Source organism: Dendrobium catenatum, unplaced genomic scaffold (genome assembly GCF_001605985.2).
Source record: "Dendrobium catenatum unplaced genomic scaffold, ASM160598v2 fragScaff_scaffold_1391, whole genome shotgun sequence".
Taxonomy (NCBI): Eukaryota; Viridiplantae; Streptophyta; class Magnoliopsida; order Asparagales; family Orchidaceae; genus Dendrobium; species Dendrobium catenatum.
In genome coordinates, this window is record NW_021319853.1 from 989,221 (window position 1) to 1,112,960 (window position 123,740).

Genomic DNA, 123,740 nt, shown 5'->3' on the forward strand with positions numbered 1-123,740 from the left:
TAGGGGTGCAAACGAGTCGAGTCGAGCTCGAGTCATAGGTGGTTCGAGCCTGTCTCGTTAATGATACACTTGACTCGAGCTCGAGCTCGACTCGAGAGTCCGATTCTTGGCTCGAATTCGACTCGTTAGCTCGAGCTCGAATAATTGGCTCGAGCTCAACTCGATTGTTGGCTCGATAAACGGCTCGAATTGAATGTTTTTTTTTTTAGAAATTTTACCACCAAAATGATATTTTTGATATATTATTGATTGTTTTGGAATTAAATGCTTTGTATAATATTTCTTAGCAAAATACTTGGCATATTGTACTCCTAAATTATAAACATCCTCCAATCTGCTTCTCAAGAAATTCCAATCCCTCTATTATCTCCTCTTAATGCCCAGGCGGAAGCTCAGGACCGTTCTCCTGATATTCTTTTGCAGGCTTCGGTAGTTCAGTTGATACAGAGCTTTAAAATATCTTATATAAACAAGCCATATATCTTATTTATTATTTAACTACATTTTTACACATATATATCTTATTTAATATTTAGCTACAATGCAAACAAAAATTTTCATCAAACAACCATTTATCATATAACAAAAGTACTTCAGCATAAACAATATTTAAAGATTATAGCTGACAAAATTTTCACCACCAAACAATTTCAACAACAGTTTCCTTCCAAAACAGCCAATATCACATAACAAAAGTGCTTCAGCAAGAACTCAAGCTGTTGAAATACAACTAAAGCAGAAATAAACTCAAGCAGAACCTAATCTAAAACAAAGTCCATACAAAACTTTAAAATGCAAGGAAAATACAACTATATATGTCCATACCTTCTCTATATTACTCCATTCTTCTTCTGTGGGATAGTTGTGATAAGTTAAATCTCTCTCACTATATGAAATGAATTCATCCCTTAACTTAAGAGCCACATTTAGCATGTTGTAGGTTGAGTTCCATCTTGTTGGAGAATCCATAATTAATTTTCTAGTAGACAAATGTAATTGATGTACAACATCAGCAAATCTAAGTAACCTCCCTTCAGATGCATTTAAATAACTGATTGTATCTCTAATTTTTTTCACAACAAAATCAATACTCTTTATACCATCTTTGACCATCAAATTCAATATGTGAGCACAACAACGAATATAAAATATCCGTCCTCCAAAAAATAACTTCTTCCTTACACGAAAATTATCCTTAAGAAGTTTAATGGCACGATCATTATTAGATGCATTATCAACTGAAAGTGTGAATACTTTATTTTCCAAACCCCATTCATTGAGTGACTTGTAGAAAGTGTCAACAATTTCTGTAGCTGTGTGAGGAGGTGACAAGTGAAGGAAACTTAATACACGTTTCTGCAATTTCCAATTTGAGTCCACATAATGGCCTGTAACTAGCATATAAGATATTCGTTGATTCTTTGACTTCCAAATGTTTGTTATAAAACTGGTTCTATTTATGCTTTTCAATGCATTATGAAGTTTTTTCTTCTCCTTATCATAAACTAACATTACATCACTACGAGCTGTTGTTCTTGAATATTTCAAAAAATAGGAAGACATTGACTTCAAAACAAGATTAAAACCAAACTCTTCCACAACAGAAAATGACTTTTCATTGATCAAAATATAATGTGCTATGCTCTCTCTTACTTTAGAATTTTCATAAGAAAATGTGATCAAACTAGCACTCTCTTGGGAGTTGTCAGCAATAGAATCAATTTCCTTGAGCTGAAAATGAAGTACTTTCTGGTTTCTTATGAAACGAATCCTAGCTGCACAACGATCAAGGTGACGTCTAAATTGTGTTATCGACCCTATAGTTCCTATGGATAAGTTTTTTTTACAATGAATGCATTCCCCTTTTTTCTGCCCATTAGGAAGTATTACTTCCTTAAACTCATCCCACACAGATGATCTCTTCAACCTTTTTTTTTTGTTGTGATTGGATTTTCATCTTCATTATGATTACATGTGCCTACAATATACCCTTCTACACCTTTATTTTCCTCCACCACAGCATTATTTTTAGTCAACCCAATATTTACTTTTAGACTATCAGATGACACTTCATCAACTGTCTCCAAAATTATTTACTCACTTATATTATCTTCAACAATTGGTTCGAACGACATTCTAGCATAGGTAATGAAAACACATATAAGTTAACTCAAATATTGACTTAACAATAATTCACTATAAGGAATATAAACACGTATAAACATATACAAAAAAAAAAAAATCATTTAAAAGCAACAATGATAATGGCTAAAACATTCTTTACCGGTAATTATATCAAAGTATTCTAAAAAATAATAATTATACCAATATAGTTTTTTTCTAGCAAATAAAGCTTTATCAGGTATTTAAAAGCAACAATGGTAATGGCTAAAATGTTCAAACATTGACTTAACAATAATTATACCACTAAATTTTTTTTCCTGGCAACTAAAGCTTTATCCTAGAACCTCATTTCCTCACAAAGTTCTTTACCAGAAATTATATCAAAGTATACTAAAAAATGGATAACTGCTTAAACGAAGGTGATCTGATCTGTTTACTGAACTTTTCATGTAGATCTTCAACAATCATCAAATGGCTTCAACGAAACAATGATAACAAAACAACGAAGAATTATTTCAGAAAAAAAATCTGTTTACTTATAGTATACCTATCAAACGGCTTCAACGAAAATTTACTTAGATCAGCTTGTGAAGTCCTCAATTGTGCGAACACAATAAAAACTTCCGGCAAATTAAAAAAAAAAAAATTGAAGCAAAGTTAATAGAATCTGAACTTACCTAAACCGCAGCAGATAAAAACTTCGAGAGCACCAGATGAACGAAGGCAAGAAGCGATGATGAAGGCAAAAAGCGACCTAACCATAGCAGTTAGCAGCTAAAGTACCAAAAAAATGAAGTCAAGAGAAGATTATGAAGGAAATAAGTGAACTAACCGGAGAAGATAGCAGGTCTAGCTTGCGAAGTCCTCAACTGCGCGGACACAATAAAAACTTCAGGCATATTAAAAAAAAAAAAAACTGAAGCAAAGTTAATAGAATATGAACTTACCTAAACCACATCAGATAAAAACTTCGAGCACCAGATGAACGAAGGCAAGAAGCAATGATGAAGGCAAAAAGCGACCTAACCATAGAAGTTAGCAGCTAAAGTACCAGAAAAACGAAGTCAAGAAAAGATTATGAAGGAAATAAGTGAACTAATCGGAGACGATAGCAGGTTGAGGCGTTGAGCACCGGAAGAACGAATTCACCCTAGCTGAGGAAGGAGCGCCGCACTCTACCTCACGAACGAAAGAAGTATGTGGACCGGCTCTTGGCTTCGTCGAATTAATGTTTAGGGATTTTTACATTATTGGCTTTCGTTCGGTTCATATTTTGTCCAGTTCAGCATGTCGCAGTGTATTCATTTCGAATTTCAGAAATTCAGTTCCCGCCCAAATTAATCGAGCCGGCTCGACGAGCCCTCGAGCCGGACAGGGTAAATCTCGAACTCGAGCTCGTTAATACACCGATCTCGAAATTAAGCTCGAACTCGAGCTCGATGCTCGATAGGCTCGACTAGCGAGCTCGTTAACGAGTCGAGCTCGAGTCAGCTCACGAGCCATCTTGACTCATTTGCACCCCTAGACTCATGCTAAATTAATTTTCAAATTCTAGAGAGCTCAGCATTACAGTGGCGACAACTCAAGTCATAGGGCCCAAGAGGGAAAATTTTACATTTTGGGAAAATGCACACAGACACATAGGACCTACTTCAGAATACATGTAGACTCTCACATGAACATAAAACATGCTCAAACACATAGAAGAGATTCAAATACAAAAATTTAGTCATGACACATCATCAAAAAATTATCTTGATCGGGCACGAGTCTCAAAGCAAACTAAAGATGGAAACTTCAAAAATTAAATCCTGGATCATTTGAACTCCGATTTCAGTAAACTTACAGTTGAACTAAATGTCTCAGAAATTCAAACCCAAATGGGTCCAAATAAAAGACTCGAAGCATATTTGGAAGGTTCAAACCATAATTTGGATTACCAAAAAGTTTCCAAACGAGACATGCTTATAATCGAATCGAGCGGCTCGACGAGACGAATCCAACGAGCCCAAGGTTGTCAAATATAGATATCATTAAGACATTCAAATGCCCAGCAAACAATTAAGGGGATCAACATCGATCGTCCATTCAAACCATTCACAACATATCCTTGATCTTCCTCCTATTTACTAGCCATGCCACTCTCAGAAAACTATAAATAGAACCCTCATTTCTCATAGAAAAGGGGCCGAAGGAACGAGGGAAAGAAGAGAGGAGAGGAAAAAAAATAAGAAATTTCTCTTGCCACCAAACTCCTTCTCGACCCCCTACTAGCCACCGACCGTAGTTGAACTTTTGCCAAACTTCTGCCCAACCACCAACTGACACTGGACTTCTGCCTGACCGGCAACTAATGTTAGACTTATGCCCAGCCTCCAACTAACACCGGACTTCTGCACGACCACCAACTAACGATGGACTTTTGCCTAACCGCCAACTGACGCTGAACTTCTCCCCGGCTACCAACTAACTTCGAACTTCTACCCACTACCAACTGACGCCGGACTTCTGCTAGGCCTTCAACTAACGCTGAATTTCTGTCCATTCTTTGATTGACATCGGACTTCCACCCGACTTTCTACTGACGTCGGACTTCCACCCAGTTGTTGACTGACGCTAGACTTCTGTCGGGCCACCAACTAACGTTGGACTTTCACCCTGCTTCCAATTCTTGTTGGACTAGAACCCAAAAACGGTCTTTCCGATCTTCGTCGCCCATCGACTATAATCCTTATGATCTCCATCACTTGATAATAGTCTTTCGACATTTGTCGGGCATCGATTATGGTCTTTTCGAGCTCCGTCGTCAGATAACAATCTTTTCTGACCACTATGGTCTGTCGACTACGATCATTCTGACCTCCGTTGCCAGATAATTATATTTTTAAACTCCGTCGCCATATTATGGTCATTCTAAACTCAGTCACCAGACAACGGTCTTTTTGACCACCATCGCCTGCCGACTATGGTCCTTTCGACCTTCGTCGCCAGATTACAGTCCTTTAGCCCTCTGTCACCAGACAACTGTATTTCTGATTACTATCATCTATCGACTATGGTCCTTCCGACCTCTGTTGTTAGACAATGATCTTACTGACCTCCATCTCTCACCGACTACGATCCTTTCAACCAACATCATCCGACTACGATCTTTCTGACCTATGTCGCCAGCCTACTATGAACCTTTCGACCAAACAAACACGTCAATAGTGATTCTTCTAATTCCCACCATGTACTGCACTTTATATGATGTATATTTATTACATCAACCCAAGGACTTCCCCACAAGTAAGGGCCTCATTTGTAATCAACTTCAAATAATAGTTGATTCATTCAAATTGGGCAAAGCCCTATGATTTTTCCCTTTTCATGGTTTTCCACGTAAAAATCTTGGTGTTTTTTATAAATGTTACACCCTCTCTTTTATCTGATTGTGTGCTGGATTTTCATATAAAGCTAAGACATTAAACTTTATATTTCTCCACCGCCACAAATATTTCAGGATGCAACAAGTGGATTACCTCAAATTAGGTCGAATCAGAACAAATAGAACTGTATATTTATTATGGAGGTGTCACATATAGTGTCATTTATATGATTAATTGAAATCAATACAAGTTGTATATCTTATGATTAATTATCAATTACCATATAAATGAATCAACGAGTTCTATCATTTATATACTCATGCAAATTACAATTAAACAGATATAGGGAAAGCCAGGTTGAGGCTAGTATTTTCCATCACTCTAGTTGTGAAAATATTTTGATTGTGATAAGTAATCTTAGTTCTACTTCTATTTTTTATGATATTAAGTTTTATTTATTTTCTCTCTATCCTAAAATTGATTAAAATATAATATCTCATATTCTAGCTAACATCCACCATATATCTTTTGATATATGGTATATATCATCACTTGAACATTTTGATTGATTAATATATTTTTTTATTATTATTAATTTACATATATATCATTTTTTTTAGAAATGGCCACATATGAAACAGTCAAGATTTAATATACTACATTTGTACATGAAATATATAATATGCATAAATTCATTATTCATCTTTTCTAACATGCATTTTGACATAATACAAGCATACTAATGAGTGTACTTGATACATTTATATACTATAATCATTGTATATGACATGTATATTATCACAACCCAACTCAATAAGACCCACAGATTGGACATGCCCTATCATATTGGTTTGTAACAGGCGAACCGTAAGATCTAAGTTTTGAAAACTTTTCAAGTTCTTCATCCAATTTTAACTTTAAAATTATCGACAAACCACGTAGCCATTAACAACTACTAGTGTACTGAAAATAAACTCATTCATAAAATTTTCTTTTCATTTTATCGTCAAAATGTGTATACAATTACTACATTACAGTACATGACTACATACTATAATATAGAACAGAACAACTTATATAATTAGTCATTATTGTACACAAATTAAAAGAATAGAAATACCTATATCGACTAAGATCAAATCTTGAAAATTATTACTCAACTGATTCTTTTCCCTTTCTAAACCCGGAAAATAGAAGACAAAAAAACTATAAGCTAACTACTACATGATGCCCAAAGTTCTAGCGGACCACCACCTTACGCCTGAAGTTCCACCGGATAAACACCTGACGCCCGGAGTCCCACCACCTAATTCCCGGAGTTCTGTCGGACCACTACCCGACGTCGGAGTTTTGTCAGACAACTACCCGATGATGGAGTTCTATCAGACCACTACCTGACAACGGATATCTATTAGACCACCGCTTGACGTCGAAGTGCTGCCATCTGCCTGAAGCCGAAGTCCACTAAGAGACGCTGGACTTTCATCCCTATTTTTCACTAGATTTCAATTATATCTTTGACATTTGTAATATGATCATCCTTAGAGACGAGTCAACCCACTGTAATCTATCCAAACACTATTGGAACCATTTCAACTCGACAAGGCCCATGGGTTTTCCCCTTTTCAGTGATTTCCAAGTAAAAAATCTTGTATTATCTGTATGTGAGCTGGATATCCGTACAACGCTAAGACGCAATAACTCTATCGCCACATATATTTTAGCCCGCAACCAAAATGAATTCCTAGTTATTATACAAGAATTGTGAAAAAAATAAATTTAGATTTGTAAGTTGATGAAAATGATTAATAGTTGCTTCCATTGGACTTATTTATAATTGTGAATTATTAAAAATTCTGATAGATTAATTAAGAGATAAAATAGATAATTCTCACACATTAGATCTTAGGGCGTCACATATATGATATATCATAGTCTTTTGGAGCAAAAAATAAATCCATAAATTGAACAATTTTGAGTGCTAGCAATTGGGTAAAACATAAGAAAATATATATATTTTAATTATTTTAATGAATAAATTAAAACCCAAGGCCTTAACATATATATCCTATTTTATTTTTGACCTAAGGCTAATGCTTTCATGAAATCCTAAAGCCTCTATCACAAAATCTGTCATTAAGCCTTATTCTTTGAGAAAATTCATTGTGATTATAGTATTCGATGGAGAAAAAAAAAAAAAAAAATTGCTTGCCTTTTCTTAATATTTTGGCATGAATAAGCTCAATTTCTCTAATTTATGAGTAAGAATGTACTTACACGTTCGATTTTATTTTTAGTGATTTTACTTTTTATTTTTGATGAGTGTTACAATTCCTACAATTGCCGACCACGACCGCCGTAGCCTCTTCCGGCGTTCTTTGCCCGTCACTACCTAGCATTGCCTTCGGCCACCACCGTTGACCGACCAATGACGACCTCCGCCCACTGCCGTTGACCACCATTGTCGACAGTCACGATTGACCACCGACCACCGCCCACTACCCTCTTTGTATTTTACATTGTATTCATTTTACTTCAAAACAAAAATTTCTTACAATCTTTTTACACTCATCCAAATAACTCCAAAATATTCATTTTTAAGCCAAATAAATAACCCCTAAGTGAAGCATGCATGCATGCATGAACTTAAGTTGGGATTGGACTAAGTAAAAATTGTATGTGTTTGAATGATTGATTATCTCTTATTATTTTCTTAATATTTTTATTTGCTTGTAAATCCTCAATTTTTTCCTCATGTTAGCTTACCTTGCGAGAAACCCATTAAAATTAAAAAAAAAGTTCAATTCATGCCCACACCGAAAAGTTGCCTCCTCTATGTCGAAGGCTGCAAGGAAGATGGACTTATTTGCCACCAAAGTTGATCGAAATTACAAGTTTGTTATGAGTTATTCAACCACTCCATTAGGCTAAAGTCATTAAAAAAACTCACCAAAATAACCAACAACTTTTTATCCAAAGTGGATTAAAATTCTCACACCAACTCAATGTGCGGGGAAATTATTACGTGAGTTCACCAGATCATCCGAATGCCAATTAGGATGAGCCATATCACTCGATACATAACGGTACATAATAAATTGGTAACGTGATGCATCTTGATTGCCCTCCTAACGACGTCCGATAACCATACGTAATAATTTCTCTAATGTGCGACTCTTTAGAAGTTACAAATTGCGTGAATAACTAACTATTAACCAACTCTTTAGATGTTTACTTCCCATTAACAAACATCATTAATCATTGTTATCTAATATTATTAGATTTTTAATTTTTAGTCATTCACTTAGCATTGAATTTTGTCTTAAATCTATAAATAAGATATTAAAATATGAGGTCAATACATTCTAATGAACTCAAGCAACATTTATTTTATAAATAAATTATAAATATTTAAATATTTATAGTTATACAAAAAAAGAAGATAATTTGAACCCACATATAAAGGTAATTTATATTCTTCATTTATTATATTTCCTTTTGTAAGAAGAAAATATTACTTGTGGTCAACGGACACCATTCATAGGCCAATCATGACGTGCCACATCACTTGATACTTAACGGTAATGATACACAGTAAATTAATAACGTGACACGTTTTAATTGATCTATTCTGATTGAATGACTGCACGTAATAGGAGAGTAGAAATATGAAGGAGAATTAGGGAGATGGAATTAGTATTCTATATTAATTACAAACCAGACACGTTTAATTCTAATATAATAACAAAACAAAGGGATTTTTTTTTTCTTTGTTAAATCTTTGTTTTCAAATGCGATTAGGGTAATGCTTCGGATCTAGGTTACGGTCTTCCTTTCCTTCGTAACGACGTTTCTTCTCTTTCTTTCTCGATTAATGCTTGCCGATCTCCTTCTTCAGCTAGCCACTCGATCAGCTCCATCCCGAGGCGGAATTCGGAAGGGAGTCTCTTATGATCTAAATTTATTGCGCATATTGCCTCTCTGCTGCTGAGTCCGAGGTAGGAGGTCTGATTCTTTCTTTTCTCTGTCTATCCTAAGGCAAATTGTTCTTCGATTCTCTATTTTCCCCAGATTAACTGATCCAAATACCTAAATTCATTAAACCTTCAAGTTTGTCAACGCACATGGATTAATAAATTTTGTGGTGTTTACTGCAATAAATTGGCAGTTTTTTCAGAATTTGCGATTTAAATAGAACTTCCAAGTAAATTCCTATCTAGATAATTGATCAAAACGTCTTGGGACCCCTAAAGCAGCTCTGTAGATCTGGCCCGCTCTAGATTCTTATATTGTGTATAATTTCAAAATTTAACTCTTAAAGTTTCTTCAAGTTCAACTCTCTTTATCCGTTTGGGTTAAATTATTTTGCCCTCTATTACTTGAAATCTTAGCTCAGCTAAGACCTCATCTCCTTCATGCTATGAAGATCTCCAAGGAAAGATTCTAATTTTCTTACTACGCTCGCTTTTTGCCCTCTACCTTATAGTATAAGGAGTTATTTGGTTGGCTAAAAAATGAATGTAGTTTAAAAAAAATACATTGTAAAATAAATATTTTGAAGTTGTTTAGATGAATGTAAAGTTAATACAAGTGAATGTTTTTTTGGAAGTAATGAATATAGTGTGAAGTCTAAAGATAGTGGCTGGCGGCGGGTGGCGATGACAGCGGCGGTGGTGGTGGCCGTCGGCGACCTATGATGGGTGCTGGTGGCTGTGGTGGCAGTGACTGGCAACAGCGATGGGCGAAGACGGTGTTGGGCGTAAACAGTGTTGAGGGGCGGGCGGCGATCAAGTGAGGTTGCTTATGTTGTGAACGATTCTCAATCAAAATTGAGCAAGTTTATTTCAAAAATAAACTAAAATAATTTACACTATATTTATTTTACTTAACATTTCTTTTTCATCCAATCAAAAACTTAGATTTACATAATCCATGCAGTTGTATTACTTTACAACACTTTGTATTTCAACCAATCAATACCTAAAACAAAAATAATTTACACTATATTTATTTTACTTAGCATTTCTTTTTCATCCAATCAAAAACATAGATTTACATAAGCCATGCAGTTGTAATACTTTAAACCACTTTGTATTTCAACCAATCAACACCTAAATCAAATCTTACTTCCAAATTTATGCCCAAAGCTGTGATAATTCCTCCATGTTAGTGTCCGATATTTAGAGCTTTCTAACACTAGCAACCTAAACATATTTGAGATTATTGGCTCATCAATAAAAAAAAAAAAAAAAGGTTTTTACATACATAATACTTATAATTATTGTAATTTCATTACTAACACCAAAATTATACTATTTACTTTTCTATCATCTAAATATCATTCCACTCATCTAAAATACCACTTCGTTAACTCCCGTTAAAACTCCACCCTAACCTTTTGAGTGGATGTGCGATTCATCTTTAGCAAATGGGAGAAAGAGGCGGATGGTACCAAGTTTTTATGAGTTATGTCCATGCTTTCTAATAAAACAAGAGAGAGGACGGGAGACCTGCGATATATTTATGTTTTTGCGATCCAAAGAGCAGGCGAAACAGGGATTGCGTGCAATTCATTTTGTCGAGCAAGCAAAACCATAGAGCCGGAGAAAGGAACGAATGGACGAAGCTTTAGAGCCTGAGTGCAATCCATTCAAGCGTGTGATCCTCTTTCTTCCATTTGCTGATTTGCATGTCCATGGGAAAGGTCAAGGTGGGGTTTTGATGAGAGTTAAAATCACTGGAATGGTATTTGGGTGGTAGAAAAGTAAATGGTATAGTTTAGGTGTTAGATATGTAATTACAATAGTTTTAACTTTTAAGTGTTATGTATATAAATTTTTTTAAAAAAATTATGGACACTAAAGAACTTGGAGGTTGACTCCAAGCCCTCTTCCTAATTGATGGCATTGATAACTTAGAGGTGATTGGGTGCTTTAGCTTTAACAATAAAGTTTTGGATTCGTGGCCTAATGTGTTCGAATTTGTGTATAAGTTTGTGAATTAGATATTACTAAACATTATCCTAATCAAGTGTGGCTTGGCTCTGATTCTGTGGAGTACATTCAATCTGTGGAGATGTAAGTGTTTTTCCCGTATTACTCCCATTGTAAATATTTGGCTCATTTGATAGATGTTTGCCCGATTTTATTTCCTATTTTAGTTGGTTTCCCTCCTGTGGGGGAGGGCGTTTCGATTGGTGCTCATTCTTCTCATGAGGTTGGTGTTAATCCACCATTGATTGGGGTGGATCAATGTGCTGATGGCGTTCCTCTTATTTCCATTGATGCTGATGGGTGTGATCCCGTTGGTATTAATGTTGAGGAGCAAGAGAATATGGCTACATTGGTTGAGGGTGATGATGTTTGCCTTAATACATATAATTTGGTTTCTCCTAATGTGGTTCTCCTTGAGAATGCTGATGCTAATTTGATTAGTGATGGTGTGGTGGAGGATTGTATTATTGCTTTGGCTCATAGCGAGGAGGGTATCGTTGGTGGAGTAGAGAAGATTTTTTGTCAAGATCTTGAGTTGGTGGCTAAGGATACGTTTGGTGATTTAGAAAGCTCTGCTGGCCATTTGAATCAAAATGCACCATTTTTTCTTCCTCTTATTGTGGGGAGTGTTTGTGGTGAAGCTTTGGTTGATGTTCATGTTGATCTTGTTTCGTCTAATGTTCTTCTGTCTCAAGTTATGTTGAGGTCGGGGAAGGCCTATTTGGATGGTGGCGCAATTGTTAAGGCGCAAATGGATTGACTTGAATGTTCTTCATCTTATCCTTCTGGCTTGAATGTTCTTCATCTTCTCATTCTGAAGGTGATGAATAGGAAGTGTTTGAAAAGGTTGGTGGTTTGCGTGATACTTTCGTTCGGGTGGGTAGTCGAAGGAAGAGGAAAGCCAAGAAACTGTGTTTTGTGTTTGGCTTGGTGGCTGTTGCTTTGGGCCTTGGGGTGTTGGGTTGTGTGGTATTTTATATGGCTAGTGGGGGTTTCTTCTTTTCTTGTGGTGTAGTTCCTCTTCTTTTGTTTTGTGCATATTGCTATTGTGGTGCCATTTTTTGGATATTTGGTTTTCGGATTTGGGTGGCTTTTTATTCTGGTTGTGACGATTGACTGCTGGGCTTATGGTGGGTTTCCTGCTTGCTGTGGATTTGCTGGATGCAGGTTGCTGCCTCTTTGGCTGGTTCGGTCCTTGGGATGGCTTTATTTATTTTTATTCTCTTGTTTAATTGTAATTAGTAGATCCAATAGCTCTTAGGTTTTACTTTAATGGCTGTATTTTTTGTTGAGCTTATGGATCTTTAAGGACTTGTAATTTCCCTTTTATTCAACGCGTAGGCCCCTCCACAGGTTTTATTAAAAAAAAAAGTATGAGTTTGTGGTTAAATTTAATCATAAGTTCCCCTACAACCCTACAGCCCTATCGACGACGGTATGATCACCACCATTTATTGTGAATGGGATGTCAAACAACAAATTAGTTGAGCTTGTGATAGGCTTACATAAAAATTAATGCGACATCAAAATAGTAAAATGGTGTTTCACTTGACAATAAGATTTACTTACCTTAAAAATTATTTTGTCAAAATTTACATTAAATTTTATTTAATCCTACTCAAAATTTGCTACCAAACAATCTTTAAGAGTTTTCTAGTTGCTAATATGGAATGAAATAAAAATAGATATATAATTTTAAATTTAAATATGTAAGTAAAAGAAATAGTTTTTTTTTTGAGGATTTATCTACATATACAGCAAATATATATATATATATATATATATTTGCTGTATATGTAGATAAATCCTCAAAAAAAATTATTATTATAAATAATATAATTAAAAGTTAATTTAATTATTAAATAAATTAACTAATAATATAATTATTATTTTGAATATTAATTATCTAATTTGAGTAATATTATAACTTAGGGATATTAATTAGCTTAATTTTAAATATTTATATTAATTAAATTACGTAGAATTACAGTCTTTTTCTCTTTCGATAATTCGATCAGTCATTTCTAGTTTGCTTTTCTCTTCTCCATTTCTTTTCTTCGCGCGGGAGGGTTTTGAACGAGTCTGCTAAAAGCCTTCGTCGCCTCCTTCGACGACCTTCAGTCCAGTTCGTCGTTCTTCCTGTTGGATCGGAAGTAGCGACGGGAGCCCGCTGGCTGTGAAGGTAACGATCTTTCTCCTTTTCGCGCGCTTCTTCAGTCAAATACCGTAAATCCACCGAACTCCGGGATTTAGTAAATCTCGGATTTACAGAGAAAAAGAGAAGTGGAGGATTTATTACGCCGTGAGTTCTACGGGCTGCTTAAATCCTGTTTGGAAGGATTTCGCATGAATCCTGCTTAAAACCTGTTGCTAAACAGCCCCCTTAATGTGACCATCGCGCCTGACTCCCTCCTTGTAGCGAACCTCCGCTCGCTATTTCATTGCCTTCGCCGCACTCTTCGATGATCCTGGTTCCCTGCCACTGCCATCCTGCCGCAGGTTGCGCATGCCTTATAGCTGAAAGCTGGAGCACTAGAGCGAAAGCGTCAAGGGAAAAGGCTGAGGGCTGGAGGTTGATATTTTTGTGGTACTTTTTTTATCTCTATTTCAGAGGTAGCGCCACGTTCTGGTTATCGAACATAGGATATCAGTTCTTCTTTGTTTCCTCTACTGTTTCCAGGTTGGAGTGGCTTGTGTTTTTGAAATTTAATTGAAAATTTCAGGTTTAGAATGAATCTTTGGACTTGGATTGTCTTTCTGGGTTTCTTTCATTGCTTGTGGGTGTTGGTTTATCCATTGTAAATCTATATAATTCTTAAGGTCTAGGATTGATTCATGCTCTGTTCTGTTGGAGAGTTTGGGTTCATAAGGAGAATTTAACGTTGGAAGTAGGCCTCATCTAGTAACCTTAGATTTTTATCCTGGATTGTAATATAATTGCTTTTAGTGAAGGTTGGGGTGAGTGGTAATTAGTGTAAGCTTATTCTGAATGGAGATGAAGCCGGTTTTAAAGACTAGGGCTAATGGCTTTCATGTTCTTGACAAGGGAACCTTTGCCATTCTCTTCTTTTGCAGATGTATTCTTCAATGGGCATGAAGGCATATTGATTGCTTTTTTGTGCATTTGTTGGTTTAAGTAGTTTCAGCAATCCTCTTGACTTCTAAATTTATTTCATAGAATTTGATATGCACTCAATCAAATTAAAAAGAAAGAGAATTTTGACTTGCCTCCAACCAAATAACTCCTGAATAAAAACAATTTACATTTCTTTTGTTTTGCATTTCTACAACTCTTGAATTTTAATACATTTAACCAAACAACCCTTAAAAGCATCTTAGATTTGCACGCCTCTTTTTGACCACTTAGATTAAATTCTGCCCATGAATTTAAATAAGGTTAACTTCCCGTAAACGTTCTTTTATAAATTATGCACTACTTTTTGAAATTACTTGATATTTGGTTTGTATTCACAGACCTTGTTGGATGGGAAGTAAATTTACAAGTTAAGGATTCTGTTGAATGTTATGTCTGGAGCTTCGTTGCCAGCCTCCATAAACAGTCCTGTACTCCGCCGCGCAGGTGGTAAACCTGCTCTTTCGGAACAAGGTAATTGGATGGTGTAATTGAGAATCATTGTTTTCTATGTGAATTATGCAGTTATTTTCCATTGGAATGTCTGATCCAAATGTATGCTAAGGTTTGGCTGAAACAAGTGAAGGAGAAGGTTTACCTTTATCAGTTGAGATGATGGACTTGAAAAGTGGGAATGTACTGATCCATGGTGCTGCCATAACACCATCTCCTGTCCTCTTATGGAGATTAAAGGTTATTAGTTTTCCATCTATATGAATGTTTGCTTCTGCCCACTTTCAGTTGGCACTTTTGTCTGAGGGATGTTGCAGATTTTAACTTATCTGTTTGCTTTCATATGGTGTTGTTACTAGCCGAGTTGTAACCAACTGTTGTGCATTCTTAGCTAACAAAGTGATAACTGTAGAGCCATTTTGTGATAATTTCTATATGACTTTACTTATTCGATCAATTGCTTTTTATATCCTGGTTGAAGAATACTCGAGATTGGACAACTATTTTATTCCTTGATGTTAAGGAATGCATCTTAGTTTTTCATTTCTGAGAGTGGAAACCATTAAATTTGATAATCTGATTAATTTGGAGAAGAAAAATCCATAACCTCATACTTCTTTATCTGTACATTAGTTGAGTTCCTATTATTTTTTTCTGGTTGATTAAGTGTACATTAGCACAGTATACATTAGCTTAAGTGCTTTCTATTTATTTGCACTTTTTTTGCTTTTCTTAAAAATTTCATATATGAACTGCTGGAGTTCCATCATTTTTAGGCTTATTGAATGATTTATAAATTTGTTATTGCCAGGTTCTTCTTTTCCTTGTATGGGGAATTAGCTGTTGCAAGGTTTGTTCAATACATTTTATCCTATAATTTATAAGAAATATTTTGTTAAACAAAATTAAATTTGTAGAAAAAGGATCAACTGCTATCTGAGATAATTAAGATGTTCATATTTCCTATGATGCAGATTAGTTGGGATTCTGTTATGAGAATGAGTGCTGATCTTCAAGATTTATTCCTGTATGAGGCATTTCTTTATTATAATCCTCTTCTTCTTGTGGTGAGTGCCATTTGTTCTGGCACTTTGCTTAACTTGTTCCCCTTCCCATCCATGCTGTTTAATGATTTTTATGTTGCAGACATTTACGGTATTCCTTTGGGGAGTGAACTTATGGGTTTTCGGTCAATCATCAGTGAGCTACTCAAAAGTATTTGACCTAAACAACAATTATCTTACACACCGGGAAATTTTGAAGGTATTTGCACTTGGTGATTTCATTGATCTCATAAAGTGCTATTGTCATATCAAAAATATTATTATGATCACTCTAAAAAGATCTTCTATCAGTAAAGATGTAACATGTGTTCTCTAATCGGGTGATTTTGTTGCTAAATGATGCTACTGAATAACATTTATGATCCACGCCCTTTAACCGAGTGATTTTGCTTCACAATGATCGCATTAAATTATACAATGACGATCAAAGCCTGCAAGTTTTCCAATGACCACAAATTCCCTGAGTGGTGAATTATGGAGTGCACTTGATTGGGTGCAAAGTTATTTATTTGCTGAAATTGCCTTAAACTTCTCCCTTTAAACAAACATCTACCAAGTCTATAAGGTTTCATTAGACGACACAACCCATGACGGCTAACAAGAATCCTTCAGTTTGGTTGAGTCAACTATCTCCATTGACTAAATAAACTAGCATTCACAACAACCAAGGACGACAAAATTATAAGACCTTGATTAGGTTCGTTTTCATTTCCCTTGCCATTCATTTAAGTACAAGGTGGTAAATTTTCTCCTTTTCAAAATTGTGATGTTGTTATTATATGCCATGCGTGTAGCGCCTAACGACTAGACTTTATTTGAAGTTTTCTTTCATCATCAGGAAGCGTAATTAGCCCTAGGGGCTTGTGCCTATGAGAAATCTAGAATCATATCATAAAATCCTTGTAATGAGAGCAAAATATTTAGGTAATGTCTTATCTACAATTTAAACTGCTTTCTAAAATTTAACTTGGACATCAAACTCTCTTAGAAGTGCTTGGTAAAATTTTTGGAGCCTTCATTGAGTTGAGTTATGACTTAGGAGGATTAGGATAAAGCAATGGCTTTGGTTTATTTTCATTGAAGTTACTTTGCTCCACACCTCTCAAACTACCTCTAGAACTTGTGAAACATTCATAAAGATACACCGAATTAAACAAGAGAAATCTTAAAAGTGGGTATGAAGAATATATAACTCTTGGAGGTATCAGGTTTTGTCCAGATAATCAAAGAAAAATATAAACAAAAAACCTACCAAAGTTCTGAAATCAAGCAAAGCATCTAACATCAGGCTAACAGTGCAAATTTTGAGTGGAGAATCAGGATAACTCTAAAGTGAATGCAAACTACAAAAAAACGGTTAATAAAAAAAGATTTCAAAATTTCATGCCTTCATTATTTTCTCCCTATGAAGTGATGCAAGAAAATAAAGTGCTGAAATTGGTGTTTCATAGTTCCTCAAAGATTGTGCAAATTAGCATTCCCCTACTCCTTATCAATTCGTGTTGTCCAGCAAGTTGAATGGTCAATTAGTGGCTAGTCGCATAAAGGAACCCTATCGGTCTCAAAGGACCAATCCCTCCAAATACATTGTAGAAAGCAGAAACACTTCAAATACCTTACGAGTTCCTGACAAATGCCGACACACTTTAGGAAGTATTTCATGTGAAAATTAAACTATGACATGAGTTAGACCCAGCTCAACATGCACATGAGGGTTTGCCAGCTCGTGTGATATTAATACACATGCAAATATGATTGTAATTAACAAATGACAATTATCACATGTGATAAAGCATTTCTTATTATTGATATTATTTATTTTTCTTTTGTTATTATTAAGTTTCTTTTGAGTATATGAATATAATATTATACTTAACGGTTTGAAGACTTTAGGAGGAAATTGATAGGAAACGCTTTTAGATCTCAAGTATTTCCTATCAATTTTCGTAAAAACAACGAGAAACTCTTCCAAAATCCTATGAAATAAGGGAAAATAATATATTTTGTTGCAATAAATCAACTAACAGAAGAAAAACAAACAAGATACAATTGATCTTTAATTCGTGAGGAGGATCGTTATCTCCCAAATTTCTAGACGTCGCTAGAGCCCAAAGGAAACCTAAATCTAAGAGATCTCAAATTTCAGCCAAATTCAAGATGCCCTAACCCTATGAAAACAAAGTCTTTAATGCATACAAATTAAAAGGAAATCCCTAAACAGTCCCTACATTCAAATTTCCCTCCCAAATCCCTCAAAAATCCTTCATAAAAAGCTCAGTTAGCTTCTGCGTCGCGTGCGGCAACAGCAGGAGGCGGAGGCGTTCCGCCCAGTTCACGTCTGGGCCGGTCCCCCGTGGACCGGTCTAACAATACTCCCCTCTCAAAGATCCACTTTGTCCGCAAAGGTAGAAAGATGACACCCTCCATTCCTTTTTTATCACAAACGGTAAGAACCTGAAGAGTTCGGTCCTTACACCTGTGCCCCGGTGTATACCTCTTGTCTCATCTAAAACAGAGCCCCTTCGCCCTCTTCTCATGTAATTCTGTCTTTGTGAGATTCTTGAAGTTGTCCTCAGGTCTTCCTCCTACAGTCTTTTCCTTCGAAGTCCGCCGAAGAGTATCCGGTGTTGGCTCCTTAGATTTCAATAAAGTGGTGGTCATCCTATACGAGCCTCCTAAGCTGCCGCCTCCCATCTCTCTCTCTAGGTGCCTCTGATCTACCAATTGAGCTAGCTCCATAGCCTTTCCTAAGTCACGAGACCTCATTACTCTAATCGCTGCTCGGATCTCTGGTGTCAACCCCTTCATGAAGTTTCCCTCTAGCACTGTCTCAGAAAGACGGTCCAATCGGCTAGCAAGGTACTCGAATCTCTCTCGGTACCCCTTCACTGAACCCTTCTGTGTCAAGGCGAAGAACTGCTCGTAGAAGTCTCCTCTTGTGCCCGTTCGGAAACGTTCTACCAAACAATCCTTGAACTCTCTCCAACTCCGCATGGGTCGTCACATGTCCCTCCACTGATACCAAGACAAAGCATTCCCTTCTAAAAATAGGTCCGTCGTCATCAATTTCTCCTCCTCTGTCAGCCCATTGACGGTGAAATATCTTTTCTACCTTGTAGATCCACCCATGCACATCATCCTCTCAAAGATTGACATCTTCAATTTCCTCACCCTCGGGTCACATCCGTTTCCCCTAAATCCTCCATAACCTCTCATTCCTCGAAGTGGAGGTGCTCCCCAACTGTCACGATATTCCCTCTGGCAATCATACCCAAATCATTCATCAAAATCCTCTCTTCTTCTTTCAAAATCAGCACCCCGACGATCGAAATCATCCCCTCTCCTTACAAATTCAGCACCCCTTCTTGTATAGTCAATGTTCATCTCCTTCCTAGAAAGTAGTTCTAGAGGAGGGATTCCATCTTCTCCCTCCAGGATCTCCACTTATGGCTGCTTTTCCCTTTCCCTTGGCGTGTTAGGATTCCCATCTCTTCCATGGCTGTCGGTTGTTTCCTTTGCTTCTGATGTCACATGTTTGATTTTGGCTTCAAGCAATTTCTTTAACATGTCTTTCATCACGGTGAACTTGTCCTCCATCTTTTCATTAACGGATGCAATCTGACTTTGAAAATCAGCCATCTTTTCTTCAAAATCTGCTTTGAGTTGCTCAAGTTCTCCCTCCAAAACTTCATCTTTCCTTATGGCCATTGGTTCCCCTTCGATCTACGTGCTCTAATACCAATTTGATAGGAAACACTTGTAGATCTCAACTATTTCCTATCCATCTTCGTAGAAACAGCGAGAAACTCTTCTAAAATCCAATGAAAATAAGGAAAAACGGTAGATTTTATTGCAAGAAATTAACTAACAGAAGAAAAACAAACAAGATACAATTGATTTTCAATTCGAGAGGAGGATCGATCTCTCCCAAATCTCTAGACGCCGCTAGAGCCCAAAGGAAACCTAAATCTAAGAGATCGCCAAATTCAAGATGCCCTAACCCTAGGAAAACAAAGTTTTTAATGCATACAAAAGGAAATCCCTTAACAGTCCCTGCATTCAAATTCCCCTCCCAAATCCCTCAAAAATCCTTCCTAAAAAGCTCCGTCAGCTCCTGCGGCGCGTGCGACAACAGCAGGAGGCGGAGACATTCTGCCCCGTTTGCATTTGGGTCGGTCCCGCGTGGACCGGCTGGACTGGTTCATTGAACCGGTTTAACAGAAATACTGTAAATTACGTAACTCTATATTCATAATTTATAAAATTCAACATTATGTCTATAACTTTTACATTCTATTTTTTAATCTTATGCCGTGTTATTGAGAACGTGCTTGCACGTCATAGATTACATGTGTGAGAATAGCTGACTGGGAGAGAGATGCCAGGCAAACTGGAAAGCCTTTCATCTCTTCCCAACTCTAGCAGGCCAACATTCTGCATAGTCTTAAACATCATTGAGGGCAACATGGATTCCCATATTTTCTCAAGGGGCAATACCTACAAAGAGCATGTTCAAGAGATAGTAGGCTATCTGTGCGATGTTTGGAAGAGCAACAGAAAATTGTGAGACGGGGTTGTAAACAGAGATAGCAAAGATCAAAGTAGCTGAAGATACTAGGTTAAATAACACGTGAGAGGAGATATCATCTGCGAGAGTTGCATAGTTATAATTTAGTTAACCAATATGCGTGAAACCTTTTTTTTTTTTCTGACCAAGTCTGTGACAGACTAGAGTTTAACTGACGTGGATTAAGGGTGCGTTTGGGACGGCTGCAGCTGTTGGTAAAGTAGGTTGTAAAATTGTTGTACATAAAGTTGCTTCTTAAAGTTGCTTTATAGAAATCATTATATTTTATTTGGATAGTATAACTGTAGAGCTGCTGTGCTGCAGCTGTATGAGAACTAATTACCTTCGTACCCTTATATATATTTAGATGAAAATATAATTTTTTCAATTTTTTTTTTTTAAAACCTGCCTCTTGACTAGCACAAGCACAAAGCTTTCATATGAATCAATCAGTAATGGACTAATATACTCAGAAGTTGATAGAAAGATATCCATTTATATCTTCTCTTGCCCAGAGAAGAAAAATCCTCCACATTAAAAGAAATTTTCACTCCCTTCCGCGTCCGTTCGTGATTCACGGGGAGATGGATCTGATAATCCTAAAGAACTAATTTTCTCATACATAAACAGGAAGAAATCACTCGATGACCATAATTTATGCAGCAATAACAGCCCAACGCGAGAGAGGAATCATAGAACATTTTCCAGATCGATTAACATAGACCAAAAAAGAATCTAACAGTAGACGGACGCACAGTGGGAGAGAGAAACTACCTATAGATTGGATCGGCATCGCCGGCGCTGGCGTCGAGGCCTCCAACAAGAAATCCGAGAACAAGAAGAAGAAGAAAAAGATGAAACAACTGACTCGTCATCTCAATCGAGACCAAAAAGATCAGAAAGAAAAGGTAAGATTTTGAAAAGCAGGCGGATCGAAGAAGAAGATGGGCCGGTTTGCATGCATCATAAAAGTAGTGAGGATAGATTGAAATATAATTATAAGAGGGGAAGCTATCAAAGTAAACACTGGTAGAAAATAAATAAGAGAAAAAATAAACTTAGGTGATTTGAGTAACTACATTGAATGAAAAAAAAAATTGCATTAGTAAGGTAAATTGTAATAAGAAGAAAAAAATGCTAGAACAAAAGTAACATGTATAAAACTTGAACAAAATAGATTTTAACATCACAAAGAACACAAAACAATAATTGATGGAGAATGACGAATCAAAAAGCCGAGTCCAAATAATTGGAATAAGGTCGATCATGACAATGACATATATAGCATATTTTACAGCTGCTTGCACATCAAAAATCCCTCTTATGCTGATAGCCTGATACCAACTGACGATAAAATTAACATTCAGGTCAATATGCAAAAAAGACGGGAATATTTTCTCCAGAAAATTATCCAATTCTCAGACACAAAATTACTACAGCTTAAGGGTGCATTTGGGACGGCTGCAGCTGTTGGTAAAGTAGGTTGTAAAATTGTTGTACATAAAGTTGCTTCTTAAAGTTGCTTTATAGAAATCATTATATTTTATTTGGATAGTATAACTGTAGAGCTGCTGTGCTGCAGCTGTATGAGAACTAATTACCTTCGTACCCTTATATATATTTAGATGAAATATATAATTTTTTCAAATTTTAATTTTTTTTAAATGTATATGATAATCAACTAACAATTCTAAATAAAAAAAATTCATTGGTATGTTTCATGTTGTCTTATTATTAGGATATTTTAATTTGTACCAAAATAAAATAAAATCTGTCTTGAAGGTTTACAGGCGTACCGTTAATTAGCAAGTTCTCTGCCTATGCTAAGATCTGAAACAATACAAGCTCACTAGAAGGACTCCGCATATCTAAACCCATTTCTTCTCCGCAGTCATCATTTTCTCTTCCTGCAAGTTTCTCCTTCGAAACTTTTTCTGATCTATGATAGAAGAAGCAATCTTCCTTGGTCTTACCGAAGCATTTGCTTCATCTTTCCTACTCATTGATTGCTGTCGCGTTGAGACAAATTAAACAGTACGCCAATGGCGCCCATTTCTCCCAAAGAGAGCAGCAAACAAATGATGAATGCCCTTATGTCCTCCTACAACGACCAAATCCACCACCTGCTTGACACCGTCGACCGCCTCCGCCAAGCTTAGTTATACTCTTCTTGTCTACTTCCTCAGCCTCTTCAATCCTCCACTCCTTGTAGCTGCAATGGTGGTATTGTAGAGAGAGAGAGAGAGAGAGAGAGAGAGAGAGAGAGAGAGAGGAAAAGAATAAGGGAGAACAATGGTCAAGGTTGCTTGGGCGCTACTTCTTTTCTCTGTCACCTCTCAGGTCCCGTGCCATCCGAAATCACTCGAAATCCTCTCGCTACCGCATAACCGCTTCTTTGGCCAGATCCCGTCGGCAATCGGCGAGATTAGAAGCTTGGTATCGCTTGACCTTTCCAACAATGATTTCTCCGGTCCCGTGCCATCCGAGATTGCGGGTTTAGATCCCGTCGGCAATCGGCGGTTCAGAAGCTGGTGTTAATCAAATCTTCAGCAAGAAGCAGAAAGGTTCGCCGACGTGGAATGATCGGCGTGCGGTGCATTTGTTTGATGGATAGTGGAAAAGCAGAGAGCAGCGTGGCAACGACGGTAGCGAATATTTGCCGCGGGATTTTCGTCATTTTTCTGCCGAAAGCAGCCGACCGCGGGATACAGGGAATGGTCGCGGGAAGCAACAGCGGACCGCAGAATTTTTTCTGCCGTGGTTCTGCCGCAATGTCCCAAACAATGATTTAATGACTTTTTATAAAGTAAAGCAGCAGTACCGCCGTCCCAAACGCACCCTAACTGTAGCGCTTACTGCTTTTTGCACTTGGCATGGGGCTTTAATGCGGACAGCAATTTTCTACAGTGTGATTATCTAATCCACTTCTTTGTATTGTATCTCATTAAAGGCCTGCAATTCTATTTGTATCTCTTGGCATTTAATGATACTCATGAGTTTCTTCTAACTTAGTTGTGGAAAATTAACTCTGGGAGTGTTACTAATGCACAAAGTGCTTCATGCACATTAGGGTGGGATGCAACTTCAAATTTAGTTATGCATGAAGCATGCTGCATTGGTTTTTGATACTCCACACTGACTAAGTAATTTGATTTGCTACTATCATGGAAACCCCGTAAGGCATGTAATGTTTATTTCAAAATCAATGGAAAGTTTGCATGAAAAGCTCCAGAGTTTGATATTATCAACCATGACGGTTTAATTTATCAGCATTCGTATCTTTCTATCTTTGGTATGTGTTTTGTTTTTTTCTATATGCATCATATTCCGATCTGAATTAGGTTGGCTCACTTCTGTTTTTCTCTTCCAACCTTTCTGATTTGAAACTTACATGTGACAGTAATATAAACATACTGCTTATTTTCTATTTCGTGCTCTTTATCCAAATTGAAAAATATGGTCTTGCTGGCAATTTTGTGCCATCTAGATGGATGTATTTCCTTTTAAATTTGTGATATTTAAATAGTTGTGCTAACATGTTGCCATCATTGATGAGAAGCTTTTGTCTCAGATCCTCCCGTTAAACTTTAATGGCTATTTCTGTAATGATCCACAAATTTACAAAATCTTTTTTTAAATTTGTTATTTTGCATTCATGCTCACTCTTACCTTTATCTCTTAGTTCCTGCTTCATATTATTGGCTTTGACCCAATTTTAAATACATTAATGATAGCATCAGATCAAGGTAATGACCTGCTCTATTTTCTGGACAGAAAATATAAATGTTAATAAGGTACAATGTTGCCTGATTTGCTTGTGCAGTGTGCAACATGGATGGCCATAGTGGTTCCAACAAGTATGACAGCTTATTTGTATCTTTACTCTCATGGCGAAGTCTCATTAGCTGCATCTCAGCCAGTGTAATATCTATTTCTTTCTCATAGCCTTTGAACTTTTTTTGTTTACGAGTCATAGCAGATTTCTCCTGTATCACCTAGTGCATCTTTGATTTTCCTATTGATAATATTGGTGATAAACTTACCATCTGCTGTATATAATAGTTCTTTGCGCAAAGATGTTGTATCCCATGGGAATTGCTTACATAAAGGGAATTTCGTTTCCTTTTTTGCTTCGTATAATGTAGGAGTTTATTGTGAGTGAGAACTGGATTTAGACTTGTGGTGAATATAGCTATTGTGACCTAGAAAAAAAAAATCAATTCAAAGCCAACATATACATTGTGGTGTGGATGTAAATTCTGATTTTTTTTATTTTGTTTTAGATATTTGAGTAATTTTTGTACCTATTTTATTATTTTATTATAATTATTCTAATCATTATCATTTAACTTATTAGCAATTTATTAGCAGTTTGTTAATATGTTGTTTGCAAGTTATTAGTAGTTTGTTAGCATTTTGTTAATTTATTACTAGCTTGTTTGTTTGGTGGTATTTTATTTATTTGTTAGCATTTTGCTAACTATTTGTTAATAGTTTGTTAGTATTTTATCATCTCTTCCATCTATAAATGTGGGAATTCTAATTCATGTATGATGTTTTTTGGCATGAGATTTTTTCTGCTTGATCTAATTTTGAAATTTTAACACTGTCGTTGCTAGGTCCCAAGTCCTAGATGAGAAAAGTGGAGGGTTGCGTTAGGTAGTCGACAGCCAGCGTAAAACTTGTCGAATATCATGACATGAATCCTTTAAAAAATTGTGTTAATGCTAGGGCGTCCCCTGAAAGAGATGCGTTGTATGGCCTGAATATAGTGACAAGTGTGCAAGGGCCGCTGCACCGGAAATGGTGCAGTGATAAATAGGCAAGGGTTCCTACATCAAGGACGGATGTGGACAAAGAAGCTAGTTCATGAAACTAAAATTAGAATAGGAACTTAGAATATAGGCTCCCTTACTGAAAAATTAATAGAATTAATATATAGTATGATTCACAGGAAGATAAATATTCTGTGCATTCAGGAAACTGAATGAGTTGTAGAGAAAGCTAAAGAGATTAATAGTTTAGGATATAAACTATGGTATTCAGGTAGGAGTCATACTAGAAATGATGTAGGTGTGATTATAGATAAGAGTTTGAAGGATAATATTATAAAAATTAACAGAATTGGTGATATAATTATAGTTTTAAAGATTGTTGTTGTTGCTAAGATTGTTAATATTATAAGTGCTTATGCTCCTCAATTAGGTTTGAATATGAGTTCAAAATTAAAATTTTGGAATGACTTAGAAGAATTAATACAAAATATACCTCTTGAAGAAAGAGTTTTTATTGGCGGAGATTTAAATGGACATGTTGGTAGATAGGTAGATGATTTTAATTTTTAAGAGCATCCATGGTGACCATGAGTTTGGAACAACAAATGAAGGTGGTAAGACTATATTAGATTTTTTTTTAGCTTATGATTTCTTAATAGCTAATACTTTTTTTAAGAAAATAGATGAGTATCTTATAACTTATAAAAATGGATATAGTAAAACGCAGATTGATTATTTTCGTATAAGAAAATTAGATCGTTTAGATTGCAAAGATTGTAAAGTTATTCCGAGTGAAAATTTATATACTCAACATCGATTATTAGTTTTGGACTTTAAGATAAAAGGGCAAAAAATAAAAAAATAAAGTAAAATGATTTTTTAGGATTAGATTGGTACATTTAAAGAATATTAAAAAAATATTTTTGAGAGTAAGATTTTAGATCTTAAGATTCTGTCTGTGTATGAGGATGCCAATATTATATGGGAAAAAGTGGTTTGTGATATTAAGAATATTTCAAAAGATGTGTTTGGATTTTTGAAGGGAAAAGCTCATAATAGTAAAAATAGTTAGTGTTGGAATCCAAATGTGCAATAAAAAATAAGAAGATTTGTTATAAAAATTGGTTTAGATGTAAAAATTCTGATAATTGGGAAAGCTATAAAGAGGCTTGTAAGGAATCTAAGAAAGTTATTTGCGATGCAAAGAGCTTAGCTTTTAATGATTTATATAACAGATTAGATACTAATGAGGGAGAAAGATATATGTGTAAGTTAGCCAAATAAAGAGATATGAGTAGTAAGGATTTAGTTTAAGTGAAGAGTATTAATGATGAAGATCAAAAACGAACTTTTCTTGGAAGATGACATTCAACAAAGGTGGATGAGGTATTTTGCTAAACTTTTTAATGAAGAATGTGAAAATACGATTGACTTTGTGACTTTATCACCCTAAATGAAAATTAAGATTTTTGTTTTTATCGGCGTATAAGTAAAATCGAAGTTAAAGAGGCTTTAAAGAAAATGAAGTGTGGAAAAGCTTTTTGACCTGATGATATTCCGATAGAGATGTGGAAATGCTTAGGAGATGAAGGAATTTCTTACAATTTTGAATGTCAGTGGAGAATGAGTGTGTTAATTCAGTGGAGAATGAGTGTGTTAATTCATATTTTTAAAAATAAAGGTGATGCACAGGAGTTCGTGAATTATAGAGGAATTAAGTTAATGTGTCATACTTTAAAAATATGGGAGCGATTTATGGAGCGCAGGTTGCGGCGTGATACAAATGTTTACCAAAATCAATTTGGATTCATGCTGGGTAGGTCTACTATGGAAGCCATACATTTATTGAGAGGTTTGATGGAGAAATATAGAGAAAATAAGAAGGATCTACATATGATATTTATTGATTTATAGAAAGCATATGATAAAGTTCCAAGAGAAGTGCTATGGAGAGTTCTTGAAAAGAAAGGAGTTAATAATGCTTATATTCAAATCATTAAAGATATGTATGCATGAGCTATTACTTGTGTTCAAACACAAGGTGGTTTGACCAAGTATTTTCCTAATTCGGTTGGATTACATTAAGGATCAACCTTAAGTCCATATCTTTTTGCTTTAGTCATGGATGTTCTCACTTGAAATTTCCAAGAGGATGTACCTTGGTGTATGCTTTTTGCTGATGATATTCTTCTTGTTGATAAGACTTGAGAGGGAGTTGAAGGTAAACTTGAATTATGAAGGTCAACTTTAGAGTCTAAAGGTTTTCACTTGAGTTGATCTAAAACTGAATATATGGAGTGTAATTTTAGTAGCAATAGACTTAGTGAGGGGATTGTGACTTTGGACTATCAAGTCATTAATAAGAGTACACGTTTTAGATATATTGGATCTATTGTTAAGAGTGATGGTGAAATCGATGGGGATATTATCAGCAGAATTCAAGTTGGATGGTTGAAGTAGAGGAAGACATCAGGCTTATTGTGTGATAGAAAAGTCCCCCTCAAACTTAACGGAAAATTCTATAAGATGGTGGTGAGACCTTCAATGCTTTATGGTGCCGAATGTTGGCCATTAAAAGAGAAGCATAATACTAAGTTAAGTGTTGCAGGAATGAGTATGCTTAGGTGGATGAGTGGCTTGATCCTTAAAGATAGGATATGAAATGAGCATATACGTGAAAAAGGCTGGAGTAGCTCCAGTGGAAGATAATTAGAGAGAGTTGCCTTAGATGGTTTGGTCACATTAAACGGAGGCCTTCCGATGACCCAGTTAGGAAAGTTTAGGTATTAGATTCGACTTATGTTAAGAAAGGTAGAGATAGACCTAAAAAGACTTGGTTAGAAAATATTAGAAATGATCTTTCTTTGTTAGATTTAAATGAGAATTTGACTTTTAACCGGACACAATGGCGAAAAAGGATTCATGTAGCCGACCCCACATAGTGGGACAAAGGCTTGATGTTGTTGTTGTTGTTGATCTATTTTGAAATTTTGATAGTTAAGCATGAGACCTTAAAAATTCGGAATATTATTTTCTCGTATGTGCATGATAATTTTTTTTTTGTTAATTTTTGTAATCTTTTATTCTTTTTTATTTTCTCTATTGTGATTTCTAGTTTATTTTTAAGGTTGGTATCGAAGTTATGGTTTACATCATTTTATGTTATAGCTTTGAAATCAAGTTCAATAAAAATTTTCTTTACTTTCCGAAAACTACAACACTTCCTCCCCCCTCTTCATTGATTCTTCCCTTCCATACTTGTGCACATGGAACAACAAAATGCTCTTCAAAAATAATAAAATTGCTGCTCATTGCCTTGTAAATTGTTGTTTACCATGAACAATGCTCTCACTTTTCACCATGAATGGTAAACCCATAGATCATTTTCTCCTTTATTTGACTACTTCTGTCTCATATGCATGCATGCCCAAGTATTAATGTGAATTAACAAAGTAATTATCACTTGTGAACAGTAAATTGAAGAAAGAAAAAAAAAGAAAAAAAGAATAGAAAAGAGAAGGAAAGAAAAGAAGTTAATTTTAAATAAAGGAAAAGAAGAAAAATTTGGAAAATAAGGAAAATAAATAGTAGAAAATCCGTCTAAATTTCACAAATCAATTGTGAATGTCCGTGATTGCAATCTTCTTCTACATGGAAGGGCATCCAACCATCCTTTACTCGAGGGATTTAAATCATTTTCTTTTAAAGCATCATCAAATTCAAAGCATTGATAATAAAAATTGTTCAAATCTAAATCACCCCCATAATCCAATTGCCAGCCCTCATTCCTTTCCTCATAAAAGATGCTAATTCTCTCTTCCCCTTGGAAAACATAAAGAAATTAAGAGTGCATTAAATTATTCTTAGAGTCTACAATCAATCCTTTGAATCCCCACTATAAATACTCTATTTCACTCTAAAAACCCTTGAATGGTCTACCACGCCCCTTGGTCCTTCCTCTTTTGATTATACCCATTTATTGATTTACATAGTGGTGGTTGAATGAATAAAAGTTTGGTTAAGTGCTAAAATTCTCTGTATCATCTAGTGAATAATACTTGAGAGTATGAGTGCTTTTCCTTGGAGGACTTCCAATGAAGGAAGACAACAATCATGACGAAGGACTACTTGTAGAGGTTCTCTCACGATGAAGGAATGCTTATAGATGTCATCTCAATAGTATAGTTTTGCAACTGCGTTTTTTTTTTTTTAAACTTTCTTAGTTTGTCACTTTGTAACACTATTTTGTAAAATACAAGAAAATTATAGCTTTTGTAAAATTTGCATCTATTTTTGAATCTTCAACTCTTAATTATTCATAATATAGCTAGTATTAAATAGAAGGAACTATGAAAGTTTTCAATTTAAAAATTTAATAATATAGCTTTTCATTTTATCCTGCATCATATTTGATATCGGAGAAAGTTGATCCTTATTTTTGCTGTCACGAAAACATTTTTTATGTTGTAGTTTGTTTTCTATATTTATGCTTCGTGCATTAAGAATTTATGCTTCGTGCATTAAGAATTTATGCATAGACTTCTTGTTGTTTGCTTGGTGCTTGCTTATCAAAATAAAGTGATTTTCTGCTTTACTACTTTGTTATGTTCTTTACTCGTCGAACTTGTTTTGGTAATAATTTAATTTTTCATATCATTTTAAATGTACAAACATGTAAATCTGTAAAAATTACAATTCATGCATAATAGTTTTGAGTAACCAGGACCTTTTGCTTGTGTTGACTTACCACGAAGACTTGAGCTTATCAAGCTTACACTTGTAGGTCTATTGTTGAGTTTTAACTATTGTGAGTCCAACCTTAGGTCTACTTCTCCTTAGCCGCAACCCTTAGCTAGGGATAGAAACTGTAATGATCATTTATATCAAGATTACTTAATATGTTGGAAGGATGATAACATCTTTATTCACTTACAAGATCAACTAGAGGCATGACCTATTGTGAGTTAGGTATTTGCATTATTGCCCTTAAAAATATACTTCCTAGGCCTTGACTTTACCAAATATGGCTTGGGTTGTACCTAATGAGGATGGTCAAGAAATTCACCCTCCAAATCCAGAATTTTTATTGCGTCCTCCCACCTGACGTAGAGATACGTCCTCCCAGAGCTAAATTCGCGCTAAAAAACGAGAAATACCTAGCAAATACCGAGCAATACCAAACAATAACGAGGAATATCATCATGTGAAGACCAATACCGAGTTATACCGAGCTATACCGAACAATATCGAGCAATACAAAAAATACCTAGTTTTTCCTAGAAAGAACTCGGTATTTTTTTTGTATTGCTCGGTATTGCTCGGTATAACTCGGTATTGGTCTTCACATGATGATATTCCTCGTTATTATCAAATAATACCTAGCAATACCGAGCAAAAACCGAGTTTTTGGCGGTGGGAGGACGTATCTCTACGTCAGGTTGGAGGACGCAATAAAAATTCCCAAATCCAGGCTCTCATCACCTCTCGCTTCTCCCCTCTTAGGACATGGGAATATTAAGCTAAAATTTGCATAGTGATTATGATTGTTTTGATCTAGATGTATTCCATATCATCCACCTCGACTGGTTGAAAACCTAAAGTTCAATATGATTTTTTTGTGGTCACCCTTTTGATGATGATATTATTTGAGAAGTCATGGTGGAACCCCTTATTTTTGTTGGTCATATTGACCTATAAGTGTTTATGAATTACTCACTTATAACTTCGATTGGATGGCTATGTCTTAAGGATATTTGCCTACATGAAGTTAACTGGTATGTCAAGGCCTATTGGCTTAATGTGGAGTGACAACTCCATCGCCAGAGCTGTCCACCCCTCAGATTATGAATTGAGATGAAAGAAACTTCAAAATCAAAATACATTCCATTGATGTTTCATGATCATCTCCTTGATGAGTTGACTACTCTACGAAAATGATTACTATCTATTGCTGACTATGTGGTTGATGCCGTTGGGGATGGTTGAACCATTGTCTATATCATGCGAGATATCTATAATTTTGAAGATGATTTTTTTTTCACACTAGATATTACATTGTACACGTAGGTTCAGTCTCATAAGAGACTCTCTAACTCTTATGGAAGTAGCCTGTAGCATAAGTTGGTTGAACAATTGTTGTTTGCTCCTATGAAATCAGCCGATCCTATTGGAAAGTGCACCAATCAGCCGATCCTATTGGAAAGTGCGCCGGTTAAACCACTAGTTTTAAAGCTTCCAGTATTATATGCTGTACATTTGGCAATATAGCCCATTATGTTGGCATATAACCCTTGGTAGGGTCCGCATTAAATATCTAGATCTTGATCAATTCAATGATCTAGGGAAAGAACATGTGAATTGTGACCCTTGCGAGGGTGCTAGTGACATCGAGGCATTGGACGTGATTCTGTTATCATACGTTGTGTATTAATTGCCTCAAGGATGGACAAATATTGGAGATGCACTACAATTTTTATACATACTTAAAAGTGGCGACATGCAAAGTGATTATTGAAAATTTTTATACAAATCTTGAATCTTTAAAGATGGTTGTAATTAAAAGGAGTAATGAAGATTTATATATTTATATTTCATGACATAAATCTCTCGTTTCATTTTGCATTTCACTTATTTCAGTATTTTATTAATATTATTTTAATCAATATCATTAAATTTGTTAGCAATTTATTAATATTTTACAAATTTTAAGTTAATAATTTATTCTTTTAAAATAGTTTTTTAGAACTTTGTAATAATTTTTTTTGTAGCTTGATTTTTTTAATCTATAGATATGAGAATTTTAACTAATGTAAGAAAGTTTGTGACATGAATAATATTCTTATTGTGGGTGTGAAGACTCTTCTTCTATTCTAGGATTTTGATCCTTGATCAATGGTGAGACTTGAAGAATTTCTAGGGAGGTTATCTCCTCAAACATTTGTGAGATTTTCTTATCTTGTTAGTTGTTTTAATCTTTTCCTCTTTTTCATCTTCTCTATCTTCTCTATTAGATTTTCTATTTTATTTTATGTCCGTCCCGCATCACTAGGTCATTTGCATGGAATCCTCATTAGCTATGATGCACCGACACATCTCATCAAAGAGCCGTGCAGTGTCTGACACATATCCGATGCTACATGCGTTTGATATGTCTACGACACGTATCGGACACGCCAAAAACGTGTCCGATTAAAAAAATATTAAGTATAAGTCAAACACGTGTATCCGACATGCGTGTCTTAAATATTTTATGATTTTTTTAAAAATATAATTTATTGTAATTAAAATTTTTATTTATTTAAAATATAAAACTAAATTACTTATTCCCTATCCACAACTCGAAATCAATTGCCCGCACTCAATACCACATTCATCAAATATTTTCATTTTCATTTATCTTTGGTGGTTGCGACTTTGGCTTCACAACAAGTCCGATGTCATTTCAACATTGACGATTGTCGTCGTTGCAATATCGACATTTCAAAACCATCTCAACATCAAAGTCTGGCACTGTCTTGACATTGATGCTCATCGTTAGTAATTTGTACGCCCACAACTTGACAGCTCATCTTTGTCCGACATCGTGTTAACATCGATGACCAACGTCGTCTCAACATCGATGACAAACGTCCTCTTGACATCGATGCCCGATACTTACCGCATAACATCAATGCTCGACTCTCGGCAATTGTCTCCTCTCTCGATGCTGGATACACGGCATCGACGCCCGGCTCTCAACATCCTAATATTTATCATTTAAAGCATAAATTCTAGTTAAATGAATTATTATTTCTAAATTATTTTTAAGATTATACTTATTCAATTTTTTATATATTATTTTAATATATAAAAAATTATAATGCCGTGTCCAACCCGTGTCCGTATCCAATTTTCAATAATTGACGTGTCTCGTGTCCGTGTTATGTCGTATCCGTGTTTGTGCATCATAGCTCATTAGCATATTGATATTTGCACATTGAGCGAGTGTTTTGGTCAATCTTTATCACTCATGTGAAATTCTAAACTAAACTTGTAAAACATAATGCGATGTGCAGAAGTTTCTTTTTTAGCTTTCATATGTGAAGCACAAGATAAACTCTTAAGTTAATTAAAGTACAAATATCATAATAAATATTATACAATGTTATAGTATTTACGAAAATCATAGAAATTAAAGTTATGAAATGATATATGGTATTTTTAAGTCAAACACTAGCGGGGAGTATCATTAGTAACTAGTAAGCAATTGGGCATACATGCTGGGTGATTAGCATAACATTATGTTAACCCATCGCTAAACCTTTCATTTTTGTTTCTATCGGGAAAGAGGAGCAGAATAAGTAAAAATTGCTTTTTGGAAGTGATGAAGAAACCACCCACTTCTCCACTTTGATTGCGCTCACAGTTTACGCCTGCTTCTTTGCAGATCAGCACTCTGCAAAGCGACAAAAAAACACACTTTTCTTTGATTGCTCTTGCAGTGTAAGTTTGTTTTTTTGCAGAGCAATGTACAACCTAACTGATTTGCTCTGCCTGCGCTTAGAGCGTGCACTTCCTTACACTTTTAACATTGTGGGTTACTTTGTATGTAGTTTTGAAATTTATAGATAAATTTTAATTCACTTTGAATCAGAATTTCCAAGTTTCAGTTGGATACTGGGTTGAGGTTGTGAATCATTGTCATTTGTATTCTGATGACTTGACATTATATCAATGTAATAATTAATTAGCCATAAGAATGTACAAAATGGGTCTAGTAAGAGTACCATGCTAAGATTTTTCTCATAGATTGGTGAATCATTTTGGTTTCTTTGTTTGTAGCTTTATAGTTTATAGACGAGTTCTAGTAGGGTTGTCAATTCGGGTCAGCAGGTCGGGTTCGGGTCGAACCCGGAACTGACCCGGCACTGTTCTGGTCAACCCGAACCCGACCCGTTTTTAAAAACGGGTCAGGTTTCCAGACCCGAACCCGTCCCGATTCGGGTCCGGGTCAACCCGACCCGACACGAATGACCCGAATTTGAGCTAAAATTGCTAATTTTCGGGTCAAAATCGGGTCAATATTCGATTTTCGGGTCAAAATCGGGTAAAAAACAGGTCAATCTCGGGTTTTCGGGTCAAATATGAGTTTTCGTGTCACTTTCTGGTCAATTTCGGGTTGCTGGGTCAACCTGAACCCTACCCGATTTTTAAAACGGGTTGATTTGTTCAACCCGAATCCGACCCGTTTCGGGTTCGGGTTTACCCGAACCCGGATTTTTCCGGGTCGGGTTCGGGTCGTGTTTTGGGTCGTGTCAAAAATTGACACCCCTAAGTTCTAGTTTATGCTGAATATTGTATTTCTAAGTTTCAATTGGACATTTATGAATCATTGTCATCTATTGGCTGTTGATTTAATATTGGTATTAAGTGTATGATTATTTAATCAGAAGAAAATTAAAAAATGCTTTTGTGAGATTATCATGTTAAGATTTCAATCATTGTCAATTTGAATTTGGATCTTATTTTATTCCCTGGAACCCTCAATTTTTTTATGGTTTTTGGAGACGCCTTCTAAAATTTAGTTGGAAAATTGCAGGTTATCCTATATGCTATTTTTGTGATGGTTCTCATCTTTCCTTTTGACATTTTCTACCTATCTTCTCGTTTCTACTTCTTAAGGACATTATGGCGTATCATTCTTCCGTTACAAGTAAGTTTTTCATCTTGCTTATTGAGTTTGCTATCAGCTAAGATTTTATTCTTTAGTTTCTGCAATTTTATGCACTAGCTCTTCTTGTTCTCTACAGTCAAATGATTAGCTTTATTTATAGTTCTATGATTCATAATTTAAAATTAATATGAGAACTTGTTATCGATTGCTTTTCTTGGTGTTTGATGTTCTCCATGGTTATACTCATCGTCTAGATATCTTTGTAGACTCTTGTAAGTCATCATTCGTGAGCAGCCAGAAGCATGATCAGTGTCTTTAGTATTAATAAATTTCTGTATATCTGCTAATCCTAAAGTCATCTAGTTACCCGATCCTGTACTTCATAAATCATAATAGAATATATACAAATGACTGTTTTGGCTCTGATTCTTTTTATTCTTATCCTACAGAGTATCTCTGAATTCTGAAGTTTAAGTTTAGAAAGTGTAAAACAAATGATTTTGATATCTTCCAAGTTGTTGGTCGCTACAGGATTGAATTTCATGATTACTTTCTATTTTATGTACCATATTTTGGAAATCTACCTGTTAATCAATACCATGTATGAGATAATTTTGTATGTTTGGATGGTAGATTATTGTTGTTTAAATTACTTTTGAAGTACTTAAAAAATAGATTTTGATTCAGATCTAAAATATTGTCAGCTTTTGCGGCCACATTATTTTCTATAATCCTATAGTGAATTCTTTCAATGAATTTTTTTTCTTCTGATCTTTTCTGTACTCATACCGAACATCCAAACTTATGGAGATGAGCCTGTTTATTGTTATCATCTTAGGAAGGTTTCCCATATTCTAAGATAGAATATTTCTAGAACTTGCTTAATGGTTGTATGAATTATATTCTAAGCAAGACTTAAGGTTAGGTTTGATTTAGATCATAAAACTATTATTTGTTTTTGGTCACGTTCTTTTTATGATTGTAATCCTATTGTTTCTACCTTTGTCATGCAGGCAATATCTTTTGCTGACTTCTTCTTGGCTGATATTTTGACGTCAATGTCAAAGGCAGGTACTCTAGAACTTCACAGGACTGATCTATTTTGCTTGTATGCAAAGTCATAAATGTAATGAGAGAAATTAGTTAATGCTTCTAGCACTTTCAGGTGATGATCATTCCATTCAACTCTCAAAGTTAGTTATACTGTACTCCCTTAGAAATCAGTTTTGTGCTTCTCTTCATTTTTTATTGGCTTTTGCGGGATGAAAAAAAACCACTAGTTTGACCTACCCCTTTTTCACAAATTTCATTTATGTCCATTTCATAGGTGTTGATGTCTAAAGACACCTCACGATGAGAAAGAGAAATAAAAATTGAAGTACTACCTTGAAGGATGGTAGCTCTGATGCACCGACACTTCGTTTTAAGAGGGTATGTAGTGTTGGACACGTGTCCGACACGGACACGCGTCCGACACGGCGAGGACACGTATCAGACACGTCATTAGTGTGTCCCATTAAAAAAAAAAATAAACCGGACACAAGTGTCGAACATGCGTGTCCGGCTATTGTATAATTAAATAAATAAAACAAAACCCTAATCCCGCTATTTCATATTAGCCGGTTCACGCCCGAGTCTTCATCTTCGCCTTAATCCCGTATTCCTATTCGTATTCGTGGTCTTCCCGAGCGATTGAGGCGAGCATCGACCGGCTGGAGATCTTTCTTGTGAGCAGCGGTCGGCTGGAGATCGCACCTTTGGTCTTCCCTTCCAGCCGTAAGCAACAAGCCATCCTCCTTAGTTTCTGCGCGTAGCCGAGGGAAGCCGACGCCAAACCGCAGAAAATTTTGCAAACCTGTAAGTTGATTTCACCATTTTTTTCTCCATTCGCCATTTCTCTTCATTGATCAATGATTCCGTAGATTTGTGATCAGAAGAGCATATTTTTTTAAAATTATTTTATTTGTTTTGGATTAAAATTACTCTTACAATAAAAATTTGTTTATTTAATGCGCTTTCACTACGCTTTTGCTGCGCTTTCACTGTGCTTTTGTTGCGATTTCACTGCGCTTTCACTCTTACAATAAAAATTTGTTCCCCGCTAGGGGGCAGCGCCCCCTTGGATCCCCGGCATAGCTGCAAATTTTTAATTATTTTTTAGTCTGATAGTCATAACACATGATGCAATAGTTAATTATTTTTTAACTTTGTTTGGCAATTTTTAATTGTAAATATGTCACTCAATTTATTAAGCATTTATTTCTTCTACTTCACCAGTGAATTTAAAAGCAAAATGAGCTCTAGTGTTGGTGGGAGTGGTTCAAAAGAGCCATCTGTAGAAATTGATAAGCAATTATGGATTCATGTTACAAAGTTAGGAAAAGCTTTTGAAGGATGAGTGAATGTGAATTATTGTGGTGGCACCTACAAAGGATCTTATTCTAGGGTGAAAGCATATCTACTTATCTACTTAAGGTTTCTGACCATGCAATTAAAATGTGTCATAAGATTACTATGTCACAGTTGATTGAATTGAACAGACAAGTTGATGAAGCTGAATCTAGGATCAAAAGGGCACTTCCTAAAGAGATACCTTTGCTATTTACTCATGGTTCATCCCATACTTCTTCCTCATCTATTAGAGTTGATCATTCATTATCATATAGAAGTGAAGGATATGATTTAAAGAAAAGAAAATGAATTGCCAATAGTGCTTTAGAGAAGGTTTTTAACATGCATGTCCCGAAAAATATTTGTACTAAACATTTTTATGTTATATGCTAAACAATTTATCATGACATTGATTTATTATTGCTTGCCATTTATAATATGATGTCACCTTAATTTTTATATATTATATTAAAAAATATATAATGACGTGTTCACGCCGCACCCGTGTCCTATATTTTTAAAAAATGCCATGTCCCGTGTCCGTGTCGTGTTGTGTGTCCGTGTAGCCGTGTCCGTGTTGGTCCTTTGGATGGTAGACACATGAGAATCTTTGGAAGGCATATTGAAGATATGATCCAAGATAAATAATGTTTATTTTAATTATGAGAGTTGAGGTTTCCTATAGGAGGAATCTCTTAGTGTTAATTATATCCTATTTACGATACATGAGAAAACACTCGATTAATTAGCTTTGCTTGCGTTCAACATTATAGGATAGGTAGGATATATAATATGAGTTTCAAGTAATATTTGGTTTAATGATAGATCAAAATGACAAATAGGTGACTATGAAAATGTGGTCAAAATGAGATGAAGATTGATAGATTATACTCAAAAATCAAGGAATATTAGACGCAAATGACAGAAAATGAGTTATTGGGGTCTTACAACTATACAATCTTTGAAGGGTGATATTAGGATTGGATTCCTGAGATCATTAAGTATACCTGCCCAACGATGTAGATCTTAAGCTAAATTATTGGGGTCTTACAATTCAATTATCATTGGAGGGAGATGATTGGATTGGACTCTTGACACCATAAGGGATCTGCCCTGACATATGATAAGTTTGGGGACTTATACTCCATAACCTATGGACGGAGATGTTTAAAATGGACTTATGATACTCACAAAAAGCATCTACCTTGATGGGCATCAAAGGACTTGCACTCCATAACCATTTGAGGGAGCCACAGATTAGACTCATAATACTTACTGACATACATGTTTGAACTGGGAACGAATTGTAGACTTTGGGGCCAAATGGGTTTATATGGGATTGTACCTATATATGCTTGGGAAGGTACATATCATGGGCTGGGCTTACCATTGTGACCATGCAAGATCAAGAAGCTGTAGATAGTCTTATATCCTACATAGGTCATGAAAGGGTCTAAACCCATCTCGGCGTACTAATACAAAGATCGATTCTTATGGCTTCCATGGCATCACTTGGTGACTAGGATCATGATATAATGATTTTAATTAGCTATTTTCATTAATATGAAGCTTAATTATTTGCATTTTTATTAGGCTGAGATATGAAATGGATCAACTTAGGCTCTGCACATAGGTCGCACATCTATGTCTAGGATTATAAGTAGCTATAATTACTCCACTAAGACGAAGATAAGGTATCATTTGATTTAAAAAAAAAAAGACCAAGAGTATGGTTATGCAATTTTCTTTAAAAATTGGGTTAATTTTAGTAGAGTAAATTCAAAGTAAAAAATTTAACATTATGTTCCCACTCATAACTCATTATTACACAATACTCATGTCATTCTAGAGTAGTTATATATATATATATAGTAAGAAAAGATAATAAATATTTTATAATTACTCATCCTCAGAGACTTGATATCCTTATTTGCTGCAAAACAAAGGTTAGTATAATCACATTCAGATCACGACATATATCATATCATAAATTTAAGCTATTACAACATTGCATAATCAAAGATACATCATAGACCTAGATATTAATTATTTCATCACTTTGTAATTGGTTATATTAAGGCTTAGGCATCTATACATGTACAATACACATGCTAGAGGTGTTGTGTAGGGGGTGCTTATATATATTTATATATCCAGGGATGAAACCAGCCTTTCGTTTTAAGGAGGAAAAATTTCATATAAATGGACAAATTTAAAAAAATAAAAGAAAATGAAGACATAATTCAAAGCAAAATCTTATATTTCATTATAATAGATATATTGAAAATTATTACAAGCTCGTTAATCTATTTTGTATTTTTTGATAATATTGCATTATAACCTCGTTAGGAATCAAATCGAACACATCTTTTTCAATGTAAGGTACTAGACAATCATTGAGTCAATCATCACTCATCCTACTACACAATCGATGTTTGATAACCATCATTGCAGAAAATGCTCTTTCGACTGTAGCAGTAGAAAATGTTAAAGTTAATGCTAAAGTAATAAGTCTGTAAACCAGAGGATACACACGATCCTTTTTTACTTTAACAATTTGCTTTACATGATCACAATAATGTTTAGAGAGGAGAGCTCATCATCGGTATGCATATCAATGATATAAGTTCATAATTAATTTTTAAGAGTCATAAGGTCAATGATAGAAAAATCACTTGGATATAATTCTGCTAGATGTGTCAATTTCCTCTCATCGTAAGCATTGAAGGAATCAATTGAGTTTAAGCATGTCATAAAAGAAGTAACTCAATACTAGATTCAGAAAAATGATTATTTAGCTCTTGAAGTTACATGTAAACCACAATATATAATAACTCAACATGATAATGATGTAAGTTTGATATTTTTCTCCTTTTCGCATTGATCGACGAAGAGTTTTGTATGTATCATTTATATTTATAACTTTAACTTTGAATACACTACAAAAATGTGACACTTCCTCTTGCAATCACTCCATCCATTTTTCCTTACAATATGTAGTTGCTGTTTATATATTTTCACTAATTTCATTGCATTTTCTATCTCTTGATCTTTTTTTTATAATGATTATGATAACTCATATGTAATGATGCATTTAGATTTTTGCATTATTTTTGTTTTGAACAATATTAGTTATATTTTCTATTTTTGTTTTATTTTTATGCTATCCAATGATGGTGGTAAATCCAATGATCATGGTAGGAAAAGGTTTGGTTTATGCTTGCCTTGGGTTTGCCGGTTTTGGGGTCCAACTTGTCCTTTGGGGCTATTTTCTGATTCCGGGTGGGCCTTGACTGTTTTCGGTTTGATCTTTAATTGTTGAAATTCTAGTGGTGCCAGCTCATTATTATCAAGTAGTGGTGTAGCTCATTATGAGCTGATGTTTAGCTCTGAAATTAAAGTTGAAGTGTGCAAGCTTTTGGGTGAGTGGAACTTGCCTTTTCCTCTTCCTGTTGCCTCTTGAGCTGCTGCGGTTTTTTGCTGGTTTTCCTCCCATGAATTGCTTCGGTTTCTCTGTCCCGTGGTCCCCTTTCTCTCATTAAAAGTGGTGGCTATTTGGTTGCTGAAAACCGTGACTTACCTGTTGGATTCCTGTGCTTGGCTGTTGAAACCGTGGCCTCCTCCTTGAGAATTGTTGTGCCGTTTGGGATTTCTATAACAAAAAACTCCTGGTTTCCTGTGCTGAAACCGTGGCATTGGCTCTGTATTTGGCTGGTTCCGTGGCCTTGTTCTACTTGGAAATGGCAGTGACTCGTGGGGTATCATGCAAGGTGACTTTTGGCCTTTCATTTCTATTATTTTTATATGGGATTTGAGGTGTTTTTGGGCTGTTAAGTTTCTCCCCTATTGCCTATATATATGAGATGCTTGGAGATGATTTGGGTAGTGAATTATTGTGAGCAAAATTGCTATTGACCTGCGGGTTATTTGAAAAGCTTGCGAGCTTTGTCCGTCTTCTTTCTCATCCCCTCCGGAAATCCTGCGGGCTCTTTCCAACCATTTTTCTCGGGCTTCTAATCTCTTCGTCTCTCCGCAAGTTCCACTCCACCTGTATCTTTCTTCTAGTTCCGTTGGTAAAGTTTGTTGGCTTTTTTAGTGGATTTGTTGGCTATTTTGGTGGCATTTGCTGGAGGAGTTTGATAGGACGTTGGACCCCTTTGCAGTGGTGGACCCTTTGGTTTGCATATCTAAACATTATCTGAAATATATATATTCCTACAATCGGTGCATGTGAGGAGTCCTCTAGTAGGATGTTCTGAGGATAGCTTTTGTTTGTTTTAGTTTGTTTCTTTTGTTAACTTTCTTTTGCTTTGGCTTTGTTGGATGATCGCTTCTTTTCTATTCTGAAATTTAGTTGTTTATTTAGCCTATTTTGTTCTCCAAGTGGTGTCTTAAATTTCTAAAGAGCTAGTGTTGAATTTCTTTGTTCTCTCTTTGTGTTTTTGTTTCAAGTTGCTTACATCATGTAATCCCCAATATATCAACAAATCGAAGGATTCCATTTTATCAATCAGAATACCTGCTTCAATCGACTGTTGATCATGTACACGTTCTTCTTTAACAATCTCAAGTATCTCAATTACAGAATCATACATTCTCATGATATTAATTAAAGAATGAAAATGTGAACTCTATCGAGTATCACCAAATCTCTGTAAATTAGTTTCTTAATTTAAACCTTGACCACTTAGGAGATTGTCATCTTCAAGATTTGAAAGTATTTTATCATATGGAATAGCTTTAAGAGCATCTGATCTCTTATAGGAAGCCCCAATGGTATTTATAATTTTAGAAGTAAACTCAAATAAATGTTTCACTTGCCAATGATTCTTCGCTACTGCTACCAAGCATAGTTGGAGTTGATGGGTGAAATAATAAACATAAAATGTTTGAGGAATATCATGAAGAATAAGTGTCTTCAAACCATTAAACTTTCCTCGCTTATTGCATGCCCCATCATAACCCTGATTATGGATTCTATGAATGCTCAACGAGTGTTTTGCAAGTATATTTTCAATGGTTTTCTTTAGGGTTATTGCATGAGTTGAAGCAAAATGGGAAATGCCTATAAACATTTCTATAACTTGCCCCAACTTATCTACATATCTTATTGCAATAACAAGTTATTCTTTTGTAGAAACATCTATAGATTCATCGACTATGATTGAGAAGTAGGAGTCATCAATATCTTTCATAATATAATACCCAAAATATCCAAAACGAATGTAAGTATAAAAGTTCATTTTTTTTATTCGAATATGTTGACATATAGAAGTAAAATTCTTACTCTAACTATTTGGTTAATTGTATAGTTGTTAAGTTTAATTTAATTAGAAGTTAACTTAAATATTGAGTATTAGTTAAAGTATCTAATTAGCATAACTTTAATGTATAGATCCTTATTACTTACTGTAAACTTAAATCAGCATGCATAAAGCTGATGGGATCCTATGGCTGGGAATGAATAAAAGAGTTAGTGGAGTTACGAGCAATTTCACTTAAATTAACATGCATAAAGCTGATGGGATCGTATGACTGAGAATGAATGGAAAGGTTCTTGGAGTTAGGAATGTAAATATAATAATAATAATAATATGATAAGTCTATTCTATTGAGGCATTAACATTTCCTTTTCCCCACCCGTCCCTCTCTGGACATGGAACATTAGAAGTTTTCAAGCTGCAAGTTAAGGAGCGGGAGTTGCTGCTTTGGGGGTGGTTGTTGTAAGCTGCTGTTAAGGTAAATTTCAGATAGTACAATTAAGAAAAAAGAAATTATAAATGGTTACCATTACGGTTGAAATTCTGAAAGTCCGTTTAAATGCTGAATTACTTGCTAAAATTAGTGTTATGATGTTTGAAGTGCAGTTTTGATGAAGTCATCAAGATAAGGATTTAATGGGATTAGAAAGAGTACAATTGAGCTTGTATACAAGAGAAAAGGAAGACAAAGTTTAGGAGAACAAATTCCTAGCGAGGTGAGATACCCAAACAAGGTTATAAGAGTTAGTAAATGTTTTATTATTGCACTTAATCTTGATTTTATTTTGCTTATGACCACATGTATTTCAGTTTATTTTAGTTATTTTATATGAACATGGTCGAATATGTATATAATTGTTATGTTGAGAGCAATCTTTATTAATGTTAATGATTTCGTAAGCATAAAAGGGTAAATATTCATAAACTAGTGAATGAGCAAAAAGCGCAACTGAAGTGCAACTAAAACGCACCTAAAGTGAAACTAAATGACAGTTAAAGGGCACCTAAAGGGGTAGCTGAAGAGCAGCTAAACCACAACTATATCATCAAAAGCATATGTCATTATGGCTAAAAAGGATTACTATATGAAAAGTGAAATAAGTTATATATGGGGAATAGACCCGCACAAAATAAAGGCGAAAGACCCAATGAGGTAAGCCTACACTCAATTCTAGAAGTTGGAAAATTTGACTCAACCCTGAATGAGAGAACAGCTTCCATTCTAAAAAGTTTGGAAGTTAGACCCAACCTCGAATTGGAACGTTGAAAAGGTGCAAAAGCTTATAGCCATTATATGACTTGTTTAAGAATGTTAAACAATTTTGGTAAGATGCATAATACTACTAAGCTAAGCACTTATAGGCTTAATATGACCTTTCAATATGTGTTTTAACTATGTTAACATTGTTAAGCATTTCTTATTTGTTTATTATTATTTCTTATGAATTGTTTGTGTATGTCATTGAGCCTAGCTCATTAGCAGTGATTATATTACAGGAAAGGGGAAGGAGCCTTTGGGACAATAAAAAGAGTGATCGTTCTTTTGGTGTATATATGTTTTGGGTGTGCAAAAAGATCTAAAATAAGATCTAAATGCTAAATGTACAACCTTTTTGGGTATGTGAATGAATATTAAAAATTTTAATAGAGCTTTGTATTTACTTTCATTATATTTGATGTTCATTAAGAGACATTATATCCTTCGCATTATTAATTATGGAATTAGATAGGTTGGTAATTTAGGAGAATTTAAATAGATTTCTTTTACTCACTACATTCTGAAAGTAGTGACTCAGAATTGGTGTTAGTATGAAGGAACCGATTTAGATTTTCCTTCTCTGTTATACTCTAGATTGACCGTTAAGGGGTAGGCCAAACTGGGGTGTGACAGAAATTGGTATCAGAGCCAAATCAAGATAAAAGGGAAGCATAATTGGATTTAGAAGAAAAAGTAGGATGATATATAATGAATATGATATATACCGAGCTATAGGTTGAATCAAGTTTTATTGGAATTGTGCATTCATTTTAGTACAATAACATGCTTATTTAATGCTTTAAATGATCATGTTTATTACCATGAGTATATGTATTATATGAATTATCTATATGTATATAGATAGATATGTCTGAGGAATTGCCAGAAGGAATGACTTGTCAGTCTTCCAGGCCATATACGGAAACATGAATGTATAAGGGAAACAAGTCTAAGGAGTTTCAAGATATTGTACAATTGATATCACAAGTGGTAGATAAAATGGCATCTATAGAGAAATCTTTTACTAGCGATGGATCCAAATCTAAAAATGATAGTGAAGTAGTTCGACATTTAAAATTATTTCAGACTTTTAAACCACCAGCATTTAAGGGTGCAAGTGATCCAACCGTAGCGGAAGACTGGTTGTTAAAGATGGGGAAGATTTTAGATGGCATCATCTGTCCTTAAAATAGAAAAGTACCATTGGCTACATTTGTCTTAGAAGGAGAAGCAAAAAGATGGTGGCAAGCACAACATAAAGAAAAATTTGGACAGATGCCTATTACTAATATACAGTGGGATGATTTTGTGAAAGTCTTCAGAGATTGGTTTATTCCTCATTCATTAGCTCTGCAAGATAAATTCTTCAATCTGACTCAAGGCTCCAAAACAATTATGCAATACGAAGTTGAGTTCACTTCTTTGTCTCTCTATGCACCTCATTATGTCAGCACCCAGGAGGAGAAGTGCCATAGATTTTTGAGAGGACTCAGAGATCAACTACGACTAGCATTTGCACCTTTTGATATCAGTGAATTTTCGATCTTAGTGGAGAGAGCTAGAAGGATTGAAAATGAACTAAATTTCCCCAAATATAATTGGGAACAACTACACCCATGAAAAAGGAAGATATTTGAAAAGGATGATCGATTCAGAAATAAGAAGTTAAAGTTTAATGATAAACAAAAGCAAAGTCAGCTTGAGAAACCATTGTGTGAACAATGTGGGAAGAGGCACTTTGGTTAGTGTTTGGTGGGATCTGGAAGATGTTTTAAATGTGGTGAGATGGGTCATCGCAAGATGGATTGCCCTCAAGAGAAAAGAACGAACATCAGGCCACAAGGATATCAGGAACAGGTACGACATAAGAGATATCTGGAAGGAGGCAATCAAACATGAAAAACTCAGTTCCAAGGAAGGCTAAAAGTACAAGGAAAACCACCTGTTTAATTAGAAGGAGAAGCATCATATCTTAAAGATAATCAACCTGTGAAAGCTAGAGTGTTTGCCATTACACCCCAGGAGGCTAAGAATTTAGAGGAAGTAGTTACATGTATGCTTTTGATTTCTAACAAGTTTGGTAAAGTTCTTTTTGATTTTGGTGCATGTCATTCATTTATTTCTAAAGAATTTTGCTCTGATTTATCTGTGGAGACTGCATGTTTTACACCTACTTTATGTGTTATGATGCCAACGGGGGATAGTAGGCCTGCCAATAGGATGTCCCTTATAAATTTGAATATTTAATATTACAAATTTCCAACAGAATTGATTATAGTGCCTATTGAAATGTTTGACATCATCTTGGGGATGGATTGGTTAGTTAAATATTTTGCTACAATCCAATACTGGAAGAAGAGAATAAAATTTAATTTTCAAATGAGAAGCCTTTCTATTTCTCCTGTGAGAAAAATGCAACATCCTCTCTTATTAGTGCAGTGAAGATGGGTAAATACATAAGGGGTGAGTTAGTGTTTTTGGCTAAAATGGAGGTCTTAAATAAAGATGTTCAAACATTGCTGAATGTTCCAGTTGTCTCTGAATTTTCAGATGTATTTCCTGGAGAATTACCTGGATTACCACCTAAAAGAGAAGTTGAATTTGGTATAGAATTGCAGTCAGCAACATCAGCAATTTACAAATCTCTTTATAGGATGGCTCCTAAAGAATTGCAGGAGTTAAAAACTCAATTACAGGAATTAATGGATAAGGGATTTATCAGGGCTAGTCATTCTCCTTGGAGTGCACCTGTACTTTTTGTTAAGAAGAAGGATGGATCCATGAGAATGTGTATTGACTATAGAGAACTGAACAAACTATCAAGAACAAATATCCATTACCACGAATAGATGATTTATTTGATCAGTTAGCAGGTGCCACAATATTTTTCAGAATTGATTTAATATCAGGATACCATCAAGTGAGAGTTAAAGAAGCAGATGTCAGTAAGACAGCTTTTGGGACTAGATATGGTCATTTTGAGTTTAGAGTCACGCCATTTGGGTTAACAAATGCTCCTGCTATTTGTATGGATATGATGAATCGAATTTTCAAAGACTTCTTAGATAAGTTTGTGATTATTTTTATTGATGTCATCCTGGTGTACTCAAAGACTTAGGAGGAGCATGCTGAACATTTAAAAATAGTTTTGGAGACATTGAGGAGAAATCAGTTGTATGCAAAATATTCAAAATGTGAATTTTGGCTAAGAAGTGTTTCCTTCTTGGGACATATTATTAATGGGGAAGGAATTTCAGTAGATCCACAGAAAGTGAAAGCAATTGTGGAATGGCTTATACCAAAGAATGTTACAGAGGTTCGTAGTTTTCTTGGACTAGCAGGATATTACAGAAGATTTATTAAAGGATTTTCACAAATTGCTATGCCTTTGTCCAAACTATTGAAGAAAGAGTTAAAATTTGAATGGACAACTGGATGTGAAAATAGCTTTCAGGCATTAAAAGAACATCTAACTACATCACCAATATTGACACTTCCCTAGGAATATAAGGATTTCAAATTTACAGTGATGCATCTTTAAGAGGTTTGGGATGTGTTTTAATGCAAAATAGAAGAGTGATTGCTTATGCATCCCGACAGTTGAAGCCCCATGAAAGAAATTATCCCACTCATGATTTGGAGTTGGTTGCAGTCGTATTTGCTTTGAAGATTTGGAGACATTATCTATATGGGGTAAAATGTGAAATTTTCACTGATCACCAGAGTCTAAAATACATATTTTAACAGAAAGAATTAAACTTGTGACAAAGAAGATGGTTGGAACTCATTAAAGATTATGATTTGGATATACAATATTGTCCAGGAAAAGCCAATATCATAGCTGATGCTTTGAGTCGCAAGTCTATAGGAATGATGAACTGGTTGATTACTCAAGAGGTTCAACTGATTAAGGAAATGAAAAATCTGCAATTGGATATTAGAGATTTTAAAAATGTTGAATGTTTGCATCAAATGACCGTAAAGCCCACTTTAACAGATCATATCAAAGAAGTTCAAGCGCTTAGTAGTGAATCTTCAAAATTAATAGAGCAGATCCAGTCAGGGAAAAGACCTGATCTTTCTGTTGATGTTGATGGAATCATTAGGCATAAATCCTAGTTGTGGGTAACCCAGTGACTAGAGTTGAGAAGAGATATTTTGCAAGAAGCTCATCATTCTGGCTATACAGTTCATCCAGGCAGTACCAAGATGTATAAAGAGTTGAAATTAGTGTTATGGTGGCCAGGTATAAAGAAAGAAATTGCAGAATATGTAGCTAATTGTGAAGCATGTCAAATGGTGAAAGCAGAACACTAGCGACCCAGTGGCTTACTACAATCATTACCTATCCCTGTGTGGAAGTGGGAAGACATTGCAATGGATTTTATTATGGGATTTCCGAGATCCAAACAGGGACATGACAGCATTTGGGTGATTATTGATATACTAATGAAATCAGCTCACTTTTTTCCTATCAAGCAAACTGATTCAATAGACAAATTGGCACGATTGCATGTAAAAGAGATTGTCATATTACATGGCATTCCAAAAGTTATTGTCTCAGATAGAGATGGTCGATTTACTTCTAGGTTGTGGAAAAACATTCAAGAAAGCTTGGGCACAAATCTGCATTTCAGTACAGCTTTTCATCCTCAGACTGATAGTCAATCTGAAAGAACCATCCAAGTACTTGAAGACTTATTGAGATTATGTATTTTGGATTTCAAAGGTAGTTGGGAAGATCACATACCATTAATAGAATTTGCCTACAACAATAGCTATCAATCTAGTATACAAATGGCGCCATATGAATCACTTTATGGTAGAAAATGTAGAACTTCCTTAACTTGGGTTGAAGTAGGAGAAAGACAACTAATGGGTCCATAATTAGTTGATGAAGCAACAGAGAAAATCAGATTAATTAGAGACAGATTAAAAGCTGCCCAGGATCGTCAGCAAAAGTATTATGACCTCAAGCATAGAGCAGTAGAGTTTGAAGTGGGTGACTTTGTATTCTTGAAGGTTAAACTTATGAAGGGTATAGCTAGATTTGGTAAGGGAGGCAAATTGTATCCTAGATATATAGGACCTTTTAAAATTACTGAAAGAATTGGAAAGAATGCTAATAGACTTGCTCTTCCAGCAGATATGTTAGATATTCATAATGTTTTTTATGTGTCATTGCTAAGAAAATAGGTTACAGATGTTCATCAGAGAATCTCACATGACGAAATTAATCTACAAAAAAATATGACTTATATTGAAGAACCAGAAGAAATACTTGATTTTGATACTAAACAGCTCAAGAATCGTCAAATTCCTTATGTTAAAGTGAAATGGAAATACATACCAGAAAAGGAGGCAACTTGGGAAAGAGAAGAAGAAATTCGCCTCAAGTTTCCTCAACTGTTTGATGATCATTAAGCTAAGGAATTTCGAGGATGAAATTTTTATAAGGTGGAATGAATTATAATACCCAAAATATCCAAAATGAATGTAAGTAAAAAAGTTCTTTTTTTTTTATTCGAACATGTTGACATACAGAAGTAAAATTCTTTAACTATTTGATTAATTGTATAGTTGTTAAGTATAATTTAATTAGAAGTTAACTTAAATATTGAGTATTAGTTAAAGTATCTAATTAGCATAACTTTAATGTATAGATCCTTATTACGTACTGTAGTGTAGCAATTCCACTTAAATTAACATGCATAAAGCTGATGGGATCCTATGGCTAGGAATGAATAGAAGAGTTGGTGGAGTTACGAGCAGTTCCACTTAAATCAACATGCATAAAGCTGATGGGATCGTATGGATGAGAATGAATGGAAGGGTTATTGGAGTTAGTCTGTTCTATTGAGGCATTAACATTTCTTTTTCCCCACCCGTCCCTCTCTGGACATAGAACATTAGAAGTTTTCAAGCCGCAAGTTAAGGAGAGGGAGTTGCTGCTTGGGGGGTGGTTGTTGTAAGCTGCTGTTAAGATAAGTTTCAGACAACACAATTAAGGAAAAAGAAATTAGAAATGGTTACCATTACGGTTGAAATTCTGGAAGTCCGTTTAAATACTGAATTACTTGCTAAAATTAGTGTTATGCTGTTTGAAGTGCAGTTTTGATGAAGTCATCAAGATAAGGATTTAATGGAATGAGAAAGAGTACAATTGAGCTTGTATACAAGAGAAAAAGAAGACAAAGTTTAGGATAACAAATTCCTAGCGAGGTGAGATACCCAAACAAGGTTATAAGAGTTAGTAAATGTTTTATTATTGTTCATCTTGATTTTATTTTGCTTATAACCACAGGTATTTCAGTTTATTTTAGTTATTTTGTATGAACATGGCCGAATATGTATAGAATTGTTATGTTGAGAGCAATCTTTATTAATGTTAATGATTTCATAAACATAAAAGGGTAAATATTCATAAACAGTGAATGAGCAAAAAGCGCAACTGAAGCGCAACTAAAGGGCACCTAAAGTGCAATTAAAGGGTTGTTAAAGGGCAGCTGAAGAGCAGCTAAAGCACAACTATGTCATTAAAAGCATATGTCATTAGGGCTAAAAATGATGATTATATGAAAAGTAAAATAAGTTATATGTGGGGAATAAGCCCGCTCAAAATAAATGCGAAATACCCAATGAGGTAAGCCTACACTATCAATTCTAGAAGTTGGGAAATTTGATTCATCCCTGAATGAGATAACAGCTTCCATTCTAAAAAGTTTGGAAGTTAGACAACCTCGAATTGGAACGTTGAAAAGGTGCAAAAGCTTATAGCCATTATATGACTTGTTTAAGAATGTTAAATAATTTTGGTAAGATGAATAATACTACTAAGCTAAGCACTTATAAGGTCAATATGACATTTCAATATGTGTTTTAACTATGTTAACATTGTTAAGCATTTCTTATTTGTTTATTATTATTTCTTATAAATTACTTGTGTATTTCATTGAGCCTAGCTCGTTAGCAGTGGTTGTACTGCAGGAAAGGGGAAGGAATCCTTGGGACAATAAAAAGAGGTGACCGTTCTTTTGGTGTATATATGTTTTGGGTGTGCAAAGAGATCTAAAATAAGATTTGAATGCTAAATGTACAGCCTTTTTGGGTTATGTGAATGAATATTAAAAGTTTTAATAGAACTCTGTATTTACTTTCATTATATTTGATGTTCATTAAGAGACATTATATTCTTCCCATTATTAATTATGGAATTGAACAGGTTGGTAAGTTATGAGAATCTAAATAGATTTTTTTTACTCACTCTATTCTGAAAGTAGTGACTCAGAATTGGTGTTAGTATGAAGGAACCGATTTAGATTTTCCTTTTCTGTTATACTCTAGATTGACCGTTAAGGGGTAGGCCAAACTGGGGTGTGACACATAATATGTGCCAAAGTTTCAACAATAATATCATAACAAATTTATTTCTAAATTTTTGGTGAAGTTAACTTTACATTATAGCTTGCATATGTAGACAACCTTTTTAATTTCATCATTATTGTTAGCAAGGAAATCAAGAAGCTCCAAATAATTTCCTCGATTAATTGACCCCAATGACTCGTCATGCCTACGAAATGATAATCCTTGATATAAGAGAAATTGAACATAATTTATTGCAGTAGTTAACATGACCCTGTAATCATTTTTGTTCTTATACTCTTTGCTCAATCATAATGCAACAAGTTTGTGTTTTTAATTCTTCAATAAATTTTCGCATTTTTATCTTGCTTTGCTATGTTCACTATTATGCTCCTCACCGTGACCAAGTAGTTTTTCTTTCTTCTTCCAATTTCTAAATTCTTCCTCAATAAATGAGTCTCCATCAACTTGGCCTTTCATAATTTATTTTTAGGGCTTGAATAGATAGCAATAAAGACAAAAAATAGCATCTTTCTATACGTTGTACTCTAACCAATCAACATATTCTTCAAACAATTTATGGTTAAACCTACGTGCAATATTTTATATTAATGTTTGAGGGAATTCATGAGTTCTCGGTTGATGGAGTCCCTTCAAAAGATAAGTTATTCGAATTTTGCCCCTATCATTCACATCAGAACTCGATATTGAAGGTCGGAGTCCAGGATCAGCTGGGAGATCGGTCAAGTCGATCTCTACACGTTCTTTCCTCTTTAAATAATGTTTTATCTAAATAGAAATTTCATTCTCTTTAATCAAGCAGTTTTGAATAGTGTTTCTAAAAACTAAAAGTATTTTAATAAATAAAGTTCCATCTAAATAGGAATTGCCCCCCCTGAGCCAAACGTGGTTCCGCTACTGTATATATCTGTATGTGTGTCAGTAATATTTTTATAAAAATTTTAATTTAAAATATGGACATGTATAAGGTAATTATTTAAAAAATTTAAGAATATAATTTAGAAGTATATCGATATGGTGAAATGAATTTTTTTTAACTCTAAGATATGATTAAATCAACATTAAAATTATTTAAATAATATTACTTAATATTTTGTTTTAAAATAATTTTAAAAGGACTAATGGATGTAATATCTAAATTTTTTAAAAATGATAGAGATAACTTTCAATGCTCATAGATAGTGTCTTGAAACTATGAAAATTTTTCTTGATTTCAGAAAGCGATATGCTTTGTTAATAATTTTTAAAAATATGAAATATGCTTGAAAATAGGAAAATGCATTCTTAGAAACATCCAAAATGTCATAAATGATTTTTCAGAGGCTAAGAGCAATGTCCTAGCATCATAAGATTAATTCACAGAATTTTAGAAATTATATATGTATTTTTATAATTTTAAAATGCTTGAAAAATTCATTGAAATGCACTCAAAGATTTTTATTATTTTTGAAAATGCATGGCATTAAAACTATATGTTGAAAATGATCGTATTATATTAGATAATTAATTTGGTTATTTTCTTAAAAAAATTATTGATCATATGTAATGACTTATATATATTATAAAATATTAAAATCATAATATTGCTTAAATAAATAATCCATAAACTTGTAGATTTAGTGAAGTTATTCTCAGAATTTTATGAGTAAGAAATAGTTTGTTATTATGGCTCAATCTGAGTTTTTAGTTGAAATTACTCGCTTTAAAATCACGTATCAAATGATTGGCAAGATTTGATGTTGGTTTAGTGTTTGGAAATTGGGAGATGGTTTTCTAAGATTTTTTGATATTTAGGTGGTTCCAGAGCTTTAGGAATTGGGTTCTAGGGCTTGGGCTTGATGCTTAGATGTTGCAAGAGACATGTGATATACACATGTACTAGGGGTTTGCTAACATAGAAGACCCAAGTATTTTTTTAAGTCATGTTAGCTAGGCTTGGCTAGGTGAGTTCTAGGTCTACTTGGGTTGGTTAATCCTTGATTTAATCTAGGATTGACCTATTTAGGATTGGGGTGTTGACCTTGGGTACTTAGGTTGAATTGGTAGGTCCCTCTCCCTAGGCTCCATGGAGTCAATATAGGATCTTAGATTTCTAGTTGACTAGGTTAGTTTCCCTAGGTTGAGGCTAGGTCTCTGAATGGGTTAAGTAGCTTGGATTTTACTTAAGGATTAATTACGGTAGGTTATTGAGCAAGGTTGACCATTTAGGCGAATCTAGAGTCCATTAGGTCAAGGTAGGGTTATTTGTGGCGCAAGCAAGATAGTTGGTTCATAGGTTAGAATTGATTTATGTGCTTGCTTGATTGCATCAAAATTAGGCTGATTAGGGGCCAAAGGAATAATATGAGTTCAAACAAATTTGGTGTATAAGATACACTCAATATGTAAACTGGAGTGTTCTAGGATTGAGTTTGACTCGGTGTCAAGTCTTGACTAATTATACCTACTTAAGGAAAGTGGTTAGCTAGGTCAATTAATACAAAAGTTGTCAAGATAATTTTAGACAGGCCAACCCATAAAGCAAAGCTAGACAAAGTAGAGTGCTAAGATAGACTAAGGTATGTTAGGTTTAGCTCAGGAGGGATCTTCATGGGTCAAATCAAGCCATGCTTAGATTATGAGCTACCAAGATCTAGTGCAGGCATGCTTCCTAGGTGATTAGGTATAGATTCCCCAAAGGAGGCATGAATATAGGCTAGATCGTGCCTTACTGTGTCCCTTGAGGACTGACTAGGCTGTGGTAGTATGGTATATAGGAAATTGAAGGTCCATGGCTAAGTGGAATCGCAAGCTTTAGTGCAAAGTGATTGCATTAAAACTGAGGTCAAATATGAGCTCTCTTTTTAGTTTGCTCAAATATTATTTCAAGCTGATGTTCCCTGCTTTGTGTCATCTTTTGTGCAAATATTGAAATTCTTTCAGTTGGTATAATACTGTATTTGTATCAGTTACACTTTTATCTTTATCAATTTTTTCTATTTAGAGAAGATAACCATTTATGACATAATTGCTTAGCAGGTGCTCTCAGATCTGGAGCGATCCATTTGTCGGATGGTAAATCATCAGGTGTGGAAATTTTTTTCTAAGCAATTACTGTCCATCATCTTTGTTGTCATCTTAACCTTCTGAGATTTGAATCCTCATGATTCTCTTTACAAGATCACTTTTCCTCTGTAAAACTGTGAATTTGACTTGTGTAAATTCTTTTTTTCTAATATTTATTTTTCATAATCGAACATCGGTTTTGTAGTTAATAATTATTTGTTTCATGATTATCTTGTGATAGTTTGTGTTGCGGCTATTGCTGATTGAGCCAATTGGTTTTGGTTTTTATTTAAGCAGCTGTTCCGGGCGGCGCGTACATGTTGTTTATGATAAATGATCTGGTTTTGAGGATTGGTTTAGTATTTTGTTTGAATCATTTTGGAAGTGTGCAGTTATGGCCATTTTTGTGGGTGGGTCGTGGAAGGCCGTTAATGGGATGCATGATTTGTTTTTGTGGTGGTTGCTGTATCTGGTTTGGGTTTGCTGAGAGTGGTATGCATAATGAACAATTTCGAGCTATCTTTTAAGCAACTCGATTGACATTCCAACATCAGAGAACTAACTGGTATCTCGTTTTCCTTCGTAAATAACTGCTCATAATAGATTGTGGCTTGGAAGTCTTGTCAAAGAGTTTCCAGAGAATGTCATGGGATTGGGAACTAGCAAGTAGGCAAGATTCCTTTGATGACTCGCATCTCTTGGTCTTGTTTATGTTAGTCTTATACTTGTTATGTTGTAAAGATTCCTATTCACATATGTTTATTATTTTTTAAGATTGCTACTTCATTCATTTGCTTAATTCTAACTATTTGGCAGTCAACTTTAAATCTTTATCCTTCCATTTCTTGTCAAAAACCCAATTCATGTCTTATACCTGATTCATTCGTTGTTATCCACCTGATTCCAACTACTTTAGTGTCAGTTTTATGAATGTTTCAGTGACTCCACCACAGATTATGAACCAGGTTTCCTGCTAGATTGTTTGCTTCTTGAACACCTTGGTTGCTAAATAATACATGATTTTGGCACATCATTTGAAGTCTGATATTTATAGCTAAGGTTACTACAATTAGAATGTCAATTATTCAAACTGCTATTATTTCTTAATGATGGTTTGTTCCTTGAATCACTTTAACAGAAGCAATTCTTAGTTTTAAAATTTCAGCTTCTTGCTTTCATTTTTCATATATTGGAGTAAGTCTAGAGCACCGTGAAACATCATTGTTAGCATTATATCCTTTTGATTTTTCAATATTGACTTAATTTTAAGCGATTAGCATTTTCTTTTGTTTAATGACCATATTATCTGCAAGCATTCAATTTACAAGATGTCACAGCTCATTGGAAGATGGAGTCCTTATGATTCTTGCCTTGGGTTGGAGATGGATGAAATGATGGCAAGGTTGAAAAGAAGATTCAGCTGTGAGGTGTTATAGTCAATAAGGAGGGAAAAAGAAAATGGTTTGTCGATGTATCCTTGGCATGAAATCTGAAGGGGTTGGACTATAGTAATTATTATGTGTTTGGTTAGTGGGTAGAGTAGGGGATATTAGAAATGAGAATGGAAGAGTTTTTGTGATGAGAGCTGAAAGAAAGAACGGATGGGATCTTGAATCAGCTGAATAGCCATCTGATAGGCCGGTTCAACCTGAATTGGCCCAGCCGGTCCAAAGGCCGGCTCAAGTTTATAGGAGGAGGACAAGTTCCGCCTCCCTTGGTTCTTTCCGCCCAAACTAGTGGGCCCCACTAGGAGGAAATTAAGGAGAGAGGGTTGGGCAGCTTGGTAGAGAGGAAAATTTTGAATTTTTGATGTTTGAATTAGGGAATTAATGTATTAATAGTATGGTTTGTTTAGGGTTAGGGTTATGCATGATTTGAGTTGTTCTCTTAGAGTCTCCTTGGTGTCTTGGGCTCTAGATCCACAATCTAGAGATTTGGGAGAGACGATACTCCTCTCGAATTGAGGATCAATTGTATCTTGTTTGGAGGTTGTTTGTTTTGATTCTTCTATCACAATCTATCTCTTTTAGTTTGATTTCATCCAGGTTTTTCTTGTTTTTTTCCTGTTTTGGGCCAATTATTGCTGGGGTTGCTTGCGAACTCAAATATTTCCTCTTGGATTACTTGCGAAAGTATTTTCTATCACCATCCTGAATCAGCTGAACAGTGAATAATAAAAAAATGTAATAGCAAGCTGGCAGTTTGCCTACATTTAAAGTCAATAAAATTTCTAAAATCATCCGAACACTAATGCGGTTCTAAGGAAACTGTTTATAGGAGTTGATCTTTAGTATGAGGACTAAATAATCCTCAGCATGAATTAAAATGACACATTAACCAAATAATTTAGTTAATTAAAATAACAAGAGAAAGTGTGAAAATGACATGGAAGTCCTTCAATACTTTTAAGGTGATAAATACTTAGCTAAATAGTGACATTATAAGATCAGTCTGAACTCCAGTGGTGGCTTCCTGTGAGACGTTAGGTTGATAAATAAATTAAAGTTTATTTGATTGGAAACAAATTTGCTTCATAATTTGTGCCGTAATTCATACATTTATGCACCCTGAATTGATTTTTTGTTAATACTGGGGGCTAGAAAACATTAGAGCTAAAGGGTCTACATTTGCTTTAGATTGGGTTTGGAGTCAACTTGACATTTAAATACATCTTATTAAAGTGGTTCAAACGTGGATGGCAGTCAACCTGTGTGAGCTGTCATATGATTCTATGGTTATAAACTAGTCTGTTTTGTCCATTTTCACCAAACCCAGGACCAATAATTGATGGTCCTAGTTTGAACTGACACTTGCAGTCTTGCACTCCTCTATGTGTTTAAGGGAATGAGTTGCTTCTGACTAGGCAATAACTATTATGGTAGAATTGAAATTGCTGGTAAAGCGAAAAAAGCTTCCATTGAAGCAAGTATCTTTAACTCACTAATTCAATAATGCAAAAAAATTAATTCACAAACTCTTAATTGACATCTTATTAGACAAATACAGAAAATTACTCTGATTTATCTCACATGCAAATTCAATAGAAGAAATTTAGGTCTTTAATTTGCGTCTTTTTTCTTGTTGATTCTTGTTATCTTCCTTTTTTGAGTTTCAATTAGATCATTTAAACCTATTGGCATTCAATTTTTTAGTATTTATATTGTAAGCTTTTTAAGTTCAGTTATCTTTCTCGTACACACAGCTTTCTGAGATGCTCTTCTATGTTTACTGTGCTTTGCAATTGCATTTAATTAATTTGATGATTTCCAGGTTGCTACCATTGCATGGTTTGAAGCTGATTCCATATGTGGTAGTCACTCTATTGCGATACCTTTAGTCCTGGTCTTCCCTTATTTGTGCCGCTTCTTCCAATGTCTGCGTCAGTTTAGGGATACCAAAGAAAGATCTTCACTTTTGAATGGTATGCTGTTTTTGTTTATAAATTCTTTTTTCTTTATGTAAAATTTTATAGCATAAAAAAGCTACCGTCTTGATCAAATGTAAAATTTCTTAAGGTTTCATAGAAATGTTAATTTTTTGTGGCCTTTTTAAATCTAAGTTACAAGCAACAATGATGTGTCAAAGGTTGATCGTTTCATGTGAAAGTCTTAGGTAGTGGAGATCGGAATTTAGCAGTCTTGTCTACTTATTCTATTTTTAGCATATTGATCTGTGCTTACTGTGATATTGATCTACGAAGTATTTATTTATTTTTTTCGCTCATTTCTTTGATTCACTCTCTGCAGAAGTGGACTTAAAACCTTTGTGTATGAAATGGCATGACAACTTATAACTACTTTGTGGAAACAATAATATGCAGATAGGACTGAAGTTGACTGTTATTCTTTTATTTTTCTTGTCTTAGACTTGGTGGAAAAGATGTTAAACTCACCCATAGAAAATTATAGATGGGGGAAAAGAATTAAGAGGTAGATGCTCTGAAGTCAGTCCTAACTCTTAACAGATGAGTTAAATTAAAAACTGAGTTGTAGGGTTGTTGGCCTTAAAGATAGAAGAAATAAAAGAACCAAGCAACAAGGAACTGCCCGTTAACTATTTGAGAGCACCGAGAGAATGACTAACACTAACTTCTTGATGACTACATAATGGCCCGACTACGTTGAAGTACAGCTTGCGGAATTTTTATCACTACCATCATCTTGAGCATTCCCTTTACTGAGCCTAATCTTCTTTCCAACAGCTAGAGTTTTCCCCATCTAGCCAACTCTAAAGAAGCAAACATTATCATAAAGTCAACTGCGCTTGCACTTTATTGTACCTTTTTTGGTTTCTACTTGGTCCATAATTGATTGACTTATCTTGATAATCTGCTCAAGCTTACCAAGGATAGGATATTCTTCTCAACTACCTTAGCTTAGCATCACCGAAAATACAAATGTTGGCAGTTTTTTTGCCCTGATTGCAATGGATGATTGTGAGCAACTAATCGACCTCTTTTCTACTAACTATTTGTTCCTCAACTGTAGCCTGAATGTCAGCCAATTAAAAGTCTAAATAGGGCTACAAATAAATCGAGCCGAGCTGAGCAGATGCTTGTTCATATTTTAGCTCATTTATTATTAGTTTGTTCAAGTTCAATTCGAGCTCAATTTGAGCTTTTTATTTTTGTTCAAACTTGGTTCATTTAAAGTGATAGATGTTCATGTTTCTTTTGTGTTCTCTTCATTCTATACTTATCCAGTTTTAAACAAATGAGCTTTATTGTGCTATTAACAAGCTTACTTTCTATATATTCTTTAGCTTTAACAAAAGAGTCTTATTGAGCCCGCTGACAAATAATTGTTGTAGAGCCTATTTACCAACTTATCTAGTGAGCTACTAAATGAGCCCATTCACGAACATATCTAGTGAGTGTTCTCGAGCTATTAAACGAGTCCGTTCATCAATAAACGATATTAAAAAATGATTCTTCTTATAAACAAGATTGTTTATAAATATTTTAAACAAACAATCCATCAAATATGAACAAATACCTTTTATTTATGAAGAAATTCATTCTAATGAAAAGGTATAACAAAAAAATATGTATATATATATTTTTTAAAATAAGAATCATTTATTATAATAAACTAAAATTATATGAAAATATATCAAATAAAGATTTAGGCTAATCATCATAAATATATTTAGTTCCAAATGTTATTTATAAACAAGCTTGTTCACGATCTTTGTATCAAACATGAATTGAGTTTCTTAATGAGCTTAGTATCGAGCTTGTTCACGAGCATTAAATGATGTCATTAATGAATATAAACGAGTTAAACACATATTTGTTCAAACTTGTTTATTTAACGATCAAGTATTTTTTTTTTTAATTCTTTCTTGTTTGATTACTTAAATCAAACGATTACGAACGAGCTATAATTTAGCTGAGCCATGAGTACTTTGTCAAACGCTCAGTTTGTATACAACCCTAAGCCTACTCTTTCAAGAGGGATCAGGATTGGTCAAATTGTCTTAACAAAAGTAGGAATAACCTTTCCGCCAAATTTTTTTTTTAAAGATTTAACAATTAGGCATTGCATTGTTTTGACCGTACCATGACTTGGTGTCCTATCTATTTTGCAGTCAGCATCATTAGGGTATGTTTGGCTTAAGGTTATTTAAATGGCATTGTCATTTAGATGAAGGTGATAATTATTTGGTTTGTTGTTAATTATAAAATATGCTAATCAAGATATTGTTATTTGTGTTAATTATGATAATTTAATAGCAACCAAATTGACAAATATCTAGATTATTATTATCTAAATTTCTCAAATTTCAATATTGAGTTACTATTCCGTTATTGATCATCACTTTAAATCCTTTTCCTATTAAATCATAAAGCCACGCTTTCTTATGAAACCTTCTCCTCTATGATTTCTATCACACTAATCTTCTCTATCCTCATCCGTACTCTGATGGACTCTTGTGACACATATGCATTCCAACACCTCAGCCTGCTTTCATCTCTTGGAATTATGTTCACTTCTCTCTTGTTTTGCCTTCCTATACACTTCCCATTCTTCTGCCCATCATTTGCAGATTCAATCCCCCATCTCCTCGATTGCTGGTTGGTTTTATTTTTATATGCAATCCCCCATCTAGTCCTTTTTCATCATCATCTACTCTTTAAGGAGTAGTAGATAGAAAAAAGATTAAGATAATAATTTTGCAGAATATGTGAGCTCAGTTTGAATAAGCAATGTATTTATGAGAAGAAAAAAAATACTTTAATAATGACCATAAGCGTGCAGAAGGTTAATGATGTGAAACAAAAAGGAATTGCAGGAATTTAATAAAAAATTTAAGCTTGCCAATTTTAAAATTAATATTCACAAGATTAGATTCTAGGATTTTTTAGTTGTCGTTTTGCTTTGGAATATGATTACAACATAGGTTAGAAGGACAATTAAAATAACATCAAAATTATCGTAAAGCTAGATGCACAAGTAACAAAAATCCACCTGTTAACAATTAGAGCAAGCACCTTGAGTTTCTTTCACTCACACTCTTGAGGGCTTTAGCAGAAGATTAATTTGTGCAACAATAATGATGCTACTAAAATACAGAAGGCGCTTACAGCTTTGTCCAAAGAAAAGTTAATTGGGAAGGAGGTGGTCGGTGGAGGATGGAGGATTTGCCACTGGACGAGACGCTGATGTTTGTCGAGAACGGTAGTCAAGGAGAAGAAGATCCGGTTGATGTAGTCTTCGGCGGATTGATCAATCTCCCATTTGATGTCGAAGAAGGAGGAACAAAGAATATCCACTAGTCCTTGATTATCATAGACGAATCCATGATCTTGCTCAGGATCGGCCATTCATGGGGAAGTAGGCCGAGGGGTACGTTGTGTATCTTCTTCCTTGGATGATGTATGAAGCAAGGGAGAAGAGATGGAAGGGAGGAGGGAGAGGCTTGGGTGGTCAGCCAAGGCTAAGAGAGAGGCTAGCCTTAATTTCAGATTTTAGGGTTTAGTTTGGGGAGGGAAAACCAATTTGAAAATCTGAAATTTAATTTTAGATTCAAGGTGGGGAAGGAGGGAATAATTTGAAATTCGAATTTCCTCTAATTGAGAATATTTGGGGCGGCATACCTTGATGGGAGGGGCTTGGATTTAGAGCAATGATGAGAGGGAATTAATTAAGAGAGAGGGAGAGAGTGGGGCCAGCCAAGAAAAATGGGAGGGGGATGGGGGTGTCCACATTCAATGAAAGTGTCTACATGCAATGAATGTGGGATTTGGAATTAAATCTATTTTAATTTCAGATTGTAGTGATTAGGGGAGCTTCCAAAATAGGTTTATTTTAATTTGGAATGTTTTTTAAATTCAAATTCATTTGAATTTGAATTAAGGGACCTTCCAATTTAGAATGCTCTAAATTATGAAAGTATTAAAGGGGCGATTGGAAGTTGGAATCGAAGGGATTGGTGGTTTGGCTTGGCTTGGCTGACGACTATGGTTGGGCCGACAGCTATGGAGGGGGTCAGTTTGAGGTTTTGGGTAGAGTAGGGCTGGCGGGTAGGGGATTTGGTGAAAGTTGGCTGGCAGTTTGGAATGGGGAAGGGGCTTAGTCGGTGGGTTTGGGGGGAGGGAGAAGGTTTGGCCGGAATTTGGGTGGGGAAGGTGGGTAGCCTGCGGTATAGGGAAGAGGAAGGGGGAATAAAGAGTACAAACATATACAAACTGCTAGCCTGGACTCTACTGGCGGCTGACGGGTATTGCTTGACCCTATCTTAGGGTTTTCTCCTCTCAAGAGCTCACAATAAAGATAAGGAACAAATGCTAAAATTTTCATTCAAAATCATCATCAATCCAATACAAAAGTTAGGTCCTTCATATATAGGCCTCATGGGGCAAATGACACAGACTAAATTGCCCTCTAGGCTACAACATGAACTAATCCCTCTCAGGGGTACTATGATAAAAACTAGAACATAAATAAAAGAAATACATAAAATCCATCACAACTAAAGACTCCTAATCGTAGCCGTCTATCTTCGATACCTTCTCTGATAGACACACACCAGTATCTCCTGCGATGCCCTCATCAGTTAAAATTTTGAATGTAATGTTCGTTTTACAAATGTTCAAAAATATTATATTTATGCGAGGATTATTTTTTTATCTTTTATAAAACTTACTCCCACAAAATAAGCCAAATATAGAATAATATATATTTTTTATCAATGTTTAAAAATGCGCAATTAGGTATTGAGACATTTTTGTGTTCATGAGGCGAGGCATAAGCCACAAGCTGTTTTGAGGCATGAGTCTCAAAATAAAAATTATTGCGTTAAGTGCAAATAAATGCTAAAAGTTTTTATATAATACTCAAATAATATGTTAAAAGATGACATATTATCTTTATATTGAACTATGAAGTAACATAATGACATATAAAACAAAAGATCGCACTAGACATAAAGTGTTTAGTGATAAATTGCATGAAATATAATTGAAAAACAAATATTACATCAGCAAAAAATTATTAAATATAAAAACTGCATAAAAGTATCATATAGCATTAAGTTCAACTTCAAATTCTATTTTTCTTAGTTCCCTACTTATATACATTTAGTTTCTAAAAAGGGCTGAAATGTTGGCAACAACTAGAAAGAATATGTATTGTCATCACTGAGAGGATATTTATTTGATTCGTCATTATAACAAATTGATTTATGCCATGCCTCTTCCTGTGGAGTCCAATGCCTCCCAATATGCTTCTTTTTCATTTATTTCAGGCATCTTACTCTTTCATAAATGTATTTCATCAACATAAAGATGAGATTAATACTCCAAAATTTCTAGAGGTGGTGGCGGTGTGCGGCTTTCAAGTGATCGTTGATGACGGCTATGACTGTGGTGGCTATGGCGAAGGCAACAGGCTGAAGGTTGAGTGGAAATTGCTGCGACTTGGGGGTGCACGAAGTGTGATTTGTTTGGGGTTTTATTTTAGGATTTATGTAAGTTTTAATATATATATATATATAAGCCTCACGCCGGTTAGGCGAGGTGAGCTTCAACAAAGTTGACGCACAAGCCTCATAAAAGAAACTTTAAAGGAAGCCTCGAGACGTTTTTCATTGGTGTTGCGCAAAGGCGGGCCTCAAGGTGAGCTTCATATTGCGTAATTTTAATTTTTAAACAATGTTTTTTATAATAATCATAGTGGCTAATATTATATTTAACATATATAATTCAGAGGCAAAATTGAATCAAACAGTTACATCTTGACACCAATGCCATCTTTGAATAGAATAACATGAAACAAAATACTTACTATTTAGCATTTTATATTAATATATCATCAACACTAATATCTAGATTATTTTGAAAAAAATATCCCCTTATTAAGATTAGCTTCACCCATTCATTTGAATCTATAGAAGCCATAAAGTTATTAAAAAAAAAACATGCGCTATAGATTTTTCCTTATGTTGCTCTTCACCTTCAATTGGTATGATAGAGAATGTGGTCTTTATGGGAAAATTGAGGACAACGCCCAAAATTAAATTATAAGTAAAAGAAAGAATGTGAAAGGGGCCCAATGCAACTTGGCTTGTTCAAATTATAATACTGTATGCCTAGGCTAGAGAGAGAAAATGACTTAATCTTTTTTTATATCATCAGAATATAGAGCAAACTTATTCCCAAAGGCCAATGTTGTCATCTAACTATCCCTCACATAATTTTCTCAAGTCAGCTAATCTAAACAACACGTTAGCCACATCCTAGGCACATTCTAAAGGCAATTGTTCGTATAAAATCACGAAGAAACAAAATGAATGGACTTATGCTTGTTTGTGCGGTTTTGGATTCCCGTCTGCTCGTCTCTTGTCGATCTAGGCCACTTCGTCCCTTCTACGCACGACACAAGGTCGCTTTGACCTCGATTACACCCTGACTCTTGCTCCAACTCGCGAACGACACCCTTATCGTCCGTCGATCTTCTATTCTTGGCCTATATTACCGTGAATAAGTCTCGATCCTGAGCCCTTCGACTGAAATTCCTTGCGTAAATCGAACCCGACGGGATCCCACCTCTGTTCTCCTCCCACACTCAGGCAAGGCCGACCCTCCATTCGCCTCCTCATGCGAGTCAGAACCATCTTCCGCTTCTGCCTTCGCCTCCCTCCCATATATGACACCTCCCGACCGCAAGAGACCGCCTCCATCCAAACCTGCTTCACGCAACCCTCGCCCCCGACTCCAATCTCGTGCACCCTCTCCCTCTTTCGCATGTGATAGCCACAATCGTCTCAACTCCATATAATACCTCTCCCATGATTGGCTTAACCGAGAGCCAGTGTAGTGCTTGTCCCACCCTACATCCTTCAGGCCGATCTGATCTCCTGCATCCTAGCCTGTACATACGAGCAAACCCACATCTTGCTTTTTTGAAATGTGTTATATAATTCATGTGTCAGTCTTATCAATCATTTTAGTCTTATTGTATTATTATGAGTATACATGTCTATTATATGCAATGCATATCATGTTATGTCATATAATTCATGTGAATCATGTGCCTTTGTATCGATCTTATTCATCTTATTCATTATATCACGTGCTTATAACAGTCGTATCTTATATTATATATATGTTGTATAATATCATGTCACTTATGCAATTTATCATGTATGCTAGTGTCATATGCATAAGCAAGCAATGTAAACAACATATGACGTCTGACTACTTGTCGTATTTTTTCTTGTATATAGTCATGTGAGCCAACTCTATAGGAAGAAGTCTCAATCCTTAGTCATGCTGCGAGGAATCAATCTATATCACATATTATAAGTCATTAATCAGGCAGTTTTCATGTAAGAAGTCGTGTCTTCTTGCCCATCGGCGTATCATATTATATCAATCAATCTTCTTATACCTCTCTTTTTATATCACTTAGAATTACACCACTAATCTTATTTAAAAGAAAGTCTGTCGACTCACCCTCATGCACATGATAACATGTTTCTAACCAACTTGAATAAGTCAACAAGATGTTCTTGCTTTTACACACATTTTATATCATAGAAAGCATAATAGTAAATATTATATACAATCCATGAAATTATCATTACATTCATTTGTATGCTTGTATATTCCAAAAATGCATGTTACATTAAATGAATATTGGACATGTTCATATTATATATTCCATTTCTAAATCTAGTACATTGACTCCTGATCATTTTATGTTGAACATTATACTATCCATTTTAATTAAAATGACATACCAGCAAAATCATCTAGTGAAATTTCAATATTAACTAGTCAAAATGAATAGGGTGATAATATCTATTATATATCAAAAGTTATATGGTAGACAATTACTAGAACAAGAGATATTACGTTTTAATCAAGTTTAGGAGATATAGAATCCTATAAATCAAAATCACTAAAAATAAAAATAGGATTCGAGTTACCTACCACAATCAGAGCACTTTTTCATTGGAGTGATAGACTAAAACAACCCAAGACAACTTTCTCTCTCTCCTCTCTCTCTCGCTCTTCTTTTCCCCCTTTCTTTCATCTTTCTCTCCCATCCAAGCATGCAAATGAGGGAGGGATGGCTGGGGTAATGATTTTGATAAAATAGATTGAGACATTTTAATATAAAAAAACAACCATTCTCACCAAGCGTCACGACGCTCAACTGCCTAGCATCTTTGTGCTATCAGAGAATCTTTCAAATTCTCCCAGATTCTCTCCAACTAAGACCTGAAGCTACAACGGTGCCTTTCTAGCGCCACAGCGCGCACCCAATATAAATTACAAAACATTTTTTTTTCTTTCATTTTCCCGAGAGCTCCAATCCAGGGCACTGTTAACCCCGGCGTCGTGGCGCCCACAACAATTTCTAGAAATTTGGAAGTTAGGTTATTACACATTACAGGGTCATTTTATAGATTAACATCGGTATGCAATTAAAAAAAAATTCAAATTCACGTAACTAAGGTTATATCTCATTAATGAGGGATATGTATGGATAAAGTGAGGAAAAATTAAAAGTTTATAAACTTGTCATTGTCAGCCTAATGAAGAAGAAGCTGATTATAATTCCATAGATGAACATGCCAATCAAAATGTTAATTTGAAAAAGTCGTAGAACAGTAAACTTTCGTATGGTAAAACCAAATGCAAATCTTCTAGGAAACAGGTAAGGACCCGATATAAATTACAAATAAAAATCTATAATAGGATAACATCCTAGGCATGCACGTACAAGCTTTTGAAATTCAAAATAAACTGAAATTCAAAATAAACTAAAATTTTAATAAAATTTCAACTTTGGAGCTGATTGTCCTAGTTTACATGGTTTGCTTTTTCAACTATTGTAGCTTAGTACTTGTGTGTCGGTATATTCTCATCGGTAGACAGATATAGGATTTAACATCCTAGCTTTGTAAGAAGATCCATCACACACACATATAAGAGTAGGGCGTAAGAGTCATGAGAGTGGTAGGAAACACTTGAAGATCTCAAGAATTTTTTAGAAATCTTTGAAAAACAACGAGAATTCTCCGCAAAAATCCGCACAAAACTAGGAAAACAGTAGGTAATTTGTATTATTTGATGAAATAGAAACAGAAATACCAAGATACAATTGATCCTCTATTCGAGAGGATGATTAATCTCTCCCAAATCTCTAGACGCCGCCCAAAAACCTTAGAGATCTCAAATTTCAGCCAAATTTTAGATGCCCTAATCCAAAGAAAACAAACTATTTAATGCATGCTATTCAAAAGTATATCTCTAAACAATCCCTATATTCAAATTTCTGTCCTAAATCCCTCAAAAATCCTTCCTAATTCGCTCAGTTGGCTTCTGCGGTCTGATCGCCCCTTTTAGGAGGCGGAAAACTTCCGCTTGTTCCGCTTGTGTCAGTCCATACTGGATCGGCTGGACCGGTCTAATAGAGAGAACAAGATTTTTACATTAAAACTCTGAAAAAGGAAAAAAATCATGAGATCTGGCCCAGTTAAAATGATTCTACTAGTACTTGTAGTCGGTTACAATTGATGTGTAATAGCCCAAACTATTAATTATTGAAATATTGTCTGCTTTGACCTAAGAACCTCATAGTTTTTCCCTATTGGTGTAACTTCCTAGGAGGTTAACCATCCCAGGATTTTTTCAGGATGAGAGCGTGCTTAACAGTGAAGTTTTTTAAATAAAATTTCAACCATTACACCAAACGGAGCCTAAATATTTAATAGTTTAGCTGCTTTAACTCGAGGGGTTTCACATGATGCCCTTCCTCGGGCGACAACTGTCGGAGGGATCGTTGTCGATAGGAGACTGTGGCCGGAAGGATCTTAGTCGGGCAACTGAGATCGAGAGGACTATTGTCGTCAAAGGGACCATAGTCGGTTGTCAATACAGGTCGAAGGGACCTTAGTCCGTCGACAACGGTGGTTGGTGGGATCGTAGTTAGCGGGCGACGGTGGTCGAAGGGCCATAGTCGACAGGCAACGGTATTGGGAGAGACAATAATCGACATACAACAGTGGTTGGAGGGACCGTAGTCAGCGATCGACGATGGTTAAAGGATCCATAGTCGGCAGAAAATGGTGGTCGGAGGGGTCGTAGCTAGCATGCGATGAATGTCGGAGGGATCATGGTCGGTGGGTCGGCGGGTGATAGAGGTCGAAGGGAGCATAATCGATGGGGGATGGAGGTTGGAGGGGTGACGATAGTCGGAGGGACCGTAGTTGGTGGGCAACGATGCTGGAAGGGACCATAGTCGAATGATGAAGGTGGGCATAGGGATCATAGTCGGTGGGCAGAGGTGGTTGAATGGACCATAGTCAACAGATTGGTGGTCGGAGGGATTGTAGTCAGCGAGTGATAGAGGTTGAAGGGACCATAGTTGAATGGCGACGGAGGTTGGAGGGACCATAATCTGCCGGCAATGGTGGTCATAGGGACCATAGTCACCAGGCGGCTGGGGTTGAACAATAGAACGGTGATGGCTGCCAGACGAAGGTCTGATGGCGATGGTCAGGCAGAGGTTTAGCAATGGCAGCTTGGTGGCAAGGGTTCGCTGGCGGTGGTGTCGGGGCAGAGATTTGGAATGCTTCAAGCCTCAGAGCTCTCTTTTGAGGCTCTAGTCTAGGGTCTAAGCCTTCAAAGGTCTAAGGTCCAATCTTCCTCTCATGTGAGAAGAGGGGGTCTATTTATAAATTTTGAGAGTGACATGTTTTGTAAATATGGAGAAGATCCGGGGCAAATTCCGAGTGCTTCATCAAACTTCCCATATTTATTACCTTGATCATGGAGCATTTGTCAAGCATTTAATTAGCTTAATGATGTCAGAATTAAATAATCTTGGGTTTGTTGCATGCTTCTAGTCGAATTACGAAGCATGCTATATTTAGATATCATTTGGTCATCCAATTGATGAACTAAAGCTTTCGAATATGCTTCAGTCCCTTGATTTGGGCTCATTTGGGCTCGGATTGGACCGATTTGGGTGTTTTTTGTTCGTCTCATTTAGACATTCAATTTGAGTATAACTTTGCTGAAATCGGAGTTTGGATGGTCCCAATTTAATTTTAGAAGTTTTAATTCAAATATGCAGCAAGATTCATGCATGATCAAGTGATTTTCTGTTGTGTATCTGTACTAATAGGTTAATGATTAATAACAGTTATCTGTTAGTATCGACAGCTCGCTATTTTACGCGGTGATATTAACAGTTATCTGTTAATATTATTTAAAGATATGTCTCTAAGGTATATTCCCTAAAGTTATGTTATATGAATCAAAGTATTGAGGGTAAAGTAGCCATTGATAGACTTGTTGAAAGTTGCAAAAACAGGATTGTTAATACAAATGTTTGATGTAACTGAGAAAATAGATCAAGAAATGATTATATTAGAGCAACAAGTACAATATTCAAATGCCATAATCGGCTTAATTAATATGCATTTTGTTCTCTTATTGATCATTGAAATAGGAAAGAGCTTCCCTCTTCTCCCTTCTATAGTTCTTATGCTGAAAGTTGCACTTTTCCTATTTTCTCATCTGCCCTTCACAATTTTCTCTGTTATTTTTCAGCTCTGAAATACTCGACGGCAATCCCAGTGGTATTTCTTTCTGCCCTCAAGTATCATGTTTTGCCTGCGAACTGGACAAACTTTTATCGTCCCCTTTGGCTTCTTTCTTGTACATTGAACTCATTGTATTCATTTTACTGGGATATTACCCGAGACTGGGATCTGAGGTAAGCCATTTTTTTCCTTCCTGATAATTATTAGCTGCTTGGTATTAATTCTTCTAACCATCCATTCCTTCTTCTACTACAGCATTTTCTCATCCGTATTCAAGTTCAAGAATCCAAATCTCTTCACCAGCCTTTTATATGGGCGAATGTGGGTATGTTACAAGCTCTTATCTTTTCACTAGAGGCCATTTATGTTCCATTTTTATTTTTATATTTTGATATGGAATAAAACTGATTTAGGCTTCGTTTGGGACGACTTTCTTACTGCTTCGTAAAGCGGCTTTTTAGTAGAAAAATTTTATTTTGTGCTAGAAAACTGCTATAAGAAGAAGTAAGAAAGTTGTCCCAAATGAAGCTTAGTATCTCAAAAATATATTTTTATTTATATTGAATATCCAATAAATTGATTTATGCGGTCTTGGCACCGGTTGCCTGCGCCGACAGCCAGCGAGAAAATGATGGCGACTTGTTTACCGATGGTGGAAGAGAGCGGTGGCGGCGACAATTGATAAAAAACACTTAAAATATCTCAAAATTATTTTGAATTTTATTTAAAATAAAAAAAAATTATAATGTCTTCTGCTTCGCAGGTGTATTACTGGGTACTTAGCAGCAACCTAGTTTTCAGATGCACTTGGACTTACAAGCTCTCAGCTCATCTGCGCCACAACTACCTGACTGTTTTCACTGTGACTGCATTGGAGATATTTCGTCGGTTCCAATGGATATTCTTCCGCGTGGAGAATGAGTGGAACAAAATGACTTCGAAGACAGTTTCAGAGCTTAAAATGGAAGAAATGTTAAATGAAGAGTCCCGACTATTAGGATCTTCCAACCATAATGTCTGAGCAGAACAGCATTTTTTCTTCTTTCAAATGGTTCTCCAGAATTTTGTTAGTTTCCATCAAGCCATTATCCAAAATCCCCCCCATTTTTTTTCATTTTTCATTTTTCATTTTTGTTTTTTGAACAAGCCTTACTTGCATTCATCACAAAATTAGTGGGAATGGTCTATATTTACTTTATATGAAGTTTTTATTTTTGTGTAATATCATTGAAAGTTAAGAGTTAGGCTATCATGATAAACTATGTATTAATATAAAAATACTTTTATGACACTTGTCTTTAATTTCGTACGTTATATATCGTTTTTAAATATAATTAAATTATTAAATAAATAAAATGAAAGTTGAAAGAATAGAGAGCCTAGCACTAGCTCTTGTTCATTACTGAATACAGCAATATATTGGCGCTTTTATAAACTAAGGAGATAGCTACTTCACTTGTGACAAGTGACACAGATTGCCGTTAGTTGCGCTGTGACCTTCCCTCAAGGTAGCAATTGGAGGGCGAATGGCTATCTTGTCGCCAAGTTTGCGGAAGCGCGTTGTTGGGGGTAAATTATTGCGTCCGTTGTTTGGATTTGTCCGGACATCAATTCGGTGTCGCCATGTCACCCAAATATATCGGGACCCAGTGTATTTGGGTGATGTGGCGTCACCGGATTGGATGTCCGGACATCCGGTGACCGGATGCAATAATTCGCCCTTGTTGGGAGGGACTTAAGGAAGTTCGTTGGTTGATCAAGAAAGCTTACAAGGAATACCCAGAGTTTATTGGATTTTATTTGAGAAAATAATTTTTTAGTATAAAAATTTTTAAAAATTAAAACTTGTTGTTTAAAAATTAGTAAAAAAAAGTCATCCTAAATGAAGCAAAAGCCGAAGTTTGTGTGAATACCAAACAATAGTTGCAACTGCAAAATTATTTTATGCTGATACGAACTGTGAGGCAACTTAGAACGGGTTATATTATTTTTTTGTTGTGTATTGCGATTGTGTATTTCTGTATATTGAGTGATATGATATGTTCTTTTTCGGCTCCTGATAGAATAATTTTGCAGAGAATATTCCTTCAAAAAATTTAAAACGAATAGGAGAGTTCAATTTCAAAATGTGTTCATACTTTATTCTAAAAATTCATATTTTTCAGTTTAGTCCAACTCTTTTCCATTCCTAACAAATTTAAACTTTCAAAAAATTCCGCAAAATCTCATCACTTTTCCTTGTAATTAATGAAATTATAAAAACAAACCTCCAACTCCCACTCAATAACTCCTCATTTATTATTCCACCCCCATTTCTTCTCCTCCGCTTTCCAAGCCAAGAGGGCAACGAAAGTGAAAACCGATCTCCCCGTCGCCGGCGAATCCGTCGGGCGATTCGTTCACTTTTCCGGCGAGTAAGCAATGCCGATGATCGCCTTCTTCCTCCTCCTTTTCCTTCCCTCCGTCTCCCCAAATACACCCGGCTCGTCCGGCACCTACTTGGAAGCCCCCAAATTCCCCACCGCTGGCGACTGCCCCTCCACCGACGGCTACTGTAACCCATCTCTAGTCCACATCGCCATTACCCTCGACCTACATTACCTCCGCGGCTCCATCGCTGCCGTCCATTCCATTATCCGCCACACCACCTGTCCTGAAACCCTCTTCTTCCATTTCGTCGCCGATGCATCAGCCGGCGACCTATCCGCTATAATCCGCGACGTTTTTCCCTCCCTCCGCTTCCGCGCCTACCGATTCCGCATCGGCCGCGTACGCCGCCTCATCTCCTCCTCCGTCCGTTCTGCCCTAGAGAATCCCCTTAACTACGCCCGCAACTACCTCGCCGATCTACTAGAACCTTGCGTCCGTCGCGTTGTTTATCTCGATTCCGACCTCATTCTCATTGACGATATCCGGCATCTTTGGGACTCCGCCAACGCGGCCTTCTCCGACGCCCCGAAAGCCACGATAGCCGCGCCGGAGTACTGCCACGCCAACTTCACCCTCTACTTCACCGACGCGTTCTGGAATAGCCGATTTAAACACACTTTCGAGGATCGCCGGCGCCCGCCGTGCTACTTCAACACCGGAGTGATGGCGATCGACTTGGAGCGGTGGCGGAAGATGAACTACGGCCTGCAAATCGAGCGGTGGATGGAGATTCAGAAACGGGTGAGGATCTACGATTTGGGATCCCTCCCGCCTTTTCTTCTCGTGTTCGCCGGTGAGATCGAGGGGCTTAATCACAGATGGAACCAGCACGGGCTTGGCGGCGACAACGTCAAGGGGAGTTGCAGGGGTTTGCATCCGGGGCCAGTATCTATTCTCCATTGGAGCGGGAAGGGGAAGCCTTGGGATCGGTTTGACGCTGGTGAGCCTTGCTTTATTGATTACTTATGGAAGATATACGATCTCCATGCTTCTTCGTCTTCTTCTTCTTTCAGTTCGATCTTTTCTTGGTAGGTTTGTGGGTTTTTAGCATTGGGACATAGGTTTCAATTAAATTTTTTTTTTTAATTAGTCGATTGATTGATTCGTTTGCGCAGAAAAAAAAATCTCATTTCTTGATCAGTCCACCCGTTCTTTTTATCATTTGCTTCTGTATTCTAGAATTCTTTTTTTTTTTGGGGGGGGTTGAAGAAGATAGGTCCTTTGCTTGTATCCAGTAATTTAATGATTTGTTTGAGAGCATTTTGTTTTGTTGACCTGCTTCTTTGTTTGTTTTACAATTCCTAATCTCTACTTTTGATTTTTATTTTATTTTTTGGTAATGATGTGGACCTTAGCCCAATTTAAATTAAAATTAAAAGGAACAATATGCAGACGTATTGAGCCCATCATAGCTTTTTGAGGTATTGTGGATGTTTTTTGTGTGAATTTGTTCAAAGCAATATCTAAACAGAAGAAAGCCAAAAAGGACCATTTTTTTTTGGGACATTTAGGTCATTTAAGTCAAACTCATACACAACGCATATATAAAGACTCGAACCCAAGATCTCTTAGTTGGAAGTCTAAGCTCTCAACCAACAGGCTAAGGTGAGCTGACAAAAAGGACAACTTAAAGTGCGAAGATAAGCTCAGAATAGTAAGTAAACTTTTGCTGGTCGACACTGACATCCTTGTAGGTTGAGCATGAATTCTCATTGTCAAGAGCCCACATAATTATAATTGAAAAGGGTAACAAGAACTTACAATAGCCACCAAAGTGCATTCTTCAAGTAGGAATATACTAATAATTCCTCTCCCAATGCCAAAAACAGAAGCTATCAACCCCAGAGGTACCCTCCAAAGGACATTAGAAAAAACCAGCCAGAATAATTTAGAAATGAACCAATCAACAAGAAGAAGAGCAAAAGCCACAAAACCAAAAGGCAAACAAATACAGGATTGATTAGGTTTGTTGTTATCCCTTGCACCTATATTCTTCCTAGCAATGAAAGTGCTCTTAATTTCAATGTGCTAAGTATCTTTCAGTTTCTACTTTCTATTCCTCAATTTGTAAGCCACCAGTTATTTAATCTTCAAAGGGATTCTAGTTGCAAACATTTGAAAATCTTTAGTCATTCATAGCCCTCCAAATAACATAAAAACCCTCATTGAAGCAATGAGAAGATGAAGCCTTCTCACCGCTGAATGATCACCATAATGGCTCACAGGCAGCACTTGATGTGAAAGTAGGATTAGCCATAAAGAAAGGTGATTTTGGGATTAAGGGCTCGTTTGTTTGTCCATTTTTAATGCTTTTTTTCCTTCTGACAACGGTAAAGTAGAAAAAAAAATATTTGTTTGATAAAATTACTTTTCTTAAGAATTACGTTGTTTTTGGACTGTTTTCAAAAGCTTTCTGATATTAACTTCTTTAAAGAACTTCATTCTCTCAAACAACAGTTTTAAAACAACTTTTTAGGACATGCACAAAATAATCAAACAAAGCTTAAAGGTATTAGGCACATAATTTGCATTTGTCATCAACAACAATACCTTCAATAGACAATTTGCATGGATTGGATAAGCAACACATGACAGTCATGCGAGAAAGGAAAATGGAAACTGTAGGCCAGCATCTGACATGTTTGGTGAGCATTTAATATTGCAGCTTCAAATGAATGCATTGTCAAATTATCACATCGTTTGAATAACTTGTGAAGAAGACAAAATTTGAATGAAAACCATACAAAATATGTGAAGTGGGGTCCAAATACTAATGTTATTGATAGGAAGATTACTTTTGGGCGACAAATGGTTGACATGCATATGTTTTTGAAGGTTTATAGTTGTAGATGATGAAGTAGTTCACATTGACAGTTGACATTGGCCTGCCTGGATAGGTTGATCGTCTTCCCTGTTACTGCAACTTATGATAGGAGGGTTGCACGCTCGATGCCATTTCATCACATCGACATGCACCCATTATTGGCGATCGCCAGGCGGTGGCGGTGGCGATGTATTAGCAATATATTTAGATAAAAAAATAAATAGAATTTGTCCAAACATGAGGAATTTTAAAAATATATTCAAAATGCAGTAGCTGGTGTACTTGGAATACACTGTTTTTTTATATTCTGACAAATATCAATGTTTTTAAAACAAATGAATTTGAAATACTTTACATCTTAAATGTAGCAAACCAAACAGCTCCTAAGTAAGCTCAACCCATATAAAACCTTACAAAATTATAATTCTGATACTAACTAAATCTTTCCAAAGACTTAGAAAAAATGCTACAAAACTTAAATCAAGGAAAAGAGAGATCACAAAACATAGCTTGAAAAATATAAAGGGAAATTTACATACATATCACTTTATAACATCCTATTTACATATCTAACACCTAAAACTTTAATATTACATTCATACCACCCTATATTATTTTAATATCAAATATACCACTTATATTTCTTTCCTACCACTCATATATTTCATTTCTACCACTCATATTTGATATGAAAATGAACTATGGGTGGTATTTATGTAATATTAAAGTTTTAAGTGTTAAATATGTAAATAGAATAGTATTAAGTGGTATGTATGTAAATCTCCCAAATATAAAAGTAAAACTTCAACATGACTATTTTACAACTTTTGATTGTCTCACAAATGCTTGGAATACTTTACAAATGATTTTGGCTTGATATCTTTGTTCATGAAAATGAAATTTCAAGATTTTTATCTCTTCAAAGTGTGGATGTTGTTGGGATTTAAATCTAATTTAAGAAATTTTAGAACTATTAAAAGTTAGTGCAGATATATCAGTTTATTAAAATTAGTATGTGCTATTGCATCAAATGAATATTAAAATTGTAGTAATTGTAATGATTTTCTTACAAATGTGTGAATAAGATCAGGGATAACAAATTTCAACTGGAAAGAGCTTATAGATTAAAAACAAAAAAAAATAAAGCATAAGTTAGTTCTCTAATGAGGCATGTTGTTGTAAGGGAGATGATTAATTGGTTATAATAAATTTTATCTTTTGGGGGATTTAGATGCTTTCCATATAATTCTTATATATTTATAATATTTATTTATATAACATCTAATTTCTTATTAAATTTTTTATAGTGAAATATGTATTTTCATCTCAAGGCAATAAATCATTATATTAGTAAAGATCAAAGTTTACATTTAGCATATGTGAATACATAAGAATTATATAGTATTATGTGTAAATCCCTTTTATCTTTTTATGCACATGAAGAATGAATTAATAGTTAGAACAACAGAGTGAAAGATAGAAAGAGAACTAAATCATAATTGGACAATCTCTTGCTATCTAGTTTAGGCTTTATTTGAAATAATTTTTTTACTGCCTTCTTGAATAATTTTTTAGTGCAATAATTTATTGGAAGCAATAAAAAATGGTGATCAAAAGCTGTCCCAAACAAAATATTAAACCCAATTTGAATGGATTGGTTGAGTTTGACCTTGTGAAGTATTATCTGGCCACATGATTCATATGAGGGTATGCTATACAATATTTTATATTTATAAATATGTGGAATAATTCAAATAAGGATGTCTCTCATGGAAATATAAATGTAAGCTTTTATTCCAACTTAATGAATATATTCTTCTATATGATCAAGTAAATTTAGATAATTCCTCATTCAAGTGACGATCCTCTCCTATGATTGTCTTAGGTTTCGTTTTGGACAACTTTCTTATTGTTTTATGAAACAATTTTCTAGTATAAAATTTTCAAATTAAAAAAAAAAATTGTACTAAGAAACTGTTTCATAAAACAATAAGAAAGTTATCCCAAATAAAATCTTAGCGTTTGGACAACTTCATGAAATTACAATAGTTGTGTCAAACCAACAATATATGATAATGACAGGTGAACTTCCTATTAATACTTGAAAATTGGATGATGCCCCTATTTCATTTTTTGCTATCCCACCATTGCAATACCCATATTTGAGTTTATGTTAATAGTAATAGCACACTCACTATCATTTATAGATAGATAAGATGATGCAAAGATGCTCCTATTGCATTTATGGTGGTCCTACCACCACCACCACAATAGACATGTATGAGCTTTTTATTATTTATGATGGCAACCAAAGTTTCTCTCACTAACATTCATAAACAAGGTAAATATTTTCTTTCTTCTTTTTTTTTTTTCATCAATGACAATGAAAAAAGTATATCAACTGATATTCTTCCATCGACAACTTTCCTATTATGTTGATGATGATAAGAACATTGGCCGCCTAATCTACATTTAAGATCAAAGGACATTTCTCGCATGTGTATTATGTGACATAATAAGCGTGATAGATAAGGTTGTGTTTGCTTTGATGGCTTGCACAAGTAGATTTCGCTACTTTTGTCGGCGGCAGTCGTAAAAAATCTCATTTAGGATGTCATGGCGAGGAGATTTTCTCTTCCTGTCCAATCTTATAGGTAGTGTTAGGATGCGGCATAGACGAAGACGAGCGATATTCTCGAGCTCGGGTGACGCATATACAAGCTTTATAAATCAACTAATTTGAAGTGCGTGAAAATTGTAGGATTTTATGCATTTCAAAATGCTTTAGAATTTACTTTAAATTCATTCCTTTCATTTAAATCAAATGCCAAAATAAATCAGATATATGCAAACAAAGAAAAAATCTCTAATGCTTATAATCAAAGAGGCCCTAAAACTAAGAACAAGGAATCGTTTCACTTCAACCTAGGCTTCCTCTCGAGCTCGTGCGCTTCTCCTCTGGCGGTTAGGGTTCCGGCTTTGGCCCCCGCCGGCGGGGGTTTCCGGTCCTTTTTTTAGGAAAGTTTTTCGTCTCTCTTCTCTGTGTTACTGGGGCTTTTTGTTTTTATTTTCTTCCGGTTTTACCGGTATGGCTCCGATCAAATTGAAAGATCCCGATTTTTTCGGGGGATCTTTCACTCTAAATCTTTTCTTCAAGCACTAGCTGGATCATCTTCCTCTTTTCCAGATTTGAGGCCTTCTACCTTTCGTGATCTACCATCTCTTTGGGTTTCTGATGAGGAAATTAGGGATTTGGCTGTTCCTTTTAGGTTCTCGTTAGTTGGTTTCTTCCCGTCGAAACGTCCTCCTCTTAACGCGATTCGCAAATTTTTCTTCAATTTGAAGCTAAACGGTGAAGTTTCTGTTACCGTTTTGGATTCTTCACACATTTTGATTAAGTTATCCAACGATTTAGACTATTGTATAGTTTTTTGCCACCGATCATACATGGTTTTCAATTGATTTATGAAATTAACGAAATGGTCTCCTACGTTAAATATCGGAGTTGAGTCGCCGATCATCCCGATTTGGATTTCATTTCCTCATCTTCGTCCTCATTTCTTTGCGCCAAGGATTCTGTTTGGGCTTGGTGAGTTATTTGGCAAACCCTTAAAAATAGATGAAGCGACATCGGCTGGTTTACGTCCGTCCAATGCTCGTGTTTTAGTTGAAATTGATATTACCAAAACTTATACTAAGCAAGTTTGGTTAGGATCTGAGGCTCAAGGATTTGTTCAGGATGTGGTTTTTGATGAATGTCCTCATTTTTGTAGTGTTTGTAAATGTTTAGGGCATGTGCCTGGTAAGTGCAAATCCGATTCTAGCTTTGGGAAACCTGATATTGTGATTGATCCTGTTGAGGTTTTACCGGCTGCTGGTGTGTTAAATGACGGTTTGGATATTTCCTCTGTTCCGGAAAATGCGGCTAATGTTTTGGTTAATTCTGAGATGGATGGGGTGGATTTGCTCACTATGGAGCCTGAGGGCGATTCGCAGGCTGATGGGCTTGCCCGGTTAATTTGGGTATATCGGTGGGTGTTAGTAATTGCCAATTGTTGGCTAGTGATGTGGTAATTTGCTGGCTGATGCTGGTGATTTTGTTCTGTCGCATAAGGCTACCCCTTTTTTTCCTTCGAGCAATGGTTTGTTGAATGTTTCTGATCTTGTGGGTTTTAATTTGGAACCTCTGGCGGCTGTTAGTGAATCGGTACCGCCAGCGGGTTCTGAGATTTCAACTGTTATGGGTGTTGTGGTTGAAAATGGCGGTTTGCAGGTATCAAAGAATTTGGAATGTGGTACTGATGGTGGGGTACCTGTTGTTTATGTCGGGCTTGTGGATGAGTCTACGCATATGGTTTGTGTGGAAAGGCTTTCTTCTACCAACAACTTGGTTGTGGTGCCAGTTAATGAGGTGGATGTTAATGAGATGGCTACCTGTATGGGTAATTCATCTGGTTTGATGATTAGAAAACAGGGTGATTGGCTGGTTGATTCGTCGGATTCTGAATCGGAGTCTGAGTTAAATATTTCTGACAATGTTTTTGTGCTTGGATGTAATAAAAATGTTGTCGCTCTGGGGAAATTTTGGGGGAGGGGACATCGTAGGCGATGAGCTTCCGATAGCTGTGTTTTTTCCTATTGCTGGTGCTCGGTTTTTGTTGGTTTTATCGTTGGATTGGCATGTTTTTGTGGCTATGGGCAATGATGTGGTCGAGGCTCGCGTCCCGGTCAGCTTTGCTGGTGGCAACCGTTGGTGAGGGACTTGGGTTTCGAGATTCACTGACTGGACGGTCTGTGCGGGTTGTCGGGATGCTGGGAGCCTTGGTTGTTTGCTGAGCCGTCTTCTTAGCTTGTATTTTTTGTCATTATGTTTTCTGTGGTTTTTTTCTTTTTTCTTTATTTTGTCATGGTTGTATCCTTGGATTGGAGAGTATGAATAGAATTATTGTGTTGTTTAAAAATAAAAAATAAGAGGCCCTAAAACTATTGCATCACAAAAGATTTATTAAAGTGAAAAGAAAATTTGTTATTGAATATTTGGCTATTTGCTTATGATTCTGCATGCCATGATTGCCAGGCCCGCCTAGAGGTGTAAGTAAGCCGAGCCGGCTCGTGAGCCGGAATTTAAAAATTCCCGCCCATGGCTGGCGAGCCGGCTCGAGCTCGTTAACAGTGACACGAGCTCGAGTTTGAGCTCGACTGTCGAGCTCGAGCTCGAGTTCAAGCTCGCTTTCCATCTAACGAGCCGAGCTCGATAAGGGCTAAAACTCGACTCGACTCGACTCGTTTACACCCCTAAGCCCGCCTATCTCAAAATTATATGTGATCCAAAAAATAATAATAAATAACGGATAGTTGAATTTGTTGTAGATGAAGCCAAAATTATTTTAAAAACAAGGTATTTTACATCAATATTTTTTATTTGTTTATCTTCCATTATTAAATTAACTTAATATTAACATAATATATAATTAATTAATTAAAATTTATATTTCATAAATATAATCATTTCCTTTTCATGAATTGGAAGCGATTTGTGGCATATCTTAGCTAGGAGTGTGAGTGAGCCAAGTTGATTCATGATCCAGATTGAGATTGACTTGAGTCGATCTTATTGAGCCACCAATTTGAGTTCAAATTTCTAAGCTCATATATATTATACAAGCTCAAGCTTGGCTTGACTTAGCTCATCGAGTCCGATCGATTAATATTAATTATCACATCAGCATTTATATTAAGCTTAATTAATTATTTTAATCTTTATTCAAAATAAAAAAATTGAGCTTTAAAACTAGTCAATCTCAGGCTTTTTCATCAAGCTTGAGTAGTCAAATAACTCAAACAGAGCTGCATTACTTGATATTAAAAAAATTTAAGATATGAATCTCCACTATTTCTTTGATAATCTCTACAACAGCTACATAAGACCAAGAGCTCCAAATTTTGTGGTCTCATTTTCTCCATTTGTGGGGAAAATACATATTTCTATAACTTCAAAAACTCAAGTGGATTGTTTTAAGTTGGCTAGACCTCATGGTTTTCTCTTCTTAGATTTTTTTATATGAAAGCTCTAGTGCCTCATGCATTTTTCGCCTTTAGGGTTTAGAGGAAAGGCGAATATCTATAACTTCAAAAACTAAGATGGAAAAAGTGAACTGTAACTTTAAAATATAAGAAGATTACTTCAGTTGGGTCAAACCCCATTGTTTTTTTTTACTTAAATTTCTTATGTACTTCTTTTTTATCTATATATGTGTTGGATTTTTAAGTGAAGTGAGGATGTAAAACTCTTTAACCATCACTACAAATTTTCTAATTATGCAGGAAACCACACTTTTGCAACTTGTAAAATCAAGTGAATTACTTCAACTTGGAAAGTTCTCATGAGTTTTTTCCTATTTTGGGTTGTTCGCATAAAATTTTTGATATCTTATATGTTCTTATCTTTTAACTATGCACAGTATAACACAAAACTCTCTTTATCACCACAAGTTTTTTAGTTGCAACAATTATTAATTAGGTTCAACTAGCCATAATTATCACTTGAATCAAATTTGTTAAAGAGGTTATTTAACAAGTTGCTTCTTTATTCGACAAATAAATTTAATATTTATTGTTTTATTTATAGAGGAAAGGTTTATTTCCTAATGATCTAATCAATGGAAGTCATCATGAGTAGACAACCATGTAAAGTAAACTCGTTGAGAGAAGTAGTTGAAGGATACAAAAATTACTTGTCAAGTTCAAAGTTATGTTGCTAAAGACTTCATAATAGAAGCTAAATCTTAAAGTTCTCACCCTTCACCTCAAGCACTGCACTAAGGATGATTCTAACACACTAAGTCATAAACTACTATCACACTATAATTTTGATAATAATATAGTTGAATCCTAGATATCCTCTTTCACTATTTATCTCTCTCTTCTTTTTCTCTTTTTGACTTACTCCATTATTGTTATTAGGATTTTGATGTCACATAGGAAAATATTTGAATGTATAATCCATTTACATACAGTGAGGAAAATGAGAGGTCTCTTCACATGGACTAAAACTATATTACTATCTATCTAACATTCTATTAAATTAAATGTAAAGCCATATAATAAGAATGATCAAGATAATTCTTAAGTGCGGATTCCAAAAAGAAACTCATCGTGTTAAAGGCATATCTAATTTCTCTCATAAACGACTACCAAATTCTGTAGCACTAATCTTAACTCGAACAATTAATAAGACAGCCCTTCCCAAGGAGAGTACTACTAAAATGTCTTTGTCTCGTTATGACAAATAATAACATAGTCAATCATTTAATTTATTTTCAATTTTAATAGCAGAAGCTTAACCTGCACTAAAATTAAAAATGCCAACTCTCAAACCTTACTTGGGAAAGATAAGCCCAACTAACCATATCACCCATCTCAATCCAATAACTTTTCTTCTTAGTATTAGTGATGCTCTAAAATATCAACTACTATTTGTAACATTTAGGAAAGCACTATTGAGTGGCTTTTAAGACTTTTTCCTACAAGCATTATCAAATTTATGGAAGTTAAATGAGTTTTTATTACATAATTTGCTAGCATATATAAATTATTAAAAAGTTCATAAGCTCTCTTATATATAAGATGTGAATGTGACAATTTTCTAAGTTTTGTTATTCATCTTTAATAGAAGAAGTTGAATATATAATATCTTGATATTGTAGTTACTCAAACTACACTTGAGGTCTTTAAGAAGAATCTTAGATATGCACTTATTTTATAAAAGCCAAAAAATTTATCTGAGTTATTAGAAATCACCTATAGTTACATCAACATGGAAGAATAAGAGAATGTAAACACTTACACTTTAAATGCAAAGCATCTAAAAGTCACATAAAAAATTATGATAAAATCATTAGTAAAGTCAAATATATAATTGGTGAATTCAACCCATTAGAGATAAGCACTCACTATAATAATCAACACTAGAAACAACATCATTCATATAAAAATGAATGTAAAAGTATGTTGACATAAATTGAGTTTAAACTAAACAAGTAAATTTCAATTTGATTTATTCTGGCTAAAGCAAATCAACAAACAATCTTTATATCAGAGATTTTAATTCAAAAATTTTTTAAAGGTAATGGTGCAACCAATTCAATTCAATTCTATATGTTAAATATTATTGCAACATGCTAATACAATCATGAGTAAAGTGATTTAATCATTCCAAGTATTTCACGACATAAGCGGTAAAGCATAGTATCAATTTTCATCATATCAAATAAAAAAGTATGTAAAAGTAATTAGCAGTGCAGTTAGTAAAGAAAAGTGAGACACATCAATTTATTATGGTTTATCACTAATACATATGTTTATGTTCCTACAATAAAGTCAACCATAGTAGTAAACTATCTTTTTATTTCTCCCTAAGTGATCGTAAAGCAATCACTCTCTTTGTCTCCGTATGCTTCTTAGAAAAGCCAAAGAGAACCAAAATTTGTGCTAGACAAGAAGTACCGAAGTTCGTCTTCTCATAAAAACTCTTGAAAATAATGTTCACTATTCACTAAGCTCCCTATGCCTATTAGGATGTCGCTAATTTGATAGTTTGTAATGAGTGTTGTGATAAACAAATCACATGATTGTAGGGGTCACCATTCAATGGTTATACAACTTCAATAAAATTAATAGGTCATACCTCAATAGTAGGCGCCCTTAAGGTAATGATCACAAACTTCAACTCTTTCAATTGAATTCATTTAAGGTTAGCTTGATGAGAAGACTCTTCACTAGCTTCTCTATGAATTGTTGGAACTAACCTAGTAATATGAATAACCTACACTATGATTGCTTTATTGTGAACTTCTTCATCGCGCCTTCCTTGTCCTTTTTCCTACATTAGTAAGAATGGATTTTTAAAATTTATTTGCCTTGATGAGCTCCTCCACCAACCATTGAAGGCACTGACACACCTCATTATTATAATTATGGTCATGATCATGATAATATGTTCAATAATTTTGACTGGTCATGTAGGTGGCCTTTTACCCTCATAGGTGTCAACCATATTTAACAAATCTTTATTATATATAGTTGTAATAAGATCAACCATTGAGACTCAAAGCTGCTTCATACTTTACATTGGGCAAAGTAAAGGTGGTAGTAGCCTCTCGCCATAGAAATCATCTCATCATTCTTCATTTCATACTCACCTCTTGAAGAGACAAGTTCGTTGATGTTAAATAGCTCTTCTTTGATTATGAAAAAATTCCTTGTCACCCCCAAACTCTTATAGTGACTTCTCTGGTTTGAGGGAAACTATCAAAATTTTCTTGCCAAAATAGCTCCTCTTCTTCTTCCTTCTTTTCATCGTAGAGGTTCTAGTCTCTATGTTGTATTCCTTAATGATGATTGAATTATTTGTGAATTCCATCAACTCAACGAAAGTGCCAAGTTGTTGCAGTCCAAGTGTATACTTATAAGGTCCTTTGTGCATACCTTAAGTTAGAGTAGATCAAGCCATAGTGCTCTAAGTCCTTTAAATCCAACATTTCTTTTGGAATCATATAATGAAGCTTTTGAATTACTCATTCAGTTCTTACCTAGTTTGTAGTAAGAGTTGTGAATTCTTTTGCAACATTTGCATGCTGGCGAATTTAATAAAGAACATCCTTTTTGTAACAACCAAAAAATGAAAAGTATTTAAAACAATAATTTTTTTTTTAATTTTTGTTTGAACTAGAGCGCTTTAGTATTGTGCTTGTGTGTTGTGACACTAGGTTTGAGAGAACAATAACGCTAAAAACTGTCGCCGCAGCATTTGAATCTTTGTTTCTACAAAAATTCTAAATTCTACATGTAGCCCCATTGCCTCCCTCACTCTTTACTTACTCAAGAAGAAACCGAAGAAGAAGAAGGAAAGGGGGAAGAGGAGGAAGAGAGAGGGACGAGAGATAAAGTCCATCGGGGCCTTTTCGTCCATCTTTTTTCTCTTTATTGTAAGTAATTATCATCTTACCTCTGTCTTTGATAGTTTTGATTTCTATGAATTTTATCTTTCCTAAATATGCCAAAAATACATTATCTCTTAATTTTTGAAGTTTTCACCTCGTAACTTTTGATATGTTATAGATTTGATTATTCTGAGTAATATGATATGATTTTATTACACTGTCATTAATTAAAAATGTGTATATGAATATTTTGTGAAATGAGTAGGAAAAAAAGTATAATAAGTTTAATATGATAATACTGAAATATAATATGTATTGAAATGGTTGATATGATTGATATATACTAGAATGTGATACTGATCTAATTGAAAGGACGTATTAATTAATATCAGATATATACGACATGATAACCCTACGTGATACCCTTAAAATTCACTGATGGAAGTCATAAAGAGCTGGAGACTGACTGTGAGTTATAAAAAGTCGGAGCGACTATTTCATGTGATTCAATGAAAGTTATAAGGAGGCGATTGTTAGGAGTCCTAAGTGCATGAACAAGATATCCTCATCTCAATATTTGATAGAATATTAATTATTGATATTAATTACTTATTATTGATGCTGATTACAAAAATTGATATTGACTATTGTTACTGATATTGTACGAACATTGATCTTATGGATATTAATTTTTGTTAATACTTATTATAATTGAATACATATACTAATATTAATGTATAAATGTATATTATATAAATATATAATTGATTGACTAACGAGAATAATTGAATGATATGACTAAATGAAACTAATTGAATGATAAAGATAAGAGTGATTGATTGATTGATTGATTGATTGATTGATTGATACATGTAACCAGTACATATAGCATGTATTGATTTGTATATTTCTTTACATGATTTATAATATATTATTTCCCTTTTATTGTGCATTAATTTTAATTGTATTTTTTTTTTATTTGTTGGACTTTTATGCTATTATGTAGCTTTTATATGTTTACATGAAAGGGGACCCAGTGGCATGAGGCACTGGATGACATACATAATTTTCTTTCTATACTGCTAGTTTAGTTTTTCTTTTCATTCATCTGGCTAATGTGTATTCTTTTCCAGGGCTACCGCTAATGGTTAGTGGAGGATGGCTAGTGAAGGCTGGTGTTGACTAATAGGTACCAACAGACAACAGTAGCTAATGGTGGAGAGCGATGGTGATAGTCGGCATCAATTGATTATGATAAATGAGAAAGGTAACGTTTCTAAATTAGACAATTTGTTTAAATCAACACTAAATGAACTAAATATTAAATTTCAAATACATCAACAAACTACTTAGAATTTCAAAATGTTTCAAATACATCAACTAATCATAAAATAAAAAATTTAAATATTTTTATATCTTAATGTTACACTTAAAATAATTCAAATCAAATGAGTCTTCCTCTTTCCTATTTTCTTCTCAATATACTACATACATAAATGTAATATAAACTATAAAGAGTATAATGCCTATCAAACGTTGTCTTTTTATTTCTTTCGTGTGAATGCATCACCAAATAAAAAAAAAAATTATATTATGCTATTTATATATCTAACTCTTAAAGCTTTAATATTATATGTCTACTACCAACAGCTTAAATATGAGTATAAGAAATAAAATATTAAAATTTATAGAATATTATGAGTGATAAAAATGAAATATATTAGTGATATATTTGATATTAAAATTGTCTATGGATGATAGATATGATATATTAAAAATTTAAATATTACATATATAAATAATATGATATAACAAACAAAAACCAAGTGAAATAGAGAAGCTTCGAAAATCTAACCCCATCCAAATCGAAACCCAAAATCCTCTCAATTTCGCATCTTACCTAACCCACCCAACCTATCTTTCTTCTTAAATCTTACAACAAATCTGTGGATTCCTCATTCCAAATCAAAAATTCGGTTTTTTTGTTACAAAATTCCATGGATTCAATCGCGAGATTAGGGTTTACTTTATCCCTCCTCATTCTCCTGATTCAATCTCTCTTCCCCTATTCCATCTCTTCTTTATCTCAACGCCATCTTCTCCAATTAAGCTCCCGATCCCCACAGAACCTTCAGACCTTCCCTTCCACCGCCATCCCCGCCTTCACCCATCCTCCTCCTACTCCGCCACCTCCTCCTCTTTCATCACCTCCGCCGCCGCTGCCGCCGCCGGCCTCTTCTGCTTCTGATTTGGATAACGGGAGCATAGCCGCGGCCGTGATCGGCACCGCCGCGAGCAGCTTTGCCATCTACGGATTCCTTTTCTTCGCCTTCTATCGGTTCACCAAAAAGAAGCGCCGCGGCCCGGAGACGCGCGTCTACAACTCTGATGCGGCTGCTGGCGGCAGTGATGTTAAACCTTTCAGATCAAAGCCGGAACCCACTCTCAAGGGCTTAATCGTCGACGAAAACGGCCTGGACGTGCTCTACTGGCAGAATCTTGAGGATAGAAGGCGCTGCCATCACTGCAACAGCATCGTCGAAAGAGGCCGCCACATGGAAGACGATGAGCCACCGGAGCCTCGGAGGCGCCGGCGAGGGAAGGGTGAGCTGATGACCCAAGAAAGTCCCCTGCTTCCAACCGATTCGGTTAATTCCTCATCAATGATGTTCGCTCAATCTAGGGTATCGAATCGGATCTCGTCCGCATCCATGTCCTCTCCTGAAGCAGCGTCTCATTCTCCTCCTGCCGTCCCGCCACCGGCTAAATCCCAACCGCCGCCCCCTCCTCCTCCTCCACCCGCTCCTCCTAAACCTCCAACTCCGCTGGCTCCGCCCATAAAGAACGCCCCCGCCCCTCCTCCCCCGCCGTCCCGGCGGGCAGCGGCCGCGCCTACGTTGCAGCTGGGACCGGATGGCGGAACTGAGCGGCCCAGACTGAAGCCGTTGCACTGGGAGAAGGTGACTCCGACGAGAGCCGGGCATTCCATGGTGTGGGACAGAATTAACGATGGTTCAATTAAGTAAGTTTCTAGATTCTTGTTGAGATAAAAAGTCCTGTCTTTTTGCACGGCCTGATTTTGTCAACTTCGTTTTTTGAAGGGAATCAATTTGAGCTTTGAAAACGAATAAAAAAAATTCAACTGAAATTTGATTAAAACGTTTTTTCTTCAAGGTTCGATGATGATCAAATCGAAGCTCTATTCGGCTACGTGTCCGCAAACCCAAATCCCGCCAAATCCAACTCCAGCGAATCTTCCTCCTCCACTTCCACCTCTGCCGCCGCCGCCGTTCCGACCCCAATCAATCTCCTCGACGCCCGCAAATCCCAGAACATCGCCATCATCCTCCGCACCATTGCCGTATCCCGCAATGAAATTCTCGACAGTCTTCAACACGGCCACGGCCTCGCCGCCGACACACTTGAGAAGCTCACCCGCATCACCCTCACCAAAGACGAAGAATCCCTCATCCTCTCCTTCTCCGGAAACCCTGTCCACCTCACCGACGCCGAGTCCTTTCTCTTCCACCTCCTCCAAAGCTTCCCTTCCGCTTTCCCCCGCCTCAACGCAATGCACTTCCGCAGCTGTGTCTATAACACTGAGATCCTCCATCTCAAACAATCCCTTCAAACTCTGGAGCTCGCCTGCAAGGAACTTCGCACCAGAGGCCTATTTCTGAAGCTTCTCGAAGCCATTCTAAAAGCCGGAAACCGAATGAACGCCGGCACGGCGAGGGGAAACGCCCAGGCATTCGACCTCACCGCCCTCCGCAAGCTGTCCGACGTCAAGAGCACTGATGGGAAGACCACTCTCCTTCATTTCGTGGTGGAAGAGGTCGTCCGCTCGGAAGGCAAGCGCTGTGCCGCCATTAACGCGGAAGCGGGAGAAGATAGGGAAAGGGAGTTTATGATGCTGGGCTTGCCGGTAGTTGGTGGCCTAAGCTCTGAATTCATGAATGTGAAGAAGGCAGCGGCGCTTGACTTGGACTCCATGGCAGTCACCTGCTCTGCAATGGCTGAACGAGTAATGGATATCCGGAAGTTCTTGAGGAGCTGTGAGGAGAATGAAGAGGGGTTCGTGAGGGAGATGAAGGGGTTTGTGGAAACGGCGAGTAAGGAGATAGAGGAGGTGAGAGAGGAGCAATGGAAGGTCATGGAGATTGTCAAGAGGACAACAGATTATTACCTGCTCGGAGCTGCCATGAAGGAGAAGGAAGGGAAGCCGTCGCTTCAGATTTTGGTTATAGTGAGGGATTTTTTGGCTATGGTAGATCAAGCTTGTATTGATATATGTAGAAATATACAGAAGAGGAAGAAGGAGACGCCATTAGAGAAGGAGAAGAGGATGACAACTAGGTTTCCGAATTTGCCAGCTCGTTTCATGGCAGATAATTCAGTATCTTGTTCGGATTCAGAAGAGGAGTTCTGATTGCAAGGCATTCGAGAATGCTTGCAAGGAGAGATTATTCTCTGCGGACATTGGACAAGAAGAATAGTCTGATTTTGTCTAAAAGCTAAGGCGTTTTTATTGTTTACGGAGACAAATCGGACGGTTCACCTCATATGTTGTCCGCACAGAATAATTCATCGCTTGTAAGGGCATCTCCAACCGAACGTCAATGTGGTGTTTGCAGTTTGCAGGACCGTTCAACCGAGTTGTTTTCAGGAAGTCATTTTTATGTTTTGAAAAGTTACACTGTTCACCAACACATTTACAAAAAAAATAGAGAAAGAATATACACCGGTTAAATTTTTTGTTGTTAGAAATAAAGTTTAATTGGAGATGAATTACTGTTTAATATGTTCTTTACTGTATTTTAGAGCGGAAAATAAGTTTTTCGGGTGGAGATACCCTAATATGATCATTTTACACATCATTCTTTGCATTTTTGTAGAATGGTTTTGGGAAAAAAAATATTTAGGTCAACTTGTTAAATTTTGAGCAAAATATATCTTAAAACTATTCAATTTAATTTATGATTGAATGTAATACATAAAAAATATTATTAAAAATTATTATTTATCCATCTTATAATTAATTTAATAATTCTAAAATAGGAGATCAACATACATAACATTTAAACCTAGCCCATTTATATATCTAATTTGTAAAATATCTTTTTTAGCTTTGTTTTTCTCATAAATTATCTTTTTAATTGCATAATGCTAAATTGATTAAAAAACAAGATTTCTATCTTACTCCACCTCTTTGTCACCTTGCCATCTATGTATAAGTTGTTGATCACATTGATGCTCTTTCAAGTGAGATCCTATGACTGTGTAGGTTCTATCAATTTCATTCTCTAATAAGATATCATCGTGACTTACTTCTCTTTCAACTTTGACTTTCACATCCTATCGGTCCTATATATCCCTTTCCTCGACAACATTCTCATTGAGACTTCCTATTTTCATCATTGATATATCATCAAGAAATTATCTTGATCGGGCACGAATCTTAAGGCAAAGTCAAGTCAAAAACTTCAAAAATTAAATCAGGGATCACCTGAACTTTGATTTCAGTAAACTTATAGTCGAACTGAACATCTCGGAAATACGAACCCAACGACACCAAATTCGACTCAATCCGAGCCCAAATGAGTCCAAATCAAGGACCCAAAGCGCTATTGGAAGGTTTAATCCATAATTTGGATTACCAAACAATTTCCAAATATGGCATGCTTATAGTTGAATCGAGCGGCTCGATAAGACGAATCCAATGAGCCCAAGATCGTCTAATTATGATATCGTTGAGACCTTCAAATGTCTAACAAACGATCCACGATCAAGGGATTAAATATCGGCCGTCCATCCGAACCACTCCTCATTTGTCCTTGATCCTCCTCCTATTTATGAGTCATGTCATCCTTAAAAAAACTATAAATAGCTCATCATTTCTCTTGAGAGGGGACCCAAGTAAGAAGGGGAGAAGAGAAGAATAGGAGGGAAGAAACTCCTCAACCACCGTCGGAGTTCCGCCCGACTTTCAAGTGACGTCGGAATTCTACCCGACCTCCAAGTGACGTCGGCCTCCAAATGACGCCAGAGTTCTGCCTGAATACCATCTAACGCCGGAGTTCTATTTGACGCTGGACCTCCGCTTGTCACCAAGTTTCTACCCGACGCCGACTTATGCCTGTTGTCGGACTTTCGCCGAACATCTATTCGATACTGGATTTCTGTCCATTGTTGGATTTCTACCTGACGTCACCCTTCTGACCTTTGTCGTCAGACAACAGTCCTTCCGACCTCCGTCACCCGCCGACTACGGTCCTTATGATTTACGTCGCCTACCGACTACAGTCCTTCCGACTTCCATCGCCCGCCCAACTACGGTCCTTTTGACTTACATCGCCCACCAACTTTTGACTTACATTGCCCACCAACTACAATCCTTCTGACTTACTTCGCCAACCGACTACAGTCCTTGTTACCTCTGTCGCTCGTCGACTATGGTTCTTCTGACTTATGTCGCCCACCGACTACAGTCCTTCCGGCCTCTGTCGCCCGCCGACTATGGTCCTTCTTACTTACATCGTCCAATGACTACAGTCCTTCCGACCAAGCGAATATGTCAACAGTGATTCTTTGTATTCTTATGATGTAATGTACTCTATAAGATGTACATCAAGTTAAGGCCTTCCCCCAAGGAAGGGCCTCATTTGTAATCAACTGCAATACTAGTGGATTCATTCAAACTGGGCTAGGCTCTATGATTTTTTCCCTTTTTCAGGGGATTTCAACGTAAAAATCTTGGTGTCTCTAGTGAATGACGGACCCTCTCTTTTAATCTGTGTGTGCTCGATCTTCGTACAAAGTTAAGACGTTTGACTTTATATTTCTCTACCGCTGCGAATACTCCATGACGCAACAATCATCAAGAGGTTTCGAGAAATTGGTTCCTCGTAAAAAAGTAGTATGAGTAGTTTTGATTTTAGATGGTAAATATATAATTATGTATGTTTAAATGTACTAAAACGTCTTTCAAAATATGGTTTGAAAAGTAAATTAATAAAAAAGTTATCACAAATAGACCCTAAATAAATTCATATATTTGATATATTTTAACTTTTATATATTTATAAGTTATATATAATAATTAGATGTGCAAAGCAATAAAAATTTTCCAAGTTATATATTAAGGAGTGTAATTAGCGGTTAAATTTTGAATAGAGCAAAAATATATAATTGATTTAGATTTTTATAGAAAACTTAAAATCATTTTGCATTTTCTAAAAAACTCAAAAAAAAAAAACATTATGTATAACAGATTCCTCTTCTGATATACTTCCATCTCTCTTCTTAATATGGTGAATCCAATTGCTATTCCTTCTTGCACTAGCAAAGGCATGAAAAATAAAAAATTAAATATATTTTTAAATTTGATTAAATAGTATTTAATTAATATCAAGAAAAAAATTGTTAAATTAATCTTCATTAAATATATAATAAGTTTATTTTGATTAAATTAACTATTTATTTGAATCATAATTTTAAATTAAATATATTTGAAACTATATCTTTCAATAAATAATTTAAAAAAAAAACAAATTTAACTTTAAGAAATAATTGAAAAGCTTATATCAATGTATAATTGTATACATATATTTAGAACCCGCCAGGCCGCCAACCTGAAAATGGCCTAATTTTTCCTGCGAATTGTGAGTTGGAAAATTTGATGAATGTTAAATGAAAATTAATTTTAGATTAATTAAATTTTGTTTGTAAGATAGTGAAAAAGTTTAAATGAATAGGTTTGTAAGCTATAAATGTAATTTCATTTTGCTTGAATTCTTTAAATTCTTTTAATCATTGGTTGTCTTAGCTTACTATATAATTTATTTTTTTAACCTCAATGGGTTAACCATCCACATTAGGTTAAACACATAGAAGGCGGGTCGGATTAAGGTTCTTAGTTTTAACTCATTTATTACACATGTTGATTTCAGGTTAGACAAGTTCAAAATGGGTCAATCTCAAGTCAGACTTGAAGCCGAACCGATAGCCCATTTTGATCCTCCTAGTTTAAAGAGTCAAACAAAGTTCGAGTCATCTTTAACTTAATCTTAATTAATTAATTAAGTTTAAACTTGAACTTGAGCTTAATTCTATGAGTTTGAGTCAACTCACAAGATGACTCATTATTAAGAAATAGAAAATGATTTTGATCCAATGATTGTTACAAAAAAAAACCAAGAAAAATCCAATGATTGTTATCATTACCACTACAAATGAGTTAAGAATTCTAATTACCCCACCCCTTAGCTATTTCATTAGGTTATCCCTTCGGTCACCCTTCAATACATTCATTAGGCTACCTCCATTAGGGAAAATTATTACATCCAATGTTCAGATTTGTCCGGACACCAATTCAGACACACCACATCACCCAGATACATGCGAGACCCACTATATCCGAGTGACGTGGCGTGTCTGAATTGGTGTCCGGACAGTCCAGTGACCGGACGTAATAATTCGCCCTCCATTAAAGGGCTATTCTTGTGCATTTTGACACCATGAAATGCAAGCGATCCAATACTTATATTCCACACTATTCAAGATATTCGCCTTCATGATCAATATAATTTGGCAGAAAAAATTATGTCCGAATATTCTGAATCTAGTCCTCTAATGAAGGTTTATTTTTTAAAAATAATTAAATTATTAGACAAATATAATTTCATTTGTGCTTCTCATGCATAGATGAAAATATTTTGAATAAATGGAGGTTTGATCTATAATAATAAAGTATAAAAACTCCAAATATATATATATCCAATGATGGGGTTGTTAAAAGCATGGCTTAATGATTCAATATGGAGATGTGCTAATCTTCCTAGCTTCTCTAACACTTAAAATTATGAATTAAAAGAAACCTTGCACATGAGGAGAACCTTTTCTAATCTTTGGAAGGGTTATGATAATGGCTAAAGTTAGTAGGTAGGCTATTATGGATCTAAACCTCCACCAAGATTTGTATTAGAATGCTCAGATCAAATAATTGAGTCATTTGAATCTACAAAGTTCCCTTCATCAAAAGGAAACCTAACTCCTTCCATGTACACTAGTGGCTCTTTTATTTGCTTCAAGTTACAAATTGCGTTTTGGTGGCATCAACCAACGGTAGTCGATGGTGCTTGATGGAGGCGGTGGCAACCAGTAGTAGCAATTGATGGTGTTCAATGATGATTACAATAATTAGAGATAGATGTGGCTAGCGGTGCTGGCAGCGGTTTATTTAAAGTAAATACAATGTAAAATTTTAAAGCATTTGGAATGTACTCTCCAATTTAATTTTAGTGTATCTGAAAATCATTATATTTAACCGATTTTCAAATATAGCCTTATTCTCTTTCATTGTTATTGCCACAGCCTTCAGTTGCCCCTATCACTCTCTACCGGCCACTATCATCATTGTGCTTTATGCTACATTCATTTGACTTCAATCCAAACAAAAATAATAATAATAATCACTTGCAATTATTTTATAATCATCCAAACAACTCGCATTCTTTTTACACTACATTTTATGTTACTCTATATTTCTTTTTTCAGCAAACTAAACAACCCATTACTGAAAATAAGGATCTATTTGTAAGTAAAAAATACATGGGATCAATTTTTCTAATATACAAGAATTAAGTTGTTTGGCTCTACCAAAATCTTTTGGAGTATTCAAAATGGCATTTGTATTGGTGATGAACAACCACCACTTTAGGCTTCGTTTGCGACGGCTTCTTTATTGTTTGTTAAAGCAGCTTTTTAGTACAAAAATTAAATTTTTTATACAAAAAAATCGCTTTAAGAAGCATTAAAAAAGTCATCCCAAACAAAACCTTAATAAGATTTTTGTCAATATATTTATTAAAAATGCATATCTATGTACCATTATCCATAATTAGTTGCTCAATTTTAAACACATAATAAGATAACATTTAAATTACAAAGTATCATTATATAATTCAAATAACTATGCTAAATAAGTATTTATTCGGATTATCTCCTTAAACTAATATGCTAATTAACTATAAATTTAGGGCCATATGTAAACACTTAAGCCTACTTTCAGCGCAACCCAGCCTAGGTCCAGTGCTACTACACAAAGATAGATTTCTCTCTCAATGTTACTTATAAGTGGCAGTAAAATGGTCACATCACTGGTTAATATTCTCATAATAATTTTATTTTAAGCACATTGAAATTGAGGATTATCTTAGTGATGATCATCATAAATATATTGAGAATTATAATCTTATTAAGTGCTAGAAAATTTGAGTCAGCAGAATATGTATTTTACATTTCAATGTTGTCTAAAAACTCAACATATACAAATAAAAGTAATAAGATCGAAAGCAATTTATTTGAAAACCACTGGGTCTTGTCTAATTGAAAATTTTGATATGTAGTAAGTGATACAAGAATCCTCCTTTCTTCATCGTTGAAGAAGAAGGGAATTAAACAAACATCTGATTTTCCATTGAGAATATTACATAAATCAAATGCCCACAAAAGGGCAGTTAATGCCTAATAACAGGGTTTGATTTCCCCAATAAAGATTATATAAAGCATGTGTCCTCAGGCGGACAACTATACCCAATAGCCTGATTAAATCTTGTCGGTATTCTACAGATGGTGGTGATTTCTGATGCTAATTGTCGGTGGTGATGGTGGTTGTCTAGAGCAATAGCTGGTGGTGGTCGCCGACGACGACGACTGAAAAATGCAAGAGACCTCTCTCTAGTTCTTTCTCTTATTTCTTCTCCCCTTATGTGAAGGATGTGGCTCTATTTATAAGCTTTTGGGATGTGCATAATGATAATTTGAACCATAATTCAAAAACACTACATCATACGGCCCTTATTGATTCCCTTGATCACAAAACATTTATTTAGTATCTAAGTGCCTAAATAATGTCAAAATTGAGTGATCTTGGGCTGGTTGAATTCGTCTCATCGAGCCGCTTGATTTGATTATAAGAATGTCTAATTTGGATATCATTTACTAATCCAATTAATATTTGAATTTTCCAATTATGCTTCAAGTGATTGATTGGGGCTCTTTAGACTTAGATTTTTTATTTATTTTTATTTTTTTAAAACCATTAGACTTAGATTGAACCACTTTTAATATCATTTGGTTCATCTCATTGAGACATTCAGATTGACTATAAGTTGACTAAAATTGGATTTCATATAGTATTGAATTTAATTCTATCAGTTTCCAATTTAAATTTTTGCTTGGAGATTCATAATGATCATGACAATTTTTTGTAGATATATCATTTGTTGTAAATCTAGGAGCCCGGCACTGAGTTTTAATAATTATAAATATTATTGAATATTTATTTATTTTCTCCTGATTTATATATTACTTTTTTTTTTTTTTTTTTGTGCATCACTAACATTTTAGGATATACATCAAATATCATCAAAGAATTAGAGCTCAAAAAAGTGTTGCATAGGCTAAACTATGCTTCAAAGAGTTTGTAATCTTTATTTTTCTTGAGTCTACTCTTGTAACATGTGTATGTTAGCTTAGCAACATGCGCGCACACACACACAAGGAAAGTGTGAAAAAATATTTTAATTTTTATGAAGTCCGTACCATAAAATATTCATTATATTGTATGATTTGCTTAATAAAAAATTCATTAAGTATTTAATTAATAAAAAATTTAACTAATTGTAATATATAAACATGTAATCGGATGATCATATATTTACCCTCAATTAAATTAGAAAAATATTTGAATTTGAAAAGTTAATCTATTTGTAAAGTATGAATGTTATCTTATTGTATGATGTTCTTAAAATCTTGTCTAATTTAATCCCTACGATTAAGCAATCGAATCAGAATTACTTGTGATTATGGGTCGTGCTGTAAGATCTTGAATCATATCGAGACAAACCGAAAGAGGCTCTGGATGATAATTAACCGCCTAAGGTTTGCGTGGGATAAAATACTATTGGATTGAACTAATTGTACTAAACGATTTTGAATAGTACAAAAAAAAAAATGAACTAATCATATTGTATCATACTATATGGTCAGAGTTAACAGAATTGAATTATTATAATTGATTAAGCCCACTATTTAAACTTTCTTATTAGACTTTGTAAGAGTAATAATCTTTGACAGTCAAAGGGTTGAGTCCTTTGCGAGAGAGAATTGAAAGTAAGGCTTTGAACAATGAAGTTTTCTTTACTTCATACAACTTCTGCTCCTTAGCATTTTCTTACTTTAGAGTTGCTTGTTAGTTAACCAAATAGGTTTTATCAAGCTTAATAATGAGCTACTAAGCAAGTTTAAAATGAGATTTTCACTAAACAAATATTTTAGCGAACACAAACGAATTAAAATAATCTTATAGAAAAATGAAATGACTTCTTATATAATTACATAAATTTGTAACTGAGTTCAAATAAGCATATTATTCAAGATTTTCGCATTCATGATCAATATAATTTGGCAAAGAAAATTTATATCCGGATATTCTGCATTGAATCCTTTAATGAAGATATTATTTTTAAAAATAACTAAAGTATTAGACAAATATAATTTCATCTGTGCTTCTGAAGCACAGATGAAAATATTATGAATGCTGGGAGGTTCAATCTATAATAATAAAGTATAAAAACTCCAAATATATAAATCCAATGATGGGGTTGTTAAAAGCATGGCTTAATGATTCAATATGGAGATGTGCTAATCTATCTTCCTAACTTCACTAACACTTAAATTATGCATTAAAAGAAACCTTGCACATGAAGAGAACTTTTTCTAATCTTTGGAAGGGTATAGTAATGGCTAAGGTTAGTAGGTAGGCTATTATGGATCTAAACTAAGGGTGTAAGTGAGCCGAGCTGGCTTGAACTCTACTCGTTTATAGGATCGCTAGTCGAGCTTATCAAGCTCACGAGTCGAGCTCGTTCGAGCTTGATAAGGCTCGGCTCGCGAGCCGACTCGAAATTATTAAATTTAAATATTGAAAATAATAATAATAATGATGCCATAGGTATAGCTTAAATTTTTTGCCGGTTGAAGTTTAAAAATCCTGCTTGAAATCTTGGAAAACCAACCGAAATCTCAAATGCCCCCTCTCTCTCTCTCTTCACTAAATTGGCCCTCTTATCTATAATAAATTCAAAAACGGCTAACACTCATTTCCTTTTCTGACAAAACTAAAAAATGCTCAAATCTCAATATCATCTCTCTCTCTCCCGCCTCAATTTTACTTTTAAGGCAAATTAAATCTGTGAGATAATTTTTTGGAAGATTGTGCCACGCGTGTTGTAAGGCGAACCGGACCATGTTTGGGGATCGACGAGCGGCTCGAGCTCGGCTCAATTTTTGAGCTCGACTTGTGTTCGAGCTCGAGCTCGATATTTGACAGTTGAGCTCAACTCGAACACCTTCTGACTCGAGCTCGACTCGACTCGTTTGCACCCCTAATCTAAACCACCACCAAGATTTGTATTAGAATGCTCAGATCAAATAATTGAGTCATTTGAATCTAGTTAAGTTCCCTTCATCAAAAGGAAACATAACTCCTTCCGTGTAAACTAGTGGCTCTTTTAGTTGCTTCAAGTTAGAAATTGCATTTGAAAAATAATGTTTTTTGTTAAGGACAATTTGGGATCGCTTTATATTTTCTTAATATTTTTTTTGTTTTGATCAGCTTATATTTCGATATGAAATGAAAATATGTTCGATATTCTAAATGTGTTATTTTTTATTGAATTTTGAATATTAAAAAAAAAAGTGGAGAATGATTTTCGATGATTGCTACTAGTTTTCGGCCCACTGTCACAACCGGTCTAAGGTGACTGCAAGCGATCGATGGTATCTGGTAGTTGGCTTCGATGGTTTGGGACGAATAAGATAAGCAGTGTTCAGTGGCATCGACCAACGACGGTCGAGGGTGTTTGATGAAGGTGGTGGCAACCAATAATTGTGATGATGATTTTTTACGATGATTACAATAATTTTCTCATAAATGTGTGCAACCCTTTAGGAGAGTTGGATAAATTTTCTTATGCCCTCTTTTGTACTTAGAGACTAGAATATTCTCTTATTTTAACCTTAAATACCTCCCAGCTTGACTGCCCCCTAATCCTAGGATTTGAATTGGTATTTTGCATTTTGGTCATCCATCTTTGCCAATTTGCACTCCATGCCAAGAGGATTCAAGAAAATTATTTTAATACCTTAGTTAAGAAGTATCTCCTACATCAATAAACTTAGAATACTTCACTATTTTATCTAGTGCGTAGTGCAAAACTAGAATTCGTTGCTAGTACAGATTTCACAGAACGAAGGTTTTGAGTTTTCTAAGCATAAATTCTCCACCAACTTTCACGAGACTATTTTCCTATAATCTATTATAGGTTTTGGCATTCTTGTACACAAGAGTGCCTTAGAATAATAAGACATGCATGCTACAAGAATTACTTCAGTAAGTAACTTCATTTATAAAATCTTTAGTATTAGCAAACCTGGTTGGTGTAACTGTCCAATCGCCTCCTTCACTGATACAAAGCGTGAAGTAGAGTTTAGGATTGGTCTTTAGTCCAAGCTTCTCAAACAAAGCCTCTGAGATCATATTTGTTTGGCTTCCCAAGTCAACGGCCCTCGACGATCAATGATGAAGCGGCAAGGAAATCGATGGCTTGTGTGACTGAAACCTGTGGCTGGGTTTAAAGAACAAAGATGGGGTTATGGCTGAGTTTGAACAACAATAACAAGCTTTAGAATGCTTTTTGGAGGCTTAGCAAGGAGAAAGTAAAAGAAAATAGAATATATTAGTATACAATGTTACACAATATATACATTCTTATGTTAAACTTTACTCATTTACTTTTTCAATGAAGCTTTCTTTTATTCATTTTTTACTCAAATCAAAGAATTAAAATAAGAGAGGTGAAGGAATAGAGAGAGAGAGAGAGAGAGAGAGAGAGAGAGAGAGAATATCTAATGAGATAGTGAGAACATTTAAGGTATGCAAAAAGTGTATCATGTAATTTGTATCAAGGTTAACAAATATCTCTCTTTGCGGCCAAAAATTTAAGTTGATCTCATCAAATCATGTAAAATTTTGTCATATTTTTATAGTTTGTTTCTTGCAAGATTGTGGTTTGTACTACTTGGATATAAGCTTTTCTCAATAATTGCTATCAAAAGCTTTGGTAAAACAACCATTAAAATAAATGAGAAGATCAAAATCAACAAATTTGATGGCAAAACTTTGACTACTGAAGAAAGAAAAATAGAAGATCACCTCTACCAAAGAAATGTTCATCGACCTTTGCAATGATCAAAACCTTTTGCCATTAAATCAAGAAGAGTGGGAGGTTATATATAAACAAGATATAGGACTTACCCACATGTCCATAACCATGAATGTTGCCTTCAACATTCTAAATGAAATATCCACTACAAGCAAAGACAAGTGAAATCCCTTTAACTTCTGCTTCAAAAGATTCGTAACCAACCTCTTCATGTTATGATGCAGGTCCACGATAAGAAGTTAAAATAGTTTTGGAAAGGTTTTAAGAACTTTCGTAACCAACCTCTCTGATTTCATCTTCTTGTTGCAGTACTTGGAACATCAACTCAATTTCAGACTTCTCCTCTACTGGACAGTAGTTACCATAGCTGAATCCCCATCAAGCTAGCCAGGATCATTCTCAGGCAAAAAGCATTCTCATCTAGATTGCCAGGATTGCAACAATTCTTAATTTTTTTGGAGTTATTATATGCTGGACAGAAGTGCAGCTTGCTGTTTTCCCCTTCTCACCTACTGTAACAGCAAACAATGCTTCGTCTTCTATCCTGCAGGTGTGGAACCTGGAAAGCAACCAGCTGTTGTACGAGCTCCTGTTTTCAATAAAACAGCAAAACAGCAGTTGTTTTTTCCCTCCTATATAGTCATGGCAGCAGCAGGTTTGCTGCGACCAAAGCAGGTTTGATACCGCCACAGTAGGCTGACAGATGTATCTAGCAATGATTAGAACTGTTGGAGATGATAGCAGCACTGTTTGACAACTGCTGGAGTTCCTATAGGCAGCTGGAGAGGAAGTTAAAGATAATTACAAACGCAATTTTTCTTAATCCAAAATTAATAAAAAAATCATCCAAAACAAATTCAATGTTCAAACTCATATATATCTTTTTGCAATCAGAATATTGATCTAACGTCTAGACTTCTTGACTCCCAAACCAGAACAGGAAAATTTGTTTCCTCTTAAACATGAACAAATATGTAGTCCTTAGATTTAGTCGCATAATTTGACAGTCTCAACAGTTATTCTCTTTCCTAATTCCATGATACTCTACTGCCAATGTAGCCTTATAAAACCAAGGGTGCACATGCACAGCTACCTGACTACCTCTCAAGTTTCTATTTGCTCTTTGGACTAGCCATGTAGTGAAAGCTCTCTTAAGCGATACTAGAGGATCAACATGTCTTATTTGGGAGATGGGAGAGCAGGAGGTGGTTGATCAGCATTTGTGAGCACTGGCAAATAATAAGAGATTTGACAAGAGGAGAACACAATGACGAGAAAGTGGTCAATGCTACAATATCTTAGCAAGATCAAGTCTATCGTTGATCAATGTCAAGGCTATCACAAAAGCAGTCAGTGAAGGAGATCTTCTTGGGAGATTTGCTAGTTAGATAAAATTGTCGATGGCTTGATTGGAGGAAAATGCTCCTATCGAGAATAGCGACTTAGCAAAGAAGGCTTGAGGCCAAAAAGGCATCAGCCGTAATGAGAGCCAATGGCCGCTAGGGGTCTTCAATGAAGCAGGCGCCAGTGGTTAAGTGACAATGAGATTAATGGATTATGTGATTACAACCACCAATTGATTTTGAAGAAAAAAAATGCTGATGTGGCTTGTTTTGAAGAACAGGGACGAGCTTTAGAAGGTCTTCATTGTAAATTTAACTAGGAAGAGAAAGAAAAAAATATATAATATATGATTATAAGGTTATAAAATACATATTATTTTATTATCCTTTTTTTGTTACATTTTCTTTGAAGCTGCCTTAATTGTTTTGTCATAAAAAACCAAAGAAAGATAAAAATAGAGGTGAGAAAATAAAGAACAAAGAGGAGAGAGAAAGAAAAATCTAGTGGCGTAAAATAACATTAATTTTCCGTATTGTTTTTTTGTTGAGTTTCCTTGGAAGCTATTCCATTTTTCACTGCCTTTTATTGCTCTTGGGAGCATGCCTTTCCCCAACATTTGCTACTTCAACACCTCTCAACAACGATGGCAAAGCCGAATGTCATCAAGTTGGACATTACCAAGTGTTGAAAGAGTGACAAGGAAGGCTTGGAAGGAGGGAACCTTAACTGGTATTAGGCTTTAGTTCAAGGCCGGATGCAGGTTAGCAGGAGATATTAATTTGGTTTTCAAAGATGATTTTGAAAAAGAAGTTAAAAAACATTAACTCTTGAGTTTATGACTAGTAAATCCCTGGTAAATCTAGCATATTAAACAAGAAATATATTAATTTAATGAGGTTTTACACATTTAATATTTGAAATGCAACGAAAAAAACATGAATTAAGTGAGATTTGTCTTAGATTACTGCCAAAATAATAAAAACAACAAGACCATAGGTGCTTACCACTACATGCAGTAACGTACAACAAATATTTCCAGTAATTCGAAATGACTGACGCTGCAAAATACCAAACAAACAAATATGAGAATTTCCTCAAACGATCCTTAGTGAAACCTTTTTTCTCTTTAATTCATGCAAGCACACTACTTGATACGTGAGTGACATGAAAATAAACAACATAGTAGTTTACATGTTGGGACTAAATTAAAAAACAGGGTCTAACAATGCATTGAGCTATCAAAAATTGGGGTAAAGGGTTGCAAAAAGTAACTAGTTATTCCATATAACGATGATCATGAAACATCTAAAAATTGTAACTATCTGCAATAAACTATTTATAAAACAAGAAAATAACAAGTTTTGAGATGCAGAGAAAGTTGGATGATTATCTTACAGCAGATTAGTTCTGAAAACATAGATGTTGCAGCGCACTTAAAGAGATCTCCCAATATCACAAAACTAAAGCAGCAATAATGCACACTTGGAAACAAAAGCTGAAACTTCTGAGTCAATCATAATCTTCTTTCATCACCATTAATTTGACCCTGAGGCTCAAGAAATCAGCTTTGCTCATAAGCAAATAATAATAATGTGCAATGATGACTATGGATATGGTATTGCAGCTTTGCAGAAATTAGCTCTCAATATGAATAGTTGAGATCACTGAACCTTCTAGCCACCCGTTTTTGAGCTATATGTTTTATTTGTACAATGGACTAGATAAAAAGTTTGGTTGAAGAGTATGAAGAATCTCAAGTGATCGCTGATCCTTGTGAGTTGTGAATACTTGGCAACAAGCACTTCTATTATAAATTAAAAGGAATAATCCTTCAAATTTTCATACCAAACTATGTTGCTTAATGACCAAGAACTTATGACTTCATATCACATAATGGCATGCTACTCTATTAGTCCATGCCTTCAAATCCTTGAAGCACCAAACCACTCATTTTTTCATAGACTTGACTAGCTTCAAGATGGTACCCTCCCTTCCTTAGCTCTATCAATAACGAATAGTACATGGAATGACTTCCAACAAGACCTTTCCTTAACATTTTCTCAAAAACCTTGTATGCCTCTACAATATTCCCCCTTTTACAATATTGTTTAATAATTATTTGAAATGGTACATGGTCAAAGGATGAACAGAATGACCTTTCTAACTTGATAAGTATATCTTCAGCTTTCTTCATGTCTCCATTTAAACAGTGGCCTCTAATTAACTCAGTGTGCGTGATAATATCAGGTTCATAGCCTCGGTTTAGCATCTCATGAAGTAAATTCCTAGCATGAGTAGTACAACCAATGTTACATGCAGCTCGAATTAACAGGTTAAATGTAACTAAATCAGGATACAGTCCTCTAGAAATCATCTCTTCCTTCAAAGATATAGCTTGAGCTATTTTCCCTCCTTTCAACTCAGCAAGGATTAATGCATTATAAGTGTATGTATTGGGAAGCACACCCCATGATGCCATCAGTTTTCTCAACAAATTAGCTCGGCGAATATCACCATGTCTTGCATATCCATTCAGGACCAAATTCCAAATTAGAGGTTCTGGAACCATCTCATCACTTAACATATTTTGGAGATACACAAAAGCTCTGCATTGTGCATCATGCAAATAAAGACCTCGAATGAGCAACCTATATGAGATATGATCTGGCAAAACACCAAAAAGCACCATTCTCCTGTGCATTTCACATGCTTCATCAATATCGCCTTCCTTAAAATGACCGGTTATAAGAGTATTGAATGTCACAATATCAGGAAGAAACCCCCTTTTGCACATTTCACATATGTATCTATATGCAAGATGTATATTTTGGACCAATGAAAATCCATTAATGAGCACATTATATGCAACACGATCAACACTTAATCCTTCCTTAAATATATCACTCCAGAGCTCCAGCGCGTGTTTCAAATCTCCTCTCCGACAACTTCCATCAATAAAAATTGTTTTGGTTATTAAATTAGCAGCTATATTTTGATCTAATATCTCGTCCAAGAGCTTCTTCGCTCTCTCTAGAAGTCCCTCTTTGCACAAGGCATGGACAAGTATATTGCAAGTAACCACACTGGCTTTCACTCCATATTGATACATTGATGAAAACAAATGGAGAGCTTTGTCTATATTTTCTGAATGACAATATCCATCAATAAGCATGTTGTATGTTACATTAGTAGGGGAAACTCCAGCTTTCGGCATCACATCTAGAAGCCAAGCTGCAGTCCATAAGTCACCAATCTTACAAAGAGCATTCATAAGGATATTACATGTATACAAATCTGGCATAGCATGACTCTGTAGTAACTTGCTATGTAGTTGTAGAGCATCTTCTACCTTGCCTTTGATGCAGAAATTCCTGATCGCTAGACAATCACTCTCAGAGGCAGGTTTGAAGTTATGATTGAAATTCAAATTAATTCCCACTCCTCCATATAAATTACATCTACCAACAAAAAATATACTTTCCCTGCACTTTCAAGCAAAAAATAAATGTCAAAGTCACCACAAAAATTCTTTAGAGATTCTAAATTTAAAAAAAAAACTATAGGATCATAAAAGAAAAAAACTGGGGTTGCTCGGTTCGTTGAAAACTACAACAATTTAAGATTATGTTGTTAGCAAATGTCAGTTGTTTGGTTCATTGAAATCTTTAAATAACAATTTCAAAGAACACATTCACGCCATTTTTAATTGTATCTCAAGTTTGCAAAGTCTATCGACATCAAGATTTTAGGTTTTTTAACAACTAAGATAAATGACTATTAAAATAAGATCAAAATCATCCTAATATTTCTTAGACAACATTGCGTTATTGTACCATTGAATCAAAGAAGCCCTGAGAAGGTCACAAACCTGGAAGAAATCTCAAAATGCCTGAGAAGTTTTAATGCATGATCCAAGGAAATACGTGTCATTCAGTTATCACACAAAGCTAGAATCTGAAACAAACCAATATAAAAAAAACCAACCTCATTTTCCTCAGCCGCTCCATAGTCCCAACAATGACCGAATCCAATACATCGAAAACAAAATTTGGATCTCCATCATCCTCATACTTTTGATGCTTGTCCCGCTTCAAGAACCACTCTTCCGGATTGATTCGGAATGGCTCTTCGACACTAAGTACAACGCTATCAACCACAGAAGGTGGCCGCCGCTCATTTGTCCTACAGCTCCAAATAGCAAGATTTCGTTCAATCGAAACGTTATGAAATCGATAGAATCGAGAACTATAAATCACTCCGGTAGATAATTATTAGCAAACATGCAAACAAAACTACCTCGAGGGGTGAATGGGGTGAGATTCTTGGCAGAAAAAACATCCTAATGCCCGGATAAGAAGGAAGTTTCTTAGATCCGAGCAAAATGTACGAATTATGTGATGAAAATCTTCTCCCACGACGATTGACTGAAATGTTTCCAAGTGAGAAAGACGAGAATATAGTAATATGAGAAGATCTTTATGAAATGAAAAATGATAAATAAGGTAGAGTCAATGATTAAGAGGGGGGAACAGAAACGCACCACCATTTGCTAAAAAGAAGGAGAAGGAAAGAAGCGCTGAAGGGAAGCAACCTATATACGACGGTGGTGGAGGCGTCGAGCGTCGAGCGTCGAGCGTCTAGCGTCGAGCGTCGAGCGTCGAGCGTCGAGCGCCGGCGAGAGGAACGGATTAGAGCTAGAGACTAGGGCCGCAGGCGGCTGTTATTCGGGTTTCGGGTAGAGAGGCGATTCAAGTATCCTGGGCCGTTGGATCAGATATACAGCATGTAAATACATATTAATAATATTTTGGGGATTTACTTACATATTATTCATCACTATATGATAGTTATAATGTCACATGAATAATAAAAATAAAACTCATTTAGCAAATAGCATTTATAGAGATCAGCTGCAGCAAAAAAGATTTCATTGCCTTACTTGGGAATAAAAGAAAGGAGATGAAGAGGAGGAACTTTTATTTCGTCCGGTGTAAGGATGCAGAGGAATATCCGGTTGTAGGCAAAATCACGCCTATACCAAGGTGTACCGAGTTTTTTCAGTATAGGCGCGATTTTGCCTACAACCGGATGTTCCTCTGCATCCGGTCGGAGGACGTAATAATTCTTCGAAGAGGAGAGGAGAGAGGAGATCTTTTGGAGCATTTTCATTTGTTGGATTTATTATGTGATATTTTTTATTATGGTAAGTAATCTAAATCCTATCCTTATTTTTTAGTGATCATGTATTTTTTTATTTTAATCTTCTAAAAATTGATAAAAGTATTTTTTCTTGATTTATCAAGCTTTAACCATATAACTTTATATATGTGATAGATATAATTTTTATGGGTATTTTGACAGTAATATTATTTATTTTCATCAGATAAATTAATAGTTATAATTTTTATGTTAATGAATATTATACAGACTGTTATGCATTTTATATATGATATTGCATTACATATAAAAAATGATACAATTGATACATGACGAATGTGACATTTACCTCACATTTACATATAAACAATGAAGGCTGATTGTGAACACTAATTATTATTGGTTGAGTATTAAAATGATAATATCATGTCCAAGAGGGTGGATCGATGAGCTTTCCTTAAAATAAGGGTTTGTGATGTAATTTTAGATATTATCATGTAAATGATTGGCTGATTGTGTCAATAGACAGAGAGTGATGACTCTTTATTAATTTATTAAAAGACATCTATTAAAATAAATGATTGATATAACTAATTGAAAATTTTAATTGAGTGATAATGATGGATTGATTGAGAGATGAACAATGGATGTTGAAAATGCTACATTAAAGTTGAATATCCTATCTTGCTAAATCATATGATATTGATGCATACTCTGGCATTATTAGCATTGATAGCACATGAATAAAAATATATGATTGCATACATGAAATGATAAATAAGGATAAATAGATGAATAATTGATTATTTGCATAGTATTTTGATATGATACATGTACATTCATGATTCATCTAACTGATATAATGATAATATAGCATAACTGAATACAAGCATACATCACTGGTGTATATTATGCTATAGATTTATAAATTTTTTATAAATTTTAGTGACATGTGATTTTTAACCTTTACCCTTTACTGATCATGTTGACTTATGTTGTTCATTGATTGATTGTTATATTTATATATTTTTTTGCATAGATCATAATGATTGATTGATGCATATCATATTGATCATATTATTTTGCATTGATTATTTTGGTAGGTTCTAGTAATCTGCTTGGCTTTATAAGCTCATTATTATGGTTTGATTGATTTCAAGTTTGGGAAGCAAATCACTAGAGCGAGATTGATCAAATTCAGAGTTGTAGGTTTAATTATTTATTTTTCATTTTATTTTAGTCTTTGTAACCATAAGGGTTATGATCTATTGTTATTTTTAGTTAGACTTATGGATATTACATATGGATTTTGATTTGTGATGTATATTGACAGATGACATGATAAATAAATAGAAGCTTTCACTATTTAAATTTACATAAAGAAATTAGAGACTTTGATAGATTGAATAAGGAGAAAATAGACAATTATTCTAATTTTGTTCTTGATGTGTTACATCTTTGATCAATAATTCAATCGTTAAAATAAAAAAAATTATTGGATACAATTATATGACTTACTTGTCATTAATGTCATGAGATTATAGAGTATAATGATATTTGATTAATCCTTTATAATAGTTCATTAATATACCATTCTAACAAAAATAATTATAACCCCTTCATTTTTTATCAAGTATATGAAGAGGGAGTTTGTCTCCTCATAGATTATGCTAGTATGCACCTAATGTATATAATTAGCATAGGCATTTAAAGCACAAATATACTTAGATTGATTTGTGATGTAACTAAATAATTTATCCCATCATGTCTCCCTTTAATTTCCTTTATTTGATAGAGTTCAAGTAACCTTAGGAGGAATTTCTCAGTTAGGAGACTTATATCCTCATTAATTTGTCCTCTATCATACAATTTGATTATAGTTTGGGGTGAATTCTTTGGTATAGCTTAAGCTATAAACCTATTATGATTTTGATCCTAATTTCACATTTTGTTAGCATATTATGGCTGAAGAAATTAAAATTTGGACTTATATTATTTTCATCCTAAAACATGGCCTAAAGCATTATGTTACTAAGTGGATAATCTTGTTAAACATATTTTAAACCATTCCCAATTTAGCTCAGCATAAGCTTAGTCAGGGTTACTAAATCCTAAAAAATAGTTATGTCTTTGTTCCTTATATATAAATATATATATATATATATATAAGTATTCGCTCTGCCAAGTTATGGGTTACCTCAATAGAATTGGATTAACCCTTAAGGGAGTCATTTAGTAGGAAAAACTTGTTTTTTTAGTTTATCTCATTTTGGCTTTGTTTAGATTATCAAAATCAAACACCATCACTTTATCTAACATCATGTCAGCATACCCTTATTTAAATAATCAAAATTTATCCTTTGGGACCTTCCTAGATGTAGCACATCTCAAGCTTGATAAAACTTACCAAAATAAAAAATTTAATGCAACTTTGTCACTTTGTAAATTTCGCTATTAAGGTATAGGTCTTGAATATGATAAGTGTTCCAACTATTATTTGTTCATAGCTTAAATAGTACATTATGATTATGTTTCCCTAGTTTACTTCACCTAAAGTTTGGCTTGCATTACCAAAGCCAAATAATATTATTTTTTCCTATTGTTGTATAAGAGGGACCCCTCTTGCATTAATTAGTTAATGCTTGACATCCATGTTTTGGGTTTTTATGTCTTTCTTTTGTTGTCCAATGTAATTCATTCCTAGTGAAGTGAAAATTCCCCAAAAAATGATGAGCCAAAGATAGTATTGATAGATATTTTTTATAATGATTTAGAGAGAATATGTTTAACACCTTAAAAAACATTCAATAAAAAATGACAATTTATTAACATGATCCCAACTAATTGGGATAAGGATCATCCTGATGATGAAGAATAATAACAGTGAATGTACATGGCAGAGTCTGAAAATTTTTTAATTTGAGGCAAATATAACTTACTCTTCATTCATGACTTTCACTGTTTTTCATCTTCTTCCTCTCATTTTGATTCCAATTATCTTCCAACTAAGGCTTCGTTTTGAACAGCTTTCTTAATGCTTCTTAAAGCAGCTTTCTAGTATAATTTTTGTATTAAAAAACTGATTTAAGAAGTAGTAAAAAAGTCATCCCAAACGAAGTCTAAAAAAGAACTCTGAGAGAGAAGAGAGAGAGAACTAAGCATATATTTGTTTTCAAAGAGAGATCTTTCATTTAAATGATTATTATCCATTACATACTATAAAATCATTCAGCATAAACATCATCACTGGCTTAGTAGTAACACAGATTCAGTTCTTAAATTCAGAGCCATTAAGCCTTCGTCTGAGCAAATTATACCTCCGAGCTTGCCTGCAGAGAAAGAGTGAACAAAATATAACGAACAAAGTAAAATATTCAGTTCAAAATTATATAATTTTGATCTCATATAGTTCATATTTTTTGCTACCTCTGCAGTTCAATGCATTCTGATGGCCGAACAGTAAACCGAGGACCCTCATCGTACCCTTCACAGACTAATTCTCCTTTCTCATCTCTGTAGCATTTCACACCAATCTCTCTGTCCTCAAAAACCTGTCTTCCAACAGTTTGAAGACCAAATATTTACAAGAAAAAGAAGGTCAAATTGATCTTTAGATAGATTATTTACAGGGAGCCATTTTAGTCCCAGGCTCCCTGATATATCAAATTTAGCTCTTTAAACTCCTCAAATCCAATCCAAAATAATTCATAAAATAGAATAAATTTCTTTCTTTTCAACTCAGACTTCGTTTGGGAAGACTTTTTTATTGCTTATTAAAGCAGCTTTTTAGTACAAAATTTAAATTATTGTACTAGAAAGCTGCTTTAATAAGATGTAAGAAAATCGTAGATAACACTAACCTGCTTTCCTAAGCTGAATCTTTCTCCATGACTTGAAGAAGCTTCAATCTTAAGATTACAATTACAAATCACTGTAGTTCTCAGTGAAACCAAACAATTCTTTCCATTGACGGGAAAGAAAGTATTGGAGAAGGAGAATCTGATTGCCATGAAATTTTCAGAGAGAAGAAAGTAGCTGTGAGGATATAACAAATAAATGGAAGAAGGGATGATAAAGCTGGATTTTGGTTATTGTTTATTGCACCTTATGATTTCATTTTAGCTATTTTTTAACATTTTTGTTGTCTTATAGTTGATTGTTTTGTTGAATGCTTATATCTTATTGGAGCAATGATGATTATTTTTACTTCTATAGTATTATTAAGTGAGGTGTGGAAGTTTTTCTTAATTATTTATTCATGTTTTCTTGTGAATGTTGCATCATCATGTTTCATCTCTTGTCCTTTGTGGCCCATCATTTTGTGGTGATAAAGAAAAGAATGACATTTGAATATCTTGATATATTTTTATATAAGATAAGAAAACTTGTGGTTGTAAAGATTTTAAATTTAGGCTTTGTTTGGGACAACTTTCTTACTATTTTTTTAAAATAACTTTTTAGTACAAAATTTAAATTTTTGTACTAAAAAGTTGCTTTAAGAAGCAGTAATAAAGTCATCTCAAAAGAAGCCTTATATCCTGCCAATGTCAAATGTGTCTTATGATTTTTCTATTTTAAAAAATAGAGAGAAAATAAAATTTGTGTCTTGTGGAATAATTTGTATAAAGTAAATGTAATTATTCTTGTAGGTGAAGGATGGGGAAAAAATGATATTAAATAGTTAGAGAAAAATTAATGATGTTGATTATGATCTTTATGATTAAGCCAACAACAATTTCAAATTTACAAAAATGACAATTTTTGGCTGAAATAATGAATAAGAATTATATTATGATATTCTAATAATTACATCAAGATAATAAAATAACAAATTCAAAGTTATGAGACATGATCAAATTTAGAAGACTATATATATATATATATATATATATATATATATATATATATATATATATATACACACACACACACACACACTTACATATATATACATATCGACTATAAAATTTAGGTTAATTGATAAAAAATAAGAAGATGGTAAAAAAAACAAAAAAAATTCAAGGAAAATAATTAAACGGATCACTTTTGGGTTACTTTGAGAGTTGTGCTGTTTATGAAGAATTTATATTGCAGTAGTCTCGAAATAATTTTAATGATTTTAAAGTTCATCCTTGAACAATATAAACTAGAATATCCTCACATATTTTATTCAAAAAAAGATATTGAAAATGAAGAAAATTTTCTTATCAAAACTCTTTAATTTTGATGTGACCTTTTGTTGGATTGGATACTCTTCGAGTTTTGATAGATTCGTTAAGATAAATGAGATATCAAGTTTCGTAACATATCATAAAATATATTCATATAAAAATATCAAGCAGTTGACTCTCACTTCGAAAGGTAAGATTTTAAGTCGAAAATCAATTTTCCTATTAGTATATTTGACTAAACTTTAGTCATCTATTATTTTCATTTCCCTAATTGTTGGATCTGATGTTGTATGTGGAAAGATGTCAAGAGCTTATAGGCAATATAAATGAAGTCCAATGAGCAAAAGGGAATGATAGAGAGGTCAGATCTCAGTGATTATCTTGGTAAATTATAATAAAGCTTTTTCTATCAGGAGAGTATTCTCCACCTCATAAATAAGGATTATTCATATCCAAATATGTACATCTCATTTTTTACTTTTAGAGCAAAGAGCTCCCTTCAATAAGTTTTTGCAAATAGATAAGGAGTGCCAAAGCCAAACAATCAAAAGAGAATTATAGCCTTTAAGAATATGGGGGAGAATTAAGGTTGTTGAACACTTGAATAGTCAACAATAGAGGATTTCAGACTTTGGGAAATTTTAGGGAGAACTCTTTTTCTTTATAATGATTGTCTATCATCCTTATCCCTTCCTTCAAATGCTTTCGTCAACCTTCTCCATTATGCTCCTTTGAAAATTCAAATTCCACTCTTACATTTTCTATGAGCTCACTCTAGTGAGTATGAATTCAAATTGGGGCAAAATTCGAGTCTTGTGAGTTTCATTCGACACAAAATTATAGCTATATTTGAATTGATTATCAAAATTGATCTGAAATAATGAAAACTTGTAAGTTTTAACTGAAACTTAAAATCATGATATGATGGATGTTTGGTATTTAATTTGATTGTATTTTATTATTATTTATCTATGCTTAATTAAAAGATATAAAACCCAAATAACTATATAATCTTTTTTTATGAATGAGTATAAAGGTTTTGTGCCATAACATTATGGATGATAGAAAAATATTGAGAGTTTATTGTCCTAATTTTGTATGAAAATTCAGCACATATACAAAATAAGAGAGAGGAGTGCAAAAGTCATAAGAGACTAGCATTTTACATGAAAAAACCCTAAAAGGGAAAAAAACCCTGAGGCCTTGCCTAATTAAAATGATTCCATTAGTGTTTTTCATTGATTAGAAATGATGTCCTTCCTTAAGGGAAGATATTGGCACAATGTAGCAAATATATATCATATAGAGCACATTACACAGGTAGAATTGAAAGAATCTAATGGCATGAAAGCTATTTTTAAGAGATCGATGGCATGCTTATTTTGTCGATAGAATCATAGTCGAGCAACGGTGGTTAGATGATGTAGTTGGGTAGTTGAGGTCTGAGGGATTGAAGTCGGACGATGGTGGCCAAAAGGACTGTAAACAGGCGACTAAGGTCGAAGGGACTATTGTCAAGCAATGGAGGTCGTAATAAGGTGACAGTAGTTTGAGGATCATAGTCGGACAATGGTGGTCGGTGGGATAATAGTCGGGCGACGATGGTCGGAGGGACATTGTAACACCTAAAAAAATAGTGTACCTTTTAACTTGTTATAACCCAAGCAAATTTAACGTAATCCATTAAATTTATGTGTATAACCCTTTCAACATGTGTCTGAGAATATGATGTTTGCGTGTATTCTAAATTGGGTCCCGAAGGTATATTTGCATGTTTGAATAATTCTGATTTTTTCTCCTCGGGTGCCCCAGTGATGGGGTTAGAGGCTCTCTAGCGCCTATGCTCTCAGGAATTTTAAAAGAAAAATCATCATTACAGCAGAGCCCTGCATTGGGTACCCATACCCACACCCACCCATGTACCCACCCATACGGGTGGGTATGGGTACGCCCATGGCCTTATGGGTGGGTATGGGTGGGTACTCAACATAAAGGGATAAATCAATTTGCATTGATAATCATCGTATATCTTATATTAATGCAATCATCATTACGTAATGTGCAGCACTTAACCACGCTGTGACTACAATAAATTCTGATATGCTTCTTAAAAGTTTACAACCATAGCAAAAGGGAAACAAGCCTCAAGGCCATCAATCTGTGGCAAATTGCACTCAAAAAGCATGGAATGTGGGTGGGTATAGGTGGGTATGACATCCCGAAAGTCACCATGGGTGGGTGTGGGTGGGTGAAGCCCGTCCGAGTAAGGCATGGGTACCCAATGGGTACCCAACCAGGACCCCATGTAGGGCTTTGCATTACAGCGCTGGGGTGGAGCTACGACACTGTGGGCTCTTTTAGAGAGCATCGTGGTGGACGCAGTGGCAATAAGCCACATTTTAATATTAAAACTATCAATTTTCACTATTCATTCCATTCATTCTCCTAAGGTGGAAGCCATGTTTTACAATAAAAAGATAGATTCCTAGAGAGAAAGCAAGATTTGGACTACTTTGGGTCATTTTCAACTAACGATCTAGTTCTAAATATTTATTTGGTGATAATTGTTAATTATGTTATATTTTTATATATGTTTTTATAAGTTCAAATATGTGGTTTTAATTATTTGTGTGCAAAAGAAATTCAAAATGGAAAAAAATCTAAAATAGAGTACAGCGTCGCGGTGTCCACAATATCACATCATAGTGCCATCTTCCACACCACCAAGGCAACATACTTAGACATGATAGCGCCATGTTCACTATCTTTAAGAGTCACAGTATCAAAAGGGTTAGCTTGACACTGTTGTGTTCTTTGATTTTTAGTGCCACGGCGACACAATTTATCATGCCTTGGCGCTAAATCTTTCAGCAAGCAATGCATCGTTTGAAAGTAATCAGCGTTGCGACATAGCAATTATAACTTCCAAGGGACACGATCTGCCAGCAAAGCAACATGAATGTTCACTAAGTAATTGTTCCACATCAACAAGCGCCATGGTAGTGCAAAAGTTCTAGTGCCAAATCATTAATTAATTTCAAGGGTGTCGTGGCACCACTCTTTCAAGCGCCACAGTGTCACATGCTATTTTTTGTGTTATCTCATAAATAGTAGTGATGTTATGTTTATAGGGAGTTCAGTCACTTGTCTAATTTCAGTACTTTTAATAGTACTTTTTTAGATCTCTCTTAGAGTCAATTCTAAGAGAGACTACAAAAGAGCAAGATATAATCATTAGAGTGTTTAATTAATGTTTATTTGAGCAACTCTGTGCGTTAAGAAAGAAGTAGTGTATAGGAGATACATTAATCTTTCCTAGTGATATCACTCTCTTATATTTTTGTTCTTCCATGATTTCAACGAAAATGGGTTTATTTATCTTTTCTTTCAAGTATAGCTAATTCTCTCGTTTTGGATTAATGATGTATAGAACATACTAAGTACTAATGAAGAGTTTTTTTATATAAATTTAATGATGTTTTCAATATTTTCTCGCTCTTTATTTAACGCGTATAGTGGTCATATGTTTGTAGTTAAAACCTAGTGTGGTGTATAACTTTGATGGAGGATTACAAGAATAACAAGGAATATTGAATTAGTATGTTTGCATACCTATACATAACATATAAAATATTAGATAATCTAATTATAGGAGGTCAGCAAATATTTTCACCATTACAAGCTCGATAGAGATCTACGGAAGCATATGCTCTAAATCACATTTACAAATAAGAGTTTCATTATAAAGATATGCAATTTACATTCATCAATCTAAAATTCTTTATTTAAATATTATATCAATTATTTTTACTAATTTTATTCAACGATTGAATCTCTACAACCAGCATTTTTATTTTAGTAGAATAATTTTGCAATTAGAGTAAATAGTAATTGTTAATTAACTATTAGAAAGCATACTTCATCGTGGGTTCGACACGCTACTCAATCACTTTATTACATAATTCGATATTTATACTTGCTAGGGTTGTCAATATTAGACACGAGCCAAAAATTTGACTAGAACTCGACACAAAAATTTTGGGTTCAGGTCAACTCGAACCTGAAACTGGTCGGGTTTGGGTCCTGATTTCAACCCGTTTGGAATTTTGGGTGGGTCGAGTTCGGGATGACAAGGAAACTTGATTATGAACAAGCATTCAGCCAGCTTTCGAACGAAGAAGCGCACGAAAGGCATAAAGGAAAGTTTCCTTCAAAGGGAGCGAACTCCCGTCGTTGCTTCCGATCAAAATATTGTAACTTTCGATTTGAATGGAAGGGAATGTAGTCCAAGGAGCGAAGTCGTACAGTTAGAAGAGCACACGAAAGGGAGAAAGTTTCCTTCACAGCGAGTGAACTCCCATCATTGCTTCTGATCAAAATGTTGTAATTTCTGATTCTGACTGGAAGGGAACATCGTCCAAGGAGCGAAGTCAAATAACCAAAACAAGTGCACGAAAGGGAGAAAGTTTCCTTCACAGCGAGCAAACTCTCGTTATTGCTTCTGATCAAAATGTTGTATCTTCTTATTCGAATGGAAGGGAACGTCGTCAAAGGAGCGAAGTCGAATAGCTAGAAGAAGCACACAAAAGGAAGAAAGTTTCATTCATTCACGGCGTGCGAACTCTCGTCGTTGCTTTTGATCAAAATGTTGTAACTTCCAATCCAAATGGAAGGGAACATCGTGCAAGGAGCGAAGTCAAACAACTAGAATACGCAAATGAAAGAGAGAAAGTTTCCTTCACATTAAGAAAACTCTCGTCATTGCTTCCAATCAAAATGTTGTAACATCCGATTCCGACTGGAAGGGAAACGAAGTCGAAGGAGCGAACTATGTGGATCAGGTTCGGGTTGACCTAAACCCAAAGTGGGTCGGGTTTGGGTCCGAAAAGCTGAACTGTTTACAAAATTGAGTCAGGTTTTGGTTGACCATAAAAGTGTTGGGTCAGTTTCGGATTGGACTCAAACCCGACCCGAGACCTGATTTTGACAGCCCTAATACTTGCATATATTAAGTGGGATTTATTATTTTTTATATATCAAAGAAACATAAATATTTTTTAGGGGAGATAAAGCTTAAAACATTTTAATAATTTAAGTGGACTCGGGGATAGCAGGAGAGGCAAATGGTGAGGCCAGGTTGACTCGCCACTGTGGGAAGTGGAATTTTGTTTGCAGCATGAGTTAGGGTTCGGTCGACTCTGGTTCATTCTTGGGTTTCTAGGTCAACCGGAACCTGACCCGATTTTTGAAACAGGTCAGTTTGTTGAACCCAAACCTGACCCGTTTGACAAACGAGTTGACCTTAATCCAACATTTTTTTGGTTGGGTTCAGGTCGTGCTTTCGAGTCGTGTCAAATATGACACCTCTAATATAGTGTAACAATGTTATTAGTGCCTCAACACCATAAAATAAATGTTGTTGAGCTTTACCTTCTCACTTTTTTTTTGCAAATAAATCAACGCCTCAGCCTCGACTCTGAGAGAACTGAAGTGTCAAATCACATATCCAAGCATCACAATGCTAAATTACATGTAATGGTGTCGCGACTTGGAAGTTAGAGTAGTTCACTATTGAAGCATCACACTTATTTAGCTAGCTCCATGGCGGGATTAGACTTAGAGTGCCTAGGTGTTAGTTCATTATTGTGACACTGTATTGCCACCTGTTCAAGCACTGCAATGCTTGGGTCAACTTAAGTGTACTAAGCATAAATATACCTCTTTTGATTTTGTTGAGGGCTAGTCATATTTTTATTGTTCAAAACAATAAAGTGAGAGGGAGATAGGGTGGAGAGTGATCATGTGTCAGGGAATTCACTCTAGGAAAGTATATACTATTTGAACTTGTAGGGGCACCTCTATATTCTCATCTACATGGTGGATGATTATGGGATAAAGACATTGACGATAACATTAGTTACTTAAGTGAGGGAGATTGTGAAATTATTTAAGTAGAAAAGAAGTTAAACTCTTAAAACGAGGCATTTTTTGATGTAATGGTTGAAATTTTATTAAGAACTTCACAATTAAGTGTGCTCATCCTGAAGAAATTCTGAGATGGGTTACCTCCTGAGAAGTTACACCAATAGAACAAAATTATGAGGCCTTAAGGTCAAAGCCAATAATATCTTGATAATTAAGAGTTTGGACTATTACATGACATGTTCTGATGCATATAGGCATATTCTAGTTCCTACAAGTATATTCTCGTGCTATATGCACATTTTATTATGGTACTAACATTGAGAGGCATAAGAGTATAAGGAGAAGTTGTTACTTTCTAATATAATATATGAAATACTTATTTATTTACTTTCCTACAATGCTATATAAGTTTTTTGATAATTGCAAGCATACTTTTATTCAAAAGTGGTTTAGTATACATTATTTTAAACTTAGCTGCACTCTTGATAAATTAATTATTTAGACATTTAGATTGGTAAATGTATCATATTGAGCTGTGTTGGCTCATAGTCATTTCACCTTTAATTTTTAGAGTATAAGAGGGGGAAATGGCCAATTGAGTATAGTGGTATATGTCTTGTATTTAATTCTAGAAGGGTTGAGGATGAGTTGATCAATCCTAGGTGTTGATAGGACCAAGATGGCATTTTGAGAGGTCAGTGGTGTCAAGATGTTATCTGAGTCTATAGAGGTATTTTCTTATTTTGATTTTCGTATAGTGATGACTAGTTAATTATATTACTTTATTCTATATCTTAGTCGATAGCCATATATTGTAGTTGTAGATTCATTTTCATAATAAATGAAAGGATAATTTTAGATGAGTTTTTTTTTTTTAGCACACTAGATATTGTTAGTAACTCTTTTATTGATATTTATTTTCAAGTTAAAATTAAACAAAAAATTAAATAATTTTTAAAATTTAGATCTTGGGGTTTGTCTATTGCAAACCAACATGAAAGGACATGTACAGTCTATGGGTCTTATCATAATGGATTGTGATAGACATATTAAGGCCATGAAGGTCGGAGGAATTATAGTCAGGCGATGGAGATCATACAAACTATAATATGGCGATGATAGTCAGAGGGATCATAATCATGTGGCAATTATTGGAGGGATCATAGTCGAACAATTGTGGTTGAAAAGATTCTAGTTGGGTGATGGAGGCTAGAGGGATTGTAATTAGGCAATAATGGCCAAAATGATTGTAGTCAGGTGATGATGACTAGAGTGACCATAGTCGAGCGATGATGGTGGGAGGGTTAATGGTGGGGCGACGAAGGCCAGAGGGACTGTAATTGGGCAATAATGGGTGGAGGGGCCATAACTAGGCATTGTTAGTCGTAGGGACCTAATTAGTCAGTCGACGATGGTTAAAGGTATCGTAGTCTGATGACGGTGCATGGAGGGTAGTAGTCAAGTGAAGGTGGTTAAAGGGATTATGGTCGACGGGCAACAAAGGTCAAAAAAATTATAGTGGGGTGATGAGTGATAGAAGCTAACTTATACATAATATATCTTTCACCCTCTTTAGTATATAATTTACTATATAAATTATTATAAGAAAAATATTTGCATCTCATATTTCTTTATTCGACTCATATGGGTCCCTCTATATCTTTCCCAATTTTTTAAGTTTTTACATCTAAATTAATTTTTATAATAGAACTTCTTTTTTTCATTTTTTCTTACATATTTTGATTTCACTACTAATTATTTTTACTATTAGAAGCTTTTTATTTTGATAATTCAAGTACATATTTTGCATCATTCTCAATAAAACCAACTACCTTTTTTATATAATATTAGTTTCTTCATGCACAATCAAAATATTAATATCTTAAATTTTTCTCTGAAAAATTTTAATGTTAGCTTTCTTTAAATGCTCCTATCTAATTAAAGAATAATATTTTATTTTATTTTTCATATTTTTTATTCATTTATCTTAAAGTCCAAAACTAAGAAATGAAGCTTAGTGCATATTAAACTTCGACTTGAAAGAACTTTATAATCCTTACAATTCAAAAGATTTATTTTTCTTATAAGAAAATAATCAATCTGAGTTATACTATATCCATTCTTATAAGTGATGAGATGCTACTGTATTTTCTTAAATAATATATTAGCAATTATAAATCATGAGATAGAGTAAAATATAATATAGTCTTATCACCTTCATTAGTCACTCCAAACACATAGCCGTTGTAAATGCTTTTAAAATTTTCTACCACTCCTCCAACATGCCTATTTAAATCTATTCCAATACAAATATCTTATTTAAGAGATTTTTTTGTATAATTTTTTTAAGTCATTCTAAAATTTTAATTTTGATCATGTATACAAACTTACTTGAGGAGCATAAATACTTATATATAATAATAATCTTAGCATAAACAACTATATTTAAAAATACAATTATATCTCAAATTCTTATTAATTCAAATTGTAATCAAAATTCAAATTAAAATCAATAACTAATATGATAATTCAACAACCAAATTGAACCAATCAAATAAAATTCAAATTACAAGCAATTTGTTATTTTATTTTATTTTATCTAAATATGCATAATCCTTTGAGCAGATGGAGATGACAATTTGAGGAAGTTAGGATTTTTGTGTATCTCGCATTGCATGGAGTTAAGTTTAATGGAGAAGTGTGATGATGATATATTTCAAATTATTTAAAAACTAGCAATGTTATGTATTACGTGCTGAAACAATCTCGATGGTAGCGAAAGACAGAGAGTTTAACATCTTAGCTTTACACATATATATATCAAACACAAATATAAGAGAGGAGTGCAAAAATTATAAAAGACATCAAAATTTTGTATATGGAAAACCTAGAAAAAGGGAAAAATCTTGGGGCCTACCAAAATAAAAATGATTCCACTAATGTTTATCATTATTTACAAATAATGCCCTTACTTGAGAGAAGAAATTGATACAATATAAAGAACATAAAATACAGTTGAAGTGGAAAGATTCCAAAGGCAGAGGATCTATCTTTAATAGGTTATTTGGTTGTTGCTTTGGTCATCCTCTCTTGAGAAGAGCATACCAAAAATCATGAAATCCATCATAAGTCCTGATGCTAAAGTTGGGAGTCAAAGTTGATGTCGATGACATGCATTGATCGTATAAGAGATGAAGTTAGTATGTGTTAGAGTAACCAAGCTTGCATTGATGATAGGTGATGAAGTCAGTATATGTTAGAGTAACCAAGTGGCACTAGTCAGGAGATTGCAGGTTGGAGAACTGTAATTGGACGATGGCAGTCAAAAGGATCGCAGTTGGGTGAATTTGGCCTAAATGACCACAATCAAATGATAGTGGTAGGAATGACCTTAGTCGGGTAATGGTGATATGAAGGATTATAATTGGGTGATAGAGTTGGGAAAGACCATAGTCGGGTGATGATGGTTGGTGGACTGATAGTTGGCAGGCTACAAAGGTTCGAGTAACATAATATGGTTATAGAGGTCAGAAGGATTGTAGTTGGGAAATAGTGGTCGAAGGATTGTAATCAAGCGATATTGGTTCGAGAGCTATAGTCGAGAGACAATGGTTGAATGATTGTAGTCGAATGAAGGTGTTTGAGAGACCATAGTAGGTTGATAATGGTTGGTAGTTCGTAATTGGAGGACCGTAGTTGAATGGTGAAAGAGGTCAGAGGGCTGTACTCGATTGATGGTGGCCTAGTGGTGATGCTTGAGTGGTGCTCCTGGATCCTTAAAGCTTCTTTTTTAAATTTGAAGTCAATGGTCTAAGATTCAAGTACAAGCTTCCCCCTCATAAAGAGAGTGAATGACAATTTATAAATTTTTTAGAATGACATGCACATAAAAACAAACAAAATATGACAAATTTCACGGACGACCCATATTGATTCCTTTCATTATAGAGCACTCTTCTAACATTTAATGCTTTAATGATGTTGGAATTAAAAGATCTTAAGCTCATTAGATTCCTCTCGTTAAGATACTCAATTTACTATAAATATGCCTAATTTAAAGATTATTTGATCATCTGATTAATACCATGGATTATTCAACTATGCTTCAAGCCTTTGATTTGGGCTTATTCAAGCGTAGATTTGACCACTTTTAGTATTGTTGAGCTCGTCTTATCGAGATGATAAATTTAACTATAAATTTACTAAAATCTAAATTCAGATGATTCCAATTTTAATTTTAAAAATTTTTAATTCAAATTTACCTCAAATTAGTCCTAGATTCAGCTTGAAGATAGCACTTGGGTTTTTTTGACATTTAAGGGCAAAACTTAATTCATTACTATAAGAAAAAAAATTAAAAGTTACCCAAGTAAAAAAAAAAAAAAAATTAAAAGTTACCCAAAAAAAAAAAAAAAAAAAAAAACTCACTACATAAGCATGATTAAGAGAGCAGAATAAAAAAGTAGCAAAACTCTAACAACAATATAACAATCATAAACATAAGTTATAGTTGGATTCTGAATTCGGCGAGAATTCTCCAATTGCTTAACATATAGTTGACTTTAGTACAATAGGCAGAGTGAGCCTCGGTTGTCAAAAAACCTATCCATAGTGGAAGGTGACAAAGCTATAGTGTTGTCTTAAGTTGCAAAATGGATATCCATAGCTTGAGATGCAAAAAATGAGATAATCCGTCGTCATCATAATCCAACTCAAAAAAATTGAAGCCACCCACCACCAAAAATAGCACAAAGAGGAATTGGTGACCCAAATATTGTAATTAAAAAGTAATTAGCAAACATATTAAGTCCTCCAAGTTGCATATTTAGATTTAATAACATTAGAAATGATACGAGTGATATTATTTTGGCAATTGATGTGAATGTCAAATCTCCTATCTTTTCTTTCACTACACACAAATTCATAACAAATAGAGAAAAATGCCAAGTTTTTTTTGTCTATCAGTAAAACTCTGTAATTCAATAATATATTGAAAATTTTTGAGAAAGATTAAGTCTAAGAAGAAAAGTAGAAGTTTTAGGAACCAAATTCTTGAGTATGCCAAAGATATAATTGCATTCAAAGTAGAGACAAAGAGGTGTTTTCAAAACAATCATTAAAAAAAGAGCACTGAGATTGCACGTACGAGAGATCAATAGTGCCACAGTTTTAAGTCCCCTAACCATAACAACCCAAGAATAAGAGGAGTATCTAATGACAAAATGTTTATGCTTTATATACTTCTACCAAGAAACCGACCCATTGTCAGAGTTAAAAAGAAGAGATACAGTTTTTAAATCTAGGTCTAGATAAGCCTTTTCAAAAAATAATGTAAGATTCAATTTCAACAGAAGTCTGAATATCTTTGATCCTAGCTGCCACAGTTTCAGAAAAAAGATGAAGATTTACCTAATTTCCATTAACAATAAAATCGTAAAGCTTACTACCATCAAAAGCGCACAAAGAAGGGGAGTTAAAGTCAATAGCATCCCTGATTTTAAACCACTTACACCAAGGGTCCCAAAGCAAAGATATCTTAGAACCACCATTAATTTTATAAGAAAAAAATATTTTTTTTTCATAAAAGCAATGATTTTAGAAAAATTATCCCATATTTCAGAGGTCTTTGCAGTAGGACTATTCAAAAAATTGTCAAATTTATAGAACCACCATTTGATCATAAGGTCATTGAAATTTAAGTAGAGCCAAATAATAGAACAAGAAAAAAAGGTAAAAGTTTAGAACCTTAAGAGAAGATAACCCAATGCTATTAAGATACTTTAGTTTGTTGATATTCTCCTAAAAGAATAAGGTGTAGTTTTAACCTCAGAGTTACCATAATATAAAAACTTAGAGCATAAACTCAATATTAATTTACATGGTTAAATAAAAATTATATATTAATTATAAAAAATAAATAAAATTAATTATTATGATCAATGCTTTAAAAATCGGACCGGACCGCCCGGTCTGACCGGTTCAACCGTGAACCAGTCTGATGGCCGGTTCGGTTCACCCCTAAAACCGCCTTCTCTTCAGACCGGTCGGTTTTGGCCAAAACCGACGGTTCAACCAGTGAACCGGTCCGGGTTTTTTAAAACCGGCCGGTTCAAATTTTTTTATTATAATTG

The 123,740-nt window shown here is 34.8% G+C and overlaps 5 protein-coding genes across 11 annotated transcripts; 3 read left to right on the plus strand and 2 right to left on the minus strand.

The window, feature by feature from the left end:
* The first annotated feature begins 9,276 nt into the window (after positions 1–9,276).
* On the plus strand, positions 9,277–70,728 carry LOC110103775 (SPX and EXS domain-containing protein 5). Of its 4 annotated transcripts, none has more exons than XM_020832604.2 (14): positions 9,277–9,497; positions 14,960–15,092; positions 15,184–15,311; positions 15,883–15,921; positions 16,046–16,138; positions 16,218–16,334; positions 24,526–24,621; positions 35,055–35,168; positions 36,143–36,196; positions 54,441–54,488; positions 57,738–57,888; positions 69,538–69,703; positions 69,786–69,855; positions 70,294–70,728. In XM_020832604.2, exons 2-14 carry the CDS (start codon positions 15,011–15,013, stop codon positions 70,549–70,551), a joined length of 1,416 nt encoding a protein of 471 aa, XP_020688263.1. In that variant the 5' UTR covers positions 9,277–9,497; positions 14,960–15,010; the 3' UTR covers positions 70,552–70,728. The 4 variants fall into 4 exon arrangements, with proteins under 4 accessions (XP_020688263.1, XP_020688264.1, XP_020688262.1 ...); XM_020832605.2 differs by having other exon boundaries at positions 9,277–9,490; XM_020832603.2 differs by lacking the exon at positions 9,277–9,497 and adding an exon at positions 13,505–13,667.
* A 1,037-nt stretch (positions 70,729–71,765) lies between these two features.
* Positions 71,766–86,423, plus strand: LOC110103772 (probable galacturonosyltransferase-like 7). 2 transcript variants are annotated; one of them, XM_028699787.1, is made up of 2 exons: positions 71,766–72,900; positions 85,859–86,423. In XM_028699787.1, exons 1-2 carry the CDS (start codon positions 71,952–71,954, stop codon positions 85,909–85,911), a joined length of 1,002 nt encoding a protein of 333 aa, XP_028555620.1. In that variant the 5' UTR covers positions 71,766–71,951; the 3' UTR covers positions 85,912–86,423. The 2 variants fall into 2 exon arrangements, with proteins under 2 accessions (XP_028555620.1, XP_020688259.1); XM_020832600.2 differs by lacking the exon at positions 85,859–86,423 and having other exon boundaries at positions 71,774–73,234.
* Positions 86,424–86,573: 150 nt separating this feature from the next.
* LOC110103784 (formin-like protein 4) lies at positions 86,574–89,475 on the plus strand. The gene is made up of 2 exons (XM_020832618.2): positions 86,574–87,747; positions 87,900–89,475. Exons 1-2 carry the CDS (start codon positions 86,723–86,725, stop codon positions 89,152–89,154), a joined length of 2,280 nt encoding a protein of 759 aa, XP_020688277.1. The 5' UTR covers positions 86,574–86,722; the 3' UTR covers positions 89,155–89,475.
* Positions 89,476–98,952: 9,477 nt separating this feature from the next.
* Positions 98,953–106,090, minus strand: LOC110103779 (pentatricopeptide repeat-containing protein At5g24830). 3 transcript variants are annotated; one of them, XM_028699790.1, is made up of 8 exons: positions 106,029–106,090; positions 105,897–105,993; positions 105,653–105,780; positions 105,341–105,538; positions 102,752–104,838; positions 102,361–102,414; positions 100,105–100,791; positions 98,953–99,409 (listed from the first exon to the last, which is right to left on the minus strand). In XM_028699790.1, the coding sequence occupies exons 2-5, from the start codon at positions 105,900–105,902 to the stop codon at positions 103,266–103,268; spliced, it is 1,905 nt and encodes a 634-aa protein (XP_028555623.1). In that variant the 5' UTR covers positions 105,903–105,993; positions 106,029–106,090; the 3' UTR covers positions 98,953–99,409; positions 100,105–100,791; positions 102,361–102,414; positions 102,752–103,265. The 3 variants fall into 3 exon arrangements, with proteins under 3 accessions (XP_028555623.1, XP_028555621.1, XP_028555622.1); XM_028699788.1 differs by having other exon boundaries at positions 98,953–99,415; XM_028699789.1 differs by lacking the exon at positions 102,361–102,414 and having other exon boundaries at positions 98,953–99,415.
* Positions 106,091–109,676: 3,586 nt separating this feature from the next.
* LOC110103786 lies at positions 109,677–110,661 on the minus strand. The gene is made up of 3 exons (XM_020832619.2): positions 110,374–110,661; positions 109,940–110,064; positions 109,677–109,842 (listed from the first exon to the last, which is right to left on the minus strand). The coding sequence occupies exons 1-3, from the start codon at positions 110,521–110,523 to the stop codon at positions 109,782–109,784; spliced, it is 336 nt and encodes a 111-aa protein (XP_020688278.1). The 5' UTR covers positions 110,524–110,661; the 3' UTR covers positions 109,677–109,781.
* Between the last annotated feature and the right edge of the window lie 13,079 nt (positions 110,662–123,740).

Excerpts from the sequence above, each read along its gene's own strand:
- LOC110103775 (XM_020832604.2), top strand. The coding sequence starts at position 15,011 with ATGTCTGGAGCTTCGTTGCCAGCCTCCATAAACAGTCCTGTACTCCGC. Across the intron at positions 15,093-15,183 it reads ACCTGCTCTTTCGGAACAAG|GTTTGGCTGAAACAAGTGAA; the intron begins GTAATTGGATGG and ends ATGTATGCTAAG. Across the intron at positions 24,622-35,054 it reads CATTAGCTGCATCTCAGCCA|GTTATCCTATATGCTATTTT; the intron begins GTGTAATATCTA and ends GGAAAATTGCAG.
- LOC110103772 (XM_020832600.2), top strand. The coding sequence starts at position 71,952 with ATGCCGATGATCGCCTTCTTCCTCCTCCTTTTCCTTCCCTCCGTCTCC.
- LOC110103784 (XM_020832618.2), top strand. The coding sequence starts at position 86,723 with ATGGATTCAATCGCGAGATTAGGGTTTACTTTATCCCTCCTCATTCTC. Across the intron at positions 87,748-87,899 it reads ATTAACGATGGTTCAATTAA|GTTCGATGATGATCAAATCG; the intron begins GTAAGTTTCTAG and ends TTTTTCTTCAAG.
- LOC110103786 (XM_020832619.2), bottom strand. The coding sequence starts at position 110,523 with ATGGCAATCAGATTCTCCTTCTCCAATACTTTCTTTCCCGTCAATGGA. Across the intron at positions 110,065-110,373 it reads GATTCAGCTTAGGAAAGCAG|GTTTTTGAGGACAGAGAGAT; the intron begins GTTAGTGTTATC and ends GTTGGAAGACAG. Across the intron at positions 109,843-109,939 it reads GAATGCATTGAACTGCAGAG|GCAAGCTCGGAGGTATAATT; the intron begins GTAGCAAAAAAT and ends CTTTCTCTGCAG.
- LOC110103779 (XM_028699789.1), bottom strand. Across the intron at positions 105,539-105,652 it reads CACCCCATTCACCCCTCGAG|GACAAATGAGCGGCGGCCAC; the intron begins GTAGTTTTGTTT and ends TTGGAGCTGTAG. Across the intron at positions 104,839-105,340 it reads GAGCGGCTGAGGAAAATGAG|GGAAAGTATATTTTTTGTTG; the intron begins GTTGGTTTTTTT and ends TTGAAAGTGCAG.